The sequence below is a fragment of the Pleurodeles waltl genome, chromosome 2_2, assembly GCF_031143425.1.
Source record: "Pleurodeles waltl isolate 20211129_DDA chromosome 2_2, aPleWal1.hap1.20221129, whole genome shotgun sequence".
Classification (NCBI taxonomy): domain Eukaryota; kingdom Metazoa; phylum Chordata; class Amphibia; order Caudata; family Salamandridae; genus Pleurodeles; species Pleurodeles waltl.
In genome coordinates, this window is record NC_090439.1 from 1163830447 (window position 1) to 1163974625 (window position 144179).

Here is a 144179-nt window from a genome sequence, read left to right on the forward strand (position 1 = left end):
AAATACCTTGAGTAACATCCTCAACCCCTTTCCTGCTCTGGGACCAACTCCACCGCGCCCTTGGAAAGGAGGGCTTGTACCTCCTGTTCTAGCAACAGGAGGTGTTCTTCTGAACAATAAGAAGGGCGGGGCGGGGCGGGATGAGGGGCGGGAACTCCCGAAAGGGAAGGGTGTAGCCTTTTCCCACAATACTGAGAACCCAAGTGTCCGTTGTAACAGTCTTCCATTTGGTGAGAAAATGCTGTAATCTTCCCCCTACAGGAGAGGAGTGAGTGGGAAATGGTGGAAGCCTAAGGCTGCTTCCCCTGCTGCACCCCGCCAGAGGATGAGGAAGAGGCAGAGTGCTGCTGAGAGGCTCCTCTGGTGCGGACCCTACCTCTCCCCCTGAAAGATCTATAGGGATGGGAAGAGGCAGGTTGCTGATATCTTCCCCGAAAGGAAGAGGAGGAAGAGCCACGCCCAAATCCACGAAACCTCCTGAAAAATCTGGAAGAGGCCGTGGAAGAAGGAGCTTGGAGCCCTAACGACTTAGCCGTGGCCCTGCTTTCCTTAAAACGTTCCAAGGCCGAATCAGCCTTGGCTCCAAACAGTTTGTCCCCATCACACGGGAGATCCAACAATGTGGACTGTACATCTGCAGAAAAGCCCGAGTTACGGAGCCAGGCCTGTCTCCTTGCCACCACAGTTGTGCCCATTGCTCTGGCTACCGAGTCGGTGGTATCCAGTCCCGTCTGGATAATCTGGGTCGCAGCAGCCTGGGCATTTGAGACAAGATCCAAAAGACCCTGGGGAAGCTCTGTAAACGATGAGGAAATGTCATCCATCAGAGCATGAATATACCTCCCCAGGATACAGGTTGCATTGGTGGGTTTTAACGCCAGACTGCAGGACGAAAAAATCTTCTTCGACTGCGCCTCTAGCTTCTTTGAATCTCTGTCCCCAGGCACCGTCGGGAAAGAACCAGGCGCTGACTTGGATGAACAGGAGGCCTGCACTACCAAGCTCTCCGGCGTAGGGTGCCTAGATAGAAACCCAGGGTCAGTCGGAGCCGCCCGATACCTCCTGGCCACGGCTCTGTGAACTGCTGGGGAAGATACCGGCCTCTTCCACACCTCTAACACCGGATCCAGCAGAGCGTCATTAAATGGCAACAGAGGCTCCGCCGCAGCTGAGGCCGGATGTAGCACCTCTGTTAAAAGGTTTTGTTTAGCCTCCACCACCGGCAAAGGCAGGTCCAAAAAACTAGCTGCCTTCCGTACCACTGCATGAAAGGAAGCAGCCTCCTCAGTATATTCCCCCGGGGACGAAAGATCCCACTCAGGGGAAGTGTCCAGCCCACTGGCCGACTCCAGTCCACGCAGCCCATCACCCGAGTCCTCTAGCTCTCCTTCCTCCAGGGCTCGTTGGTACTCCTGCTCTTCTAATACACGGAGAGCACGTCTCCTGGAATGAAGTCGTTGTTCAATACGCGGAGTCGACAATGCCTCCGCCGAAGTCGAAGATCGGCGCTGATCTTCAGAAGCCACCGACGCCGCGTCCGGCGCCACAGGTAACTTCGGCGCCGACAAAAGAGCAGCTGAAGCAGATGGACCCACCGGAGTCACAGGCCGAAATCCCGACGTCGACGGGATGGAAATCCCCGGGGCCAATCCTTCTGAAGCCACCGGCGCCGACACTGACGCCGAGCCCACGTTCCCACAAGGGAGAAAGGGCATAAAGGGTGCCGGCCGAAGAGGCGCAGGATCACCCAAAGAAAAGGCCAAAGGCCCAGCCGGAGCACTCCCTGGAGCCATCTGTTGGAAGATGGCATACATCGCATTCAAGAATGCGGAACTATCGGCTCCAGGGGTGGGAAAAGCCGGATACTGAGGTGCCTGTCTCGGAGGCGACCCCGACGCCGGCCTCGACGTCTGCGCCGGAGAAAACACCTGAGGCTCCAATACCTCAATCACCGACGCCTGTCCAGGTGAAGTTGGAGACGCCGGAGAGGGCAACGGCGTCGAAGGATGCAGCGTAACCGTGGGACTGATCTCCCATGTCCTTCGGCGCCGATCCGAAGACCTGGAACGAGTCTCCTTCGAATGACGCCGAGATTCTCTACGGCGCCGGGAGTCTCGATGACGCCGATGTCTTGGAGAAGAAGACTTCTTGTGATGCTTCTCCTTCGATTTAGCCATAAACAGCTTCGCCTCACGTTCCTTGAGGGCCTTTGGATTCATGTGCTGGCATGAATCACAAGTCGAGACGTCGTGGTCGGAGCTCAAACACCAAAGGCAATCGGAATGAGGATCCGTCACCGACATCTTGCCTCCACACTCACGACAAGGCTTAAATCCAGACTTTCTCTGCGACATTATTACCACAGCGAAAGACTACGCAGCAAAAATACACTGTAACCAAAAAAGTAACAGTTGCTCCCTCGAAGATAACCGTTTCGAATGCACGGAAAAAAGGCAACTGACGTCCGCACGTCGTCGAGGACCTCTTATTGCCTGTATGACGTCAGACGGCGTCGCGTGGGCTAGAGTGACGTCCTCGTCGACGTGCAGAGACTAGTAAGAAGATTTCCGTTGAATGCTGGCGCCGTGGGAGTATTCATTAGGTGAGGAATCCACAGGTAGTTGTATCCATCAGAATATTCACGTTTTAATAAATGCAGTCTTTCTGTGTATAATTAAACACCAGAGGAATCAATGGAAGGCCACCTATAAAAATGCATATAAAATCATACAATTGCTTTACCAAGTTCAGCTTTGGCAGGTTGGTCGCAGTCGTCAGTGGGCACGCTGCGCCAGCAGGAGAAGTCCGGGCGGCTCCCGGTTCCGGCGGGAGCAGAGTACGAAAGACTTGGAGCTGTTACAGGGCCACAGCCGGGTACCACTTGGAAAAGGTCTGCAGGAGCAGGTTTAACGGTGGTGCCTTGGGGTCCCCTTTGTGGTGTTGAGGTCTCAAGGGGTGAGGGACCCTTGGGGCATGGCTGGTTCCTTGTCTCAGGGTGGCTGGTTGTAGGGCAAATTGTTGATCCAAGGGCTGTGCGCAAAGATGCCTCTCTGGTGCCGATGCAGGTTGCGGTCAGAGTCGCTTGCAGGACGACAGTGGCACTCTTGGGGGAAGTCCAGGGTTTTCCTGAAGTCCCTTGACTGGGGCTTCCTCCTGATCCAGTTGCAGCTCATGGGGAGCTGTTTTACTTGGTTTCAGACATCCACTGACCAGTACCTGGGTACCTTAGTACCATTTACTAGGGACTTATAGTGGTAGTTAAAGGTGTCTCCAATTACCTTTTGTAGTGCTTTCCTCTTATTTAGTTTCTAAGCACTAACATAACACACCAGAAATGCACTTCTGAGGTCAAAGAAGACTTTTATTGTTGTTAATTCTTCCCCAACCCCAATTTTTATGTATGACGAATTAGTAGCTTTCAAGTCCGCGTTAATCAAACAAAATATATCAGTTTGCAATATACACAGCAGGTTATATTTATAAGATATTGAATGCAAAGCAAAACAAATACTTCACCGTGTGGGAAACTATCTACAGCTTCATCTTTCTAAGGTCTGCAAGCTGATGACCCCTGTCAGCCGCGAGAAAGAGATTCATCTACCCACACGGGATTGCTGGCAGCTGGCGCCAAGCTCCAGCACGAGGTCCGGCAGATTCGAATCTGACTCTCTGCAGCCTGTGTCATTCGTTACAAAGGTGTGCCCCCTCCTCTCAGACCTGGGAAACTGAGCAAGCCTTTTGGAGACTGGCCAGGTCTCCAAGACTACTCCTGTTCCCAAGCTCAAGCAGAGAGAACACCACCATGTACCCTCTCGTATCAGGTCTAGTCTACTGTGAGAAAAACATCTTGGTTCAAAAACACAGCTTGGAAAAATACAGCTTGGATTCTCAATTGCAATGTCTAACTCCACGTTAAAGGCAATAGGCAGCTAACCTAAATATCAAATGCAATGTCTAGTGTCATGTCAAAGCCAATAGGCAGCTGAGCTGAATACAAAATGCAATGTATAATATCATGTCAAAGCCCATAGGCAGCTGAGCTGAATATAAAATGCAATGTATAATATCATGTCAAAGCCAATAGGCAGCGGAGCTGAATACAAAATGTAATGTATAATATCATGTCAAAGCCAATAGGCAGTTAAGCTGAATACAAAATGCAATATATAATATCATGTCAAAGCCCATAGGCAGAATATCTAATAGCATGTCAAAGTCAATAGGCAGCTAAATTGAATACATCATGTCAAAGCCAATAGGAATGCAATGTCAAAGCCAATAGGCGGCTAGACTGGATACAGCATGTCAAAGCCAATAGGAATGGCTAATGCAATGTCAAAGCCCATAGGCGGCTCAACTGAATATAGAAAGTAATGGCTAATGCCATGTCAAAGCCAATAGGCAGAATACAGAATGTAATGACTAATGCAATGTCAAAGCCCATAGGCGGCTCAACTGAATACAGAAAGTAATGGCTAATGCAATGTCAAAGCCCATAGGCGGCTAAACTGAACAAAACATACAATGTGAACATTGAGCAACTAATATGCGCAGTGGTGAAACACAAAGTCATTGGTCAAAACAAACTCCATCAAATGGCAGTACATTCCGCCCTTTGACCAATGAATTTTTGTTTCACATATCTCCTGTTTCAAACAAAAACAAAAAAAAACATCAGCACAAAAAAAACATTATCAACAAGTCAGATTTGAATGATCAAAGCAATCCCTGTAAAGCAATAGAAGTGCATTAACACATTGATCTCATAACCTTTCACATCAGATACATCTATATAGAAAAGACTGGGCAATTTGTACTCTGAATGAGTCTCTAATTCAACAGTGTTAGCAATTTGATGTGGCATGAGTTCTGCTCATGTAAAGGTGCACGGTCCACCTGAAAGGTTTGCTGGAAGATAAGCAAAAGTCAGAGTTCCATACGAGAGGGAAAAAAAATAAAAAACACAGCTTAGTTCCGGGTGGAAGAATGCAATCAAACAAGTTGAACTTGAACTGAAGGTGCAGTTTGCGCAAAATGGATCCATGGTGCTGGCACTTTACTCAGCCAGGTTCAGGTTGGGGATTCGGTCCCTTCCCCGACCCCACACGCACACACCGGAAGGGGGACCACACAGCACACTCAGGGACAGTGGCGAAACGTGGTAGGATCTGCAAAAGAAACAAGTATGACTTTTCTTGCAAATAACATTTTTCATTTAAACTGCACCCTTCCTCTTTCTTTCCCTGTTTTATAATCAGCAGGACGTTTTTGGGGCCCTTTGTTACATTCGCTGCAGGTTCTGGAGGATCACTTGGGGCTTCAGCCCACACATCAGCACTGAGGTTTTTATCTGCTGCACCACAGCTTCCCTTTTCTTGCACTGTCAGAAGGGCTGGGGCAGACTCCTTCTTTAACAAACCTCCATTCACTGCACTTTTGCCAATTTGGGCCATTCTGTCTCCAATTTGTATGAATAAATCAAATTCTTTTCTAGGTATCAGCATAATTTCGATTTTTCCTTGGTAATCTGCAGCAATCACTTTCCCTAAAACCTGATCAATTTGCCATTTCTGTCCTGGTAACTTTCCTCTCCCCAACTGCTCTGTGACTGCTTGCATGACAGATTGCTTTTGTGCGTGCTGCACAGTTTTTATCAAATCTAGGGGAATGTGCATCTCTCTCATCTCTGCCCACCTGTAAGTGGCTTTTTCTCTCAGCTGTTCACATTTCTGGGGCACCCACTTAGCCATCCCCACTAAGGCAGAATTCTGGGTGTATACTTCTCTCTCTGAATTTTTCTGATTAACATCTGCAAGGTAATTGAACCAGTTAGGTACAAGCCATGTGGCTAAAACATTATCAAAGAACCAAAAATCAGCATAAAAATGACATCTCACGTAGCTCTTGCTTTAAAATCTGACACACATTATACAACACTGTTCCTTCTACTGTGCCAGAAAACAACATTTCAGTCAATGAATCATTAGTAAAACAAACATGCTTTTTATCTTCAGTAGACACAAATTCAAATGGTGCACACAACTTCATTGATAACTCTTTTACCTGTGGTACTCTAGCCCTGTCTTGCAAGTACCAGATCCATTGTATGATTCTAGCTAGGGGCACTATTTTCTTTCCTTGTTCTTGAGTTACATGTACATCAGTTTTTTCTTCTTGCACTGCGCAGAAACCTAAAGTCTGCATTATTTCATTTGCCAAATCACAAGCGCGCAGCTGCATATCATTTTTCACAGTGACCATATACAAAAGTGTTAGGATTTCCCTCAAATGAGGGCTATTCTTTTTCCAAAAATCAAACAAGCTAATGAAACTCGGGGTGTCTTGCTCTAAAATCCTTCGTTTTACTTGTGTATTTTGCAACGGTAACTCGTAAATCACATTCTGGTCTCTCTCGTCCGTGTTATCAGTTAAGGAATGCATTTTGGCTGCCAAAAACCCTGGCTCACAGGAAACTCAGTGCAGCTCGGAGCTGTCTTAACCCCCTCATTACTGGAATGGGACAAGAAAGATTCTTCTAAAACAGCCCTTTTATAACTTTCAGTCGGGCTAATTTGCTCACGTAAATTCCTATTTTCATGTTCCAACTTCCTACATTTCTCCTGCATTTCTCTGTAAGCAGATAAAGGTATCCAGACCTTTCTGTCATCATTACTTCCAAAAGACACTTTTTCTACATATGTACAACAGAAATTATTTCTCAAAACACTATCAGGCATTTTAGCTACACATGCATTTTCAAAAATGGTCTGCTGTGCTCCTGTAATTCTCCAAACAGAAAACAATTCACAGTTTTTCTTAGCACCATCGGGCAGTTTACCAACACATGCATTCTCAGACATGGTCTGCCGTGCTACTGTGATTCTCCAAAAAAAAAACAATTTCTGTAATTCTCCAAACAACAAAAACAATTACACTTTTAAAGTGTGCACTTAGAAATCTACCAACTCGTCAACACCCTCTTAATCACCTCTTAATGACCGACCCCACTTCTGTTACCAATTGTAGTGCTTTCCTCTTATTTAGTTTCTAAGCACTAACATAACACACCAGAAATGCACTTCTGAGGTCAAAGAAGACTTTTATTGTTGTTAATTCTTCCCCAACCCCAATTTTTATGTATGACGAATTAGTAGCTTTCAAGTCCGCGTTAATCAAACAAAATATATCAGTTTGCAATATACACAGCAGGTTATATTTATAAGATATTGAATGCAAAGCAAAACAAATACTTCACCGTGTGGGAAACTATCTACAGCTTCATCTTTCTAAGGTCTGCAAGCTGATGACCCCTGTCAGCCGCGAGAAAGAGATTCATCTACCCACACGGGATTGCTGGCAGCTGGCGCCAAGCTCCAGCACGAGGTCTGGCAGATTCGAATCTGACTCTCTGCAGCCTGTGTCATTCGTTACAAAGGTGTGCCCCCTCCTCTCAGACCTGGGAAACTGAGCAAGCCTTTTGGAGACTGGCCAGGTCTCCAAGACTACTCCTGTTCCCAAGCTCAAGCAGAGAGAACAACACCATGTACCCTCTCTTATCAGGTCTAGTCTACTGTGAGAAAAACATCTTGGTTCAAAAACACAGCTTGGAAAAATACAGCTTGGATTCTCAATTGCAATGTCTAACTCCACGTTAAAGGCAATAGGCAGCTAACCTAAATATCAAATGCAATGTCTAGTGTCATGTCAAAGCCAATAGGCAGCTGAGCTGAATACAAAATGCAATGTATAATATCATGTCAAAGCCCATAGGCAGCTGAGCTGAATATAAAATGCAATGTTTAATATCATGTCAAAGCCAATAGGCAGCGGAGCTGAATACAAAATGTAATGTATAATATCATGTCAAAGCCAATAGGCAGTTAAGCTGAATACAAAATGCAATATATAATATCATGTCAAAGCCCATAGGCAGAATATCTAATAGCATGTCAAAGTCAATAGGCAGCTAAATTGAATACATCATGTCAAAGCCAATAGGAATGCAATGTCAAAGCCAATAGGCGGCTAGACTGGATACAGCATGTCAAAGCCAATAGGAATGGCTAATGCAATGTCAAAGCCCATAGGCGGCTCAACTGAATACAGAAAGTAATGGCTAATGCCATGTCAAAGCCAATTGGCAGAATACAGAATGTAATGACTAATGCAATGTCAAAGCCCATAGGCGGCTCAACTGAATACAGAAAGTAATGGCTAATGCAATGTCAAAGCCCATAGGCGGCTAAACTGAACAAAACATACAATGTGAACATTGAGCAACTAATATGCGCAGTGGTGAAACACAAAGTCATTGGTCAAAACAAACTCCATCAAATGGCAGTACACCTTTGCAATTTTAGGGAAAGAACACTGGCAACCTGGTTAGCAGGATCCCAGTGCACTCCAGTCCAAGTTGCATTCAGAAACCAGGCAAAAAGTGGGGAGGTGGGGGCTGGGGGTACTGCAACAAGGTGCCAGTTTCCCACACCCAGGGCATGGGGTACTACGGGTAGGCCCCTGAGGGCAGAAGCACTGATTGTGCCTCCCTGCAGGACCATGCATCCAGATGTTCCCAGCCCTGCCATTTCAGGCCGGATGTACTGGTGCAAACCTAAAACTCAAACTCTACATGGCACACTGCCTGTGTGCCCTGTCCACCATACACTGCATATACTACGGGTAAGACACCCCCTGTGGCAGTCCTTACAGCCCTGAGGCAGTGTGCACCATGTCATATGTGAGGCCACAGCTGAATGAGCAAAATGCTCCCACTGTGTCCTTGCCAAACCTGGGACATAGTGAGTGAACAGAACAACCATTTTAATACATGTGCTGGACACTAGTCAACGCGAGTTTCCCTACTACATGATGGCCACTCTGAACCCTGGGTTGTTTGGTATCAAACAACTGAGAATAATACATCCAAACTGGTACTTGTGTTGGATGTATCCCTAAATGTACCCAGGGGTCACCTTAGAGGTGCCCCCTACAAACGCTAACTACCCTGGCATGGTTGCTGACTGGCTCTATCCAGCCTGCCATGTCCAAACACCCAATCTACAAACCTTGGGGGAGAACCCTGTCTCTCTGGGTTGTAGAACAATGCCCTTCCTAAGTGGAGGTGCTAACACCCCCTCTCTCAGGAATGTGCACTGCCCTGGTGGCAAGCTTCAAAGGGCTTACCACCTTTGAAACTCAACCCCCAGGTCTGCTGCTAGCAGCAAATGGTCAACCCCTTTGAAAAACCCCACCTTTGGCGGGAGCAAAGGTGGGAAACCACATAAAGAGTAGGGGGTGTGGCCCCACCTGGAATGCACTACCCCTAAGGTGTTGCCTGCGAGGTGGACACCCCATTTCATTTTCCTCCAGCTTAGATCGAAGGAAAACAGCCAGTCGAGGATAGGGAAGTGACCATTCCCACAGGAAGTAGTCACTATAGTGAGTGTAGCCACCCAAAGGTAAGTGTCCCATTGGACACTACCAGGTTCGCCCTAAAACGCCCACTAAATTCAGAATTCAGTGGGCACCCCTAGACCAGGTAATCAGATTCGAAGGATACAAAGAAGATCAGCACCAAGAAGATCCAAGGCACGAGAACTGTGGACCTGCTGCACAAAGAAAAGGTGCCAAACCCTGCCTGCTGCATCTAGACCCGGCAATCACTGCTGGAGAGAAGCTGGACAACTGGACTGACCTCAAGAACCCCAGGGGACCTCCAGGCTTTGCCAACCGCCCAAGAATTCCCTCCAGAGTGGAGGTACCACTCTGCAACAAGGAAGAAACCAGCAACCAAGTGAGGGCCACTTCACTGACCGGCCCCTAACTCCTGAACTGGAAGTCGCAGCCAGACAAGACGACACACTAACGAACAAGAGGACAAACCTTGCAAGTGTGCCAAGTTTGGTGGCACTTTGCCCTTCAGTGGCCGACGGTATTAATACCCTGGGTACTGGTCAGCTGACATCGGACACCGGAAAACCAGTCTGCCCGGGGCTGAAAAAGGTCTAGGAGGAAGTCCCAGTCGAGGGACTTCAGGAACACCCCGAACCTCCCACCAGAGAGCCCCTGTTGTCCTGCAAACGACCCTTGAAGTGACTTACATCCACATCCAAAGGCCATCTTTGTGCACAGCTCCTGGCTCACCAATTCGCTCTGCACCCGGCTGCCCCATGCGCTGCAACAAAGAGCCTGCTGTGCCTTAAGGGTCCCTCACCCCTTGCGACCTCGACACTCCCAAGGGGACCCACCATGAACCACCTCTAAATGTACCTGCACAGACCTTTTCCAAGTGGTCCCCCGCTGTGGCCCTGCACCAGCTCCAGAAACTTTTCACCGCTGCTCCTGCCGGAACTGGGAGCTGCCCAAACTTCTCCAGCTGGCACAGTGTGCCCACCAATGACCTTGACCAACCTGCAAAAGAAGAACTTGGTAAAGCAACTGTATGATTTTATGTGTATTTTTAAGGGTGAGGGTGACTTTCTGTTGATTCCTATGGTGTGTAATTACGCAGAAAATACCATTTTTATTAAACTTCAAAAATCCATCTCTCAAAAAGTACTTAAACAATTTTGATAATCTTGGTCTTAAAAGTTATATAAAAATCTGAAGTAGTTTTATAAATTGTTCTCGAGTTATTCCTTCGAATGTGTGAGCTGTATGATTGATACTGTGAGTACAACAAATGGTTTGCACTTCTCCAAGATTGCCCTAAATGCTCGATCAAGCTCTGTTAAACCGTAAAGCATTAGGTGATCTCGTTTTCACCTCTGTAAACCAATGTGTGGTTGCCTGGATCCCCTCCACACTGCGCCTAGCTTTGTACACTACATAGAGGGCAAGTCTCCTACAAACAAGGCCTTACACAGTCAGGAAGCATACTCTTGTGTTCTTCCCCCCAACTTCGATCAACACCACTACTACCCTCAACGTGTTATCATCCTCCAATTGCCATCATTCAATCTTCTTTGGATACAGTAACCTCCAAACCTTCTATGGCATCCCTGAAAATGGCTACTACTTCTTCAGTTTCCAACTCACCTTCACCTGCTGCCTTATCCGTGATAAGCAATCCACCGCTGTTTTTCCACCCAGGAACATACTCCGCCCTACAATCATATTCATGTAACTTCAGTCAAATTTGCTAAGCACCCAGATCAGTTCTTAATCCCTGAACGCACAAGTACCTTGGGTAATGGCTTGTTATCTGTTCTTACCAACACATAATTCCCTCAAATAAATGTTCAGAAATAGTTTGTAGCCCAGGCAGCAGCTAATGCCTCTTGCTCAATTACTGAATAATTTCCCTCTGCCCCAGTCAACAAGCTACTGTCTTCTCAGAATGTCCATGTATTTAGAACAATACCACTCCAATACCTACAGCACTGGCATCCATTGTTAGTTTAGTTTTAAACCCCATTTGAAATGAGACCAAAACCTTGGCATTGGCAATATTGTTCTTTATCTCAAGGCATGCCAGTTGTTGAGCCTCCCCATAAACAAATCTTTTCTCTTTCCTCAATAATTCTATCAAGGCCTCTGTCATGTGTGCAAAATCCTTAAGGAACCTGGAATAATATTCCACTAGGCCCATAAAGGATCACAGTTTTTCTCTGTCATTTGGCACTTCAGCATTTACAACCACACTTACAAGATTCAACTTTGGCTTTACTGCCTGCCTGAAAATTAATATCCTAAATACTCATCTTCTTGCACCAAAAAGTTGCAATTTGCCTTGCGCAATGTCAACTCTGCATTTGTAATTTGTTTCAATACCTCTTACAAATGTTTTATCATGAGTGGCAATACCTTCCCCAAAAATCAACACGCCGTCTTCAAAGAACACAACATTCTTCACACCAGCTAAAATATTAAATATCAATCTTTGAAAAATGCTTGCTGCTGATGACAAGCTGAAAGGAAGACGACCTCCACCACTGACACTTAAACTGCTGCTCTTGGATTCACAATAAAATGCAAATCATAGTGGTGAGACCACCCCAATATCGAAGGCCCAGATTCTGCCACACATACCTTCACAAATGTGTCAAGGCCTTGAAACTTGATCTTTAAAAGGATAGAGCCTGTGACATCTATGGCTGCACCTTGTTACCCTTTCAGAATCACGTTTGCGGAGTTTAATTTCTGGCTGGGTCACGTACCCTCAAATGTCTGTTAAGGAATTATGGTGAACAATGATCCAGAATCCACCATCAATTAAACATATTTTACATTTATGCTGCACACTGCTTTGGGTTGATTTTCCTTTTGAGTTCAGCCTTAGGTTCCTTTTTACCACGGCCATTCACCATCAACACTTTATGTTCAATTTCTTCTGATGCTTCTTTGAATGATGATACTCTACTCCTGTTTGCAGCTTTGCACATCCTGGAACCCCCGCTTTTTTCCACAGTTCCGATAGTCTTTGCCTATGGCAAAACAGTTCTTCTAATCACCCTGATGCACACTACTCCCACATCTTCAACATGACTTTGTAACCTGCTTCCCTGCATAGTTAGATATATTCATTACTTTACAGTTTTCTCCTTTACTGTTGTTTCCTTGAAAACTAATTGAAGGTTTCTTGCTCACAACATTCATCTGATCCCTAGTTTCATGTGCCTCTGCCACCTCACCCACGTTCTTGAGATCCAACTGTTGTATTTCTTTCATTAATCTCTCTCTCTTCTAACACCATAGCTATATTTATAGCTTCTTTAAGTGAAGGGTTGTTGGTAGCCAAGGGAGGAATGGAAGTGAAATTCCTTGCAAAACAAGAATGCTTAGTTCACGGGCAGCAAGAAATACACGAAATGAGAAGTGCTCGTGCTGCACAGCACTTTAAGGAGCTTCACAATGTAAGTAATTTAATGGCAATTCCATTAACCTAATTACAGTTGCCGGCCACGGACATTGCTCTTCAATGCAACTTTCCCAGCCCGCTGGGTTGTGTTTGGCACAAGCCTGCTACAACGCCTGGAGGACCTTGCTGATAGGGGACACAGATGTCCCTACAATGGAAGTTGCTTTGAAGTGCACTGTCGGGGGTTAAGATTTCTAAATACAACTATACATTTTGTTTTTCTCTTTTTTACCATCCATGGAACAGAGGTCTCTTGAATTCTTCACAATGTTCCTGAACCATGAATGATATTACCCATCCTCAGGACAAAGGAACTTTTTCAAATAATTTAAATTATTTTTTGAGAAATATGTTCAACTGCAAACACTAATGGATTGCACTCCAGATGTCAAATTGATTTCAAACTTTTATTTAAGTTTTGACCTAGAACTTGTAAAACAGAACACCTTTTCACATTACAGTTCTACGATATTATTTGATACCCAGGAAAACCTTAGCAATTCATAATTATTCTGTAGGAGGTCTCTGTTGGAGGTTCACAAATCACCCTCAATGCCTGAGCATGTAGCTATTGATTAACATAAGATGTTACATGAATATTCAGAGTTATAACCCTACACAAGTATGTATAATTATTCACTTGCTCTAAAGGTACCTTAACAAGTACCAATGAAATATACACTGCTTTCTAAACCTATTTATCAGATTCACATTTGATCTGACTATGTTTATGTGCAAAATAGTTCTCTGTAAATACAGATCCAATTCATTTAAACCACCCTGGGGTCCTATTGGAATAACTCCCGAACTATAATGTCATCTGTATAGATTAGGTTCGAATTATGTCTGCTATTAATGGTGGGAGAAACATCCTTACCAGTTTTAACAGATCTGGGAAACCAAACAAATATCTTGAAAACAGATGGGAGATGTAGGAGGCTGGACTGGCTTGTAGTGAGTACCAAGGGGTACTTGCACCTTGCACCAGGCCCAGTTATCCCTTATTAGTGTATAGGGTGTCTAGCAGCTTAGGCTGATAGATAATGGTAGCTTAGCAGAGCAGCCTAGGCTGAACTAGGAGACGTGTGAAGCTACTACAGTACCACAAGTGTCACTTGCACAATATCATAAGAAAACACAATACACAGTTATACTAAAAATAAAGGTACTTTATTTTTATGACAATATGCCAAAGTATCTCAGAGTGTACCCTCAGAGTGAGGATAGCAAATATACACAAGTTATATGTACACAATACCAAAAATATGCAGTATAGTCTTAGAAAACAGTGCAAACAATGTATAGTTACAATAGGATGCAATGGGGACACATAGGGATAGGGGCAACACAAACCATATACTCCAAAAGTGGAATGCGAACCACGAATGAACCCCAAACCTATGTGACCTTGTAGAGGGTCGCTGGGACTATTAGAAAATAGTGAGAGTTAGAAAATTAGCCCTCCCCAAGACCCTGAAAAGTGAGTGCAAAGTGCACTAAAGTTCCCCAAAAGACAAAGAAGTCGGGTTAGAGGAATAATGCAGGAAAGACACAAACCAACAATGCAACAACTGTGGATTTCCAATCTAGGGTACCTGTGGAACAAGGGGACCAAGTCCAAAAGTCACAAGCAAGTCGGAGATGGGCATATGCCCAGGAAATGCCAGCTGTGGATGCAAAGAAGCTTCTACTGGACAGAAGAAGCTGAGGTTTCTGCAGGAACGAAAAGGGCTAGAGACTTCCCCTTTGGTGGACGGATCCCTCTCGCCGTGGAGAGTCGTGCAGAAGGGTTTTCCCGCCGAAAGAACGCCAACAAGCCTTGCTAGCTGCAAATTGTGCGGTTAGCGTTTTTGGACGCTGCTGTGGCCCAGGAGGGACCAGGAGGTCGCAAATTGGACCAGGAGAGAGAGGGGACGTCGAGCAAGACAAGGAGCCCTCTCTGAAGCAGGTAGCACCCGGAGAAGTGCCAGAAACAGGCACTACGAGGATGCGTGAAACGGTGCTCACCCGAAGTTACACAAAGGAGTCCCACGTCGCCGGAGACCAACTTAGAAAGTCGTGCAATGCAGGTTAGAGTGCCGTGGACCCAGGCTTGGCTGTGCACGAAGGATTTCCGCCGGAAGTGCACAGGGGCCGGAGTAGCTGCAAAAGTCGCGGTTCCCAGCAATGCAGTCTAGCGAGGTGAGGCAAGGACTTACCTCCACCAAACTTGGACCGAAGAGTCCCTGGACTGTGGGGGCCACTTGGACACAGTTGCTGGATTCGAGGGACCTCGCTCGTCGTGCTGAGAGGAGACCCAAGGGACCGGTAATGCAGCTTTTTGGTGCCTGCGGTTGCAGGGGGAAGATTCCGTCGACCCACGGGAGATTTCTTCGGAGCTTCTAGGGCAGAGAGGAGGCAGACTACCACCACAGCATGCACCACCAGGAAAACAGTCGAGAAGGCGGCAGGATCAGCGTTACAGAGTTGCAGTAGTCGTCTTTGCTACTTTGTTGCAGTGTTGCAGGCTTCCAGCGCGGTCAGCAGTCGATTCCTTGGCAGAAGGTGAAGAGAGAGATGCAGAGGAACTCTGATGAGCTCTTGCATTCGTTATCTAAAGTTTCCCCAGAGACAGAGACCCTAAATAGCCAGAAAAGAGGGTTTGGCTACCTAGGAGAGAGGATAGGCTACTAACACCTGAAGGAGCCTATCAGAAGGAGTCTCTGACGTAACCTGGTGGCACTGGCCACTCAGAGCAGTCCAGTGTGCCAGCAGCACCTCTGTTTCCAAGATGGCAGAGGTCTGGAGCACACTGGAGGAGCTCTGGACACCTCCCAGGGGAGGTGCAGGTCAGGGGAGTGGTCACTCCCCTTTCCTTTGTCCAGTTTCGCACCAGAGCAGGGCTAAGGGGTCCCTGAACCGGTGTAGACTGGCTTATGCAGAATTGGGCACATCTGTGCCCAAGAAAGCATTTCCAGAGGCTGGGGGAGGCTACTCCTCCCCTGCCTTCACACCATTTTCCAAAGGGAGAGGGTGTAACACCCTCTCTCAGAGGAAGTCCTTTGTTCTGCCATCCTGGGACAAGCCTGGCTTGACCCCAGGGGGGCAGAAACCTGTCTGAGGGGTTGGCAGCAGCAGCAGCTGCAGTGAAACCCCAGGAAAGGCAGTTTGGCAGTACCAGGGTCTGTGCTACAGACCACTGGGGTCATGGAATTGTCCCAATAATGCCAGGATGGCATAAAGGGGGCAATTCCATGATCTTAGACATGTTACATGGCCATATTCGGAGTTACCATTGTGAAGCTACATATAGGTAGTGACCTATATGTAGTGCACGCGTGTAATGGTGTCCCCGCACTCACAAAGTTCAGGGAATTGGCCCTGAACAATGTGGGGGCACCTTGGCTAGTGCCAGGGTGCCCTCACACTAAGTAACTTTGCACCTAACCTTTACCAGGTAAAGGTTAGACATATAGGTGACTTATAAGTTACTTAAGTGCAGTGTAAAATGGCTGTGAAATAACGTGGACGTTATTTTACTCAGGCTGCAGTGGCAGGCCTGTGTAAGAATTGTCAGAGCTCCCTATGGGTGGCAAAAGAAATGCTGCAGCCCATAGGGATCTCCTGGAACCCCAATACCCTGGGTACCTCAGTACCATATACTAGGGAATTATAAGGGTGTTCCAGAAAGCCAATGTAAATTGGTAAAATTGGTCACTAGCCTGTTAGTGACAATTTGAAAGAAATGAGAGAGCATAACCACTGAGGTTCTGATTAGCAGAGCCTCAGTGAGACAGTTAGTCACTACACAGGTAACACATTCAGGCACGCTTATGAGCACTGGGGCCCTGGTGAACAGGGTCCCAGTGACACATACAACTAAAACAACATATATACAGTGAAAAATGGGGGTAACATGCCAGGCAAGATGGTACTTTCCTACACAACCCCCCCAACCCCCCCAAACGAAGGACAATAAGACTAGCCATGACCTGATGAGTCTTCATTGTCTAAGTGGAAATATCTGGAGAGTCCATCTGCATTGGAGTGGCTACTCCCAGGTCTATGTTCCACTGTATAGTCCATTCCCTGTAGGGATATGGACCACCTCAACAATTTAGGATTTTCACCTTTCATTTGTTTTAGCCAAAGTAGAGGTTTGTGGTCTGTCTGAACAATGAAGTGAGTGCCAAACAGGTATGGCCTCAACTTCTTCAGAGCCCAGACCACAGCAAAGGCCTCCCTCTCTATGGCAGACCAACGCTTTTCTCTAGGGGTCAACCTCCTACTAATAAAAGCAACAGGTTGATCCTGGCCCTCAGAATTAAGTTGTGATAGGACTGCCCCTACTCCTAATTCAGATGCATCAGTTTGGACATAGAATTTGTTAGAGTAACAAGGGCTTTTCAGGACAGGTGCAGAGCACATGGCCTGCTTCAGCTCCTCAAAAGCTTTCTGACAGTTTGCTGTCCATAATACCTTTTTAGGCATCTTCTTGGAAGTGAGGTCATTAAGAGGGGCTGCAATGGAGCCATAGTTGTTAATGAACCTCCTGTAATACCCAGTGAGGCCTAGGAAGGCTCTCACCTGAGTCTGTGTAGTAGGGGGAACCCAATCAATAATTGTTTGGATTTTCCCCTGTAGTGGTGCAATCTGTTCCCCACCAACAAGGTGTCCCAGATAAACCACCTTACCCTGCCCTATCTGGCACTTTGAAGCCTTGATAGTGAGGCCTGCCTTTTGCAGGGCCTCCAAAACTTTCCATAGGTGGACCAGGTGATCATCCCAGCTGGAGCTAAAGACAGCTATATCGTCCAAATATGCTGCACTGAAAGCTTCCAGCCCTTGCAGGACTGTATTCACCAACCTCTGAAAAGTGGCAGGGTCATTTTTCAAACCAAAAGGCATTACAGTAAATTGGTAATGTCCTCCAATGGTTGAAAATGCTGTTTTAGGTTTAGCGTCTTCTGACAATTTGATCTGCCAATACCCTGCAGTCAAGTCAAAAGTGCTTAGATACTTGGCAGATGCCAGTGTATCTATGAGCTCATCTGCCCTGGGTATAGGGTGAGCATCAGTTTTGGTTACCAAGTTGAGACCTCTATAGTCTACACAAAACCGCATTTCCTTCTTTCCATCTTTGGAATGGGGTTTTGGTACAAGTACCACAGGAGAAGCCCATGGACTTTCAGAGTGCTCAACTACTCCTAGTTCCAACATTTTCTGGACCTCTTGTTTTATGCAGTCCCTGACATGGTCAGGCTGCCTATAGATTTTACTTTTGACAGGCAAGCTGTCTCCAGTATCTATAGTGTGCTCACACCAAGAAGTGGTACCTGGCACAGTAGAGAAGAGTTCTGAGAATTGATCTAGGAGATTTATGCAATTATCTTTCTGCTCAGCAGTAAGACAATCAGCCAAAACTACACCTTCCACAAGAGCATCTTGTTCTCTGGAAGAGAAGAGATCAGGTAGAAGATCACTGTCTTCTTCCTGTCCCTCATCAGTTGCCATGAGCAGGGTGAGATCAGCCCTGTCATAGTAGGGTTTCAGGCGGTTGACATGGAGTACCCTAAGGGGACTCCTGGCAGTGCCTAAGTCAACTAAATAAGTGACTTCATCCTTTTTCTCAACAATTGTGTGGGGTCCACTCCATTTATCTTGGAGTGCTCTTGGGGCCACAGGCTCCAAGACCCACACTTTCTGCCCTGGTTGGTACTGAACCAAAACAGCCTTCTGATCATGCCATTGCTTCTGGAGCTCTTGGCTGGCCTGAAGGTTCTTACTGGCCTTTTTCATATACTCAGCCATCCTTGATCTGAGGCCAAGTACATAATCCACAATATCCTGCTTAGGAGCTTTTAAAGGTTGTTCCCAACCCTCCTTTACAAGTGTTAGTGGACCCCTAACAGGGTGTCCAAAAAGAAGTTCAAAGGGGCTAAAGCCCACTCCTTTCTGGGGTACCTCCCTGTAGGCAAAAAGGAGGCATGGTAGAAGGATATCCCATCTCCTGCAGAGTTTTTCAGGGAGACCCATAATCATGCCTTTGAGAGTTTTGTTAAATCTCTCCACCAGTCCATTTGTTTGTGGATGATAGGGTGTGGTGAACTTGTAAGTTACACCACACTCCTTCCACATGGCCTTTAAGTATGCAGACATGAAATTGCTTCCCCTGTCTGATACTACTTCCTTTGGGAAGCCCACCCTGGAAAATATTCCCAGGAGGGCCTTTGCCACTGCAGGAGCTGTAGTGGTCCTTAAAGGAATAGCTTCAGGATATCTTGTGGCATGGTCTACTACCACCAAGATGAATCTATTGCCTGAAGCAGTAGGAGGGTCAAGGGGGCCAACTATGTCAACCCCTACCCTTTCAAAGGGAACCCCAACCACAGGCAGTGGAATAAGGGGTGCCTTTGGGGTGCCACCTGTCTTGCCACTGGCTTGACAGGTTTCACAGGACTTACAAAAATCTTTTGTGTCCTCAGACATTCTAGGCCAATGAAACAAGGGAACAAGCCTGTCCCAAGTTTTCATTTGTCCTAGATGCCCAGCTAGGGGAATGTCGTGTGCCAGAGTTAGGAGGAACTTTCTGTACTCCTGAGGAATCACTAATCTCCTGGCAGCTCCAGGTTTAGGATCCCTATGCTCAGTGTACAAGAGGTTGTCCTCCCAGTAAACTCTGTGAGAGTCACTGACATCCCCATTAGCCTGTTTGACAGCTTGCTGTCTCAGACCCTCTAATGTGGGACAGGTTTGCTGTGCCACACTCAGCTCCTCTCTGGCAGGCCCCCCTTCACCCAAAAGCTCAGCAGTATCTGCTTCCAGCTCCTCTGGTGTAGGTTCTGCACAGGGAGGGAATTCTTCTTCCTCTGAAGTTGAATCCACTGTAGAGGGAGGGATAGTAGGAAGTGGTTTGCTTCTACTAGCCCTAGCTTTAGGGAGCACTTGGTCCATTGTTCCAGGATCGAAGCTTCCCTGTCCTTTTTGCCTTTTGGCCTGAGCCCTGGTTAAAGCAAAAATATGCCCTGGGATGCCCAGCATTGCTGCATGGGCCTCCAACTCCACATCTGACCAAGCTGATGTCTCCAAATCATTTCCTAGTAGACAGTCTACAGGTAAATCTGTGGCTACCACAACTTTCTTTGGACCAGTAACCCCCCCCCAGTTGAGATTAACAACAGCCATGGGGTGGCTAAGTGTGTTGTTGTGAGCATCGGTTACTTGGTACTGGTGACCAAGTAGGTGTTGTTCAGGGTGGACCAGTTTCTCTATGACCATAGTCACACTGGCACCAGTGTCCCTGTAGGCCTGAACCTCAACACCATTTATTAGGGGTAGCTGTTTGTACTTATCCATATTAAGGGGACAAGCAGCTAAGGTGGATAAATCAATAGCCCCCTCAGAGACTAACACAGCCTCTGTGGCCTCCCTAACAAGGCCAACCCCAACTAAGTTATCAATAGTGAGCCCAGCTACTCCCTTGGATTGGCTATTAGTAGGTTTGCTCCCACCACCACTGCTATTAGTAGGGACACTAGGTGTAGCAGTAGGGGTTGTAGTGGTAGGAGGCTTGGTGCTTTTCTTTGGGCAACTGAGATCTGTTGCCCAATGGCCTTTTACTTTACAAAAATAGCACCATGGTTTCTTTTCCTTGTTCTGATTAAAAGAGGATTTGGGCCCACCACCCCCACCAGAGTGTTTTTGTGGGCCTGATGAAGACTCATTTTTAGATTTGTCCCCACCCTTGTCAGAAGACTTACCATCCTTCTTTTTGTTGCCATCTTTGTCACCCCCTGTATGAACTTTTCTGTTCACTCTTGTTCTGACCCATTTGTCTGCCTTCTTTCCCAATTCTTGGGAAGAGGTCAGATCAGAGTCCACCAAGTACTGGTGCAACAAATCAGACACACAATTATTAAGAATATGCTCTCTCAGGATCAAGTTATACAGGCTTTCAAAGTCAGTAACCTTACTGCCATTTAACCACCCCTCCAAGGCCTTCACTGAATGGTCAATGAAATCAACCCAGTCTTGTGAAGACTCCTTTTTGGTCTCTCTGAACTTTATCCTGTATTGTTCAGTGGTTAAGCCATAACCATCCAGGAGTGCATTCTTAAGAACTTGGAAATTATTGGCATCACTTTCTTTCACAGTAAGGAGCCTATCCCTACCTTTTCCACTAAATGATAGCCATAGGATAGCAGCCCACTGCCTTTGAGGGACATCCTATACAACACAGGCCCTCTCAAGTGCAGCAAACCACTTGTTAATGTCATCCCCCTCCTTATAAGGGGGAACTATCTTGTGCAGATTCCTGGAATCATGCTCTTTTACAGGATGACTATGGGGAATACTGCTGCTGCCACCATGGGTTTCTAAACCCAACTTCTGTCTTTCCCTCTCTATTTCTAAAGACTGTCTATCCAAATCCAGCTGTTGCTTTTTAAGCTTCAGTCTGGTTTGTTCCACCCTCAACTTATTGAGTTCCCTTTCTAACAATCTGTCATCAGGGCTGGTGGGAGGGACATTTCTAGATACAGAGGTATGATGGGAATGAACGGAAGGAGACCTGTCCCTTACAGAGGCCACCCTAACAGCTTGGCTGACAGTGTAATGTGAGAGCACATCATCTGTATGATGTGACTCCACCTCAGTACTAACTATGCTAGACTGTCTTGTAATGGGCAGGCTAAGAAGTTTCTTCCCTGAACCTTTTCCTGGGGGAGTCCCTGGATCAGATTGAGAACCATTAGCTACTTTTTCAACAGATGGGGCACTTATGGCCTTATCCTGTTCTCTAAGCATGTTAATTAACAGTTCTAAGGAAGGATTCTTCCCTACACTCAAACCTCTCTCTGCAGAGACTCCTTGCTCCTTTCCAGCTAAGGTGATCATATGCAAGTTTGGACAGATCAGTATTTTGGCCTGTGCCAGACATTTTTAGAGAGAGTTAAAGTGATAGAAAAAGAGAAAAAAGTTTTCAGAACTTTTTAGAAAGACAGAAAAAAACTTTTTAAACTTTTAAGAACTTTTTGAAAGTTTAGAAGTACTTTTCAGCACTTTGAAAACAGTGAAAAGAGGAAATGCAAAACTTTTTAGCTATGTGTACACACACTGAACTTGTTTTGTATATTTTTCTCTTATGAAAAGTACAATGAAAAGAGTGGTAAGTAGTCTCAAAGCACTTATCCCACCACTGCACAACCAATGTAGGAGGCTGGACTGGCTTGTAGTGAGTACCAAGGGGTACTTGCACCTTGCACCAGGCCCAGTTATCCCTTATTAGTGTATAGGGTGTCTAGCAGCTTAGGCTGATAGATAATGGTAGCTTAGAAGAGCAGCCTAGGCTGAACTAGGAGACGTGTGAAGCTACTACAGTACCACAAGTGTCACTTGCACAATATCATAAGAAAACACAATACACAGTTATACTAAAAATAAAGGTACTTTATTTTTATGACAATATGCCAAAGTATCTCAGAGTGTACCCTCAGAGTGAGGATAGCAAATATACACAAGTTATATGTACACAATACCAAAAATATGCAGTATAGTCTTAGAAAACAGTGCAAACAATGTATAGTTACAATAGGATGCAATGGGGACACATAGGGATAGGGGCAACACAAACCATATACTCCAAAAGTGGAATGCGAACCACGAATGAACCCCAAACCTATGTGACCTTGTAGAGGGTCGCTGGGACTATTAGAAAATAGTGAGAGTTAGAAAATTAGCCCTCCCCAAGACCCTGAAAAGTGAGTGCAAAGTGCACTAAAGTTCCCCAAAAGACAAAGAAGTCGGGTTAGAGGAATAATGCAGGAAAGACACAAACCAACAATGCAACAACTGTGGATTTCCAATCTAGGGTACCTGTGGAACAAGGGGACCAAGTCCAAAAGTCACAAGCAAGTCGGAGATGGGCATATGCCCAGGAAATGCCAGCTGTGGATGCAAAGAAGCTTCTACTGGACAGAAGAAGCTGAGGTTTCTGCAGGAACGAAAAGGGCTAGAGACTTCCCCTTTGGTGGATGGATCCCTCTCGCCGTGGAGAGTCGTGCAGAAGGGTTTTCCCGCCGAAAGAACGCCAACAAGCCTTGCTAGCTGCAAATCGTGCGGTTAGCGTTTTTGGACGCTGCTGTGGCCCAGGAGGGACCAGGAGGTCGCAAATTGGACCAGGACAGAGAGGGGACGTCGAGCAAGACAAGGAGCCCTCTCTGAAGCAGGTAGCACCCGGAGAAGTGCCAGAAACAGGCACTACGAGGATGCGTGAAACGGTGCTCACCCGAAGTTACACAAAGGAGTCCCACGTCGCCGGAGACCAACTTAGAAAGTCGTGCAATGCAGGTTAGAGTGCCGTGGACCCAGGCTTCGCTGTGCACGAAGGATTTCCGCCGGAAGTGCACAGGGGCCGGAGTAGCTGCAAAAGTCGCGGTTCCCAGCAATGCAGTCTAGCGAGGTGAGGCAAGGACTTACCTCCACCAAACTTGGACTGAAGAGTCACTGGACTGTGGGGGCCACTTGGACACAATTGCTGGATTCGAGGGACCTCGCTCGTCGTGCTGAGAGGAGACCCAAGGGACCGGTAATGCAGCTTTTTGGTGTCTGCGGTTGCAGGGGGAAGATTCCGTCGACCCACGGGAGATTTCTTCGGCGCTTCTAGTGCAGAGAGGAGGCAGACTACCCCCACAGCATGCACCACCAGGAAAACAGTCGAGAAGGCGGCAGGATCAGCGTTACAGAGTTGCAGTAGTCGTCTTTGCTACTTTGTTGCAGTGTTGCAGGCTTCCAGCGCGGTCAGCAGTCGATTCCTTGGCAGAAGGTGATGAGAGAGATGCAGAGGAACTCTGATGAGCTCTTGCATTCGTTATCTAAAGTTTCCCAGAGACAGAGACCCTAAATAGCCAGAAAAGAGGGTTTGGCTACCTAGGAGAGAGGATAGGCTACTAACACCTGAAGGAGCCTATCAGAAGGAGTCTCTGACGTCACCTGGTGGCACTGGCCACTCAGAGCAGTCCAGTGTGCCAGCAGCACCTCTGTTTCCAAGATGGCAGAGGTCTGGAGCACACTGGAGGAGCTCTGGACACCTCCCAGGGGAGGTGCAGGTCAGGGGAGTGGTCACTCCCCTTTCCTTTGTCCAGTTTCGCGCCAGAGCAGGGCTAAGGGGTCCCTGAACCGGTGTAGACTGGCTTATGCAGAATTGGGCACATCTGTGCCCAAGAAAGCATTTCCAGAGGCTGGGGGAGGCTACTCCTCCCCTGCCTTCACACCATTTTCCAAAGGGAGAGGGTGTAACACCCTCTCTCAGAGGAAGTCCTTTGTTCTGCCATCCTGGGACAAGCCTGGCTTGACCCCAGGGGGGGCAGAAACCTGTCTGAGGGGTTGGCAGCAGCAGCAGCTGCAGTGAAACCCCAGGAAAGGCAGTTTGGCAGTACCAGGATCTGTGCTACAGACCACTGGGGTCATGGAATTGTCCCAATAATGCCAGGATGGCATAGAGGGGGCAATTCCATGATCTTAGACATGTTACATGGCCATATTCGGAGTTACCATTGTGAAGCTACATATAGGTAGTGACCTATATGTAGTGCACGCGTGTAATGGTGTCCCCGCACTCACAAAGTTCAGGGAATTGGCCCTGAACAATGTGGGGGCACCTTGGCTAGTGCCAGGGTGCCCTCACACTAAGTAACTTTGCACCTAACCTTTACCAGGTAAAGGTTAGACATATAGGTGACTTATAAGTTACTTAAGTGCAGTGTAAAATGGCTGTGAAATAACGTGGACCTTATTTCACTCAGGCTGCAGTGGCAGGCCTGTGTAAGAATTGTCAGAGCTCCCTATGGGTGGCAAAAGAAATGCTGCAGCCCATAGGGATCTCCTGGAACCCCAATACCCTGGGTACCTCAGTACCATATACTAGGGAATTATAAGGGTGTTCCAGAAAGCCAATGTAAATTGGTAAAATTGGTCACTAGCCTGTTAGTGACAATTTGAAAGAAATGAGAGAGCATAACCACTGAGGTTCTGATTAGCAGAGCCTCAGTGAGACAGTTAGTCACTACACAGGTAACACATTCAGGCACACTTATGAGCACTGGGGCCCTGGTGAACAGGGTCCCAGTGACACATACAACTAAAACAACATATATACAGTGAAAAATGGGGGTAACATGCCAGGCAAGATGGTACTTTCCTACAGGAGAGAACTATGCATCCCTGTCAATTGCAATTCGGAGGTATACACTTATAGACAGGCATGAAGTATCTCATGTGTGGGTGTGAAGAGATACTATCAACTGTAAAAGGACATGCAGATTCTGAGTTACACCATTTTCTAGCAGAAAGTTGGTCTGTCATACTCCAGCATCCTTCTATGACCCATAAACTTCTGAATGTGCATGGACAACATTATTAGATTATCACTGCTAGGAAAATGTGGACAATACCTAGACTGCTTTGAATTTTTTTTCTCTTCAGCCCTACTGAGAAAGAAAATAAGGAAAAGTTGCCTAAAGATTTTTCCAGCAGATTCTAAAAGCACAAATTAGGGAATCCCTTTTTATGCACCAAGACAAAAACAGTTCCTTCCTTGCCTTTTGGAAGGCGCCATATCAATTCTAAACAGTTAACATGTCAGGATTCATGGGCAAGGATCAGGCTTTTTTTCCCATCAGGATCCCACCTAAGCTTCCTGCCCATGACAATTTGCAGCTTTTATTCCCTGTATTACTTGGTATTCTTTGGGAGGCGGGGTCACTCGCTTGGGTCACACTCACAACCTCCAACTATTTCATGTTCCATCACATTCTCACTTCTGATAATTGTACACAAATCCTGTCTGTAAGATATCTAATCATGAGCTGAGACTGGAAATGATACAAACTTCCTGACTACATTCATGGTCTAAGATTACTTTCCAAAATGAGCTTGATTCATTAGCTTGCAATATTTCAGGCAGGGAACACCACAGACTGCAATCACGGGATCTCCTAGATGGTTTAACTTCAATTTCGAATTTCTTTCCACAAAATCACCTGGTTGGCTTCTCACTGAAGCCTTCTCCGCTTTCAGTGCAGTGGTAGTGTTTCTCCCGAGTATGTATTCTATGATGTATGATCAGTATGTCTTAGTGAAGCTTTCCCCACTTTTTGTGCCCCAATAAGGCTTCTAAGTAGCATGACTGTCCTCTTACATTTTCCGCACTAAATCAGCCTTTACGGAGTATGGATCCTCCAATGCAGTAACAGACCTTGCTTTGAGTGAAGCTTTTCCCCACACTCTGTACATTTATATAGTTTCTCCTATGTACTGATTATTGATATCGCCACAGTATGCTGTTTTCCATATTCTGTTCTTCGATATGGTTTTTCACCATTGTGGATTCTTTGGTGTATTAACATTTTTGGCTTAAGACTGAACCTTTTTCCACATTCTGTACAACAATATGGTTTCTCACCAGTGTGGACTCGCTGGTGTATCAACAAACTGTGTGTCTTAATGAACCTTTTCCCACATTCTGCACACTGAAAAGGTTTCTCACCTGTATGAGTTGTCTGATGTCCCAATAGTGAGCTCTTTTGCGTAAAGCTTTTCCCACATTCTGTGCACTGATAGGGTTTCTCACCAGTATGGATTCTTTGGTGTATTAACATAGTTTTCTTAAGGGCAAAATTTTTCCCACAGTCTGCACAATGATAGGGTTTCTCACCAGTATGGACTCTCTGGTGCATCAACAAATTGTAGGTCTTAATGAATCTTTTCCCACATTCTGTACACTGAAATGGTTTTTCACCTGTATGAATTCTCTGATGTGTCAACAGTGTTCTCTTTTGAGTGAAGCTTTTTCCACATTCTGTACAGTGAAAAGGTTTCTCACCAGTATGGAGTCTCTGATGATCCACAACCATGTGCTTCTCGTTGAAGCTTTTTCCACATTCTTTACACTCAAAGGGTTTCTCACCAGTATGGATTCTCTTATGTACGATGAGTGTGGTTCTTCGAGTGAAGCTTTTCCCGCATTCTGTGCACCAATGGCGTTTCTCAGCAATATGGCTTCTTTGGTGACTTAACATATCGGTCTCATGAGTGAAGCCTTTCCCACATTTTGTTAACTGAAAGTGTTTCTCACCAGTATGGACTCTCAGGTGTCTCAACAAATTGTATTCTGCAATGAAGCTTTTCTCACATTCTGTACACTGAAAGGGTTTCTCACCAGTATGGGTTCTATGATGCCTCCTCAGTGTGCTCTTCCGAGTGAAGCTTTTTCCACAGTCTGTACATTGATAGGGCTTCTCACCAGAATGGACTCTCTGATGTATGAGAAGATTTCTTTTCCGAGTGAACACTTCTCCACATTCAGTACACTGGTAGGGTTTCTCACCAGTATGGTCTCTTTGATGTAAGAAAAGATTTGTTTTGCGAGTGAAGATTTGCCCACATTCTGCACACTGATAGGGTTTCTCACCAGTATGGGTTCTATGATGCCTCCTCAGTGTGCTCTTCAGAGTGAAGCTTTTTCCACAGTCTGTACATTGATAGGGCTTCTCACCAGAATGGACTCTCTGATGTATGAGAAGATTTCTTTTACGAGTGAACACTTTTCCACATTCTGCACACGGATAGGGTTTCTCACCAATATGGACTCTGTGGTGTATCAACAAATTGTGTCTATCTATGAAGCTTTTACCACATTCTGTGCAGTTACAGGGTTTCTCACCCATATTGATTCTCTGGTGTTTTAGTAGCTTCTCTGGCTCAGTGAAGTGTTTCCCACATCCAATATACTGGTAAAGTTCCTTCCCAGAAAGTATTCTCTGATAATTCAACAGAGGATTCAGTGAGTCAAGCTTTCTCACACTGTTACAGTTTCTCCTAAGGATATTCTGATGCTGAACACATTTTTGATTAGAAGGAAAACGAGGTCACACTCTGTGCACTGATGTGGGGTTGTCACCTTATAAATTATAGATCATCTGATACAACTATAGATGTGAGCTTTGAGTGATGTTCACCTCGGACTCTACACTAGAACGTATCTCGCCACAGCAGAACATCTGAGGTACATATAGAAATACTGAGTAAAACCTTTTTTACGCTCTTTAATGATACAGGTTATCGTCACTGGGTTGGATGTTTAAAGTGCCCATAAGGATGAGCTCCGTATGAAGGTTTATCTCACAATAGGCCAGTGTTTCTCCCCAGAATTAATTGCACAATGTGCAATACAGGGCCAACCTTCGAGTGGAGGCTTACTCAGATGATTCTGCACACCAATACAATTTTTCTTCTTGTGGTGCTGTGCAGGACTGGTGCTGGGGTGCTGTGGGTCTCTTCATCAGGACCTTTGAATCTGTGAATGAGAAACAAAATGTTTATATGTGGCTAAAAGACGGAGAAGCTGGATGAGGAAGGGTAATTTTGAAGATGAGAGGCACAGAAGGAGAAATGCATCAATGGCTGTACTAGAGATATTAAAGCCCAAGAGTTAAAGCATACATTTTCTATACAATTTCCTGGTTGCACCTGGTGAACTAGTGGGTCCACTGGGTGCAGCTGCCAATCATGAATCTTGATCACACCCGTCTAGTTTTGAAATACAGCCTCTTGAAGTCTGTGGCCATTTGACTATGACTCTTAGTTGGTTGCTAGCCCAGCATTAGTAACCTCTCTAGCCTGACCACTGACTATTAAGAACAGTTAATTCTGTGAATCATCCCTCCATTGGCACAGACCCAAACTACCAAATCCAAGGAAGCACCATTCAAAAGGTGCAAGGACCTTGAGCACTTTGGGAAGTCTTTGTTAATGCAGTAAATATTGGATTACTTTTATGAGCAAATTAGCAGTGCTCCAACTCTATCAAATTAGCTTTTTCATACCATTTCTGACCTATGACACTATAAGGCAAGTCAGTCCTCTCCCATGCTACCAAAGCATCTATTTGAGAATATTTTATGCCATTTCAAAAATAAGGCTTCTAAAACCCAAATCTTGGAGGAAAATGTCTCCTCTAACTTGTAAATGATTATGCAACCTACGCCTCACCTACAAACACTGTTAAAATTTGAGCCAATGGGAGAGGTGCAGCTCAGCGTAGCATTTTTAGGTATTCAGACTTCTGCCTCCCTCAAAGAGCTTTTTCTGGCATCAACAATGAAAAGAAAAACAAAAAACAGCAGAACCCTTTTGTTCACTAGAGCTGCTTCAACTACTGAATAGTTGTTGGCCTGAAAATGGGGATGCCCGGGTTTTAAAAACAATTTTTTTAAATCACTGCAGTCAGACGATCTGAATAATTACCACCTTGTCTTAAAAGAACCTTAAATTCTGGAGAAAAAAAATTCTTGTGATGCTTGTTCAGTAACAGAGGCAGAAATACCTTATTGCATCTTCTACAGGAGGGATTTTTCTGTGACAAATTAGGTGAGCCTGGTTCCAGGGCACCTTATGAGGCATCTAAATGTAAGGATGGAACATCAACTTAAAGCACCTTAAAGGAAGAGGACTACGCCCTGCTACAATGGTCAACAAATAGGGGTAAGAAGTACAATAGGAAGAAAATAAAACATCCCCAATGTAGTGCTTTAGCACAATTAATGAATGTCCTCATTTGAGTCACTGATGCCCCTTTTCTGTCCAGTGAGCAGCCTGGTTCCTCAAGGGAGGACTTTTATTTGAGGGGCATCAGATTTACAATTTCTTTTACTTTGCAGGAAATTGTTTCCAGCACACTCAAATATGCCACTTTCTGTTCTTCTAGCAGTAGTCTTTTTAATACATTGATAGGGGTGTTAAGGTTGTCCAGTTCTATCTCTATTCGTTTGAGGGGGAAGTTTGCAACTTGCTTTTTTGTTCCTTATTGTGTGCAATTGTGTTGCTGATTCAATTGCCCCGCACAGACATTTTGCTGAAGGAGGATTCAGACTCTACTGAGGTACTGAAAGGAGAATAGATGTTTCATCCTGTGCTGCACTTCACCCCCCCACACTGGGCTTCAACCTGATTTAGCACTTGATAAGCCCAGATCAGACCACTCGCTTAATAAAGGCTAAAGCAAATTCTTCATAGCGAGCAGTCACCTCACCACCAACAGCATTCACCTCCATCCACCACCACTCACCTCATGCCACTTCCTCAGTACTAACAGTTCTGCCCTCCCCCACTGGTCCGCCTGGATCAGACTATTATTGGAAATTCTCATGGACACCAAAAGATACTAGCACCACTCCATCATGGGGGCTTTGTCGTTGAGAGGTAGTGCTATCTAGGAGCAGCTGGGTTTCTCTTAGAGCTCTGTTGAAAAGCTCCTGCCACAGCTTGGATAGGGGCAGCTGTGTTTTGACCCCTTTCACCATAGCATACTGGCAGTTTCTTAGTGGCTTAATGCTACTCTAATTGTTTGGGGTGTGATTAAAACCTTTACTTGCTTGCACAATAGACAGGAAGAAAGACTTTCAGCTCCATAACATTCTACGAAAAACGTAAAATGCCCAGGTTAAAATGGAAAGCTATGTTCACTGGGTATAATGAAAGTCAGGAGACTTTCGCCCCAGAGCTTTGGAGAACAAACGTAATGGGCCATACAAGATAGTCCAGACGACAGCTCTCTACTACTCGGTGGACACAGGTACCACAAGCAAACCAAAAAGGATGGTCTATGTGAACGAGCTGAAGACTTACTTCTGGAAAGATTACACACTTAGGCCCTCATTACAACATCGGCGGTCTTTTGATAAGACCGCCGAGGCTGCGGGAGCCAGAATACTGCCAGTGCCGGCGGTATTTCTAGCTCCCCTTTATGACTTTTCCACTGGGCCAGCGGACAGTAACAGTGTTACCGTCCACTGGCCCAGTGGAAAAGTCACATCAACATTGCTGCTGGCTCGTAATAGAGCCGGCGGCAATGCTGATGTGCAGCGGTTGCAGTAGCACCCGTCGCGCATTTCACTGCCCAAAATTCGGGCAGTGAAATGCGCGACAGGGCTATGCCTGGGGGCCCCTGCACTGCCCATGCCAAGTGCATGGGCAGTGCAGGGGCCCCCAGGGGCACCCCCAGTCCCCTTACCGCCAGCCATTCCATGGTGGTGTTTACCGCCGTGGCCAGGCTGGTGGTCGGGGACTCATAATCCCCGCCCTGGGGATTATGACCGCCAGGCGAAAGCCTGGCTGTATAGTGGAGGGGCCGGCAGTATGGCCGTGGCTACTGCGCCACGGTCATAATAGCTGGTGGAAAACCGCCAGCTTACCGCCGGCCGCCAGGGTCATAATGAGACCCTAAATGTTATGAGTACAGCAGAGGAGGGTGAGGATGACAATGAGCCTCGTCCTCACTACTGCATAGTGACATGAAGGGTGACACTGTGCAAGGGGTTCCGTTAGCTCCCAACTCAACACCTGAGTGACAGAGAGAATGCAACAAAGTGTTCAGAAAGTTTTCCAACCTGTTCGCGCTGACTATATGATTGACTCTGTCGGTATGCACAACACAGACCTAGGAGACAGACTGGCTGGGTTCTGGGCTGCATCAAGGAGGAAGTTGCTAAGAGACTGGAGAGAAATCTCGTAGTACACGGTCTAGTCTTGGGGAGTACAAGAGCAACGGTCTACCCACCTGCTGATGTGTGTCAACTTTCGAGCCCTTAATGAGGTAACCAAGAGCGATGCCCATCCAATCCCAAAAGCGGCTGAGCTTATGGATCACTTAGGTGCTGCAAAGTCCTTCAGCACCTTTGATCTTACCAGTGACTATTGGCACAGTTAGCACCAAGTGCCAAGGAAGAAATTGCATTTTCTCTGCCAGAGGGGTTTAAGGTGATGCACTTTAGGCTGAAGAATGCTCCTGCCACTTTTTAGCGATTGTCCAACCATGTTCTCGCAGGGCTGGAGCAGTTCTCTGTGGTCTACCTGGATGATATTGCACTGTTTAGCAATTCATTGCAGGACCACCTGAGACACCTAGGACAGGTGTTGGCCAAGATACAAGAGTCATAAATGTCCATCAAGGCAACCAAGTATCAGGTGGGGCAGTCCATTGTTTTCTACCTTTGGCATGAGGTGGGTAACGGGAAGATTCACCTGTTGCATGCCAAGATTCAGTCTGCGCTGGAGTAAGAGGTACCTACTACCCAGACTGAAGTGAGGGCCTTTTTAGGAATCATCAGGTATTTTGGGAACTTCGTGGCAAACTATGAAAATATAGTTACCACATTACCTGCTTTGACCTCCAGGAAGCGGCCCAGAAAAGTGACATGGACTAAAGAGCGTCAAAAGGCATTTGAGGAGCTAAAGAAGGCACTATGCAACGAATCAATACTGAAATCTCCTGACTAAAGTCAACCTTTCATTTTACGTACAGGTGCATCTGATAACAGAGTCTGAGTTGTGTTAAGTCAACTGGATGACAAAGGTGGAGGGCATCTGCTAGCCTTTATTAGTAATTAGTTACTACCCATGGAACAGACATGGGCAGCTACTGAAAAAGAGTGCGTTGCCACAGTATGGTCCTTAAGTAAGGTCTGCTCTTACTTGTTTGGCACCAGGTTTGTAGCGCAAACGAATCATCTGCCAGTCAAGTGATTGATGGCTAAGAAAGGAGAGAATGCCATGTTGTTGAAATAGTCCATGTCTCTGCAAGAATTAGATTTTGTAGAGGAGCACCAAGCCACAATGAACCACGGGAATGCAGATGGACAGTCCTGCTGTTTCTGCTGATCTGATGACCCAACCTCTCCGGTTCAGGGCAGTCTGGTCTGGTAGGGGCGTCTGGTGGGACAGAAAAGTCCCCTGCATGGTGATGGATGTGCACCTCTACCCAGAGTGTCCCAGTTGCAACAACCTCTGGATTCTTGGTGCATGCATGTGTGCCATTACCTAGGGCTGCCCCACCGATTGCTGGCTTGTTAGACTGTGCCCATAGCGCACTGGTTAAGGGCAACTACACGTACCAAGAGTTAATAGCTCAGGTGCAGTGGTGGAAGCATACAGTTTTTGAAATGGTGATCAGTAATGTGAACAGGTTGTTTTGACTGTGTAACTGGAGTGAGGCCTACTGCCCCACTCATGGAACGTTCAGCTTTGGTGTAGCCAACTCACTCTTGGAGTACATGATATAATATCTACCCGTGCACAGCATGTGTTTGCATGTTGGTACGTATGGGTTCCTGCATTTAGTACAGTACATGGAGGCCTGAGGTTTCCATATTGGAAACCCAGGGCATTGGAAAAGCAAATGGAAGTGGAGGAGCTATGTCAGGCAGATTTGTGGATTGCCAGCATTCCAGAGAGCGGGATAGGACACCAAATGGGGGAAGGGAGAGCCAAGCTCTGCTGTGCAATTCAAAAGGTCTCTGATTCATGAAAGGTGACTGGTCAGTGGGGACTGGGAAGAGGATAGGGCTGATAAGGGAAACACAGCAGAGACGAGGAATCACAATGATCAGGACTGGGGTCTTTTTAACCTTTTTGTTGGGATACATCAGTGAGGCTGACATTTAGGTATGATCCAGTAGTCACTCCCATGGACTGCGTTATGGAGCTATCAAGTGTGGAGTCTCTCCTGCTGTGACAAACTGCTTCCAAGGCAATAGAATAAACAGAGGAGTGGGCACTTCAAACGAAGCAACCCCTCCCCCCCCACTCAAACTTCAAAGACTAAGACATTAAATAACATCTGTGTCTGGAAATGGATTATAAAAAGGGGAGCTTGAGGCTTCCAAAAGCTCAAACCTTAGATGTACATCAGTGTGGTGTAGCTCAGCACGACTTTGGATCATTGTGATCAGGACAAGAGATTAGGGTCTGGTGGGAAAGGGGATATCACCCAGGAGAATCTCGACTACTTAACCTGGAGCGTCAGCATCTGCCTGCAGGGACCAGAGGACCCTGTGAGAAGGAGATCACCTTTGGAAGAAGCAAGGTCCAGTAGGGATCCTGTTGAGTGGACCCCAGAAGCAAGGTGTGAGATTCATGGTCAAGTCAGGACCGCAAAAAACAATTGGGCCATTCACCAATCTGCTGCTAAAGTTGGCGACATATGCCAGGAAAGTCGAACTTGAAAAATAAGCATGGTCTTAACTGAGGAAAGCCAGCACCCTGTGCAGCAATGTGACCAGAGAGGACGGTATCCTGTGTGGTGGTGCTTGCGACCCCCATATGCAACGTGGTGGCTGCAGGGGAGAGACAGGCCTGTCACCCTTGTGCAACAGAGAAAAGGGAAGCCTAGCCTGTTGTAAACCGTGTAATCAGAGCATCTGCTTTGGCACCTCAGACCAGAAGCTGCACAAGACATGCCGCTAGAATAAGAAGGATTTACAACAAAAAAAACAACAAAAAAATCAGAGGAGTGCTGTGGCTGTCCAGCAGGCTTGCCTGTGGTGATGAAGCTATCGCTCATTGCCCGGCACCCACTTGCGTTGACTGTGGAGCCGAATTTCTGAACGCCTACAAGCCGCTTCTACACTCCCAGGCTTTCCATACCATAACACTAGTAGAAGCTGGTAAGACTGATCACCAAGTCACAGGGCCACTGGGGGAACTTGCTCTGAAGATAGTTGCTCAGTTCTGAAGCACTTTCACTCCAAAACCATTGTGGAACATCTAACACTCGAACTTGCTAGCAGGCCTAATCTAGTTGTTGCCCCAGTCAGTATGCAGGGGAACAGGTCTCAGGATCTTGCACGGACACCCCTAGAGTGCCAAACTTATGAAGACTTAGTATATTATTTGTTGTGTGATGTATTTCATTTTGTGTTAATATAGTAACACTACTTTTTTCAGCTAGTATTTTGCTGGAGACTCATTAACTGGGGTTGCTATGTATATTTTGAGTCTTGTGTCCATCTAAACCTTGCACCTAACTCCCATTGAGAAGCCCTGGAATGTTTATCTTGTGCTATGACAGAGTCAAACATTGAAGGGTAGTACTTGCAGAGGTAGTCAGGATCAATACTAGGCTGGGCACTGGGATAGCAGGAGTAAAAGCCCACAACACCCACAGTTGGGCCCTGCCTGTCCAGTAAAACACAAACACACTCGCCCCACCCCCTTAGGTAATTATCTTTCTGGTGGATACTGTAGCTATCTGCAGATTCCTCACCTCTTAACTATCCTCCAGGTGCCAGACTGTATCCAGAAAAGTTGAAATAGCTCTTCTCTGCAAAAAGGTGGCACCACAGCTCCAAATGGGCTCTGGTACCTTCTTGTACAGGAGGACAATGAGCCGTGTGGTACCACCCAGGTGCGCTGCATTCTGTTTCTGTTCTTTTTTCCAGAGACAGAAAGACAGAAAGACACACACACTAACTAGAGATAAAAAAGAACCAACTTCAGATCTTATTTTATCATTAATAGCGTCAGTACTACTGAATTACATTCCTAACCTTGCCCATAAAACTGCACTCAGTGAGGACATCTCTAGAAAATTCAATACAGATGCAAGAATCGTCTCTGCTACGTTCCCTTCTGCACAGTTCACATCGTTTCTGAGCATACACGCAATAAATGCAGCTCATATATCTTAAAGATTCACTTTTCTCAAATGTTCTCGCAGGTCACAGCTTTTCTTCAAATCAAGAATCCAGGCTTCAATTCATAGTAGACTGTTTTCACATGAACACAGTGCTATCCTACCTTTTGTCAGTAGTGGTTCTCCTGTATCCCCACCATACAGTACCACTGGCCCCTTGGCATTCCCACTACCGCCATTTTTCAGTCATGTTAATCACTTCTCCCCAAGATGTCTGCAGTCAGAGAATAGCGAGCTCAGAAGTTTAAAATCAGCCCCATCGATTAACATCGAACACGCCAGTCAGTGGTATCTGGTTACATGTGTTATGAGCCTTATGGAGCATAATCATTTAAACATAACTACTCACAGTGCAATAGCCTGTGCTTATAATTACACGAAGTGCACGTGTTTTGTCTGCACAGATATTGCCATTAATCACCTGTGAGAAGTATATGTGCCACCTTTTCCCATCTCTCCTGGCTCTTTGTTGTCAGAGTTGCCATCAGACTCATCCTCGTTATAAAAAATAAACAAACAATTTTGCCTAATGGCTTTGTCTAAGGCTTCAAACGTTGTGCGGTCCTATGTTAAAAGCTGGCAAAACAGAATCTGTCTCGTATTTAAACTTATCATATGTCAAAAAATCCAGGATCTTTCATCACCCTTTGCTCTTTAACTTTTCTAGCAACAAAAATCTATCCTCATTGACAAAATCCCCAAAATGTGTTTTTCAAGTTTCAGAAGTAGAGGGAGGTATCTTTGTTCATATGTGATTGACATCCCAGGAAAGTTCATACACAACTCAACTTACCATGAACCAACAATTTATCCCTCTCCTCGCCAACAAGACTTTAACTATTGTAATACCCGCGACTCCAGCCAGAGAAGCCAGTGTTCTTTCCACCTGGTCACATGAACAAATCTCTACTTCCTCAAACCAATATGATGCACAATGGGTCTGATACTTGAAAATATATCTGAAAGCCAGGTCTGTAAGGGTACCCATGGTATAAGATTGCACAGTGATATCCCGAACTAGCCCTGGTTTCCCGCTAACATATAGTAATCTAGTACAGGCTTACCCAAGGAGAAACTCTTGTGTGTAGTCCAGCCAAATAAATTAGACGCTTTTGCTTGGCTGAATTAATATATGTATACCAAAGCAGAAAAGTATGTATTCTGGATGAAAATGTGTGTAGTTTTAGTTTTTAGAACTCACAAACTGATATTTGGGGGGAAAAAAATGTTGAATTTCCTAAATATATTTGAAGCTGATATTTGAGTTGTAAATCATGTGGCATTGGGGAGACTTAGTACTAACATTACTGCCCTGGCGCCAAGGGCATTGCAGCTATTGCTGTTACGTATTTCCCAGGTAAAGGCATTCCATATTTGCAAAGCCTTTTTAGGGTCGAGCGCAAAGCTCTCTGTCCTTGGTGAAATCTCTCAGTGGGCTTTTAACCACGCTCATGTCAAGCCCATTAGTTTGGTTGGTTCGTGGGCTTATCTTTTAAAATTTGCTTGATTTAATTAGTGAAAGGCAAGCATACGTCATGCCTTTTCCGGTGTTTAGCCTGCCTCGAGCGCACCGGCCAACTACTGAAAACATACGAGGCTCCATGTTTTCCGTATGGTTTCTGCACTATTTATTTCGTAGGCAGCGCAATCTCGCTGGGCAATAGTAGAGCGCTTTGCATGACATCGACCCTGTTACATGGATAGTTGCACTTTTGCCGGTTACATGGATAATTGCACTTTTGCCGGTTTCATGGATAATTGCACTTTTGCCGGTTTCATGGATAATTGCACTTTTGCCGATACGGTTCACTGCATGCGAACTTCTGTTTCCTTTTGTGTGTTTGCTTTGCGCTCATGTGGGCCATCGGCTCGCTTATGTGAAACTGTTTTACTTTTCATTTTCAGTTTATGTGGCAAGAAAAGTCTGGTTAGGAGTTTACAATGCTAATAGCTTTAACTCGAATAAACGTTTGACCCATTGCATTGCAAATGCTTGTTTAAATTTCTACTGGCAACCCTGCCTGTTGCACTGACATGGTTACTTCTGGTCAATGTGCATACGGTGGCATTAACGTGCTCTTGTCTGACCTGGTAACTATTACAACACAAATAATATTAGTAGCTCAAGATGATTTTCAACTAACATAAGAAGCTCTTGTTACAGAAAACATTGTAGACCCCTGATTTGGGACATGTGTATTGTAATCAGTGAAAGTATTCACCTGATGGAAATAAGGGATATTCAGAAAAAATACAGAAATTTGGTTACCACTACCAAATTCAGCAGTGGCATTCTACAATTTGCAATCTTATTCACACCCCTACCAAGGTGTCCGTTTTCTTCAGAGCTGCGCAATAATTATTTCAATGACGTCCCCAGTTCCCAGACTAACCTCAATTCTCAAGTAGCAAATGTAGTCTGCTTTCCATATCAACCGAAACTTTCCACCTGTACATCAGTGGCATTAGCTCAGATTTTACCCTAGTTACATTTTCCGACCACAGAAGTATCTATTTGGATCACTTTGCCAGTAGCATCTAATTGGGTCATTTGCTCACTTCCAGTTGTTGATTTGCCTCTGGGTCTCTAATAAATTATGAATACGTCATTCGCTTGCATACAGAACAGCATACATGGACCGTTGAAACATATCCTCCAAGTCACACGTTTCTCAGGTAGCATACAGATCTGTGGCTTCATAGCAAAAGCAAAAGCAGCAGAAATGTGGAGCAACCCTGTTTACAACACACGTCAGATGGATAGGACTGGACATATTTCTACTGGTGAAAACACTTGACATCGGGTCTGTATACAGCATTAGTTCCTTTGATTGAAATGGAACTCCATCCCGCTTTCACCTAAGGAATTCCATCAGGAAAGGCAGCTCCTCAGAGTCGATTATCTTCTCTACCCCATTTGTGACTGGATCTGCATTCACATTCGGGAGTATTTGGGGTGAAGTAGTGAATACTCTGTAGGAAAGCACTCTCTTTTTGGCATGGTTACCCCCACTCCCTCAAAATTTGGTTGCAGAGGACTCTGCACACCCCACAATTGGCATACTGGTGGCCCCTTGTAAGTCCCTAGTATATGGTACTTAGGTACCCAGGGCATTGGGGCACTAGGGGTTACCCATGGGCTGCAGCACGTATTGTGCCACCCATGGGAGCCCATGCAAAATGTGTCTGCAGGCCTGCCATTGCAGCCTGTGTGAAAAGGTGCATGCACCCTTTCACTACAGGTCACTGCACCAGGTCACAGTAAGTCACCCCTATGGTAGGCCTTCCTAGCCCAGAGAGCAGGCTGTACGTACCTGTGTGTGAGGGCACCCCTGCATGAGCAGAGGTGCCACTATAAACTCCAGCTCCATTACACTGGACTTCGTAAGTGCGGGGAAGCCATTTTACCTGTGTACTACCTGTGTCCAGCTACATAATGGTAACTTCGAGCCTGGGCATGTATGTCTGAATTATACCCCAATATTGTTGCCAATATTGGTTGTACGACTCCATGCACTCTGAGGGCTCTTTAGAGCACACCTAGCGTTGCTCCTACCAGTCTTCTGGGGTATTCCGGGCAGCTGGCGCTACTGTTACCCCTCAAACAGGTTTCTGCCCTTTTGCTGCTTGACCAGCTAAAGAAGAAGGCAGAACAAAGGTTTTCCTGTGAAAGAGGTGTTACATGGCTCTGGAACCAACGGTATGCTTTGAAGGGCAAATTTGGTGCCCTCCTTGCATAAACTGGTTTGCACCAATCCAGGGACCCCCAGGTCCCTGCTCTGGCGCGAAACTCAGCAATGGAAAGAGAAGTGACAACACCCCTGTCTATCACGACCCCAGGGGAGGTGCCCAGAGTTCCTTCAGGTGGCCACTTGATTCCGCCATCTTGAATCCAAGGTAGGCAGAGACCCCTGGGAGCATCTGAGTGGCCAGGTCAGGTAGGTGATGTCACAGCCCCTTCCTGATAGCTGGTCACTCTGCTAGGTGACCAATCCCCCTTCCTGGGCTATTTAGGGTCTCCCTCTTGGATGGGTTCTCAAATTCGACATACAAGATTCCAGCAGGTCTCCTCTGCATCATTTACTTCATATTCTGGCCACAGGGGCTGCAATTGGACTCCCAAGGAACGACAATCTGCAACTACAGCGGTGACTCTACTCTGCAACATTGTTTCTCCAGCTCCTTCCAACAACTGCAACATTTCCCCGGCTGTGTATCCTCTGAGGGCAGTGAGTCTTCAGCCTGCACAAGTAAGTAAGAAGGAATCTCCCTTGGAGCAAAGGAGTCACTCCCCTGCATTTGCAGGCACCAACCACAATGATGACTGGCAGTGTGGATCTGCTCTCCTCCAGAACTGCCTGGATCCTGCATCACAGGTGGTGGTCTGGAGTGGTCTCCTGGGTCCTCCCTACCAGCTGTCCAACGTGGGAGATGGTAACCCTCTGCCTCGCCTTGCAGGACAGTACCCCTATGCACCACAAGTCTTGCAGCTACCAAGGCTTGTTTGCTCCTCCTCCAAGGGATCTTCAGGCTCCGTGTAGCCTCATCCCCCAGCACTCCTTCCTGCAAAACACAGTCTCCTGCCTGTTCCTTCAGCGACGTGAGACTCCTCTTCAGGTGTGCTGTGTGGGCCTCACTGCAACTGCTGTGGCTGCTGCTGGTTGGTTGCCAGTGGGGGCTGCCTCCTCTTCCTGTGACTCTCCCGACTGCTGAGGGTCACCCTGGACTCCCCTCCTTGGGTCAAGACCGCTGGGCCTTGCTGGTCCTCTTTAGCCTTGCAAAACTTCTTCTCCGTCTCTTGCATTTGTCAATGCTTGTTGGTGATTTTCCAGCACCACTGACTGACTGCATCTCGACCACCGACGTAGGACACCACTTGCATCACTCCTGGGACTTTTCTTCATCTCCGGTGCTGCCCTGCTGGCCTTCTTTGTCTACCGTCGACCTGGTCCTGCATCCACAGAATGGTGGCTCCTGCCACAACTGGACACTCCAACACGAACTGGACTTGGTACCCTTCCTTTGCAGGTCCTCTTCTGTCAGGATCCACCTTTGGGTTCTTCCAGTCTTGGTTGGGTCTTGCATAATCCTTTCCCAAAGTCCTCATGTTGTTTTGGGGAAAACCAGGAACTTACCTCTGCTCTCCTGGTCGCTAGGAGGCACTTTGGTACTCACCTCTTGGGGTTCTTAGTCCCTCCAGCTTCCCTCTACTGATTCCACTTTCTTGGCTGGGGGACTGCCTTGGACATTCCACTTTTTTTAGTATATGGTTTGGCCCTCACGGTTTACCTATTTTTTTGCCAATGGGTATTGCTTTCTATGCTCTTTACTGATTGCTGATGTGTATATAATAGTGTTTACTTACCTACTGTTGGGGGTTGACTATTCAGTTTTCTAGTATTTGTGTTACTCTAATAAAGTACCTTTAGATTTGTAACATTGTGTAGCTCATTCATGTGCGTGAGCGCTCTGTGACTCTAGTGGTATTGCATAAGCTTTGCATGTCTCCTAGATAAGTCTTGGCTGCTCATCCACAGCTACCTCTAGAGAGCCTGGCTTCCTAGACACTGCCTACACTTCACTAATAGGGGATACCTGGACCTGGTATAAGGTGATAACACCATAGGTGCTCACCACACACCAGGCTAGCTTCCTACATACTCTTCATAGATTAGTCAATGTGGACCTCTCATGTATAAATCCTATTTGGTCTGTCAGTATTAAAATCAATATCAGAGGTAACAGGTGATCTGCAATTACTTTAGAAAGAATTTTACATTCAATATTAATAAGAGATAGGGTTCTATATGGCTCTCGCTAGGGATGTTTTTCCTGGTTTCAGTAACTTAAAAGGTCCCTCTCTCGTGTCCTCTGGCTATCGCATATTAAAAGGGCCTTCTCATTAGGTCTTTAAGCTGCACTAGTAGTTTCTCAAAGACTTTATAAAGATCACTGGTCAGCTCATGTGGCCTTTGAGGCATCTCTCTCATTTTTATACAAATGTTTGCTTTTTGCTTACAGACAAGAGTGCACATATTTCTTGCCCTGACTCTCTCAATCCATGATAGTGCAAGTATTGCCAAGTCACCTCTCAGGCTGCAGTTCCCTGCACAGTTTAGAGTGCCTTGTAATATTTTGGGAACTCTACATTGATAAACCTCTCTCTCTGGTTACCATGACATCCGTTTTGTTACTGACACTTCAACTGTATTGAGGCCAAATGCCACTCTAAGCAGTCCTGCCCATGGCCTATCTGGGTTTCCTGCACATCTCTCAGTAATGGCATCTTCGGGTCCAACATGACAACTTTTCTTTCTGATAATTCCCTAAACTTCTCAGATCTGCTGTCTTCTACTCAAGTACTATTGTACTATATTTCAATCCCATTCACCTTATTTCGAGCTCTATAAAGGGCGCCTCATATCCGGAGTACCCCATCTTCTTTGGCACGGCACATACTCCGGATGTAAGGTTTAAACACACTCCACATCACACCATCTTCGGCATCCTAGTCTATATTAGAATTGTAAATAAAGAAGGAACTGTTCTTTAATTGCTTTGCAGAACACTATTGAACAGAACCGTATCCACCAGCTGGGCTGAGGAGTGATCAGACGTTTTAGTCAAAATATTAGCCTCATTGTAAAGAAATGGCTCCCTGTTGCAGTTACCCCCCACTTTTTGCCTGATACTGATGCTGACTTGACTGAGAAGTGTGCTGGGACCCTGCTAACCAGGCCCCAGCACCAGTGTTCTTTCACCTAAAATGTACCATTGTTTCCACAATTGGCACAACCCTGGCACCTAGGTAAGTCCCTTGTAACTGGTACCCCTGGTACCAAGGGCCCTGATGCCAGGGAAGGTCTCTAAGGGCTGCAGCATGTCTTATGCCACCCTAGGGACCCCTCACTCAGCACAGACACACTGCTTGCCAGCTTGTGTGTGCTGGTGGGGAGAAAATGACTAAGTCGACATGGCACTCCCCTCAGGGTGCCATGCCAACCGCCCACTGCCTGTGGCATAGGTAAGTCACCCCTCTAGTAGGCCTTACAGCCCTAAGGCAGGGTGCCCTATACCACAGGTGAGGGCATATGTGCATGAGCACTATGCCCCTACAGTGTCTAAGCAAAACCTTAGACATTGTAAGTGCAGGGTAGCCATAAGAGTATATGGGCTGGGAGTCTGTCAAAAACGAACTCCACAGTTCCATAATGGCTACACTGAATACTGGGAAGTTTAGTATCAAACTTCTCAGAATAAAAAACCCACACGGATGCCAGTGTTGGATTTATTAAAAAATGCACACAGAGGGCATCTTAGAGATACCCCCTGTATTTTACCCAATTGTTCAGTGCAGGACTGACTGGTCTGTGCCAGCCTGCTGCTGAGAGACGAGTGTCTGACCTCATGCGGTGAGAGCCTTTGTGCTCTCTGAGGACAGAAACAAAGCCTGCTCTGGGTGGAGGTGCTTCACACCTCCCCCCTGCAGGAACTGTAACACCTAGCAGTGAGCTTCAAAGGCTCAAGCTTAGTGTTACAATGCCCCAGGGCACTCCAGCTAGTGGAGATGCCCGCCTCCTGGACCCAGCCCCCACTTTTGGCGGCAAGTCCAGGAGAGATAATGAGAAAAACAAGGAGGAGTCACTGGCCAGTCAGGACAGCCCCTAAGGTGTCCTGAGCCGAGGTGACTCTGACTTTTAGAAATCCTCCATCTTGTAGAAGGAGGATTCCCCCAATAGGGATAGGAATGTGACCCCCTACCCTTGGGAGGAGGCACAAAGAGGGTGTACCCACCCTCAGGGCTAGTAGCCATTGGCTACTAACCCCCCCAGACCTAAACACGCCCTTCAATTTAGTATTTAAGGGCTTCCCTGAACCTAAGAATTTAGATTCCTGCAACTTACCGAAGAAGAAGACTGCGGAGCTGAAAACCCCTGCAGAAGAAGAAAGAAGACACCAACTGCTTTGGCCCCAGTCCTACCGGCCTGTCTCCTGCCTTCTAAAGAACCCTGCTCCAGCGATGCTTTCTCCAGGACCAGCGACCTCTGAATCCTCAGAGGACTGCCCTGCTTCCAAGAGACCAAGAAACTCCCGAGGACAGCGGTACTGCTCCAAAATGACTGCAACTTTGTTTCGAAGGAGCAGAGTTAAAGACCCCTGCAACTCCCCGCAAGAAGCGTGAGACTTGCAACACTGCACCCGGCGACCCCGACTCGACTGGTGGAGAACCAACACCTCAGGGAGGACCCTCCGGCGACTCCGAGACCGTGAGTAACCAAAGTTGTCCCCCCTGAGCCCCCACAGCGACGCCTGCAGAGGGAATCCCGAGGCTCCCCCTGACCGCGACTGCCTGAACTCCATTTCCCGACGGCTGGAAAAGACCCTGCACCCGCAGCCCCCAGCACCTAAAGGAACGGAACTCCTGTGCAGGAGTGACCCCCAGGAGGCCCTCTCCCTTGCCCAGGTGCCTGCCTGCAACGCTGAAGAGATCCCTTGGTCTCTCATTGAAAACCATTGAAAACCAGACGCGTGTTTGCACACTGCACCCAGCCGCCCCCGCGCTGCTGAGGGTGTACTTTTTGTGCTGACTTGTGTGTCCCCCCGGTGCCCTACAAAACCCCCCTGGTCTGCCCGCTGAAGACGCGGGTACTTACCTGCTGGCAGACCGGAACCGGGGCACCCCCTTCTCTCCATTGAAGCCTATGTGTTTTGGGCACCTCTTTGACCCCTGCACCTGACCGGCCCTGAGCTGCTGGTGTGGTAACTTTGGGGTTGCTCTGAACCCCCAACGGTGGGCTACCTTGGACCCAAACCTGAGACTTGTAAGTGATTTACTTACCTGACAAAACTAACAAAAAAACTTACCTCCCCAGGAACTGTGAAAATTGCACTGTGTCCACTTTTAAAACAGCTTATTGTGTTTTATGTAAAAAGTATACATGCTAATGTAATGATTCAAAGTTCCTAAAGTACTTACCTGCAATACCTTTCAAATGAGATATTACATGTAGAATTTGAACCTGTGGTTCTTAAAATAAACTAAGAAAATATATTTTTCTATAACAAAACCTATTGGCTGGATTTGTCTCTGAGTGTGTGTTCCTCATTTATTGCCTGTGTGTATGTACAACAAATGCTTAACACTACTCCTTTGATAAGCCTACTGCTCGACCACACTACCACAAAATAGAGCATTAGTATTATCTCTTTTTGCCACTATCTTACCTCTAAGGGGAACCCTTGGACTCTGTGCATACTATTCCTTACTTTGAAATAGTGCATACAGAGCCAACTTCCTACACTCATGAAGTGCATGTAGTAAGTCTGGAGTGAATAACACCCTGCCTTATCCAGAGGAGGCTTGACGTACCGTAGACGGGTACGTAAATTCCACGATTTCAAAAAGCAAATGCCTCCATGCACCCTACACCTCGAAAACCTTATAATGCAAGTGAGCCTTGGCAGAATGTGAGTATTTGTAATAGACCCATCACGATCCAGTCCAGAAATGTGATAAAATCCACTGCAAAAATGAATTGTAGAACTCCAGGCATTTAGAAATCACCTTCTTGAAGAAGGGGGACTCATGTATGGCAGGATTTTATACAAGCACTTATGTAAACGTGCAATGTGCCATACTTCTGTGCACTATCATCTAACAGCCTTCTAGACATACAATCAACTCCCTTGTTCTGAAATGATTTGAGTTCCTTTTAGTGTTTTTACTTCCTGTAATCCAGTAGAGTACAATGTAAAGTATTACTGCTAATGAGTGGGCTTGCTAGTCTCACCATAAAGTGGCTCAAGAAGGTGTGCTCCTATACAATAAATTCAGAAGCGATTCCATAAACTCTTACATACTCCCTTCCTGTTTCTTTTTATTAATTCCACAAAAAGGATTTTGTTCTTCTGGGTCTTCTAGCTTTGCTTGAATGTGTAGCATTCCAGCTTGAGTACAGAGCTGGCAGTGGATGCGAGGAGCCATTGCCTGGATGGGTTTCACTGTCCAGGTCAGGGTTAGGCCGGGGCGGATCTCACGGAATTTCACTCAGTGGAATCAGGTGGAATCCTGCCAATAAGTGAAAAATGTGCATCGTACTGCTCGTGCTCTGATTTTATCACCAATAATGCATTTCACGTGAATGGCACCACACTATTTTCAAGTTGATTCTGCTGTTGCTTGAGTAGAAAATTCCCTCTGGAAGCAGCCCACTGACGGCGACTGCCCTCGTTCATAAAATCTCTCCAGAAGTCCTCCTGGTGGCCAGAAACACTAATACGGGGCACCAAGTCTATCTGGCAATCGCCAGCTTGCATTCTGAAGCCTCATACTGTTACTGGTGTAATTCTTTTTCTGAAACGGAAAACTATTTCACCATGCAGATTTTGGCAGGAACTCAGAGTCGCCAAAATTCTTCAATTCCCCTTGTGGAGTTAAAATTCCACCTGGGCTTAGTCAAGGTGTCCAGCTTGGTTCTTATGGTGTGCCATCTGTGCCCATCTTGGGTTTTGACAACATACTCTTCATCGTAGCCAATTCCTACTGCGCAGCCTGTTTCCCTGTAAAATTCAAAGACTTCCGTTTTCACTCCTGAATCTATGGCTGCTCCCTCCTTCCCTGAAATGAGAGTTTGGACTGTTGGCTATCCAACTTTAACAATTCTGCCGAATGTACATTACAAGCTAGTGGCAGCAGGAAGTCACTGATAGTGAGTAAATCTTCATGTGAATCTTTGGGTAAAGTGAAGGCAATGCACTACCTCCATCGGTGTTAGACGGGGCTCCATTTGCCAAGAATCTCCTCTTTGTGTAACTTTGCTCACTATTGTAGGTTGAAACCAGGCTTGTGTATTGTAGTTGCAGCCAGAAGTCAGCAAGCTTCACTTTCTATATACTATATTTTTTCTAGTTGATCCAATTCATAGACTTTATTCTGAGCTTCCCCTCCTTTGCCTGTTAGACACACTCTTGGATGATCCATTTAGGGACATTCTGGCACGCCTGCGGAACACATCTCTTGCCACCAGCAGGTAGGCGTCATTGTGTTTGTCTGTTTTCCTGCCTGCTGCATGTTCTGGGATGTAGGTGAGAGTCTAGGGTCCTTGTGCGCTCTCATGGAAGACGATGAGTAGAGGCAGGAACATGCTGCACCGTGATGGGGCGGGTTTCCTAGTCTGTTTTCCCAAATCCATCACGGTCATTGTTTCCTAAGCACAAATTGGTTTAGCCCACATTAGGATGAAAGGTTTAATTCATGTGAATGATAGCTTTTCTTCCACATTATATTATGGTATATAATCCTTGCTGGAACACCACTCTGTGCGTCACAATGCTCCTGGATGTTGATCCAGTTCTTTCCCCCTTCCTCTTCCCTGCTAATACCTAGTCTGCTCTGCTCCCTATGCTCCTTGTGATTCTCGGTGTTTTGTTGTTGGCAATTTAGAAAAGGCTTTTTGCATTGGCTTTTTCCTCCTTGATAGTTTCCTTAGTGGGTATGTTCCAGCTTTGTGTTCCGCAACATTGGCTGGCTGGCAAGGTGGTTTGTGCGTGTGATCACCCCATCTTTCAGGCCGAGGAGGATAGCTTAAAGCCCAGCTCTTGAAACTGTCATGAAAGCAAAATCTCCTTTAATGGTGGCCAGTCACTTGTTGTCCTGGAGAACAGTGTCCTATTCCTACCTCGGACTTCAACAGTTCGCCCAGCATATGAGTTACTGTTCCTTTGGTAAGTGTACAGACATCTCCTTTTCGATGCCTGGTGTCTGAACCCGATCAGAGGCCCACAGGACAAGCAGGGCCTAATCAAGGGGGTTACTGCTACTATGGATTCTGAGCAATTAGGCCAAGCAACCCTTCAGCACTTGACTCTCAGTGGTAGCACAGGTTGAGTAGTACTAGGCTTCCCTGAGGAGGGGTGGGGAGTTAGACATGGTGGGGGGAGCATGGTGAACACAGGCTCACAACTTAAAATACGTTCAGTAGCAGCAATAAATGATTGCCCAGTCAAATACTGGCTTTTATGAAAAAAGCAGTATTTATATATCAAAACAACTTATAATACTGCATTCACAATCAGTATACTCAGTCCCCTGAGGTCAGGGCTCTTGTATTTCAAAAGGCGGATCCCTGAGAACCACTCCACCTCTTGCTAGAAATAGTAGTTATTCCTCATCAGGTCACATTCAGGTTATGCCCTACTGGTAGTCCGAATTGCAGGAGTACCACTCCGACTTGTATTGAAGTCAAAGTTGTTTCAGCGCCGAGGTGCTATATAGCAAGTAAGTTCTCTTGGGGACTTTTGGATTATAAATCACTTACAGCCACCAGCAGGACCTGCATGACCAGAGCCTCCAAGCACCCACTTCTCAGGTGCTGGAACTGCAGCAGCAGTCTCCAGTGAGTTCCTGACACGGGCCCTGCTGGGGCAGTGGCTGTCTGTCTTTGGATTCCTCACACATGATCCTGTGGGGGCAGCGGTTACATGTTCTAGACACTCCTCCAATGCTGGTAATTTTCCTTGGGTCCTCCCCACATTTCAGGGGAGGAATGGTGGGTGGAGAGTGGGTATGGAATCCAGCTCTCCTGGTGCTGATCCTCAGCCGGGACTTGGGCCCGCATGGGTTGCTGAGGAGGCCTCTTCCTCCAGACGACGGTCTCAATCAGACCGCACAACTTGTCCTGTACCTGATGGCCCCACCTGGCATACGGAGTCACCGTCCTCACGCTGCAGAATAGCTAGAGCCTGGTCAGCAGGTTAGTAATTTACACACTTGCTCTACCTGGCATACAACCAACTTCCCTTTGCACACGGGATATGACCCAATTGGTGCATAAGTCATTCTCCTCACACAGGGCGGAGCTTAGCAGCCGAAGATGGTGGACGTCTGCTAACAAGGCTCCACGACAGTGCAATCCACAATAATCCTGCCCTCTTACGAGGTGCATGGTTGCATCGACCAACGCGGAGGGAGTGCTAAACTGTGGCTAACAGGGCACTTAATGAAACACATCAGACCCCAGAGAACGGTGCATAAGAGTCCACCGAACCCACCCCTCCGAAACTGCGCAGCAGGCCCACGAGGCCTACCACCTAGGGCGCGGAGCCAGCACAGACCATGTGGTGCGAAAGCCCCGGAGACGTAGTGAAGTGCTGTGGGGATGAAGTGGAGTGCTGATCAACTCACCCCTTCCCCTGAGACAATGGGTCCCCAGCCTGACGTTACCCATCTGTAGACTGAGAAGCCAACTGCCTAGCCCTGCCTGATCCTGAGTGGTGCACTGCTGAAAGACTCCGGAGGGCCAGTCGTCTGCAATCCTCTATCTCCGAGCAACACCTACCAGGCCGGGCTGCGACTGCTGATCGACACACTAACACTGCCGCAAGGTAGGAAATTGACCCCGCCGAAGGAGCGGCCCTGATTCCCTCTCTGGTCACTGAATCTCCTGGTTGTGGTCTGGTCCCCATCCCAGAGCCCTTTTCTCTGACGGAAAGGCACCGCAGACGCCTCAACCCCTGCCACAAGCGCCATGCCACAGGCCCCTGCAACCCTGTGACACCCAAAAGGACTTATCTGCCAGCCGCCTCCACTAGATTGTGCCAGTGAACTGGACTGAGGAAACGAGAATACCTCTGCATGCGAAGGATGGGCTTCGATTTGCGTGTGACCGGTGCACAGGCCAGCTCATCAAGAGGCAGACAAGAAGTCTGTTGAAACTGAATAGGACTGTGTGGGGTGTGGGGAGGGGGGGGGGAACAGGTTGTAGTCGGTACAAATCTTCCACCCTTAAGACTGCTACCGCCTGGACCGCTGGAGGCCCTGTGGGTGCCCTAGTCCCTTGTGCCCTGCAGTGACCACCTACTTACCCTGACCACTGTGATACATCGCACACACCCTAATTCAACCACTCAGACATTTCCTCCCTTCCACCCACACATGAAAGAATGAGCTGGAGGATGGATACCAGGTGAGGGCCTCTCCCAGACATAAAACGCGGGCCCGACTCAGCACACATTTGAGGACCCAATCCTTCCGATCTGACCTGGGCGTCTAGAGACACTAAAACACCGTCACAGCATTGAGGGTCTCATAGCAACAACAAGGAAATGCACCCAGGGGCCCAGCACGGAGCGGAACGACTACCTGGGGGAAGGGGCACAGACCTGTGTGCAATCTGAATACCTCCCACCTATCGCTCTCCCACCCCACATGACTGCCTTAAGGCCTGGAACACTGCAGGAAGACTTAAGCAGTGGCATCTGGTGATAATTCCCCCCCCCCCACACACACACACACAAAAGTTCATCCTAGATGACCAGCCAAGTCCATAGACTGACAGGAACAAGGAGACCCAGCATCCCCACAACCCAAGCCTTCCGCTGCTAAACTAGATGCCATTTCAATGCCATTGAATCATCGCATACATCTGTCGAATCGCGCATCAAGGAGATCCTGGTGGAATCCGGGCTTCTCTTCGAAGACCGAAAAATACTAGCTTCTAGGGTTACAGAGGCAGACGTGCCATTTCAGAAATACAAGCTCAACTGGCAGAACAAGGCAGAACCATGCAAGATCTCCAGGAGCAAGTACAACTCCTAGAGAACAGTGCAGAGGATGCAATGGAGAGAACTAGGCAGAATAACATATGCTTCGTAGGCTTACTGGAGGGAGCAGAGAATTGCCACTCAAAGACTGAGTTCCTGGAGGAATAGTTCACACAGGGTACCCACCTGCAGACACCCATTTGGGGTACCCCGCCCAGTGGTAGCTAAACTCCTCCACTTCAAAGACAGAAAGGTATTTTTCAAGGAGGCGAGGAGGACAGCCCCACTTGAATAAGAGAACTGCTGATTATCTGTATTACCAGATTACACCATGTCTATGCAGCATCAGCGCTCCTCATGTCTTACAGTGAAATGCCAGCTCTGTGACTTAAATGTTCGATACTCTTTACTGTTCCCGGCAAACCTAAATGTCAATCATAACCAACAAACTCACTTCTTTACTGTACCGGCCTCCACATGAGACTGGGTGGAAACCCATTTTGAAGGCGACACGCACCCTTCATTAACCAGTAAACCCACACCCCGTCCTGGAGAAAGTAAAAACCAGAAGAACAGACCATGGAACAGAGCAAGTGTACCTCTGAAAACACCACACTCAGATGAACTGCACCAAAGCCAACAATCTGCTATAGACGCTGCATGTTTGCACCCGTCAATCATCTTCCACTCAAAACACAGATTCTAGTACTGCAATGAGAGAAGAAGACATGGCCCCAGGAGAAATGCAACACAGAGGACTTCTGATGCCATAGTCAGCGGACGACCTGCTCTAATGGCCCTCACTCCCTCAAGGGGGCACTTCGCACAGCTTGTGACTGACATGCTATCCATGACATGTTGCTGGTGGACCAAAGCCCTTTCAATCTCCCAACTCTTGACTCAGTGCAGCTGCAAGTCAACACCCACGTTATATGTACTGCCTTCTAGAGCACCTGTTGGGCATGTGGCCATCAGCTGCAGGCCCCAGTTCTGGTTTATGCATTGGTATATGTTATTTGCTGGCTTCCATTTCCCAGCGCAAGCACCTCATGATACTCCCTCTAGCGGGCCAGCATGGGCATAGTGGGAGAGGGGGGCCCATGCATCATCTCCCTTTCCCCTTCCCCTCTCACCTGATGCTGCTAGACACAGCCACACTCTTTCTCATGCAAAATGTAGGAGGGATGCACTCTGCATGCCACAACTATTCAGTATATGCTTACATCAAACGCCAACAAGCGCACATCAATTTCCTGCAAGAGATCCACCTTACATCCAGAGAACTCCAACGCCTTAGCAGATGCTGGAGAGGCAGAGTTCATGGTACCACATACTCAGCATATGCCCAAGGCATCCCCTTCTGGATACGCCAATGGGTGGATATCCCATGGATATTAGATGGTGATTATAACAACGTACTAGACATCTACATTGACGGATCACCCCCCCCCCCCACTACTTCACAACTCTGCATAGGTTCGCAGAGAACTAGGAAAGGCCCTCCGTGATGCAGATGCTGCTGTGACTGCTTTGGACAATCACCCCCTATCCGGTAGTGCACCCTAAAGGATGCCGAGAAAAACTAGGTTGCCATGGTGGAGCTTTATGGAAAACACGGTCAGACTGCATGCCACGGCCGACAAACCCAGCCACCTACTGCCATGGCTGACTTGCCAGGAAACCCACCCTCCCCTCTATCACCGAAATCAGTATGGACATGAGCCTAATTCTAAGATCCCAATCCACTATTTTACAAGCATTCAGCTCCTACTACACAGCATTATAAAGGGGACCTCCAGCCCAACACCTCGAGATAATCAGGCACTTTTAAACCCCTCTCCCTTTACCATCCATAAGTGCTTTTGAGCGAGAGGAAATGGACAAATCAATTGCCATAGCTGAGGTGAAGAAGGCCATACACGATTCAGCCATTATAAGACTCTGGGGCTGGATGGACCCCAAATAGAATATTATGACCTGTTTTTGTCCTGGGAAAGGATCCTAGCGGTGCGCAACCAACAGGTACTTCCATCCCTTATTTACCCAGACCAGAGTGGTTTTGTACCTGGTTGCAGCACGTCTCATATTAGACCCTGAAAAAGCCTTTGATTCCCTGTCCTGGGATTACCTGTTCAAAGTCCTACGGGTGATGGGTCTGGGACAGTGCTTGCTAGCATACATCAAATTGCTATGCACGAACTCCTCCTCCAGAGTTTGCATCGGGAGACTGATCTCATCCCAATTTCCCATAAGCCGGGTAACACATCATGGATGCCCTCTCTCCCCTATTCTATTTTCTATGGCCATGGAATCCTTGACCCACTGCCTTCAGCAAGATGGGCAACAACGGACAAATTAGACAACCCTACACATACTGTGTCAATTTACGTGGATTACCTCTTTCTCTATATGCGAAACCCATCCATGAATATGGCCTTAGTCTCATCGACATTTCAAGACTTCGGAGCAATGGCATGTCTTAAAGTGAACTGAGAAAAGTCATGTGCCTTCTTGTTCTGACAAGATGCCCTGCCCACAAATGATCCACCTGGGCGATATGCCACTGACCTAAGGTACCAGACCGCTGCCGATTTCCAGAATTAGATTGTATCATTCCCATATGGACCTCTTCAAGGGATATCTGAAACACGCTTTTACTGCCATCAAATCCCAAATGCGGTTTTGGCAGTGGATGTCCCTAGCCCTAGCAGGAAGAATAGCATGCTCTAAAATGATTGTCCTCCCCCACCTTTTATACCACTTTGCAAACATCCCTGTGCTCCCCCCTAGATGTTTCTTCTTAGACTTAAACCAGCCTTAGGGTGATCTCTAGTGGGACGGACGGAGGAGAAGGGTAAATTCATAAACTCCAGCTGCCAATAGGACAGGGAGGACTTGGGGCACCATCCTTTGAAAATTACTACCTTACAGTGCAGCTCCAATGGGTTTCCCGATACCTTACAGACACAATCTCTATGATACAAGCACAGGAGAGGTTCCACTCCACACACATGCAATAAGCCAACTCCTCCACCCAGGCTTCAAATTACTCTTCTCATGGACCTTGCACGGTAACCAACAAATGTCTTGTGAGGGTCTTCCAACTGACGAGAAAGGGGACGCCCTACTCCCCCAAATACCACGCTCCAGGGCCTACCAAGACCTCTAGGACCTGTTACTGCAGATCAATTAACAGAATGGCCCACACACTCACTAGATACAGCGGGCAAACTCTTTAAAGACACCTAACTCCTCACATTTGACCAACTCTGCCAAGATTACAACCTGCTTCTGGGGCCATTCCTCACACATGGGCAGTGTGAGAAAACAGGGCTGATTGCAGAGGCCCCATAACTTTTTGCCCCCATTTTCCTCTTTTTGCTGGTGTTTTCCTGACTTTGATGGTGCCCTGGGTACTGCTAACCAGTCCCAGGGCCTGTGCTCTGTGTAAAATGGATATGCAAATTAGGCTAATTATAATTGGCTAAGTTAACCTACCTATAAGTCCCTAGTATATGGTAGGGCATGTAGGTTTAGGGACCACAGCATAGGTGGTGCACACCTAGGTGCACTGCTGAGGTGCCCAGTGTCATTTTAAAAGCAAGCCTGCCTTGCTGGCTGCTTTTAAATTAAAGTTATATGCAAATTCGACTTTGGAATTAAAGGTACTTCCAAAGTCTTAAACTACCTTATTTTTACATATAAGTCACCCCTAAGGTGTGCCCTATGTGCCCCTAGGGCTGGGTGCCATGTAACTATAAGCAGGGACTTTATAAACATAGATTTATAAGCCCTGGTGAGGTAAAAACAGCCAAATTCGTTTTTCCCTCATTGAAGTAAATGGCCTTCATAGGCTAGAATGGGCAGACTTTATTTTAAATTTTAAAGTCTCCTTAAATGTTACATACCAAGAATTTGGTATCAAATTGATTGTTGTAATAAATCCCACAACTTCCAGTTGTTGGATTTAATATAACTTGTCCAGGTAAAAAGTTTAGACTTTACCTAAAAAGTTGCCAATTTCAGCTCTGCATTGTTTTTGCTGCTGTGCTCTGATTGGCCAGCCTGCAGCAGCTTCTGCCAGGCTGCCTTGATTAGGTGTGAAGTGGCCTGGCTTCACACAAAGGAATGTGCTTGGGGGAGAGAATCTCCCCTCAGCAGATGGTGAGGCAGGAAGGGGGAGGGCTGCCAAACTGGTCTTCAAAGGCAGAGAAGGACATTTGCAGCACCCAGCAACACCCCCACATCCTGCAACCCCAGACAATTAGGTGCCCCCTTGATTAGATTAGGAGAGGGCAGGAGAGGGGTGTGTTTATGATTTTTAGCCACACCAGTGGGTGGGCTCAGCCAGATGTAACCTCCAAAAATCAGATTCATCCATGTTAGATTTTTAGAGACTGTTGCCTTCTGGGATGGATTTTTGCCACACTTCCCAGGAAGTGGTCATCACAGGGGGACGACCCTGTCCCTGATTGGAGAACCAGGGCCCCCCTGCTTTTCACCCAGGAGCAAGGATAAAACTGGCAGACCTGCACCCACACCTCAGATCCCCTCCAGAATTCAACAAGAAAGGAACTAAGGAAGAAGAAGGACTGCCCTGCTGGACCCCTGGCCTGCACCTGGAACCTGCACTCAGAAGGACTGCACCAGCTGCACACTTGGGCTTCACCACAAGAAGGACTTTGCCTGGCTTCAACTGGTTCAAGGAGGGACTCCCTGTTTGCTACAGGTGAAAAATTGCTAAACCAGAGTCCCCTGCACCAACTCCTGAAGAAAGCGACCAGCTGACCACTGTCCAGTGGCCAAAAAGGAGTTTGCGCCAGGTGCATTCTGGGAGTTGAAGTCCGCACCCCCCAAGGACCATCACAGAACTTCTGGACCCTTGGGGTGAGCTGTGGACCCCAAAAGAACCTTAAAAGAACATCTGGGTGAAGCCCCAGAAGTTTGGAAAAGATTTGAGAATTTTTGGAAAAAAGCTCCAGAGAGGGACCGACCCGCCGCGGAAATTCTAGCCGGCTTGCCTCAACCGCGACCCGGCCTGACTTCGTGGTTCGTCCCGGTAAAGAAAAACATCCAAAAAAGAGACTACGTCCGAACGTAAAAAGTTGACCGGGACCTCCCAGCCATCGTATCCGAGAAGGGCTCCATGGACGTCGGATCAAGATCCAGGTTTACCCCGGTCGAAGGATTTTCATCTCGAAAAAACGACTAAGTCCGAAGGTAAAAGTCTCCACCGAGGAAACCCACATCGCGTATCCGGACAAGGGCTCCAGGAGGTCGGATTCAACTGGCAGGTTCGTCCCGGTGAAGAAAAACTTCAAAATAAAGACTAAGTCAGAAGGTAACTTTTTAACCGAGGCCTCCCGGGACCTGTAGCCGAGCAGGGCTCCATCGCGGTCGGCCTGAAAGTTTGACTTTGCCCCGGTCGAGGTGCAACCAGATGACCCGATTGGCGCTTTTTGTTTCTAAGCACTAGAAAAGTAATAATTCTTTAAAAATTCATATCTCCGGTTCCCCTGAACCAATTTTAATCGTTTTTGTGTAATTTTAAAGATAAAAATATAAACTATTTTTATAAATTGGTTTTGGATTTTTAAACTGTTTCCTGTGTTTTATTTAATTACTGTTTTGTGATATTTGAATGCTTTACACTTTGTCTCCTAAGTTAAGCCTTGACGCTCGTTGCCAAGCTACCAAGGGTTGAGCTGGGATTAATTTACTGAGACCTAACTGTACCTATGTGGAGGTTAGTGGCTTGTTGCTAGGTGTAGGTACCTACCTGCCCTACCAATAACCCATTTTCCAACATAATTGGAAGCAGCGACGGGATCCTGTACTTCTGTTCAATATCACGTTACAGTTTTAGGTAAAACAAATAAAAAATCCTTTAAATTGTCCTAGTGCAAAAATTGTTTTTAATTTTTAATTTGGATTAATTTCAATTATTGAATTTTTGTAATTTTTCTAAATTCTTGTTTCCAATTTTTGCAAAAAGTTTTTGTTGACACAAAACTAGGGAACCATGGAGCTTGATCTGGCTAGCCTACCCACACTGACAGTAGTCCAGCTTAGGGGGTTGTGTATTGAAAGAGGGTTGCCTGCAACCACTGATCTCAGGAAGCAAAGCCTGATCACATCCCTGACAGCATGGGCTGAGGCCCAAGAGGCAGAGTCAGAAGAAGCTCCAGAGGAGGGAGAAAGAAGGGAGGATGCAAGCTCTAACCACTCAGGGGAGGGAAGGCATCTGAGCCTAAGTGAGGATGAGGAAGAACGGTCCTCAGTAAATACAGTCACTAGGGGCAGACCCAAAGCTAGTGGTGGGAAGGGGGTCCTTTCAGGAGGAGAGAACCCATCCATCAGAGAAAGAGAGCTGGAGGCCCAGCTAGCATACATAGCTTTGGAAGCAGAGAAGCTGGCCCTAGAAAAGAAAAAGTGGGCATACAAAGAGAAAAGAGATGGAGGCAGCGATAAAGAAGCTGAGGTGTCCATGGGTGGGGGAGTTTGCCCCAGATTACCCAAGGGGGTAGTTCCTGCTTATGTAGAGGGGGATGACATAGATAGGTGGCTGGGGGCCTTTGAGAGGGCACTCCAAATGAGAAGGGTTAGGCCTCAATACTGGGGTTCCCTTTTGTGGGAGTTGGTCCCCAACTCAGGGAGGGATAGGCTTCTGACCTTAAGGGGGGAGGAGGCAGATTCATACCCTAGTATGAAGAGGTGCTTAGCCAAGAAGTTTGGTCTGACCCCAGAGCAATATAGAATGAAGTTCAGGGACACCCAGAAGGTCAGTACCCAGTCTTGGGTTGACTTTGTGGACATTTCACTAAAGGCACTAGAGGGCTGGATTATTGGCAACAAAGTAAATACTTATGAGGGGTTATACAATTTGATCATGAGAGAGCACATCTTGACCAATTGTATCCAAGAAAGGTTACGCCAGCATCTAGTGGACTCTAAGCAGACCAACCCTAGAGAGCTAGGGGAGGCAGCTGATGAGTGGTTGAGAACCAGGGTGGTTGTCAAGTCCCAGGGGGGAGACTCCAAGAAGGGGGGGACAGGTCCCCAAAAACCTAAGGAGGGAGGTGGAAATCCCACCACAGATACTCCCTCTGTACCCCAGAACCCTAAGAAGGAGGAGAGTAAATCCCACTCCCACTCTGACAAGCAGAGACAGGGAGACCCAGGGTTAAAAAAAACTCTTGGACAATAGGGCTTGCTTTGACTGTCAGCAGACAGGTCACTTCAGAGGAGATGCAGCCTGTCCAAGGAAGGTGGTTAGCACTGGGCTGTCCAGTGTAGCCATAGAGGAGGATTCCTCAGATGATGAAGTCCTCCTAGCATTGTGCTGGGAGACAGGACCAGATGGTAAGCTGGTGATCCCTGAGGGTGGGAGTAGGCACTTCCACCACATTCAAGTGAATGGGATCCCTACCACTGGCCTGAGGGACACCTGTGCTAGTCACACTATAGTGAGTGACCGGTTAGTGACCCCTGACATGTATGTCCCAGGAAAGACAAAGAAAGTCAGGATAGCCACAGGGGAGGTCACCTCCAAACCTGTAGCCATAGTGCCCCTAGAGAGGGAGGGTATCCTTGACTGGATTAGGGTGGTAGTCAGTGCTGACCTCCCCCTAGATTGTATCCTGGGCAATGACCTCCCAGAGGTGAGTCTGGTCCCAGATGGGGTGGTCGCCCAGGGCGCCCCCCCAACCCAAAGTCCTGGGGAGTCAGTCCCTACAGTTAGGAGACAGGGGTCCCCAAGAAAAGGAAAGAAGAAAAGGAAGGGTAGGCCACTCTTAAAGAGAGTTCCAGGGAGCCAAAGGCCTTCTGCCCCAGTAGGGGGGGAGCCCAGAGTTGGCACTGGTGAGGCCTCACCTGACCCCAAGGAAGTCCTGAGTAGTCAGGCAGCTGTCCAGATGCAAGGTGTTGCCCCTGCACTGACAGAAGGGAGAGTGGAAGGAGGGTGTCTGCCACAGGAGGTGGTAGCCCCCCACTCTAGACAGCAAGAGGGGTGCCAGGACCCCAAAGTTGCCCTTAAAGCAGCTCAGCCACCTGTCAGTGGAGAGCTTAGGGTGTGGTTCTGGGTACTGACAGCTGTCAGTAGCCTCTGCTGGGTGCTAGCCTTCCTGGCAGCACTGTACTTGGCCTGGGAGGCAGACCCCAGGGCCAATAGTAAAGTAGGCCCTCTGACCCTATTGGTCATGGTGGGGTTGCTCAAGTGTTGGGTGACCTCTTTGGGTAAGCTAGGTGTTGCCCTAGCAAAGTTTGGAGTAGGGGAGGTGGGCACCTCACTACCCAAGTTGGCAGAGAGAAAGGAGGAAGACCCCCCTAGAGGGAAGTTTCAGTTTGAGTTGGGTCCTTTTACTGTTGGGATGGCTTCACTACCCATAGGGAGTGACCCTGACAGGAGGATATAAGGCAGAGTAGGCCCTGCAAAGGGACAGCCAGTTTTCTTCACTGTCTTCCTCGCCTAACAAGCCAGGAAGACTCTCCCAGGGTTGGGCTGAGTCTCCTGGGCGTGTGGGCTGGGGGGGGGGGGGGTGTGAGAAAACAGGGCTGATTGCAGAGGCCCCATAACTTTTTGCCCCCATTTTCCTCTTTTTGCTGGTGTTTTCCTGACTTTGATGGTGCCCTGGGTACTGCTAACCAGTCCCAGGGCCTGTGCTCTGTGTAAAATGGATATGCAAATTAGGCTAATTATAATTGGCTAAGTTAACCTACCTATAAGTCCCTAGTATATGGTAGGGCATGTAGGTTTAGGGACAACAGCATAGGTGGTGCACACCTAGGTGCACTGCTGAGGTGCCCAGTGTCATTTTAAAAGCAAGCCTGCCTTGCTGGCTGCTTTTAAATTAAAGTTATATGCAAATTCGACTTTGGAATTAAAGGTACTTCCAAAGTCTTAAACTACCTTATTTTTACATATAAGTCACCCCTAAGGTGTGCCCTATGTGCCCCTAGGGCTGGGTGCCATGTAACTATAAGCAGGGACTTTATAAAAATAGATTTATAAGCCCTGGTGAGGTAAAAACAGCCACATTTGTTTTTCCCTCATTGAAGTAAATGGCCTTCATAGGCTAGAATGGGCAGACTTTATTTTAAATTTTAAAGTCTCCTTAAATGTTACATACCAAGAATTTGGTATCAAATTGATTGTTGTAATAAATCCCACAACTTCCAGTTGTTGGATTTAATATAACTTGTCCAGGTAAAAAGTTTAGACTTTACCTAAAAAGTTGCCAATTTCAGCTCTGCATTGTTTTTGCTGCTGTGCTCTGATTGGCCAGCCTGCAGCAGCTTCTGCCAGGCTGGCTTGATTAGGTGTGAAGTGGCCTGGCTTCACACAAAGGAATGTGCTTGGGGGAGAGAATCTCCCCTCAGCAGATGGTGAGGCAGGTGGGGGGGAGGGCTGCCAAACTGGTCTTCAAAGGCAGAGAAGGACATTTGCAGCACCCAGCAACACCCCCACATCCTGCAACCCCAGACAATTAGGTGCCCCCTTGATTAGATTAGGAGAGGGCAGGAGAGGGGTGTGTTTATGATTTTTAGCCACACCAGTGGGTGGGCTCAGCCAGATGTAACCTCCAAAAATCAGATTCATCCATGTTGGATTTTTAGAGACTGTTGCCTTCTGGGATGGATTTTTACACACTTCCCAGGAAGTGGTCATCACAGGGGGACGACCCTGTCCCTGATTGGAGAACCAGGGCCCTCCTGCTTTTCACCCAGGAGCAAGGATAAAACTGGCAGACCTGCACCCACACCTCAGATCCCCTCCAGAATTCAACAAGAAAGGAACTAAGGAAGAAAAAGGACTGCCCTGCTGGACCCCTGGCCTGCACCTGGAACCTGCACTCAGAAGGACTGCACCAGCTGCACACTTGGGCTTCACCACAAGAAGGACTTTGCCTGGCTTCAACTGGTTCAAGGAGGGACTCCCTGTTTGCTACAGGTGAAAAATTGCTAAACCAGAGTCCCCTGCACCAACTCCTGAAGAAAGCGACCAGCTGACCACTGTCCAGTGGCCAAAAAGGAGTTTGCGCCAGGTGCATTCTGGGAGTTGAAGTCCGCATCCCCCAAGGACCATCACAGAACTTCTGGACCCTTGGGGTGAGCTGTGGACCCCAAAAGAACCTTAAAAGAACATCTGGGTGAAGCCCCAGAAGTTTGGAAAAGATTTGAGAATTTTTGGAAAAAAGCTCCAGAGAGGGACCGACCCGCCGCGGAAATTCTAGCCGGCTTGCCTCAACCGCGACCCGGCCTGACTTCGTGGTTCGTCCCGGTAAAGAAAAACATCCAAAAAAGAGACTAAGTCAGAACGTAAAAAGTTGACCGGGACCTCCCAGCCATCGTATCCGAGAAGGGCTCCATGGACGTCGGATCAAGATCCAGGTTTACCCCGGTCGAAGGATTTTCATCTCGAAAAAACGACTAAGTCCGAAGGTAAAAGTCTCCACCGAGGAAACCCACATCGCGTATCCGGACAAGGGCTCCAGGAGGTCGGATTCAACTGGCAGGTTCGTCCCGGTGAAGAAAAACTTCAAAATAAAGACTAAGTCAGAAGGTAACTTTTTAACGAGGCCTCCCGCGACCTGTAGCCGAGCAGGGCTCCATCGCGGTCGGCCTGAAAGTTTGACTTTGCCCCGGTCGAGGTGCAACCAGATGACCCGATTGGCGCTTTTTGTTTCTAAGCGCTAGAAAAGTAATAATTCTTTAAAAATTCATATCTCCGGTTCCCCTGAACCGATTTTAATCGTTTTTGTGTCATTTTAAAGATAAAAATATAAACTATTTTTATAAATTGGTTTTGGATTTTTAAACTGTTTCCTGTGTTTTATTTAATTACTGTTTTGTGATATTTGAATGCTTTACACTTTGTCTCCTAAGTTAAGCCTTGACGCTCGTTGCCAAGCTACCAAGGGTTGAGCTGGGATTAATTTACTGAGACCTAACTGTACCTATGTGGAGGTTAGTGGCTTGTTGCTAGGTGTAGGTACGTACCTACCTGCCCTACCAATAACCCATTTTCCAACAGGCAGCTACTAATGGCACTCCATTCACTCTGCGGAGCACTAGACCCACAACCACCACACTATCCCACCTAAGGAACCGTTGGGAAGAAGACCTAGCAAAACCCATACATTATACAGAGTGGACCAGAGACAAGGAGCCCCCACACACTGTCTCTAGGAATGCCCACTTTAAAAATTTCAAGTACATGATACTTCATAGGTCCTACCTCTCACCCTTACGATTAAACCACATGTTCCCCACAGCAGCCCTAACTTGACCTAGATGTGTCTCTCCGACAGCCAACATCCAACACGTGCTCTGGTCCTCCCAGAATATAGTAACGTATTAGAACGCCATCCACACCACACTAGTTACTATCACTGAACTCGCTACACTCCTGGGAGGCCGCAGACCTAGGCAGTTATCCCTCATGCAAACACCAAGAGGTGCAGCAGCGCTTCACTGACCTTGCACTTCTCTTGGCCAAGCATCTGCTTACTATGCACCGGAAGCACTGCAGCCTCTGACAGTTCCCCTGTGGAGTAAAGCACTGCTCTACTCAGGAAAGGCAGAGAGCTCAGCGTTACACTGGGAAGAAGCCGCCACATATGACAACGCTGCATAACGGCTGCCTGGGACACCATACTCTTGGAATTTAAGGAATGGATCAGAGATATCCCCCTTCACACCTCCCTAAGTTCTGCTGATATGAGACCCTCTGCCCTTGACACAAAAGACAAGGTCACCGTCCTGAACCCCAGATCTTCCCTAAAGGGGTAATCTAATACTCTCATTTTGGGATCCCACACTCTCCCCTCCTACTGCATATGTTACAATTCCACAACAGGGTTTGCAACCTCCAATAAGTCACCCTACTCACCTTCCCTCCCCCCAGTGTCCTGACACCTGGCCCGCAACTCCCTGATATTGTTCAATCTCCCCCGCTGATTACGCTCATGCCCCACTACAAGTTGCCCCTATAATCGACACTTTCCCCCTAGTCCCAGCATTTCGTGCCAGATTACGGAGGCCCTACGCACCCTTAGGTCCCCGATTATGCAACACAATGTAAAGGGGAATACACACCCACAGCAACATAACTCATAGAAGCAGTCAGTAAAAGACACCCTACTGTACACGGTACAAAGAGCCAGCGCATTTCTTAACTTATCTTCTCTCCAGCACACAAACCATGCAATGCCCCCGACAATATACGCTATGTCCCCTGTACCAGAGTCGAGGCCACTCTCCCCTATAATTGCTTAGTATACCTGTGAAATACTGCTGGCTTTCATTTGTCATCTGTTTTTCAATCTGTGATTTATTTTGTTGAATAACAATAACAAAACCCAATAAAAAACGTTTTTGGTTTCCTCACACCTCACTTCAGAGATCTCATCACCAAGATCTCCCACTGGACCTTGCTCCAGCGCTCTCTTCTTCCTCACAGGGCACACTGGTTTTGGCAAGCAGGCAGGTACTGGTGCTCCACCCTCCAGGGGCATGTGGTCTTGAACTCCCTGGGTGATATTACCTCACCCAGATGGCAGACTTGCAGGCACTGGACCCCAGCCCTGGTCAAAGGCATAAGACTTCCAGAGTTTCTTTCCCTTGCACAGCCCAACTGGCTGTTTGGCATTTGACAGTTTTGTGGGGAGCCTCGAGCTCCCCCTTTTTATAGTACATTTCCAGACACCAAATGTGATTTAGAGTTTAAGTTTTTGAAGTTAATGTTAGGGGTCTGCTTCCTTTTTGAAGGCCCTGTCTTTCCTTTAGAAAGTAGTCTGTCACAGCAAGAGTGACTCCAAATCTGACAGCGCTACAACACAAGCCATGGGAGTGACTAGAGTTCACAACTGGATGTCAGCTACAGTGATGTGTGTATCACAGGGTTAGCCTGCGGTCTCAACCCTACTCTTAATGATTACCTTACCAGCCCCAACCCTTTCCTGAGATTCCCCAAGTACCTTCCCAGTGACCTCTTTCTGAATCAAAGAGCACTCTTAAGTATACTGAGGAGCCTGACTCTCCCTTCCACCACTGTGCCCAGCTCAGCTCACAGGAATGCAGTAATCCGCAAATCTGTCTCATGCTTCTCCAGGTAACCATGGGCCTCTCCAAATGGGCCCCAGAATCTTCATTGTACTGCATTAACCACAGGCACATGTACACCCAAGCACACGTATATAACATACGCACAATGTGCAGCACTACACACCCATCTTATGTAGGCAGAGGGTGAGATAAGCCTTCTACAGAGGAACTTTAAATGAGTGAGCCCGTAGGCCTCACTCAGGTGACAGAGGTAAAATGGCCACTACACAGTATTCTGCCACCACTCCACTTAACTCCTGGTGAAGGTGGTAGCATTTCACCACTATCGGGGTGGTGCTGTGGGCGCCCCCCATGTCAGAAAAAAAACGCAATCCATGAGAAGGACTATGTCATGGTGCATATGCATGATCTGTGTTCACCCACTACAACAATTTTTTTTTTTTTTATCTAAATCAGGGATTCAGGCCCTCAAGACAGTGGTACAGTTCCATCATCATGCAAGGGACTTTTCCATCCCAACACCCGGATTCCTGTCTACTCTGCCTTTCTATAGTGTGTCAAACCATTCAGCTCTGCAACTCCCTGTTGTTAGTAGTGAGCTGCTCTCCTTCTTTCAACTGGTTGGGCCCTCAAGCCTTACTGCATTAGGACTGCAGTGGCTCCCCTCAGCCTCCCATAGCGGGCTTCAGAGTTTCACAGCCTCGCTTTTGTGAATCCTACAGGCAGCCAAACTCTGGTCTCATGGCGGCCCCTTTCGTTACATTTCTCGACACCTCAGCCCCACCTGTCACCAGTTTTCTACACGCCTGCATCAACAGGATATTGAGAGTCTTGTTGGGAACCTGACCCTTCTCCTGGTGAACGGGATCAATACCACAGCCACTCTGCTAAATACGGGATAAAGTTGCCAGAATTTTAAAAGGACAATGACATTATAGCATGGTCAAGCCACAGAGTTCAGCTAAAAGTGGCCATCTTGGTTTGTAGAATCACATTAGCACTTTCAACTTGGAACCTAATTCCAAAAACAGACAGAGCTGAGAGAGCCAGTGAGAAATCTGACTGAAGAGTATCCACGAAAATGACTGCTACCAAAGGTAAGGCAAGTTCTTCTCATGAATGCCTCCACCTTCAGATTCCTTAACTTGTGAATCAATACCAAAGCTGTACCTCCAAGATTTCAGAATTGAGGCAGTAGTGCCTGATAAATGTTTGGATCGAGGCCCACGTCACTGCCAAACCAGGCCAGGAAACAACCTTGGACAGAGTCGAAGCAGCAGCCTTTTCCTTAGTGGAATGGGCCCTGTCAGTCTCATGGAGATCTATCTTTGCAAGGACATAGCAAATGCTGATCAATGGATGATACAGTGGGATACAGTGAGGTTCTGAATAGCCTTGTATTTCTTGAAGATGAGAAAGCCATGGTCATCTAGATGAAAAGCTGTATCTTGTAAAGGTAAAAAAAAAAAAAATGGAATCCTTGCCAGAATCCAAATGGTGCAGTCTCTTCCTCCTGAGAAGGACACCAATCAATCAAGGTCGTGTATAGTGCACTACTCACCCATAGGGTCTCAAGATGCTTAGGGGCGACCTCGGAGATCAGTCGAAGAGCCATGTCTTGAGGTCCTTCCTGAACAGAGGCAGTGATGCCGACTGTCTGAGGTGTGGTGGTAAGGTATTCCAGCTTTTTGCTGCCAGGTATGAAAACGATCTTCCTCCAGCCGAGGACTTCTTTATTCGGGGTATGTTGGTGAACGACTGTTGGGGCGAGCGGAAGGGTCTAGGAGGGGAGTACCAGTTGGTGTGGCTGTTGAGGTAGTTGGGTCCGTCGTAGTGAAGGGCTCTATAGGCATGTATGAGGAGTTTGAAGTTGATCCTCTTCTCGACAGTGAGCCAGTGGAGGTTCTTCAGGTGTTCTGTGATGTGTTCTCGGCGGGGGATGTCTAGGACGAGTCTGGCAGTGGTGTTCTGGATCTGTTGTAGCTTGTTCTGATTTTTCTTGGAGGTTCCAGCATAGAGGGCGTTGCTGTAGTCAAGTCTGCTTGTGATAAGGGTGTGTGTCATGGTTTTCCGGCAGTCAGTTGGAAACCATCTGACGATCTTTCGCAGGAGTTGGAGGGTGTGGAAGCAGGTGGAGGCGACGGAGTTGACCTGCCTGGACATGGAGAGCTTTGAGTTGAGGAGGATGCTGAAGTTGTGTGCGTGGTCCATAGGGGTGGGGGGCTTTCCGAGTGTTGAGGGCCACCAGGAGTCGTTCCAGGCCAACGGTGAGGGTCCCAGGACAAGGATCTCGGTATTGTCCAAGTTCTGCTTGAGGCAGCTTTCCCTCATCCAGGTGGCTGCTTCCACCCAGTCTCGGAAGTTCTTCCTGGCTGTTGATGGGTTCTCTGTCAGGGAGAGAATCAGTTGGGTGTCATCAGCGTAGGAGACAATATTCATCCTCAAGTTTCTGACGATGGGGGCAAGTGGGATCATGTAGATATTGAACAGCATGGGGCTCAGATTCGATCCTTGGGGTACTCCGCAGCTGATGTCTGTGGGTTCTGACTGGTGTGAAGGGAGCCTGACTTTCTGTGTTCTGTCTGTCAGGAAGGAGAGAATCCATTAAAGGGCATTGCATCGTATGCCTGCTGAGTGGAGTCTGGAACACTGCGTACGGTGGGATACTGTATCGAAGGAAGCTGAGAGGTCGAGTAGGATGAGAGCTGCTGTCTGTCCTTGGTCGAGGAGGGAGCGAATGTCATCTGTGGCTGCAAGCCGAGTGGTTTCGGTGCTTTAGATAGTTCTGAATCCTAAGTGGGAGACATCCAGGATGTTGTTGTCCTAGATGTGTTGTCATAGCTGAGTGTTGATTGTTTTCTCAGTGACTTTAGCTGGGAAGGGTAGCAGTGAGATGGGGCGGTAGTTCTTCAAGTGAGTCAGGTTGGCTGTGGGTTTCTTTAGAAGAGGGCACATCTCGGCATGCTTCCAGTCTTCAGGGTAGGTTGCTGCTTCCAGGGAGCAGTTGATGGTTTTGCGGAGTTCGGGAGTGATCACAGTGCTGGCCTTGTTGAAAATGTAGTGTGGGCAGGGGTCGGTCAGGGACCCGGGCTGGATGCTGCTCATGGTGGAGAGGGTGTTGTCTGTCATGAGGGGGGAACCAGGTGTGCAGGAGTTGAGGGGGTTAGGCTGATCCTGGTGGGGTTGTAGTTGGTGGGTTCAACGAGTTTTGGGGTCCAAAACAGTTGTAGATTGTCCTTGATCTTCCTGTGGATGAAGGTGGCCAGTTTGTCACAGAGCTCCTGAGATGGAGGGATGTTGGTGACCTCGGCTTGTGGTTGGCGTAGAGGAAGAGCTAACATAGCCAAGGTACTGGACTGGTCAGTGTATAATAGACACAGCATCTGTGGTATGAAGGGTGCCCTCATCCAAAAGACAAGCTTGCCTGGGAAGAATATGGAAAAGATTGAGGTACAGATAAGGTCTGCAGCTCACTAACAGCAAAGCTGACCATAAGGAGCCACTCTTTAACGTGAGGAGCCTCAAGGCGCAACTGTGCATAAGCTCAAATGGTCAATGAGTGTCAACCTTGACTAGAATTGTATCAGAACAGGTGACTTAATCAAAGATGGCTGACCTGGCAAAAAAGAAAATCTGAAAGAGACAACAAATGAAACTTACCAGGGCCAAAAGCAAAGCACAACTCACAAAACAAACATGCTAGGGGGAGGTGTGTGGGGGAGGGGGATTATAATTACTTCTCAGAGCACCAATAAACAAAACATGACCAACTACCAGAGTAAACAGTCTTGGTAGGTGGGTAGAGCACAGACAGGATAAGGTCTACCACTTCTAAAGTAAACAAAGAGAGTTTGGATTGCCCTGCTCAGTGTACATGCATGAAGGTGGAAAACTGTCTGGTAGGGTCCCTATATTTCTGAATCCCAGCCCATCCCTAATCTGACATCAGGACAATTTGAAATAAATTTACATATAGGTTTCACATGTAAGTGATTCACAGGGCACTTTCCAATTTGTGGCGATTTAAAAAAAACACACAACACAATGCACATTTTAATAACAAAATTATAATATAGGATTGGTATAGTGTTCACACGATGGAGTGACAAATTAATAATTTTGTATAAGTGAGACGCTCAGCAGGCCGCGAAAAATCATAAAAATTTAACTAGACCCGCAGGTCGAGTAGCTTGAATAATCTACTCGACCTAACTGTAATGTACTTGACCCGGAAACAGGTCTCAAATTGTGTGATCCTAGGCAAATATTGTATTTTACAGTCACCTTTTTCTTCATTCTCACATATGAGTACACCTTCAAATATGTGATTTCAGCATTCCTGCTGTAAAAACATCCTCTTTTGTTTGATTAATGAAATACACTAAACGTTTGTCCATGTATAATATTATAAATCTAGCCCACATACAGGGTACACATGATCCATGTATTACTTATCTCTTAGTTTACTAATAGCTTTGCCATCAGGGTAGGAGTGTTTCTCAGTTTACGTCTAAACACTCACTTTTAATAAATATATTACTAAAGCATGATATGGTAGCACACTGTCATTTACAGACAGTATATTTCCAAGAAATGTCCAAAAACCTTCCCGCTAACCTGCAGCTTTACTGATAAAACTATATAATGTATTAACAATAATCTGTGAAAATTGGGTTTCAGAAAACATTTATGATTTGCACATCACCAAGTAAAGTGTTCTGACTTTTTTTCATCCTATTAAAATATTGTTTTCATCACACAGAAATACAAAAAACGGTCTTTCACAGCTACTGGAATATATTTTGTAAAGTTAACTTGGTTATATACATGTTGTGTGTTAGGAAAAAGCTGATACCAAAAGCCTTTCACGTCACATAGGTCAGACAGTTCAACTTATAAAATCCTGGAACTCTGAAGTCACAAGGGAAAGTATTTGCATTGCAAGACGACAAACTGACTTTTGTTTTGACCTTTGTCTCTGAACACAGAGCAAATGTGACAAGAATAAGATTTAAAGGCATCTTAATTGCTAATCCAGCTTCTGACTGAACAGAACACCTGTTCTTTGTCCACTCAGAAGGGTCGAGTAGAATCTAAAAATAGCTCGACCTTATAATATGAAACACGCCAATGTGAATGATCGAGATTTTTCGAGCCCTGCTCAGCAATGACCAACCACATTCTCTATCAGGGTCCTGCCCAGTCTCAGATGTGCCTCATCTTTCTCCTCAGTAATATCCAGACACATCCCATGCATAGTCAGCGCTCCATTTCTCAGAGATGCCTCATCTCTCTCCTCAGTAATATCTAGCCACATCCCCATGCATGGTCAGCTCTCCATCTCTCAGTGATGCTGCATTTCTCTTCAATAATATCAAGACACATCCCATGCATGGGCAGCTCTCCATCTCTCAGTGATGCCTCATCTCTCTTCTCAGTAATATCCAGACACACCCCATGCATGGTCACTCTCCATCTCTCAGTGATGCTGCATCTCTCTTCAGTAATATTCAGACACATTCCATCTCTCAGTGATGCTGCATCTCTCTTCTCAGTAATATCCAGACACACTCCATGCATGGTCACTCTCCATCTCTCAGTGATGCTGCATCTCTCTTCAGTAATATTCAGACACATTCCATCTCTCAGTGATGCTGCATCTCTCTTCTCAGTAATATCCAGACACACTCCATGCATGGTAAGCTCCCAAGCTCTCAGTGATGCCTCATCTCTTTTCTCAGTAATATCCAGGCACATCCCCAGGCACATCCCCATGCATGGTCAGCTCCCCATCTCTCAGTGATGCTGCATCTCTCTTCAGTAATATCCGGACATCCCATGCACGATCAGCTCTCCATCTCTCAGTGATGCTGCATCTCTCTTCTCAGTAATATCCAGACACATCCCATGCATGGGCAGCTCTCCATCTCTCAGTGATGCCTCATCTCTCTTCAGTAATATCCAGGCACATCCCCATGCATGGTCAGCTCTTCATCTCTCAGTGATACTGCATCTCTCTTCAGTAATATCCAGGCACATCCCCATGCATGGTCAGCTCTCCATCTCTCAGTGATAATGCATCTCTCTTCTCAGTAATATCCGGACATCCAATGCATGGTCAGCTCTCCATTTCACAGGGATGCTGCATCTCTCTTAGTAATATCCAGACATGTCCCCATGCAGGGTCAGCTCTCCATCTCAGTGATGCCGCATCTCTCTCTTCAGTAATATCCAAACACTTGTCAACTTTCCATCTCTCAGTGATGCCTCATCTTTCTTCTCAGTAATATACAGACACATACACGTGCATGGTCAGCTCTCCACTACTAATCTACTCAACCTAACTTTAATGTACTTGACCTGGAAACGGTTCTCAAATTGTGTGATCCTAGGCAAATATTGTATTTTACAGTCACCTTTTTCTTCATTCTCACATGAGTGCACCTTCGAATATGTGATTTCAGCATTCCTGCTGTAAAAAAATCCTCTTTTGTTTGATTAATTAAATACACTAAACGGTTGCTCCATGTATAATAAATCTAGCCCACATACAGGGTACACATGATCCATGCATGACTTGTCTCTTAGTTTACTAATAGCTTTGCCATCAGGGCAGGAGTGTTTCTCAGTTTATGTTTAAACACTCACTTTTAATAAATATAATGCTAAATCATGATATGGTAGCACACTGACATTTACACTGTCAGCTCTCCATCTCTCAGTGATGCTGCATGTCTCGTTTCGTTTATATCATGACTCATCCCATGCATGGTCAGCTCTCCATCTCTCAGTGATGCCTCATCTCTCTTCAGTTATATCCAGACACATCCCATGCATGGTCAGCTCTCCATCTCTCAGTGATGCCTCGTCTTTCTTCTCAGTAATATCCAGACACATCCCATGCATGGTCAGCTCTCCATCTCTCAGTGATGCCTCATCTCTCTTCAGTAATATCCAGACACACTCCCATGCATGGTCAGCTCTCCATCTCTCAGTGATGCCTCATCTCTCTTCAGTTATATCCAGACACATCCCATGCATGGTCAGCTCTCCATCTCTCGGTGATGCTGCATCTCTCTTCTCAGTAATATCCAGACACACTCCATGCATGGTCACTCTCCATCTCTCAGTGATGCCGCATCTCTCTTCAGTTATATCCAGACACATTCCATCTCTCAGTGATGCTGCATCTCTCTTCTCAGTAATACCCAGACACATCCCATGCATGGTCAGCTCTCCATCTCTCAGTGATGCCTCATCTCTCTTCAGTTATACTCAGACACATCCCATGCATGGTCAGCTCTCCATCTCTCAGTGATGCCTCATCTCTCTTCAGTTATATCCAGACACATCCCATGCATGGTCAGCTCGCCATCTCTCAGTGATGCCTCATCTCTCTTCAGTTATATCCAGACACATCCCATGCATGATCAGCTCTCCATCTCTCAGTGATGCCTCATCTCTCTTCAGTTATACCCAGACACATCCCATGCATGGTCAGCTCTCCATCTCTCAGTGATGCCTCATCTCTCTTCAGTTATACTCAGACACATCCCATGCATGGTCAGCTCTCCATCTCTCAGTGATGCCTCATCTCTCTTCAGTTATACTCAGACACATCCCATGCATGGTCAGCTCTCCATCTCTCAGTGATGCCTCATCTCTCTTCAGTTATACCCAGACACATCCCATGCATGGTCAGCTCTCCATCTCTCAGTGATGCCTCATCTCTCTTCAGTTATATCCAGACACATCCCATGCATGGTCAGCTCTCCATCTCTCGGTGATGCTGCATCTCTCTTCTCAGTAATATCCAGACACACTCCATGCATGGTCACTCTCCATCTCTCAGTGATGCCGCATCTCTCTTCAGTTATATCCAGACACATTCCATCTCTCAGTGATGCTGCATCTCTCTTCTCAGTAATACCCAGACACATCCCATGCATGGTCAGCTCTCCATCTCTCAGTGATGCCTCATCTCTCTTCAGTTATACTCAGACACATCCCATGCATGGTCAGCTCTCCATCTCTCAGTGATGCCTCATCTCTCTTCAGTTATATCCAGACACATCCCATGCATGGTCAGCTCGCCATCTCTCAGTGATGCCTCATCTCTCTTCAGTTATATCCAGACACATCCCATGCATGGTCAGCTCTCCATCTCTCAGTGATGCCTCATCTCTCTTCAGTTATACCCAGACACATCCCATGCATGGTCAGCTCTCCATCTCTCAGTGATGCCTCATCTCTCTTCAGTTATACTCAGACACATCCCATGCATGGTCAGCTCTCCATCTCTCAGTGATGCCTCATCTCTCTTCAGTTATACTCAGACACATCCCATGCATGGTCAGCTCTCCATCTCTCAGTGATGCCTCATCTCTCTTCAGTTATACCCAGACACATCCCATGCATGGTCAGCTCTCCATCTCTCAGTGATGCCTCATCTCTCCCATGAACCATGTGTCACCACACACCACTCCTGAGATGTCCTGCCCTGACCTTCAGCAATGTCCTGCACCACTGCCCTCGTTATTCCCCCCTCCTCTATCACCCGCTCACAGAAGCCCTCACACATGGGGCACAGTCCAGGCCTCTCACCTCTCCAGGCTTCAGTCCTCGTTCTCCCCCGAGGCCGTAGAGGGCCGCAGATCACTGAGTCTGGGGGGTCCAGGGCAGCACTGGAGGGCAGGTGGCTCAGAGGTAGCAGCACAGACTGGTCAGGGGTGCGGGGACCACACAAGCGCCTAGAAGCCGTGGGCATGGAGCAGGTGAACGCTGCCTGCGGGATGACTGGGACAGACTACTTCAAGGTAAGTAAAACAATGAACGGACGAGCTACAGAATCAGTAAACGCTGACCGGAAGCTCTGGGCCCAGACCGGTCCCATCTTCGTCTGAACTTCCTGTCCTGCATCGCGAGCCGAGGGCTTAAGTGATAAACATAGAAATGGGACACAGCTAGATATTGCGCCTTATCCTGCTTAAAGATGGCCGTCGCACAGGCCTTCAGGCATGAGACTCTACCATTGGAATCTTCTCCGGCGCCATCTTGGAACGGGACAAGCCACCCTGACAGAGAAGAAGGCTGAGCCCTGCATATAAACCCAGCGCGGCCTCTGTACCTCTGCTGCTTGCTCAGAGCTCCCCTTCCACATCCAGCAGCAGCAGCACCGCCTCCCTCGGGCCCCAATGTCCCCTGCACTTAAGGGGCTGTTGCTGGCGCCTGTTGCACCCCTCCCTGCACATGGACAGTGGCGGGCGCACTTTTATGGGGACAGGAGCAGATGCACCAGAGAGACCCGAAGAACCCAGCAGGGAGCAATACATAATTTCAATGTACACATTTGGGGTTCAAATACATTGTATTTTAAATGTCGATATTGTCGTCTGAATGGCATATTTAATATGAGGATGCATTTTGTTAATGAACTTTGTTTTGGTAACTTTTTATTAGGTTTTTAACCAGCAAAGTGCATAAAAAAGTATGGGAACTCTGATACAAAATGGGACGAAGTCAGTGAGCGTGGGGGTGAGATCATAGGCGTGGCAAAAAAGAGTGATATTCTGTAATTCATTTGTTGGTCTTCACCTTCAGGTAATTGCAAATAAAATAGCACATACTTTAAATTAAACATTAATGCATGGTAAACTAACCAGTGATAGATGCACTGTTTTATGTTGAAAAAGCCTCAAAGGTTTAACAGATTAACCAAAATGTGCACATTTACATTTCTTTCAGGCACCCTGGCAAAGAGGCTTCTTTCTTGTACAGCTATATGTCCCTCCCTGGGCTTCATAACACAGGAGACTCTCCCCATCCTCTTCAGCCGAGGCATCGGAAATGCTGAATTAACCGTCCCAATACGGTGGTCTTTTAACATAAAGTAGAACTGCTTTTGTCACATAAAAAATACATGGGCAGGTCGTGCCCATCTAAACCCACCCACTTCGACCTCTGGTTTTATGTGCCAATCTGAAGCTGTTGGGGCGGGAGTGTCCTCTGCTTGTTAAACAGGTATACACCCCAACCCAAAGTACCCAAGTGCAGTGCTTTCCAGTGCTGGGGCACCAGCACTTATCTTTGAGGGCCAGCACTTATTGTTCTGCCTCAGGCATTAACTGCGAGCAATATACACACATGGGAAAGATGGAAGAAAAGAAAAATGTAAAAGCGTCACAAAGGGAGAAAGCAGAAAGCTGTAAGAGTTAGCTGAAGGGGCAGGGAGTGGCTGTAAATGGGTTAAAGAGGCCAGAGATGGCTTCAGGATTACACCGTCTCAGTGTTCTGTGCTCGCACATTTAAATGCAGCAGCAAGGAGTTCAGAAGAGAGAGAGCTGTGGGCACCGGCACATTTTTATTTACAAATTAAGCGCTGCCCGAGTGTAGATGAAACTGGTAGTCCTGGCTTTTATTTTGTTCTTGGCATCACCCTAACCTAGCCTGTGTGAGGAAGCCTAGGTTTGTCCCAGACAATGCGAGATCCCTGACCTCTGCTGTGACCTGGAGGGATGCGCTAAGCATGACCTCACAGTTCGCACTGTACACTGTATTTAAAATCTATAATGAGACCAGACCTTTTTCCTGTCTCAATGTAAGAAGTTTTCAGATTGCTTATGAGTGGATGCTCCATTTGCCACCTCAAAGCCTTAAAGTGAGTGGTCACGATAGGCGGTGACCCTCATGCCGCCAACCCACCACCGCCTCTTCTGCCCACCAACAACTTCAAATAAGGGAACTTCCACTCCCAGGCAGAGTCACTGAGCTGGTTACACACAAAACATCTGCAGTGTTTCCATTGACCAATGAGTTTTCATAAAGTTAACGTCAAATAATGCATTTACTATCAATTTCTTTAACTTGTATGATTTATCATCTTTCATTTTGGTGTGTGGTTATTTCGTATGTATTAATCTTAAAACGAACAAAATAGTTCTAGAATACTGTATCCATGTTTCTGTTTGTTGTGAGACTTAGGGCCTCATTTGGATTCTGGCGGAAGGGAAAACCGTGTGGACTGAATTCCGATCCTATTATATCCCATGGAGATCATAATATGGCGGATGAGATATAAATCACGTTTGTGACTGAGTTTTCCCTCAGCCGACATCTAAATCAGGCCCTGAGGTTGTACTGGCTGCTGAAGCAGTCAGAACTAAGGTCCATTTATGCCTTATAACCTCTGCAGTTTCAAATTGTACCAGATATTTAAGCCTGGCGGCAGAGCAGGGCAGCTGAGCAGTATATTTCAAGTGATGCTGCAAGCTTGGCTTTTACAGCTGCAAGTAACTGGAAATTGCCACACACCATTCGATTCATTCTCAGTGTGGAACACAAAATATTTCCCACCACGCCCCTGGCATTTCTGTGCCAGCCTAAAAATATGAATTAAGAAAATCATGCCTTTGAATAGTGTAAACTAACAGGACTTGCAGCCTAGCAGGGTTAAGCACATGCTGCAGAGATCAGATGAACACTGCATGGTCTGCAGACTGACAAAGTGCATGACTCACCTGACTGCTGCCAGTCAACAAGCGCCTTGGAGTGTGCCTTCCAGTCTGAGCACTTTGTCAGCTTGCTTTATCTTGAGCCGGAACATGTCTTGGGCCTGAAGTTCTTTGGCTGAGCTGGGCAGAAGAGCGGGGTTGGGCAAGGGTGCTGCAGGCTGTGTCTGAGCTGGTAGCAGTTCTCCTCTCCTCACTCAGGAGTGTCTCACTCTGGCTGGTTAGAGGCAATGGAGCTTTTCATATTGTGTGCGCTTCACCTAGAGCCTCTCGCTTCAGCAAGAGACAAGAGGAAATACCTCTCTGTAAAGACGGAGACCGGCAGTAACAGGTAATATTTTATTCTAAAATATGCGGGGACTTTACAGGAGCAATGTCGGAACCGCTCCGTTCATTCTGATCCTTTCCTTCCTAACCGCCAACTTCCGAACCCCCGTCTCGTAGATCGAATGCGAATGTCAACCTTTCACATTCGATCTACGCACCACACATCTTCCCCTCTTATCAACAACAACAAAACAAATAACATACTTAAAATTTGGAAAATACATATAAGAGAAAATACATAATACATGTACCTCTAAAGGAAATTAATTTTTTACATTGAATTGGAAGCATTCCCATTTAGTTAACTTCCCATCACAAATTCATTGAAATGCCTTGGTAATTTCCTTTCTCTCAAACTTTTACGAATAGGTATCACGTCATCCTCCCGATTCCTAGATTCAAGACCACGGAATTCACCGCCTCCTTCACCTCTGTCTGGCCGCGCATCCTCGTATCCCCACAAATATCCACTCTCTTCATCAAAATCTTCACACCCAAATTCCTGGGGAATGTTACTTGCTTTAAACAAACTCACATGCCGCAAATTACGTACTCTTCCATCCTCAAGCTGAACTGCACCATTCAATACCTTCACCACTTTCACAGGGCGTGACCATCTCGCATTCCCTTTATTTATTAGCCCAAAATTCTTCACACGTACGTACTGTCCAACTGCCAAGTTTGGCATATTTTTTCCACTATTGATTTTGCTTAAAACTTTGTTTTGATACTCTTGCACCCGATTTCTCACAGAGCTAAAGTCTACCCCACCAAAACTTCCTTGCCTTCTGTTCATCAACCACCAAGGGATTAGTTTAGAAGATGGTTTCCGACCCCTCAGTAACTCAAAAGGTGTTTTTCCAGTGACTGAATGTGGCGTAATTCTGTATGATAACAACATATTTTGGATGGCCTCCTTCCAAGACAAATTAGATTCTAAAGCTAATTGTATAGTGTCCTTAATAACCTTGTTGAACCTTTCAACCTGACCATTGCCTTCAGGATGGTATAATGACACCCTCACATGATTTACCCCACAGCTCTTCAAAAAGGAACTCATCTTAACAGAAGTAAGTTGTACACCATTGTCCGAAACAATAGTTTCAGGAATTCCTTCCCTCGCAAATACATCTTTTAAGAATTGGATCACAGTATCAGTAGTTATATTGCCAACCATACGAACCTCTGGCCATTTGGAAAAATAATCAACTAGGACAATCGCATACCCTTCCTTAGCAGGTAAGTTAACAAACGGACCCATAAAATCAATTGCAACTTTGCGCCACGGGCCATCAGGCAACTCAACCAACTGTAATGGTACCACTAATGGTTTCACAGACTTATCACTCAGTACACACTTACCACACTCTCTTACCCAACGATCTACCATACCATCTAACCCCGGCCACCAAAAAACTTCTTTGATCTTCCTCCTGGTACTTGCCATGCCACCATGACCTTCATGTCCCAACTTAACAATGGTATCACGCATACCATAGGGAGGCACAATTTTATCACCTCTTAATATAATATCATTCGACACAGACAATTCCTCTTTAATCTTCCAAAATGTACTGCTCTCACCTCGTAAACTACGTTCTGATGGCCATCCTCTCAAAATAAACTCCTTCACTTTCAACAAAACCTCATCCTTCTGCATTTCTCTCATCCACACGCATTCAGATAAATTGTCATGCACATTCCCATTTTGCAGAAACATAGCATCCCTATAAGTGAACGCAACATCACACTCTCCATCATCAATTTCCTCGGCACTACTATGCGATAGTGGTAACCGAGACAACCCATCTGCTACACAATTACTTTTCCCTGGAAGATGCAAAATCTCAAAGTGATACATTTGTAATTTGGAAGCCAACCTTGCCAACCTAGGAGTGAGGTTCCTTCCCCCTCCCGCGCTCAAAATATTAATCAGAGGTTTGTGATCCGTACAAATTTTAAATTTGCGCCCCCATATGTACATCCTAAATCGTTGCACAGCCCACGTAGCGGCCAATAACTCCTTCTCAATTACAGAATAGTTCCTCTCTGCTTGAGACAGAGTACGAGAAGCATATGCAACCACCCATGTGTCTCCTTTCTTCTTCTGAGACAAAACCGCACCAATACCATATGCGGAAGCATCTACTGCTATAATACATTCGGCAGTTTCATCAAACGATTTGAGACAAGAGGCATTGACAATTTCTTTCTTTATAGTCGAAAACTCCTTGGAATGTATCTCTGTCCAGCAGAACGTCGCATTTTTCCTCAGCAAGGCACGGAGGTTCCACCTTGGATGCAAAGTTTTCCACAAAGCGAGAATAAAACTCTGCTAGGCCTAAAAATGATAACAATTGTTCCTTGCACCTTGGTTCTGGAGCCTCACTAATAGCTTTGATGTGACTAACCTTAGGTCGAATACCATCCTTAGAAATAATATGACCTAAATATTCCACGTGGCTCTCTCCAAATTTGCACTTTTGATCCTTAGCAGTTAATCCATAGTCACTCAGTGCTTGCAATACTATTTTTAAGTTCCGGTCATGCTCACTTCTGTCGCGACCATATACTAAAATGTCATCCTGGAATACCTTTGCCCCCTTAACATTCGAAAGTATTTTGGACAATTCCCTCTGAAAAACTGCAGACGCACTAGCCAATCCAAACGGCATCCTTTTGTACTGGAACATCCCCTCCGGTGTAATAAAAGCTGTACAATGTTTAGACTCAGGACTTAAATGTATCTGGTGATACGCACTTGCCAAGTCGATGGTTGAAAATACAGTAGCATCTCCAATAGACGACATCAATTCCTGCAAATTTGGTAAAGGAAATGTATCTATCCAAATTGCATCATTGAGTGCCCGCAGGTCAACACACAACCTGAGGTCCCCACTGGATTTTACCGAAATTACAATCGGAGAAACCCAATCGGAGCACTCAATGGGTTCAATAATATCATTATCACACAAATCCTTTAACATCTCCTTCAATTTTTCTCTATAATTCAAGGGAACATTCCTCAACTTCTGCCTTATGGGAACAGCATTCTCCTTTAATACAATTGTATGTCTAAAATTTTTCATACTTCCCAAACAACCACTAAACACGGTGGGAAATAGTCCCTTTATATCATGATACAAATCATCCTGTGACGTATCCATACTCACAATGTACACTGGCGGAGTAGCATTAGGGTCCACCCTCAACCCCAATTGACATATATGTGGCCAACCCAGAATAGTTGCCCCTCCTTCTGCCACAAGAACTTCACCTGAACACTTCTTTCCAGCATATTCGATTTCTGCCTGTATTTTTCCTACAATAGCAATTTTATGACCAGAATAACTGCAAGGACTGTTTTTTGTTTTTTGTAAACTCCTTCCAGGCCACAACTGATTAAATAGAGACTTGCCTATTATAGTGTACCACGCACACGAGTCCACCATAACTTCCAGTCGTGCACCGTCAATATTTATATAACACTTCGGAAATTGAAGCTCTTTTCCCTTAATGTTACGCTCTTGAATACTTAGTACCAAATTCTGAATTCCTCCCTCAACCTCATCATCATCCACATTCTCCACAACACAACTCACTTTTTTCTCGAAACTTCTGCAGACGCGTGCAAAATGTCCCTTTTTTTACATGCACTGCAATTTTTCCCAATCGCCGGACAACCATTAAAATTTGCAAAATGCGAACTGGCGCCGCATCTAAAGCACACTCTAGTATTGTTATTCATGCCAGACTTGTTATCCCCACTACCAGACCAGGAAACCATTTTTTTCTTTTTATCCTTGCAATCCCTGTCTTTGCTTACGGTACAAACGTTGTCACAATCTTTAACTTCCCTCCTCATAGTTTGTATGCAATCTTCTGTAATCTCAATGCTCCTCGCCACTTCAACAGCCGTTTTTAAAGATATTTCCCCAGAAGACCAAAGTTTCTCCTGTATTTTTTTAGATTTAGTCTTCATTAATAATTGGTCCCTTAAAACTTGGTCATATGTCATATTGTCAAAAGCACACGTAACCGCTAAGCCTCTTAACACTGCCATATACTGGTCAATAGACTCATCAACCTTCTGTTCCCTGGAATAAAATGTATATCTTTCCATAACTACATTTATTTTCCGGCCATACCTATCCTGTAACTGTTGTAAAGCACATTTATACACATCTACCCCATGCACATTATCTACAGGTGGTAAATTTTTAAATTCCCTTAACCCTACAGCGCCCAAACGATGTTTAAGCAATGACAGGTGCCTATCAGGTGAACATTCGCCCTCTTCCAACACATCAACATATGCCTCAAATAAATCCAACCACAATTCCCACTGAATGGGCGGATCTCCTGGTTCATAAAAAAAAAATGGTGGAGGTTGAATACTAGACATTCTGTAATTAATAATGTCCTATATCAATAATTACTGAATGCAGTTGTATTTTTTTTTTTTTTTTTTAAAACAGAGTCCAGTCACAATAAATTCCGGCACATCCAACAAGTCAAATGTATTGATAAAGGTTCTTTTTGTAATTATAAGCACAAGGTGTGCCTATCACCGTATTCCAAATTAAACGTACCAAATTCCTTGTAATTGTATTTATAGCACACTAAACGTGCCTAGTTCCTTGTAATTGTAGACAATATTTGCAGGTACGAAGTCTACTCCTTAAAGATGGCTGCCAATTTTCTATTTGTAGGCACACAGGTGTGCCTATCACCGTGGTCCTTAATAAAGATTGAAAAGATCTCCAAACCACTTCAAAATGGCTGCTTCAACTGTGTTGTTCACTCTCTAGAGTAATTTGGGCACACTCCAACCCATAATTCCTGGCGTACTTGCAGATATTTTTCCGAAACAGGAATCTTGCCAATACAGGACATCAAGAAGTACTTAATGCGCCGCCCCTCAAGTTATGGAAACACCAGCAGCCAGAAATTCGCCGAAAATAAAAGCACGATCCTCACCTCCGACATCGCTCCTGCCCGCCTCGTCGCCACTGTAAAGACGGAGACCGGCAGTAACAGGTAATATTTTATTCTAAAATATGCGGGGAATTTACAGGAGCAATGTCGGAACCGCTCCGTTCATTCTGATCCTTTCCTTCCTAACCGCCACCTTCCGAACCCCCGTCTCGTAGATCGAATGCGAATGTCAACCTTTCACATTCGATCATAACTTGAGGGGCGGCGCATTAAGTACTTCTTGATGTCCTGTATTGGCAAGATTCCTGTTTCGGAAAAATATCTGCAAGTACGCCAGGAATTATGGGTTGGAGTGTGCCCAAATTACTCTAGAGAGTGAACAACACAGTTGAAGCAGCCATTTTGAAGTGGTTTGGAGATCTTTTCAATCTTTATTAAGGAACACGGTGATAGGCACACCTGTGTGCCTACAAATAGAAAATTGGCAGCCATCTTTAAGGAGTAGACTTCGTACCTGCAAATATTGTCTACAATTACAAGGAACTAGGCACGTTTAGTGTGCTATAAATACAATTACAAGGAATTTGGTACGTTTAATTTGGAATACGGTGATAGGCACACCTTGTGCTTATAATTACAAAAAGAACCTTTATCTATACATTTGACTTGTTGGATGTGCCGGAATTTATTGTGACTGGACTCTGTTTAAAAAAAAAAAAAAAAAATACAACTGCAATCAGTAATTATTGATATAGGACATTATTAATTACAGAATGTCTAGTATTCAACCTCCACCATTTTTTTTAATGAACCAGGAGATCCGCCCATTCAGTGGGAATTGTGGTTGGATTTATTTGAGGCATATGTTGATGTGTTGGAAGAGGGCGAATGTTCACCTGATAGGCACCTGTCATTGCTTAAACATCGTTTGGGCGCTGTAGGGTTAAGGGAATTTAAAAATTTACCACCTGTAGATAATGTGCATGGGGTAGATGTGTATAAATGTGCTTTACAACAGTTACAGGATAGGTATGGCCGGAAAATAAATGTAGTTATGGAAAGATATACATTTTATTCCAGGGAACAGAAGGTTGATGAGTCTATTGACCAGTATATGGCAGTGTTAAGAAGCTTAGCGGTTACGTGTGCTTTTGACAATATGACATATGACCAAGTTTTAAGGGACCAATTATTAATGAAGACTAAATCTAAAAAAATACAGGAGAAACTTTGGTCTTCTGGGGAAATATCTTTAAAAACGGCTGTTGAAGTGGCGAGGAGCATTGAGATTACCGAAGATTGCATACAAACTATGAGGAGGGAAGTTAAAGATTGTGACAACGTTTGTACCGTAAGCAAAGACAGGGATTGCAAGGATAAAAAGAAAAAAATGGTTTCCTGGTCTGGTAGTGGGGATAACAAGTCTGGCATGAATAACAATACTAGAGTGTGCTTTAGATGCGGCGCCAGTTCGCATTTTGCAAATTTTAATGGTTGTCCGGCGATTGGGAAAAATTGCAGTGCATGTAAAAAAAAGGGACATTTTGCACGCGTCTGCAGAAGTTTCGAGAAAAAAGTGAGTTGTGTTGTGGAGAATGTGGATGATGATGAGGTTGAGGGAGGAATTCAGAATTTGGTACTAAGTATTCAAGAGCGTAACATTAAGGGAAAAGAGCTTCAATTTCCGAAGTGTTATATAAATATTGACGGTGCACGACTGGAAGTTATGGTGGACTCGTGTGCGTGGTACACTATAATAGGCAAGTCTCTATTTAATCAGTTGTGGCCTGGAAGGAGTTTACAAAAAACAAAAAACAGTCCTTGCAGTTATTCTGGTCATAAAATTGCTATTGTAGGAAAAATACAGGCAGAAATCGAATATGCTGGAAAGAAGTGTTCAGGTGAAGTTCTTGTGGCAGAAGGAGGGGCAACTATTCTGGGTTGGCCACATATATGTCAATTGGGGTTGAGGGTGGACCCTAATGCTACTCCGCCAGTGTACATTGTGAGTATGGATACGTCACAGGATGATTTGTATCATGATATAAAGGGACTATTTCCCACCGTGTTTAGTGGTTGTTTGGGAAGTATGAAACATTTTAGACATACAATTGTATTAAAGGAGAATGCTGTTCCCATAAGGCAGAAGTTGAGGAATGTTCCCTTGAATTATAGAGAAAAATTGAAGGAGATGTTAAAGGATTTGTGTGATAATGATATTATTGAACCCATTGAGTGCTCCGATTGGGTTTCTCCGATTGTAATTTCGGTAAAATCCAGTGGGGACCTCAGGTTGTGTGTTGACCTGCGGGCACTCAATGATGCAATTTGGATAGATACATTTCCTTTACCAAATTTGCAGGAATTGATATCGTCTATTGGAGATGCTACTGTATTTTCAACCATCGACTTGGCAAGTGCGTATCACCAGATACATTTAAGTCCTGAGTCTAAACATTGTACAGCTTTTATTACACCGGAGGGGATGTTCCAGTACAAAAGGATGCCGTTTGGATTGGCTAGTGCGTCTGCAGTTTTTCAGAGGGAATTGTCCAAAATACTTTCGAATGTTAAGGGGGCAAAGGTATTCCAGGATGACATTTTAGTATATGGTCGCGACAGAAGTGAGCATGACCGGAACTTAAAAATAGTATTGCAAGCACTGAGTGACTATGGATTAACTGCTAAGGATCAAAAGTGCAAATTTGGAGAGAGCCACGTGGAATATTTAGGTCATATTATTTCTAAGGATGGTATTCGACCTAAGGTTAGTCACATCAAAGCTATTAGTGAGGCTCCAGAACCAAGGTGCAAGGAACAATTGTTATCATTTTTAGGCCTAGCAGAGTTTTATTCTCGCTTTGTGGAAAACTTTGCATCCAAGGTGGAGAACCTCCGTGCCTTGCTGAGGAAAAATGCGACGTTCTGCTGGACAGAGATACATTCCAAGGAGTTTTCGACTATAAAGAAAGAAATTGTCAATGCCTCTTGTCTCAAATCGTTTGATGAAACTGCTGAATGTATTATAGCAGTAGATGCTTCCGCATATGGTATTGGTGCGGTTTTGTCTCAGAAGAAGAAAGGAGACACATGGGTGGTTGCATATGCTTCTCGTACTCTGTCTCAAGCAGAGAGGAACTATTCTGTAATTGAGAAGGAGTTATTGGCCGCTACGTGGGCTGTGCAACGATTTAGGATGTACATATGGGGGCGCAAATTTAAAATTTGTACGGATCACAAACCTCTGATTAATATTTTGAGCGCGGGAGGGGGAATGTACCTCACTCCTAGGTTGGCAAGGTTGGCTTCCAAATTACAAATGTATCACTTTGAGATTTTGCATCTTCCAGGGAAAAGTAATTGTGTAGCAGATGGGTTGTCTCGGTTACCACTATCGCATAGTAGTGCCGAGGAAATTGATGATGGAGAGTGTGATGTTGCGTTCACTTATAGGGATGCTATGTTTCTGCAAAATGGGAATGTGCATGACAATTTATCTGAATGCGTGTGGATGAGAGAAATGCAGAAGGATGAGGTTTTGTTGAAAGTGAAGGAGTTTATTTTGAGAGGATGGCCATCAGAACGTAGTTTACGAGGTGAGAGCAGTACATTTTGGAAGATTAAAGAGGAATTGTCTGTGTCGAATGATATTATATTAAGAGGTGATAAAATTGTGCCTCCCTATGGTATGCGTGATACCATTGTTAAGTTGGGACATGAAGGTCATGGTGGCATGGCAAGTACCAGGAGGAAGATCAAAGAAGTTTTTTGGTGGCCGGGGTTAGATGGTATGGTAGATCGTTGGGTAAGAGAGTGTGGTAAGTGTGTACTGAGTGATAAGTCTGTGAAACCATTAGTGGTACCATTACAGTTGGTTGAGTTGCCTGATGGCCCGTGGCGCAAAGTTGCAATTGATTTTATGGGTCCGTTTGTTAACTTACCTGCTAAGGAAGGGTATGCGATTGTCCTAGTTGATTATTTTTCCAAATGGCCAGAGGTTCGTATGGTTGGCAATATAACTACTGATACTGTGATCCAATTCTTAAAAGATGTATTTGCGAGGGAAGGAATTCCTGAAACTATTGTTTCGGACAATGGTGTACAACTTACTTCTGTTAAGATGAGTTCCTTTTTGAAGAGCTGTGGGGTAAATCATGTGAGGGTGTCATTATACCATCCTGAAGGCAATGGTCAGGTTGAAAGGTTCAACAAGGTTATTAAGGACACTATACAATTAGCTTTAGAATCTAATTTGTCTTGGAAGGAGGCCATCCAAAATATGTTGTTATCAAACAGAATTACGCCACATTCAGTCACTGGAAAAACACCTTTTGAGTTACTGAGGGGTCGGAAACCATCTTCTAAACTAATCCCTTGGTGGTTGATGAACAGAAGGCAAGGAAGTTTTGGTGGGGTAGACTTTAGCTCTGTGAGAAATCGGGTGCAAGAGTATCAAAACAAAGTTTTAAGCAAAATCAATAGTGGAAAAAATATGCCAAACTTGGCAGTTGGACAGTACGTACGTGTGAAGAATTTTGGGCTAATAAATAAAGGGAATGCGAGATGGTCACGCCCTGTGAAAGTGGTGAAGGTATTGAATGGTGCAGTTCAGCTTGAGGATGGAAGAACTTTAAGATAACAATCACTACATATATACTGAAACATTTCAAAAAAATATAAGAGAAACAAAAAGCTAGCATATATATTATTATTATTATTTTTTTTTTTTTTTTTTTTTTTTACATCCTCACATAGTTTCTTAAGTGGGAAGGAGTCCTGATATTTCTCCTCGGTCTCATTCACTTCCTCACATCCATAGTGTTTGAATTCCACTCTTTTGGTCCTTTTAAAACACAGTCTTTTAAATGTGGAGGTATCTTGATGTTCCTCTCAGATCTTCTTAGTCTCATCTCATCAGCAGAACGAGAGATTTCATCTTGCGGTCCCTCCAGAGTTTCCAAATTCGCAGTGTTACTGTGAAGCTTAACAATTCTATTCAAATTCCAAATTCGACCGTCACCAAGTTTTACAGCATTAGTGAAAAGTTTCACAACCTCCATTGGAGAGGAAAGTTTCTTTCCACAACCTCTCAAAACTGGATTCTTGACCATAACCCAATCACCAACATTTACGACAGTTTTCTTCACTGAGTTCTTCTTATCAAAGTTACATTTACTCATCAAAGATTTCTCCCGTTCCCTGACTTTCCACCTTTCATCAAAAAACTTCTTTCCTTTTACCCCCAACAACTCATTAACCCAATTCGGTTCAAGAATAGTGTTCCCTCGTCTCCCACGAAATAAGACAAACGGAGTTTGACCTGTGGTTGAATGGGGAGTATGTCTATATACAGCCACCTTTTTCATTACTTCCTGTTTCCAATTTAGATGATTGTCTTTGGCTAATGTAATAGTTTCCTTTAAAACTCGATTGAATCTCTCAATTAAACCATTACACTCAGGGTGATATAGCGCACACAATTTATGTCTTATTCCACACCCTTTAAGAAATCTCTCCATCTCTCTTGAAATCAATTGTACACCATTATCAGTAAGAAGAGTGGAAGGAATACCCTCTCTATTAATGAGGTTTGTGAGAAATTCTATCACTTTCCGAGTTTCTATTCCCCTGGTAAAACAAACTTCAGGCCATCTAGAATACATGTCCATGATCACTATGACATATTCAGCTGACCCTTCGCTGTATATAGGACCTAAAATATCCAAAGCTATATCTTCCCATGGTCCTATCGGTTTGTCCCTTATAATCATAGGTTGAACCTTAGGCTTCATAGCCTTTTCACTAAGAGCGCACTGAACACACTCACAAACCACCCTCTCAACATGAGTATCCATACCAGGCCACCAATACGATGAACGTAATCTCTCCTTTGTTTTGGATATCCCCATGTGACTTTTATGTGCATGATCTATCAGTAGCCCTCTCACACTAGAGGGTGGTATCAACCTCATCCCTCTAAGTAACAAATCCCGATCAACAGCTAGTTGATCTCTTACACTCCAGAACTCTCTGCACTCTGTACTACATTGACTTTTACTATTCCATCCAGACCGCAGCAAATTTACCAATTCTTGTAACACTCTGTCAGACTTAGTATCCTCACGCCACTTTTCCTCAGATATAATTTCAAAACTCACCTCACATACTCTATCAAATTGTTCACAATCTTCTATTTCATCAAAATTTAACAAGTTCAGTGATACTAGTCTGGATAATACATCCGCTGAGTAATTGTCAGATCCAGGAACATACTCCACAACATAATCATATTCCTGCAAAGCTACAATCCATTTAGTAATCCTGCTCGAGACCGTATCAATACCTTTAGATTTAAAAACCTCACACAAAGGTTTATGGTCAGTTTTAACTACAAAAGATCTCCCCCACAAAAACTTTTTAAGTTTCTTAACTGCCCAGTAAACCGCAAGAGCCTCTCTCTCTATTACAGAGTACTTAGTCTCAGTTTCTTTCAAACTCCTGGAGATGAAAGCAATTGTGTTCTCTGAACTACAAATACCCTGATGTAGAACCGCACCTAACCCCTTCCCACTGGCATCCGTTGTGAGAATCGATTGTAAATCAGGATCAAAATTCTTTAGTTTGGGGGCATTGCATAAGCAATTCTTTAACTCCAAGAACTCCTTCTCACACTCTTCACTCCATATGAACTCTTTCCCTTTTTTCAACAGAAGTCTCATATTATAACAAGAACTAGCAAAATCCTTAATGAATTTGTTATAATATTCCGCCATACCCAGAAATCTCATCAACTCTTCTTTGGAAGTTGGAGAAGCCAAGCTCGAAATTGTGTCAACAAGATCTTTCTTAGGAAATAAACCACCTCCAGTAATAGTGTGCCCTAGATAGTCAATATGCTTAACTGCAAACTTGCATTTCTCTGCTTTAATAGTTAAACCATTTTCCGAAATCTTCGATAAAACTTTTCTAAGAGTGTCATTATGATCAACATTGTCTTTGCCATAGATCAGAATGTCATCTTGATAGACACACACACCACTAATCCCTCGCAAAATTCGTTCCATAGCTCTCTGAAACACTGATGCAGCAGAGATTAGACCAAAAGGTAGACGAATAAACCTGAAGGTGCCAAAAGGTGTAACAAAGGCCGTTAAATTCCTAGACGATTCATCCAATATTATCTGATGATATGCCGAGGTTAAATCTACAGTAGAGAAAACTTTAGCACCTGACACCATAGTTAATAATTCAGATATGTTGGGAAGTGGATATCTGTCTACCATTACACATTGATTAAGTTTGCGCAGATCAACACAAAGTCTGATATTGCCATTAGCCTTCTTAGCTATGACTATGGGAGACAACCATTCTGTACCCTCCACTTCTTCAATTATACCTTGATCTTCTAATTTTTTAAGTTCCGATCGTAACTCATCCCTCACTGCAAAGGGAACATTCCGCACTTTGCTACAGAACGGTACAGCACCTGGAAGCAATTTAATTTTATGTGAGTATCCTTTCATGCATCCTATATTCCCACAGAAAACATTGGGAAATTCTTTACGTAAATTCTCAGTGAGATCACTGATGGTTAATACACTCTCACCATCTAAATCCTGTATTGGTTTTACTATAATGGGAGGTGAATTATTAGGGTCAAGCATCACCCCAAGATCTTTCTGATGCCACCAACTTATGATGCTATCACCTCTCTTTGAAACATAGACTTTCCCTGAAGTGAAACGATTGTCATATTCAATCAACCCAACAAAATAACCATGTAAGTCAATGGGCTCACCACCATATCCACAAGGCTTAATATCAGGTTTTAAAAGCTTAACCTTTCCCTTTAACTCATCTTGATAAAACATATTAGAAACTATGGAAATCTTTGCGCCAGAATCAAAAAGCACTTTGGTTCTTTTTCCCTCTACAGTGATATAATCCAGAGGGCCACACAAGCTGTCATTAGAAACTTGAAGTACAATTTGACCACAAGCAAAGTCAGACTCATCATTGTTGACATGAGAATTATCATCAATCACACTCACCGACTGCTTTGTCTTTTTAAGATTACACGCAACCGAAAAGTGACCTTTCTTTTTGCAATACAAACAAAAGCTGTTAACAGCTGGACAAAGTTTACTATTTGCAAGATGGCCTCCTCTCCCACATCTAAAACATTTCTTTCCATTATTATTGGAGAACATTCCTTTACTAGAAGGCTGAGACACTTTGAACTTATTATTACTCCCAACCACATTCACTTCCTTTGGGTCACAGCGTTTCACCACCTCTACACACTTAAGAGAGTGCTCAATTCTCTTGGCTAATGATAAAACTTGATCAATATGAGGATCATCTAAAAGCCATAATTCATCTCTTACTTTATCGATATTGCACCCTAGCATGAATTGATCACGGATTCTCTCTTCCAACGTTGACCCAAACTTACAAGATGAGGACAAACGCCTTAACTCTGTGACATAATTTTCAACAGTTTCCCCTTCCACTTGTTGACGTTTTCCAAAATAGTACCTCTCTAAAATTGTGCTAACTTTAGGAAGATAATGTAAATCCAGTTTCCTAATGCATACCTCATATTCACTTAAATTAATTGCTTCATTGTCCGGAAGATCAGGAAGATGGTCAAAAACTTCTTGACCTTCTGTCCCCAAACAATGAAGAAGTAGAGCAGTTCTTCTTTCATTGCTCAACGAGGTACCACACACTCTGGAGTATCTCTCGAAAACCTTTTTCCACTTTGCCCATTTGATTGGGGGTTCACCAGGAGTGGAAAGAAAGAAAGGTGGGGAGGAAACATTCTGCATTTTTAGTATGTAAGATATACTGCAGTACACCAATACTTAATGATATTTAAATATTAAAATACAGTGAAAAAAAAATAGTGTAAAACAAACTTAATAACATGCGAGCATATAAGTAAAAAATAACACACACACTACATTGTGTGAAATGAACCTAGAACCTACATTTAGACTAATTTTGAAAGAAGCATAAATACATTCTTAGAGAAAACTTAAAGATATGATATTAACAACACAACATTGTCTGTAGTCAAAACAGCCGCAAAATATATATATATTTTTTTTCTAAACTACTTTTTCCAAGTAGTAACAGTGTCACTCAGAAGTAATATAAACATCTCTCGTAACAGTTCCTTTGAAATTGAGAGCACAGTGAAAATTGAGAGCCAGTGTGATAATGGCGTCTCTCGGTTGCTAGGAGATAGCGTGTAAACAACAGAAATGGTGTCTCTCAGTTGTTAGAAGAGCAACATCATTGTCACATAGACAGGGAAAAAAAATGATGTTTTATCAGACAAGAGGAAATACCCCTCCCCTACCCATACCCCCACCAGACCCACACTTGCCGTATTCAATATAGTGAATGAAACAGCAAATTATCTGGACCATAAAATTCAGGTTCAATTGTGCAGGCCAGGAGAGACTGTAGAGAGTAATTACAGGGCTGTCCCTGGCACCAGTAAACAATATCCTGCAGCACTGCCCGCTCTGACCACCTGCCAACACCAGTCGGTGGTGTACTCACTTCTCTGCCTTTTGGCTAAGATCAAGTTTAGCATGGGTTCTTATCAGTTTGAAACTACTGTTTCAGTAAATATGTTTTTTTTTTCTGGATCTATAAGTTTGACTTAGAAGCAGCTGAAATTTGTATAGTGTTTGAACTTTTTTTGTGCAAATTACCCAGACAAGGTCCACTCCTTATTAAAGAACGTGAGGAACCAGCCTGCTGCTGTTACCAGTCTGCTCACTAGGGGCACAAGATAGAAAACCTGAGGACTGCCTAGTCAGACATTAGGGCACAAGAAAATGTTGCACTCCCTTTTTCTTCTCTTTCCTGGTATTTGGGTGGGGTAATGGTGGAGGATTAAAGCCCTCCTAACACCCTTCACAGCCCATCAGCACTCAGACCTCTGGAGGGGAGGGGGTCCATGCTTAGGTGGCAACACTTATATCCCTCACCTTAGCTCTTGGGAGCTCTTGGGACTGACTGCATAGTGCTTATTGCACTGGGAACAATAGCTGTCTGCTGGGAGACCATCCAAGTACCAAGACGGTAAACCTCCAGATAACACCGGTATCTAAGGGGTAACCCCAGTGAAAACCAGTAAACCAGGCAAAAATACCATATGCAATGGAGGAACATATGGACACTGGTGCCCTAGTGAACATCAAGTAAGGCACCCCCCAAATGGACACCAAGACACCCACCCCAGGGGGAAGGGCAGCTAAGTGAAAATTAAGAGAAACCCTCCAAAACAGAGCACGAGCGCTGAGTAGGCTGGTGACAAGAAGGCACCAGGGGCAAAGGAGGAGGCCAGCACTGCCAAACCTGGGGGCAAGGGGAAGGGCAAAGAAGGGACCAACCAGTGGGTACTCCCTTACCCATAGGTCTGCCCAAGTAATGAGATGGGAGGTAAAGAAGACGAATAAGCCCAGCTAGACAGAGACATGTTCTGAAATAAGGTAACTGCATAATACAATACAAAATTATTAATAAAGCGCGCAGCTGCTTCCGGAGAAGCATCCAGACGCTAGCAACAAGTAGACGGCAAGACATGATTACAGGTTGGAGTTAAAAAGAAACGCCTTCAAGTTTTTCCTAAAAGTAGCTTCGGAATGGGCCAAACGAAGACCTAGTGGGAGAGAATTTCAAAGCTTAGATGTGAGATATATAAAGGACCTCACACTTCCCCGAGCTTTGCAAGACAGAGGACTGTAAAGTAGCATTAAACTATCAGAGCTCAAGGATCTAGTGTGAGAATAGGCCTTGAGTCTCTTCCTTAGGTAGAGGGGACCTTTGTATTCAAAAGCTCTCTAGGCTAAGATAAGGGCCTTAAATTGAATCTGTTTAATAACGGGAAGACAGTGAAGTTGTTGTAGATACAATGACACTGACAGGCACGCAGGAATTTTCAAGATTGAACGCTCTGCAGCATTTTGAATAATCTGAAGGTGCTGGTTTAGATACCCCGGCAGGCCCCCAAATAAGGGCTGTTTGCAAAGTTTTATTTCAAGGTCACCAAAGAATGAACTATGATTTACGAGTTTCCTCTGGTACCAGATCCATCATCCACCTTAAGAATTTAAGTACTACAAAGCAACTAGCAGCTATAGCTTTGATATAGATTTGACTCAAATTTTATACCCATTTTTCTTACAGGCACAGAAGAAAAATGAGGAGTCCCCAACTCCTAAGGCTGCATGAATAAGGGCAATATTTAATTCCAAAAACAGAATCTCAGTTTTATCAGAGTTAAGTTTAAGACAATAACTATTCATACATTCAACAACAGATTTAAGACATAATTAAAAAGAACTGAGAGCTTCCATGTCATTCTCCTGAAAAGACAGAAGGAGTTGGGTATCATCCACATATACGAGATCACCCGCAAACCCCAAGATTCAACAAAACACAAAGGGCTCCAGATAGACATTAAAGAGGGTAGGGCACCGAGGAGGGCCCAGCGGAAATCTGCATTCAAGGGGTTTGGAAGAAGAAGTAAAAGGAGGCAGAAAAATAGACTGCATACTATCTCCCAATTATTTTTTAAACTAGGCCAAGGACTGACCTTGGATTCCTATTTTTGGCTTTTGACACAATATCTCATGCTTTTCTTTTGGGCAGGCCCAAAAGAGAATCATGAGATACTGTGTCAAAAGCCAAAACAGAGGTCAAGTAAACCCCCCATCGCCGAGGAATTCTGATCAAGATTGTCCCTAATGCATTCTGTAACCTCAAGCATTCCATACTAAATCCTAACCTGAAGCCAGATTGTTAATCATGTAACAAATTATTAGATTCTAGAAAATGGGAAAGTTGTCTGGTAACTAACTTCTCTAGCATTTTTGCCTCTTCAAGCAGAAGTGGAATGGGTTTGTAGTTTCTCAGGCAGGAAAGAGGTAACTTTCTAAAGTACCTTTTTTATTCCAAATTCTACTTTTACCATTAAAGTGGATTGGAAACAACTACTAAAACGATTTCTAGAATTATATTATATTTCTAGCTGCTTGCACACCAAAATTAGCATCAATAAATGTAATAATGTAACCCAGTGTTTTCCTATGGAACAGCCAATCTTGCCACAATGAAAATAGTTTTTGGGGCTTTTCAATGTAATGACATGTAGCATTACAGGTTTCCATATCCTACATTTAACTTCTATGGACTCTGACTTATAGGTAATAAGTCAAACATAGGGGTGACTTACTAATATTTAAAAGGAAGGTTTAGTCCTTTTAAAAGCAGGTATTTTGACAGGTTGGCGGACTTTTTAGTTGACAACTAAAGGCATCTTTGGTCCCTCCTTCACACGACGGGATTCCATCTCCCAGTGCTCTTTGCTCCAGGACGTGCGCTTGCAGCATATCTCTGAAAGGGTCGTGGCCAACCTCGCCAGCGCTCATAGCGCTCTTTGCAGTCCCACAGTGCGAGACGCACCCAGGCCAAGGGTGGGGCCATTCTGCGCCGGTCAACGACCAACAGAGGCCAGGCCTCTCCCTCTTAGTTTTGAGCCACGGCATTGCCTACTTGTGTGGATGTTCTTGTGGAACTCATGGGTAACAAAGACCACAGCAATCACCATGGCGGGTGACTCCACTGCCACCACTGACTCTTGTCTGGTTTGTGCAGCAGGTTTTCTTACAAAAGAGACAGAATTGCCTGAAAGACATCTTTCTATGGATGAGGCTAGGGTCGACTCACCAGCACTTGCGTCTCACGACGCTCAGCATCAGAGCATTGTTTTGAGTGCCCTGGGGCAGTTCCCCTCGCCGCCTGCTACTATTGAGGAATTGTGCATGGTATTGAGTGATAACCCTAGTTCCACCTTCAGTGAACCACCAGACAAAAACAAAAAAGGAGGTGCTCTATTGACTAAGGGGGTTAAGGTGCGTAGAGACAAGGTGGGACGGCTTGTTCTGACTCGGATCGGGGTATGGTAGATGAAATCTGTACCGGGGTGGAAACTATGATGCGATTACATCTAAAACCATTATTGGATCGCCTTGATGGCTTAGAGTCAAAATGTCTAAATTTTTTACTCATCATAATGAAACCTCAAGTTTTGCCATCAAATTGTATTTCCTCTGCAGCTAGTGTAAACATTTCCTGTGTTAAGAAGAGAGGAAGCAATCAGCTGCCGCCCACCACTCCCCTTGACTCCACTGGGGGGGGGCTGGCTGCCCCACCGGTCTCGAATAGCAGGAACATATCACCAGTTCAACTGCAAACTTACAAAGCCTCTACTTCCATTACTAAACATCCCCCTGAAGGTGAGCATAGGTATCCCCTGGTTGAGGGAGGTGGTAGGGGGGCTACAGGAGAACTATAATGGCAAACGCCTGTGTAAAACAACTCACTCACAAAGGTCTAGAAGTGGGGGAAGGATTGCTCGGGTTCTAACTCTACCGCCAGCATCTTGCCTTTATGTGGTGGTGCAGGCAAACATACCCAGGTTTACTCAGACTGAGTCAACTGTCCAGCTGATATCAAAAGTTTCTCACTGGGCAAAGAAGTCCCTGGGTTCTGTCTATCTGCTTTTACTCCACATTCTGATGGCAAGAAGGGCTGACTGGGTGGGCACCTCGCAGAAATCTTTAACTGGAGACTGTATAGTCATCAACTGTAGAAATCCAGCCATCGCTCAAAATATCCTTAGATGACTTGAACACCTACACCTGGGTCTTGCCCAGACAGTGGTTCTCCCCTTAGGTTACTTTTAGAAACCTTGTGACCCAGGTGACGTACAGTTTAATTTGATATTAGAATCCCGGGCTGGCCATTTTGCGGTAAACCAATTAGACTGTGCCCCAGGGATAATGTCCAGCAATAATGTTTCCCCCTTGGAGGGACTGGAGGGCTGTGATTGTCTGGTTGACCTGGTGCACTTCTTTTGCTTGCTGTGCGAGTTTTCAACCAACTGGGATATGCTAGTTATGAATTATTACAATAATTGCTTTCAAAAGTCAGCTTCACTGGCGGCGGCAGCACTTGAGGGAGTGATTATTGATATCAGAAATGTCCACCAGAAGCCTATGGAGCTGCTTTGGGTAGGTGATTTTAATGCCCACTTCTGACCAATGATCACTATATCTGTATGTAGCTTAAAAGATAATAATGGGGAACCTTTAACTATTTTTTTTACATAACGCCCATGGTAGCACCCTCAATTCACTCTTGGCAAAGTTTAACCTCCTGATGCTGAATGAGGTCAACGAGTCTAGGGGGTTGTTGGAGGGGGGGGTAACTTTTATGGGCACACACTGCACTTCTACAATAGATTATGTGCTATATACAGAGCTTCTAGGCACTAGGGCAGCTGATTTCAGGGTTACATTTACTACTTTCAGTGACCACGCCCAGGTGTGTTAGAAAATATTGATGGAGGGTGGAGTTTTGGCACGCCCAAAGGTGGGATTTAGGCCTATTTTAGCCAGAAGTAATGGGTTCATGGTTAAATGGGAGAAGGTGGATAAGTCTAACCTGTTGTATACGGTGCTTTAAAATATAAAGGTTGACATTTCCACGTGTTTGGATGAGGGAGCTGATACTTCTCAAACTATGGCTGCCCATTCAGCTTTTACAGAGTTTGTAAAACAAATCTTGACCCGGGACGTGGGCACAGCTAAACTCTGTTCTTTGGGCTGGTTTGATTCAGCTAGCACTAAAACCCTCTCTAATCTACATGCAGTCCTACGTAGTGAACCCAGAGATGGGGCCCGTATTAGGGAGGCACGGGCGATTTATAAAAAAGCCTGTGGGTTAAGGATTAAGGAGATTAGGGAGAGTGCGTGGAAGGCTCTTCGAATCACTAGCCCTAATGACTGGGCAACCTTCTGAGGGTGATTAATGGTATTTATTTTAGGGAAGGTGTAGACTTGGCTACAGATACACACATTCAGGCCTCCTCTTCGGTGAAACACTTTTCCACTATATATTCCACTCCATCAGGAATTATAGATGATGTGAACGCTTTTGTGTTGTAAGTCGACCCTGCATCCTTTCCCAACTAGAGAAGGTTCCGAGAGCCCTGAGAGAAAGTGACATAAGGTAAGGCTCCTGGCCCGATGGGGTTCCGGTGGACCTCTACATCGCTTGCCCTGATCTTTGGGGACCTCTGATCACAAATGTTTTCAACGCAGATGCGAGGGTGGGTCCTCCGGCCACTTGGAAAAAATCAGTGACTGTCCTCATTTATAAAAGGGGAGAGAGGTCTGAGCCGAATAATTATTGGCCAATTTCCCTCCTGGACACAGTAAAAGTAGTGGGTAGAAAACTGTTGCATAGATTGGAGCAGTGGGTCAGTGAAAACCAAGTCTTAGTAGATGCCAGTACGGGATGGGTACTATAGACCAATGTTTGAATTTGAGTTTGTTAATTGGCAAGTACGCTGTCGCAAAAAGAGGAACCTTGTTGTTAGCGTTCATGGACTTAACGGCAGGGTTTGACTCATCTCTTGCCAAAGTGTGGGCAGTTATGACCGATATGGGTACTGAGCATGGTATTATCCACTTTATGAGACAGCTTTATTCCAAGGCCACCGCTTGTGTAAGGTCTGGAAAGAATGGGGAATGCACCATGAAGAGTAGGGCGGGGTGGGTTCTATCCCCCTTTCTTTTTTCTCTGTACACTAAGAGTTGAGGATGCTCTCACATTAAGTTCTAAAGATACCCCATACAAGGGAACTCGCCCTCGACCTATTCTCCTCTATGCGGATGATGCAGTCCTAATGGGCAGAACTGGGAGGGCATTGCAGGGGCTGATTGATAATTATACTAATTTTATGCAGGAACTCAGCCTTCACGTTAACAACAGCAAAACTTTCACTATATCTTGCGGGAAGAGGCCCGAGAGGAAACCAGCACATAGCGTGAATAGTTTGAGAGTGAAGGATTCCACTTCTTTCCCTTACCTGGAAGTGCTATTTGACAGCAAATATTGATGGAAAGCTATGGTCTTAAACAGATGGGCCTTGCTAGAGAAAACGATTATGGGGTACAGGGATTCTGCAAAAAGCTAGGCTCCAAGCCGGTTAGAGAGCTGCTAAACATTTATGCGGTTAAAGCAGTGGCAGTTGCCACATATGGGGCGGACATTTGGGGCACGGTTGACATACAAGACATCCAACTAGCAGAAAACAGCTTTCTTAAGGAGCTTCTTGTGGTTCCACGCAGCTGCCCTAACTCCATGGTCCATGATGAGCTGGGTGTTCCTCATAGCAGACAAAATCAAACTAGCCCTCTTATTGCTCTGGCGCACTATTAGGGTGAGGGAGTCCACTCTGTTAAACCAACATTATCGAGGATCGCCTGAAATTGCGCACAGTTGATTACAACCCTTGGCTCGCATATGTGAAAGCAAAGTTGGGGAAATAGGGCTTGCAGATTTATTCACTTCCCCGGTTTCCTGCAAGGCCCGCTCTAGGGCAAAGCTGGGAGATGCGTTTGTTGCATATACTAGGGCGATGAGCGTGAGGGCTGACAGTTCTAAGGTCATGGTGTCTTTCTATAAACTGGTTTCCTTCCAAGAGGGTCTGCAACCATACCTCCTCCTCATTCAAAATCAGCAACATTGCTTTGTTTAACCAGATCTCGGTTTAATGACCCCACCCTCATGGTTGGTCACTCGCTGTCAGGTTTAGGTCCCTGCCCTTGTGATGGAGTGTCACTTTAGACCAACTTGCACATCGCGTTCTTTTGCACTTCCTATGAAACGCCAAGGAGAAATCTGATTTTCCCTATTTTTTCTGCAGGAACTGCATCCATCCCCCTTGTCTCCCACTCTGTGGCACTGAATATATGGCAGATCATGAAAATAACAAAGAGTGGAGCAGCTGGTGGGTGGCTGGGAGGTTTTGTCTAGTTGTTTAAAGTGCATGGCTGTGGGTTGTAATGTTTTTTTAATGCATTTTCAATTTGCTTAAATCTGCATGATATTAGCTGTATTTATGAACTGTTCTTTGGCGTATGATTTGTATTATTGCTACCCAATGTTTCTTTTATTAGGGATGTGTATCTTGTATGTTTATTAATTCTTTTATGCGGCTCAAATGCTGCGAATAAAGATGTTTCTGATTCGGACTGGATGAATTTGTAGCTTAAGCTGCAACAGTCAGGCTGCCATGATAGGCCTGCAGTCGAGTTTGTACTTTCAATAAAGTGGGTGATACAAGAGGTGCTGCAGCCCGCTAGTGGCATTTAATTTACCGGCCCTGGGTACACTTTGTACTATATACTAGGGACTTATGGGTAAGTGAAATATGCCAATCAGGTTTATACCAATTTTACCATGTTGAAAGGAGGAGCTCAAGCACTTTACCTCTGGTTAGAAGGGGTAAAGTGCACAGAGTTCTCCAGCCAGCAAAAAGAGTTCAGCAAAAAGGCAAAAAAAATCCAGGGTGACTGCAGAAAGGACAAGTGTCCAACAGCAGATAATAGGTGCAGGGTAAAAGCAGGGTTAAGGCTTGGGGGCAGAGACCAAAGGATAAATGGGGATGAAAGTGAGGTGCGGGCTTGTGCCCAGGGTGCAGAGGCTGAACGCAGGGTATAGGTAGGCTGAAAGGAAGCAGAAGGGAAATGCAGAGGTTAAAGGCTTGGTATACAGGCATGGGAACAGGGACCAGAGACTAGTTGCAGGGCGAAAGCAGGATTCAGATAGCAGGAAGCAGAAGAAAGGTACAGGGAGGTGAAAGCAGCGCAGGTATTCTGTAATAAATACAGTTTAATACACAATAAATGTTTGTTTTCCCCTCAAGGTGAATATACAAAGTGTTTTAAATCAAAGGTAGGTGTGTTTGAATGGGCCTGAGAAGAGATCAGGAGAAGAATAATTTGTGGGAACTTCAGTAAAAGTTCTGTTGATAAAACAATTAGAACTCCTGATGGAAGTTCACCACACACAATTACAAGTGTGTTTGCACCCAAAATTATCGAATCTGTGAACACAAGACCTGATACAGTTAGTGTTAAACATCACAGCAGAGGTGGAATTATTTATATTTCCAGAGATTGCCATGTGTTGTGTTGCTGAAACCTTGACCCATGACATAGCCTTCTGCATTGCCTCCTGTTCCATTGTCTGTTTCACCATGCACTAAAGACCCACAGCTGGGTCAGCAACAGATGCCAAATCGATGCTACACCAGAAGAAGTGGTGGAGGTGGAGGACGTTGCTGGTTGGCCAGCACGCAGGTCAGCAGCAGCACAGCATTGTGGACGGAGAAGGCGGGAGTCAGATACGGCGACATTCCGGCCCCTTTTAAACTTTTTAGAGAAATACCAAAATGTTCTGTGATTGATTCGTGCGGATGACCCCCTTCAGGGTGCCCACGCCATGGACATGATCCGGAGACGCATACTTGCATGTGGTGGCCTCGATCTGGGTCCTGACTTGCTTGGTGACTTTGGATACCATCAAACCCCTGGGCTTCCACACTGCAGAAGCAGAGGCCCGGTGCAGTAGAATGCAGCCGTGCCGCTGAGCATACGTAGTATCAGGGAGCGTCAACTAAAGGTAAGATGAAGACCCTCCTAAAGGGGCCTGAAGCAAGACCTTAACTGGGCAGGGGAGACCATGTCAAGTAAAAAAGCGTGATAGAGTCTGATGGTAGTGAGAGAGGTAAGGCCACTTGCAGCCATGTTCTATCCATACAATCATCTTTTCCACTCTGAAGCAGGACAAATAGTAAACATTTTAAGGAGCTCAAACATGGTGAATAAGAAGTTGGTACCAGGAGCCTTGAATGTAAACCAAATTTTGAGGAGGGGCAAAAGCTTTGTAAGCAGACAACCCAAGAATCAGCCAATCTCGAACAGTTTTTTATAGTCAGATTCATCTCCTGGTTATTTGTCAGATAGTGATGGTGTTTCAGCTACAGACTCGGGGCATGATTTATAACTTGGCGGACGAGTTACTCCGTCACAACGGTGACGGATATCCTGTCCGCCGAAATAGAAATCCCACTGGATATAATGGGATTTATATTTCGGCACACGAGAAATCAGTCACCGTTGTGACGGAGAAACTTGTCTGTCAAGTTCTAAATCAGGCCCTCACACTATGAGTGTGTTCCTGAGTAAACACTTAAAAGATAAGATAAAGCTCACAACTTTATAGTTTCATTTAAATCTCAAGAGGCAGGAGGAACCCACTTAATTGGGAATAAATAACATTATTAATAATCACCAATGATGTTGATAACATGCTGAAACCATGGTGATTCATTAATGTAGTGAGGGTTGGGTAGTGAGTAGATTTTGTGGGGGGCAATTTGCTTTTGATCTGTCCATTGGGATGTGATAAGGTGGAGCTTTTACAGCACTGATCCTTGCTTACAGGTGATTTTCCTGAGGGACGGGGTTGTGACGCTGGAGGAAGAGGGGTGATGGGGTGGCAAGGTGTTGGGGGAGGGTGTCTGGGGAAAGAGGGGAGCCAAAAAGGAAAATAAAAGTGAAACAATGATAAAAATATGACATGGAGCACCAAAAGAACAATCTTTTATGCCCCCAGAAACAGTACTAAGATTAATGGCTGACCTGTGAATTTTAATATGGAACATTAAAGTGCTAAATCAGAGACAATGCTACTCACAGAACAATAACACTTTTTGTAAGTGAATATAATTTGTATCCAGGAAACACGAGTGAGTTATAAACAAAAAGGGCTATTAGAACAGATAGGTTCTCAAATATTAGTATGCACCATTTATCATGTTTCCCTTCACAGGGTTGCTTTATTGGCCTATTTAGGTATGTGGCAAGTCATGCAGAAGGCTGCAGACACTAATTGAAGGTGGGCGAACACTCAATTTCAGCAGAGTGTAACAAAGTTCACACTGTTCAATCTATGGTCATAGTATAGATGACCCTGGTGTTCTCACCTTCTTACAACCAAACTAGCAGGTTGCCATAATCCTTTATTTGCATGGATGTAGATTGCTCATGAGACAAAAGAAGACCAAAAATGCTGTTTTTTGACTCATGTGCCAAGGTAGAGCATCAATTTTAAAGTTAGTAGAGATACCCTCTTTTGGACTGCAGGGATACATGCTTCTCATCCCCTCCTTAAATGTATTCTCATACTGACACATTCTTAGTGGAAAGTACAATAATCCCAATCATTGGGCTTTGTGGTTAATAATTTTCAGGAGCCATGCTCCAGATGGTCATTTACTCGGTGTGAGGAAAGATGTGTATTATATACTGTGTTTGTGCCACCTCACATTGTAATACACTCACAATTTCGACTTGGGTCCAGTCAGACATGTTTTTAAAACCTTAGCTGAACCCTAGGTAACTGTTGCCTCGAGCAGTCAGGCTTAAACAAAGGAACAAGTGCAAAGCATTTAGAAGTACCAAAACAACGATATAGGAAAGTCACAGAAAGGAAATAGGACACCAATTTACAAAAATATATCAATTTTTTTTATTTTCAGACACAAAAATGACCAAAATGCGCTGGAGGGTTCCGGAGATATAAATATTTAAGCAAATACTAACTCAATCAATCAATCAATGCATTTATAGAGCCCGCTGCTCACCCGCAAGGGTCTCAAGGCGCTAGAGAGGGGGGGTGGGTTACTGCTGCTCAAAAAGCCATGTCTTGAGGCGCTTACTGAAGGCGAGATGGTCCTGGTTAGTTCTTAGGTGGTCGGGGAGGGAGTTCCATGTTTTGGCTGCCAGGTAGGAGAAGGATTTACCTCCAGTGGTGGTTCTGCGGATACGTGGGACGGTGGCGAGGGCGAGGCTGGCTGAGCGAAGCTGACGGGTGGGCGTGTAGAACGAGACACGTATGTTGAGGTATTCGGGGCCCATGTTGTGGAGGGCTTTGTGTGCGTGGGTGAGGCGCCTGAAGGTGATCCTCTTGTTGATGGGGAGCCAGTGCAGGTGTTTCAGGTGGGCGGATTTGTGGCTGTGGCGCGGTATGTCGAGGATGAGGTGTGCGGAGGCGTTCTGTATGCGTTGAAGACGTTTCTGTAGTTTTGCGGTGGTTCCTGTGTATAGGGTGTTTCCGTAGTCCGGGCAGCTTGTGACGAGGGCGTGGATAACTCTCTTTCTGGTTTCGGCGGGGATCCATCGAAAGATTTTTCAGAGCATGCGAAGGGTGTGGAAGCAAGAAGACGAGACGGCGTTGACTTGCTTGGTCATAGTGAGGAGGGGGTCCAGGATGAATCCGAGGTTGCGTGCGTGGTCTGAGGGGGTTGGTGCGGTGACCAGAGCTGTGGGCCACCAGGAGTCGTCCCAGGCGGACGGGGAATGTCCAAGGATGAGGACCTCCGTCTTGTCTGAGTTCAGCTTCAGGCGGCTGAGCTTCATCCATTCCGCGACGTCTTTCATTCCTTCCTGTAGGTTCGTTTTGGCGGTGGTTGGGTCTTTGGTGAGGGAGAGTATCAGCTGGGTGTCGTCGGCGTAGGAGATGATGTTGATGTTGTGTTTGCGAGCGATGTCGGCGAGGGGGCTCATGTAGATATTGAAGAGGGTTGGGCTGAGTCATGAGCCTTGGGGTACGCCGCAGATGATTTCGGTGGGTTCTGAGCGGAAGGGCGGGAGGTAGACTCTTTGGGTTCGGTCCGAGAGGAACAAGATGATCCAGTTAAGGGCCTGTCCTAGGATTCCAGTGGCGCGGAGGTGGGTTATTAGGGTGCGATGGCACACGGTGTTGAAGGCAGCCGAGAGGTCTAGGAGGATGAGGGCGGTTGTTTCTCCGTTGTCCATCAGAGTTCTGATGTCGTCGGTGACTGCGATGAGGGCGGTTTCCGTGCTGTGGTTGGCTCGAAAACCTGATTGGGAAGGGTCGAGCGAGTTGTTAGTTTCAAGAAAGTTGGTCAGCTGCTTGTTGATTGTCTTCTCGATGATATTGGCCAGGAAGGGGAGAAGAGAGATGGGGCGGAAGTTCTTCAGCTCGTTGGGGTCAGCCGTGGTTTTTTTTAGGAGCGCTGACTTCCACATGTTTCCAGATTTCGGGGAAGGTGGCAGATGCGAACGAGCTGTTGATGCTGCTCTGGAGATAGGGGGCGATGATGGAGTCGGCTTTGTTGAAGATGTGATGGGGGCATGGGTCCGAGGGGGAGCCGGAGTGGATGGTGTTCATGGTGATTCCGGTCTCTTCAGAGCTGATGGGGGTCCAGGCGTTAAGGGTAGTGGAGGGGGCTGTTGGTTCAGTGGTGGACGGCGGGGTCTGGGTCCGAAGCTGTCGTGTAGGTCTGCGATCTTTCGTTGGTAGAAAGTAGCCAGGGAGTTGCAGAGTTCTTGTGAGGGCGTGATGGCGTTGGAGCTGGCGCTGGGGTTGGAGAGCTCTTTGACGATGTTGAAGAGTTCTTTGCTGTTGTGGGTGTTGTTGTCAAGTCTCTCTTTGAATGATGCCCTTTTGGTGGAGCGGATCAGCTGGTGGTGTTCACGGGTGGCGATCTTGAGGGCTGACATGTTTTCTGCGGTGTGTTCTCTGCGCCAGGTTTTTTCGAGGGTACGGCAGGATTTCTTGGATTCTTTGAGGGCATCAGTGAACCACTGGGGTTTCCTGATGTTGGTCCCACTTGGGTGGCTTTTAAGTGGGGCGAGGTTTTCGGCACAGTTGGTGATCCATTGTGTGAGGCTGAGGGCTGCGTTGTTGGCGTCGGTGCTGATGGCTTGTGGGTTTTGGTTCAGAGTTGAGAGGAGCTGCTCTGTGGATATTTTGCTCCAGGGTCTGCAGGGGATTTGTTGTGTGCAATGGTGGTGGGTCTCCCACTTGAAGGTGAAGTGGACGCATCTGTGGTCAGTCCAGTGTAGTTCAGAGGAGTGGCTGAAGGATATGTGGTTGCTGGCGGAAAAAATTGGGTAGAGCGTGTGGCCAGCGGTGTGGGTGGGGGTGTTCACCAGTTGCTTGAGACCGAGGTTGGCGAGCAGGGTGGCGGTGTTGTTGTCGTTGTTTTTCTACAGGTGGAAGTTCAGGTCCCCGAGGAGGATGTAGTCTGGTGAGGCTAGGGCGTGCGGGCTGATGAAGTCTGTGATGGTTTCGCTGAATTGGGCGCGTGGGCCAGGGGACCTGTAGACGAGAGTTCCTCTGAGGGTGGTTCTGGGGTCGGTGTGGATCTGGAAGTGTATGTGTTCGGCGGCGAGGGGGGTGTCTTCGGTGGTGGTCGTGATGTTGATGGAGTTCCTGTAGATGATGGCTATTCCTCCGCTGGTTTGGTTGATGCGGTCCTTCCGAGCGATCTTGTAGCCGTCGGGGATGGCTAAGGCGATGTCAGGAGCCGAGGAGGCGTTCATCCAGGTTTCTGTGATGAAGGCGACGTCAGGTGCTGTTGTGTCCAGGAGGTCCCATAATTCGATGGCGTTCTTGTGGACGGAGTGTGTGTTGAGGAGGATGCACTTGAGGTGGTTGTTGGTGCGAGGGCCGGTTGAAGGTCAGCAGGCTCGGTGGAAGGTATACTTGCAGGCTTGACAGGTGAAGGGTCCATGAGTGCGTTTAGGACTAGCTTGGTAGCAGGTGGCTGTTTGTCCGGGGTTGAGTGCGTTGAGGGAGGCGGCGTTGTATCTAATATGGGGGTTTTGAGTGCAGTGGGGGCCAGGGGTTCTGGCGCTGGGCGCGGTCCAGGTGCTGACGGGCGCAGACGGGTGCAGACGGGCGCAGACGGGCGCAGACGGGCGCAGACGGGCTTGCCTTTGGCACGCCAGCGGCGCGCCAGTGGCGTGCCCGCTGCGTGCGGCCGCCATAAGAGGGAAGGGAGGGAGGAGGGGTCAGCTGGGAGGCGGGAGGGAGGACAACGAATGGGAGCACGGGGCGGGGCTGCATGGGAGGCAGCGGCGGGAAAGCGGGAGAGCGGGAAAGCGGAACAGGAGAGAAAAGGAAAATCAGAAGCACAACAGGAGAGAAAAGGAAAAACCAGAAGCACAACAGGAGAGAAAAGGAAAAACTAGAAGCACAACAGGAGAGAAAAGGAAAATCAGAAGCACAACAGGAGAGAAAGGAAAATCAGAAGCACAACAGGAGAGAAAAGGAAAAACCAGAAGCACAACAGGAGAGAAAAGGAAAAACTAGAAGCACACCATGAGAGAAAAGGAAAATCAGAAGCACAACAGGAGAGAAAAGGAAAAACCAGAAGCACAACATGGGAGAGAAAAGGACAAACCAGAAGCACAACAGGAGAGAAAAGGAGATTCAGGAGCAGAGCACAACAGGGGAGAGAGGGAGATTCAGAAGCAAAGCGCAAAGGTAAAAACCTAAGACCTACAAACCAGTGGCAGGGGCCTGGGCAGGTGGAGCTGCAGCGGCGGGGAAGCGACCTACCCGAGGGTCAAGGGTCACTGTCTCTGCCGCGCAGCGGCCGCCATAAGAGGGAAAGGGGGGGGGGAGGGGTCAGCTGGGAGGCGGGAGGGAGGACAACGAATGGGAGCAGGGGGGCGGGGCCGCACGGGAGGCAACAGCGGGAAAGCGGGAGGCGGGAGCGCGGGAGGTGGGAGAGCGGGAAAGCGGAACAGGAGAGAAAAGGAAAAAACCAGAAGCACAACAGGAGAGAAAAGGAAAAAAACAGAAGCACAACAGGAGAGAAAATGAAAAACCAGAAGCACAACAGGAGAGAAAAGGAAAATCAGAAGCACAACAGGAGAGAAAGGAAAATCAGAAGCACAACAGGAGAGAAAAGGAAAAACCAAAAGCACAACAGGAGAGAAAAGGAAAAACCAGAAGCACAACAGGAGAGAAAAGGAAAATCAGAAGCACAACAGGACAGAAGAGGAAAAACCAGAAGCACAACAGGAGAGAAAAGGAGATTCAGGAGCAGAGCACAACAGGGGAGAGAGGGAGATTCAGAAGCAAAGCGCAAAGGTCAAAACCTAAGACCTACAAACCAGTGGCAGGGGCCTGGGCAGGTGGAGCTGCAGCGGCGGGGAAGCGACCTACCCGAGGGTCAAGGGTCACTGTCTCTGCCGCGCAGCGGCCGCCATAAGAGGGAAAGGGGGGGGGGAGGGGTCAGCTGGGAGGCGGGAGGGAGGACAACGAATGGAAGCAGGGGGGCGGGGCCGCACGGGAGGCAACGGCGGGAAAGCGGGAGGCGGGAGCGCGGGAGGTGGGAGAGCGGGAAAGCGGAACAGGAGAGAAAAGGAAAAAACCAGAAGCACAACAGGAGAGAAAAGGAAAAAAACAGAAGCACAACAGGAGAGAAAATGAAAAACCAGAAGCACAACAGGAGAGAAAAGGAAAATCAGAAGCACAACAGGAGAGAAAGGAAAATCAGAAGCACAACAGGAGAGAAAAGGAAAAACCAAAAGCACAACAGGAGAGAAAAGGAAAAACCAGAAGCACAACAGGAGAGAAAAGGAAAATCAGAAGCACAACAGGACAGAAGAGGAAAAACCAGAAGCACAACAGGAGAGAAAAGGAGATTCAGGAGCAGAGCACAACAGGGGAGAGAGGGAGATTCAGAAGCAAAGCGCAAAGGTCAAAACCTAAGACCTACAAACCAGTGGCAGGGGCCTGTGCAGGTGGAGCTGCAGCGGCGGGGAAGCGACCTACCCGAGGGTCAAGGGTACTCACAGGTTTTCAGGTGAAATGCAAATAAGCATTGGCAAATGCCGCAGTTAGCAGAAACATCTGAAACTTTGGAAAATGTTTGCAAAGTTGTGTTCGGGTACTCCTGCCCACATTTGGCAACCAATTCCGGTAGGGAGCAAGTCAAAGGAGCCAGTGAGGAATTGTAGAACAGCAACCTTTTCACCAAAGCAGTCTCTAGTCCATTTCAAGGCTCTATGGATGCACCGCCATAGACATCAAAGAAGTGGTCCTGATGTAAGACATACAGGATGCTGAAGATGCTGTGTGGTCGACGGAGTGGAAGCGAGGGGTCCTGGAGCTACTCCTCAGTCCACGGTCTTTGTGGATCAACTTTGGCCACAGGGGTCGATGTCCCTTGAAGTCCTGCCAGAGTCAAGCAAAAGTCCAGCTGCCACTGGACTACTGGTCTCTGGCCACAACGAAACCAGTGATTCCCTTTGGACATCCCTTTGGAATAGTGTCCTTCTTGGATGACCAATCTGCAGTCCAAAGACTCTTCCTTCGCAGACTGACTGAACCACCTCTAGATGAGGGTAGGGCCTGTGATCTCTCATTTTTGGTTAAGTGGAATTTTATAGAGTGTATTATTCCCAGTATTTGAATAATCAGTTCCCAATGGTACAATTTGGATAGTACAAATGATTCCTCAGATAAATAAAGTTGAAAAAGCAGACATTTTATTTCTTATTTAAGGTTGAAAACTTGAAAATACCAATTACAATAGCTACTGAAATGCTCCCGATATGATGATGAACTTGGAGATTTTTACTGAGGTTTGATTCATTTGTTTAATTATGTGCCTCTTTTAAGTCAAGCTGTTTGTAGCTCCATTCTCTGCAGTCTATGATGCACATGTTTTCAGCCTTGAAAAAGCCTCAGGCATGAATGCCAAACAGGGGACGAAACGTGTTGGCTTTATTATATTTCATTAATTTGCAGTGACTATATAATGGAACATTAAGCCTTACCACATGATGTATTGGGAACTGTTTCACTTTATGAAGCAATAATACAAGACAGATTAAAAAGTAAAAATGAAAAAAGGAAATAAAATATCAGCTTTTCAACTTCATTTCTCTGAGGAATCATTTGTATTATCCACATTTGTACCATTGTGAACTGGTTGTATAAATATTGGGAATAATACACTCTATAAAATATCACTCCTCTACACTGCCTTTCTCTGTCACCAAAGTTCTCAATTACATTCCATCTAAATGCTGTCACCATTCAGGCCTGGAAAGGTTGGAATAAAAGCCAAAGCTCAAACACAAACAGGTTTTTGCAATACCTATGTTGCCGGATAAGCAATAAACGCGCTTGTACACACACAGAGTTATGGCTCGTCGGTTTTGTTATTCTGAGATTTCTCGGATCTACGGAACAACGTAATTGTTGGAATTTTCAAAGGGTCGCTCCCTTGCAGTAAACTTTCTGTGGAGATATATATATATATATATATATATATATATATATATATAAAAATATATATAAAACTACTGGCGATTGCCAGAAGGTTGTTGTAGTTAGGACCATTTCACATTGAAAAAGCATTTTTTACTTTGCCAAAGAATCTTGCTGTGCATGGGAAGTTTCGAGGTGATCCGTCAAGCGGGGGCCAAGAAAAAGGGAGGGTAAATAAAAAGTGCATTTCCCATGTTAATTCCCATAGGAGCTTTGAACACAGCTACAGCCTGAAGCACTGGACGGAATCACACCAAATTTGGCAGAAAGGTAGCTTTCGGTACACCGATGACACTTTTTAAAAAATTTGGTGGAAATCCATTCAGCAGTTTTTGAAATATTAAAAGAAAAACAAATACAGAAATCTCCTCCCGATCGTGTGCAGAGATCTGATTGGGACTCGACTTCAGCTGAGTCCCAGAAAAAAAGATGAAAAAAAAGAAAAGTGGACAAGGTAGGGACACCCTGGCCCCCTAGCTCTGGTGCTAAGGTCCCAGTGGGATGCCTCGGGGCAAAAAAGCACTTTGTTTAAAAAAAAAACAAAAAAAAGAAACCAAGCGCAGTCTCCCGCACTTGTTTTAGTAAAGCCACCAGTTGGGCCAAGTCCCGGGGCATATTGAAAATAAAGGAGGGGGGGCTCGGGGCTCTCCTACTGGGCTTTTTTATACCCTGGGGACTGGCACTTCCCCAGGCTTGAATGAAATAGTGTTGGCGTGCGTCCCCTTCCCCGTGGACCACCATCTCCCTGGGGCAAAATTGTTAATTAGAGTGGGAGGGGGGGATCCTGCGCAAACCCACCACCCTGGTCTCCGGAGCCGTGATCCCCCCCCAAGTGTTTGTGTGTCTCCATTTAAATAGCTAAGAGTATGCCAATGTGCAAATCACCTGGAACTGAGCCCGCTTGGCCCCACTCCATCTGCCTTAGTAGTATGCATGTATTTCCCCCTTTTGCCAGGAGGATGCACAGATTGCCAAAGGGTTCCCCCTAGTGCATTTCCAGCCGATTTTGATGGCGCGTTCTTGATGCCGAGGAATCTGAGAGCATCTCCACAAAAAAAAAACACTTACTTCTTATAGATAAGAGGAAGAAACCTGGTTTGGTGGAGATGTACGTCTTTGTAGTCTCCATGGCCTCTCTATAGGAGGATTCATCTTCTCACAGAATTCTAGAGAAACAGGCAACAGGAACAATCATGTTGCCAAAATGCACACAAGGTCACTCGTGACATTTCCTTGGCTCCATTACACAGCTGTAGTGTAGAATATATACTGGACAGTTACTCAAGGAGGTAGAAAGAACTCCACTTTGGTAGATATTTCATGCAAAGCTGTGGACTCTTGTTGGATAAAAGGGCAGGTGAGGTTCCTTTGTGACAGTCACTCACACAGCTACTGACACACCCAGACTCTCACAGACACGCTCAGGCACTCATGCATCCACTCACAGATCCACTCAGAGATTCACGCCCCCACTCACAGGCACACTCAAAGCCTCACACACCCACTCAACTCACTTAGACACTCATGCACCCACTCACAGACCCGCTCAGATATTCACGCACCCACTCACAGATCCACTCAGACTCTCACACATACACTCACAGACCCACAAAGACACTCACACACCCACTCAGAATCTCACACCCATTGTCACACCCAGACATCCTCTTACACCTACTCTCGCACCCAGACACTCTCACACCCACTCTCAATCAATCAATCAAGCATTTGTAAAGCGTGCTAATCACCCGCTAGGGTCTCAAGGTACTGACAGGGGGGATGGAGGGGATGGGACAGGAATTGCTACTGCTCGAACAGCCAGGTCTTGAGGCGTTTCCTGAAGGTCAGGAGGTCCTCGGTCAGTCGTAAGTGGATTGGGAGGGAGTTCCAGGTTTTGGCGGTGAGGTGGGAGAAGGATCTGCTGCCGGCTGTAGTACGGTGGATGCGAGGGACAGTTGCGAGGTCGAGATTGGTGGAGCGAAGTTGGCGGTTGGGAGTGTGGAAGGTGAGTCGCTTGTTGCGTTAGGCAGGGCCAGCATTCTGGAGAGCTTTGTGGGTGTGGATGAGGAGTTTGAAGGTGATCCTCTTGTTGACTGGGAGCCAGTGTAGGTCTTTGAGGTGGGTTGAGATGTGGTTGCGGCGTGGGATGTTGAGGATGAGACGTTGTAGTGGCGGTTTCTTCATTCCTGAATGCCTCACGCTATGTCTTCTCGCGGATGTGAGAATGACGGAGTGGCATTCGAGAATGTGGAGATCGGCGAGGATTGAGGGATGGGCGGTTAGCTCGTTTGCTAGCACTGCACGTCTCCTTTTTACTAATGGAATAAAATACAGATGAAGTACACCAAGTCTCTACGTCGCATCTTTACAGAATTGGCGACGAGCTTGGACTCACCTGCGACGTTGGAGTGTGGACGCTGATTTTAAGGTTTTAAACCTTCGCCTTCTGACGAGGATCAGCGTTGATCGGTTTCTGAAGTTCTAGGAATTCAACTGGTGGAGACACCTTGTTGTGAGCCCTGGTATAACACACAACATCCTGAATGCCTGTCACAAGGCCTGTCCTTAACAACCAGTATTGCTACGTTATTCGGATGTGCATTGCGCCGCCATTTTGGATCGGGCAAAAAGGCATTCGCATTTTTTTTTTTAATCACAAACACTAGAACTTGGAAACTCGACATTTTCTGAGTACCTTCTAAAAAAAAAAAAAAAGAAATATATATATATATATATATTTTTTTTTTTAAGGGAGATTTAAGGAGACTGTGCAGCATGGCTTCGGGTAAATCATGGAATCTTACACCTCCCCAACCATTTATATCCGTTTCTGGCACACCTACGTTAAAATGGGAGGAATGGTGTGAATACTTCAAGAATTATATTTCTGCGATTGATGATGAAGAGGAACTTTCTGTGGAGAAAAAGTACAAAATTCTTTTACATTGTTTAGGGCCTGGAGGTCTGAAGGTGTTTAAAAACATCAATAAAAAACTAAGACAAGATTGTCAAGGAGATTTGTATAGCAATGCGCTTGAAGATTTAGATAATTATTATAGGCCCAGGGTCTGCGTGGCAGTGGATCGCTATAAATTCTTCCATCGTAAACAAGGGAAGGACGAACCAGTGGAGGATTATGTTGCTGCCTTAAAAAATTTAGCAATCAACTGCAAATTTGGTATTTTGCATGATGAGCTAATTTGAGACCAGATTGTCATGCAGGCGTCCAACTCGAGTATTCAAGACAACTTATGGGCTAAAGGAGAGAGCTCGTTGCAAGAAATTATTGACATTGTGAAAAGGGCAGAATTGACTGGAAGGTGTGCCTAGGAAATTTTAAATGGAAATAAGAGTGATGAGAGTATCGTTGCAAGAGTGAAGGGGAAAAGAACATTGTTTGAGCACAAAAAGAAATGGCCAGGGAAACCAGTAGCAGAACAGAAGGATCATAAACTGGATGAAAGAAAGAAGTGTTACAGATGCGGCAGTTATGACCATTTGGCAAACGACAAGTTATGCCCTGCTAAGAAGCAGAAGTGTTCAAGATGTGGTGTTATTGGACATTTTCAAAGAGTTTGTCAGAAGAAAATGGCAAGCAACAGTAGGGTGTTGGAGTTGGAAGACTCCAACTCATCTGATGAAGACGTTTTGAATATGTGTGTTTTATGTGTAGACACTGCTGATGCACACACAAATGAATACACCATTTTGTGCGCAAGAGGAGAAGAAAAGAAAAGGAATAAAAGACCAATGTGTGAAATAAATTTGAGGGGGGTGACCTTATGTATTGTTGTAGATTCAGGGTCTCCCTATACTATTGTTAATAGGAATGTTTGGGAAAAGAATTTTAAACACATTGTGGGGGAGCAGTTGTGTGCGCCAGACATAATAATTAAGACATTTACTAGCGAAGTAATTGAATTGTTGGGGTTCAAGGAATTGAAATTTCAATACAAAGATAGAGTGACAGTAGGAAAATTGGATGTGGCTGCAACAGGTCCCTCTGTTTTGGGTTGGGTTGACCAAGGTAAATTAGGCATTGTTTTAGATCCTAACAATCCAGAACCAGTTTTAACTGTGCAAACGGAAGTGGATATTAGCAAGTTAGTTTTGAAAAAATATCCGAGAGTATTTTCTGGGCGAATTGGTAAGATGAAGGGGTTCATGCACTTTATTCATTTGAAGGACAAGGTTGAGCCACAGATGCACAAAGTGAGAAACATCCCTATTCCTCTGAAAGAGAGCGTTAAGGTGCAATTGGATAAACTACAGGAAGAGAAAATCATAGAACCCATAGAATCGTCGGAGTGGATTGCTCCATTGGTGGTAGTAAGAAAGGCTAATGGAAATTTACGACTATGCATAGATTTGAGGGATCTCAATAAGAATATACTTGTAGATCAATTTCCTTTGCCTCGTATTAATGAGATGCTGTCTCGCACAAGGGGCATGAAATGGTTTTCTTCCATTGATTTGAAAGCAGCCTATCATCAGGTACGATTGCATCCAAACAGCAGGAATTTGACTGCTTTTGTTACACCCTTTGGGTGTTATAGGTTCAGATGGGTGCCATTTGGTTTGGCGTCAGCGGCTGCAATGTTCCAAAGACTAATGAGCTCAATTTGAGAAGGAATTGACAATGTCATGGTGTTTCAAGATGATATTCTCGTAATGGGAAAATCGAAGGAAAATCATGATCAAACATTATTACAGGTTTTAAATGTTTTAGATGAGAAAGGTTTGACAGCGGAGTTTAGCAAGTGTAAATTTGCATGTGACCATGTCAATTATTTGGGGCATGTAGTATCCGCTGACGGCATTAAACCCAAGGAGGCGTTAGTATTAGCAATAAGTAAGGCGCCCAATCCCCAAAACAAGGAGAAGGTTCGTGCTTTTCTAGGGTTAGTAGAATTCTACTCAAAATTTGTTAAAAATTTCTCGACTAAAACGTATTGTTTGAGACAATTGCTCAAAATAAGGAACAAATTTGAGTGGACGGAAACGTGTCAGAATGCTTTTGAGGTGTTAAAAAATGATATTTGCAATGCACCTCCTTTACAAGGTTTTGATGTGAATCTTAAGTGTATTATCACTACAGATGCTAGCAGTAAAGGCTTAGGAGCAGTTCTGACACAGGTAAACATGGAAGGTAATGAGGATACTATTGCTTTCGCATCACGCTCATTGACTCCGACTGAAGAGAAGTATTCAGTTATTGAGCGTAAGGCACTGGCATGTGTGGGGTACTAAGGTCACGTTAAGGTGTGACCACAAACCGTTAGTGAAGGTTCTAACCACGAAGGGGTTGTACAAAGCTTCGCCTAGGTTGGCAAGATTATCATTTCGGTTGTTTGAATATAATTACATTGTACAATATTTGCCTGGTGTTAAAATCATTGTTGCAGATTTTCTAAGTCGCATGCCTTTACCAACCAAAAATAAGGAAGATGACATAAATGAAGATGTGTGGGTGGCTATTGTGGAAGAAGGTGTGTGTCGAGGCATTACACGCAATGATTGGAAATTAGCACAAGAGGGTGATGATGTGCTAAATGATTTGAGTGTTGCAATTACGAAGGGATGGCCATTAAAAAAAAAAGATTAAGGAAGTCTTGCTACCTTTCTGTGAAGTAAGGGATGAGTTGTCCATGGAAGATGGGTTGATTCTCAGAAATGGGAAAGTTATACCTCCTGCGGCATTAAGAGAGAAAATTCTTGAAATATGTCATGAAGGACATCTTGGCATAGGAAAAACCAAGAACAGGGTAAAGTTTTGGTACTGGTGGCCAGGTATAGATAAGGATGCAGAGAAAATTGTTAGAAACTGTTTGCTTGTGAGAATGCTGATAAGACGCAAGTAGTTTTGAGTCCATCTTTACATGCCATTCCTTGTCCCAATATGGCTTGGGAAAGAGTAGGTATTGATATCATCGGACCTATTGGTGAGAATGAAAGGTTTCTGCTGGTTATGGTGGATCATTTTTCAAAATGGCCGGAGGTGAGTATTGTACAAAAAGCTGATGCAGTTAGTATCATTAGATTTATGGATGAAGTATTTGTGAGAGAAGGCTTACCGAAATGTATCGTGTCGGACAATGGTTTGCAATTTGTATCTTCTGTTTTCCAAGATTATATTAGAAGGAATGGTATTCAGCATAGAACTACCTCGTTATATCATCCCGTGGGTAATGGATCTGTGGAGAGATTCAACCGAGTACTTAAAGGTATAATTCAATTGTCTAGTTGTAACCAATTAGTGTGGGAAACAGAATTATGGAAAACCTTATGGGCTTTTAGGGTTACCACATGTGTGAGTACTAATGCTAGTCCTTTTGAGCTCATGAGAGGAAGGACACCTATGTCGAAGGACAATGTTGGATGGCTAAAAGTTGCTAAAAGAGTGGAATGGAGTCCGGAAGAGGTGAAGAAGAATATTGAAAGGGCTCAGGAAAAATACAAAAGATATTTTGATGACGTCCACAGGTAAGTGATGATAACAGCTTTATTCCTTTGCCACCAACCCAGGCAGAGCGGCTACACTCGACGCTCACTCAGTCCAACTGCCGCCGAACCCCTTTTGCTCCTCTGACACATGGAACCCTGATGATATGAGGGTTCTCAGATGTGCCTTGGCATACGCAGATAATTACAAGACAAGTAACCAAGTGAACATAACACATCCCCCTTACCCACAATCAAAGACTTAAAGAAAAGATAATAAGTAAATCTTAAAAAGAAAGAAAAATAATAAATACATACTAAGAAGAAAAATAACCTACTACATATTACCATAAAGGTTTACACTATAATGCGATAATATGCAAAAATGCCAAACCATGTTAAGCACAGTACCAATAAGTTTTAATGCACAAAGTGTTTCAACCATTTCGGTTTGGAGCGTAATCTGGAAGAAGCATTGGTCTGAACCTCGGCTTTGGAATCATAACAATTTTCCTTCTCTGGGTTCTCTGGAGAAGTGGAATCTTTCACCTTCTCTGGGTTCTCTGGAGAAGTGGAATCTTTCACAATTCTAGACATACTCCATACATCTCCATTATCCAAAACAACGACATTTCTTTTGACTTCCCTAATACAGAAAGGACCCTTGAATCTTGTCCTCCCCTTTGTTATAAAGCTAGGATCCTTTACCAACACCATGTCACCAATCTTCCATTTAATTCTGGAAACGCCCCATTTTGAATCATAACGCAATTTATATTTAGATTGATAGTTTCTCTTACGGTCATACGCCTCATTAAGCTTCTTGTGGTCAAGATAATCAAAATCCTCCAGCCCCAATCTGTTTCTCATCCAAGCTGGAAACATTTTGGTGCACCCTGACCTTCCTCTCATATACTCAAAAGGAGCAATCTTAGTGATACCATTGGGTGTATTCCGATATGCCCACCACAAGTCTCTGAGTAGTCCAGCCAATGGAGCTCTGGTCACAACAGCCTCCTGTACACATGATTTAACCATCCTGTTCATACGCTCTGCAAGACCGTTGGCTTGAGGTAAATATAGAGCTGTCCTTAAATGTACCACAGCCAAAGACTCCAAGAAAAGTTTCATTTCTTGAGATGTCAGCTGCACCCCGTTGTCTGTGACCAAATGACTAGGCACACCTTCCCGAAAGAATTCTTCCCTCAGGAACTCTATAACCGTTCTGGTGTCTATTGAACACACACACTTCGTTACCACCCATTTCGACGCATAATCAACCAACAACAAAACATACCGTTCATTGGCAGGCAAAAGATGAAATGGTCCCATGAAATCAAGAGCTAATTTCAACCAAGGCTTCTCAGGAGTTTCTACAGGGTAAAGTGGAGCTTTCACTATAACCTTACTTTTATCATTGCATGCACAGGATACACAATCCTTCACGACAGCCTCTGCATCACGGTCTAGCCCCGGCCACCAGTACACTGCTCTCAATCTAGATTTGGTCAAATTTCTGCCCAAGTGCCCTTCATGAGCTAAGTTAATTATTTTACAGGACTCGAAGGGAAAACACTCACCTCTCCACACCCCATGAGGAACTAGGACACCATGGAGCCAGAATTCCAGATACTCCCTGCAATGGTATTCCTGCTCCTCTATCAGAAGCACCAAAGACGGCGACGACCACAGTGAGTACTGCACCTACAACACAGGGGAGGGAAAACAGAGTGACACACACACAACACGCAACACCCCCACTCTCAAAGCAACTGGAGGTATGGATTTAGTACCCCTAAATAATCCACCATCACTCAAACTCAACTCATCTCTTACATTCCAATATTTCCTCAAAGAATCAGAGATGTCTTTATACTCTGGCCAACCTTTCACAATGAACTCTACAAGAGATCTCCTGTCAGAATCCTGTTCAATTGCCAACTTCCACTCATCTTGGGTTATAGCCATTTCTCTCACCCAATTGATCATCCTCAATACATCAGAAGAATCATCAGTGGAATCATCATTGCAGCTGACAGAGGCACGGGACAAAAAATATGCTACAACATTCTTAGGTCCTGGCACATATTCCACTGAAAAATTATATTCCATCAGCCCTTCTACCCATCTCCTTATCCTAGGTGTAAGGTCATCTCCTTTTTTTGCAGAAAAAAATTGGACAAGGGGTCTATGGTCAGATCTGACCAACAAAGGTAAACCCCATAAGTAAAATCTAAAATGTTTGATTGCCCACATACACGCTAGTGCCTCTCTCTCTATCACTGAATAGTGTTGTTCAGCTTCTTTAAGAGAGCGAGACGCAAAGGCAATAACCTTTTCCTCCTGGTCTATTCTTTGAATTAAAACGGCTCCTAAACCCTTGACACTTGCATCCGTGTACAAGAAGGGCATTTTGCTGATACTATCTTTGATAGATGTGAAAGCAGAAGTACAATCAGCAGTCCATGTAAATTCACTTCCTTTCTTCAGAAGAGATCTTAAGGGTAGAGTTACACTAGAAAAATTAGCAATGAACTTGGAATAATATTCTGCTAACCCCAAAAAGGATCTGACACCATCCCTATCCTTGGGCTCTGGTGCTCGGATAATGGAATCAACTAACTCTAACTTGGGCTTTATTCCTTCACCCGAAATAGTGTGACCAAGGTAAGCTACTGAAGTGACCCTAAAATTGCACTTCTCTTTTTTAACAGTAAGACCTGCGTGGGAAAACTTCTCCAATACTTTTCTGAGGATCTCATCATGATCACTTACAGTCTTACCATGGATCAAAATGTCGTCTTGAAAAAATAAAATCCCAGAAATCCCTTCAAGAGTTTTCTTCATGACTCTCTGAAAACATGCAGCTGCTGAAGCCAACCCAAAAGGCATTCTTAAGAATTTATATGCTCCCGCTGGTGTCACGAAGGAGGTGAGATGCCTAGATTCGGGATGTAAGACAATCTGATGGTAGGCAGAGGATCAGTCTAACACACTGAAGATTTTCGACCCTCCCAACCGTGATAATTCTTCCGATATGTTTGGAAGAGGTTGACGATCTACCCAAATGTGCTTGTTTAGATCTCTAAGATCCACGCACATGCGGATCTGCTTTCCATTATCCTTGGGAGCCAAAACCACGGGAGCAAGCCATTCTGAAGATTCTATTTGCTCAATTATACCCGCGTCTAATAACTTATTCAATTCAGCCTTGAGAGGCTCTATCATCAGTCTTGGAACTCTCCTTACTCTGTGCACTGCCGGAACCGCTCCCCTTTTTAGTATTATTCTGTGCATGAAATTGGTTAAACACCCTAGCGTGTCACTAAAAACTTTAGGAAATTCTTTAAAAATTTCTAAGTTAGTACTACCATCACTCACCACTGAAACTTGAGAATCAGAGTTAGGGTCTAATCTAATTCCCATGTCACGCTGGTGACGCCAACCTAGAAGATTATTCCCTCGCTTGGCTACGTAAACTTTACCTATTGTGGATTTATTCTGAAACTGGATCTTCATAACCTTGTAACCAATTACATCTATTTTCGTTCCACCATAACTGACGGGGTTCAATTAAGGAATTGCAGTTCCCACCAAATACCGCTTGCCAATTCTTGTCGCCTACCATAGTGTACGGGGAACCTGAGTCTGCTAAGACTTTAATAACCTTGTCGTCGAGATGAATGGTGCATTCAGGCAAAACAATGGGCCCATCATCAATCGTACTAGAGCTAATTCCTACATGTTTAATATCAGGCTCAACACACAGGATCATTTTGTTGACATTTTCAGCAACAGCATCCACAGCACATTGTTTGTCATTATTACAAATCCTCGCATAATGGCCCTTCTTCCCACATTTCCTACATGTTGAGTTGCGTGCAAAACAGTTTGGGCTATTCGCTGTGTGCCCAGCATTGCCACATCGATAACAGCGCAGTCCTGAATGTTTCTTTTTCTCATGCGACAGTACAGAGACCCTGTCGTCCAAACCAATTCTCGAAATCTCCTGCTGAATGCGTGTCGTTTGTGCCAAGCACGAATTGTCTTCTTCATGGTTATTCATTTCTTTGATCCAGCTATTGGTGCTCTCCATACCTTCCACAATCGCAATGGCTTCTCGCAAATTGGGGTTCTTTGTTAAAAGCTTTTCTTGAACCCGTTTGCTGTTCGTACAGCGGACTAATTGATCACGAATAAGTGAATCAGAGATGTCTCCAAAGTCACAAGTACGTGCTAAAGTACGTAAAGCAGCAACAAAATTCCCAACACTTTCCAATTTACCTTGAGATCTCGCAAACAATTTGTGTCTCTCCAACACAACATTAAGTTTGGACTCAAAATGAGCTGCTAACATAGTTATAGACATATCATAAATATCTCTTGGTTCACCTTCCGCCCCTCCAATGGGTAATGTTTCAAGACTGTCATAAATGTTCCTACCTTCAATGCCCAAATTATGTAAAAGAACAGCTTGCTTCCTAGCTGGGGAAAATTTTTCCCCACCAATTGCTATTAAATAAGAGTCAAATAGATTCTTCCAACGCTTCCAGGGTAAAATGGGCTCACCTTTGTCAGAGAGGAAAGGAGGAGGTTGGGACATCGTGGTTGCAGTCATTATGTAACAGACACTAAAATCCCCAACAAACTTCAAAAGGAAAGAAAATCGATAATCTATTCAGAGGTGAGTAACCTAGCTTCTTCTTACAGTTACATGGTAACTTAAAGCTGTTGAATGGAGGAATGCAGTGCTTCCAGGTGGTTGCTAGGTAACAAGTATAATGTCAGAGGAGTCGCGAGGCCGGATCACACGCAGCAGGCTCACGCGCAACGATCAACAGCCAGGAAAATATCTCATAAATGTTTGAAAAATGTTGCGAGGAGACGCGCTAACGTTACCATGTGTGAAAGACGGAGTTAAACAAGATCGTTGCGAACTGCGGTGATCGCACAGCCAAACCCGCCGTGAACTGCGGCGGCGAATCGCAGCGGCACTTCCTCTCAGTAGAGGTCAGCAGGGCAGCAGAAACAGAGAGACAGACCTGAACAGCACGACGGCCCGGTCCAGCAGAGACAGTCCAGAAAAGCACAATGGTCCTACAGGAACTACGCAAAAGCGGCAGCAATCACAGGAACAAACGAGGCAAAATCCAACGGTGGGTCCAGGGTTGGTGGCGACGCCTGTGAAGATCAGGCTCTCGTCGCCAGTGTTAAGATGCGGAGACATGTAAGTGATGATAACAGCTTTATTCCTTTGCCACCAACCCAGGACAGAGCGGCTACTCTCGACGCTCACTCGGTCCAACTGCCGCCGAACCCCTTTCGCTCCTCTGACACATGGAACCCTGATGATATGAGGGTTCTCAGATGTGCCTTGGCATACGCAGATAATTACAAGACAAGTAACCAAGTGAACATAACACATCCCCCTTACCATGGCCGTGTTGTCGTTATGTAAAAGGACAAGTGACACGAGACAAGGGAGTGTTCGGGATGGTCAGATTTGTAAGGAATGGTTGGAAGATGAGATGAATGTGCAGGAGTGTGTGAATCAAGGTGAGAGGAGTGAGCAGGATTGTTTGAATCAACATAAGAACGTTCCTAGTGCTCCTAGTAATGCAGATGACTTGTCTATGTCTTCTCGCGATGCATGCGGATCACAGGGTGTTCTTAGTAGGAATGTGAAATGGAGTAGTTCTGGCAGAAGAATCTGTAAACCTAAAAGATTGGAAGATTATTATTCTTAAAGGTATATTTTAAATGATCTTTAATTTTATTGTTTGAAGTGAAGTAGTTTCATATGTATGATTTGTTTAGTTTTATTGGTTGTATTGTTTGTATTGGTTGTATTGTGTTTTTTTTATATATTGTAAAAGGGGAAGATATGTAGTGACGGTTTCTTCATTCCTGAATGCCTCATGCTATGTCTTCTCGCGGATGTGAGAATGATGGAGTGGCATTCGAGAATGTGGAGATCGGCGAGGATTGAGGGATGGGCGGTTAGCTCGTTTGCTAGCACTGCACGTCTCCTTTTTACTAATGGAATAAAATACAGATGAAGTACACCAAGTCTCTACGTCGCATCTTTACAGACGTGCAGTTGCGTTCTGTATACGCTGCAGTTTTTTCTGGATCTTGGCGTGGTTCCAGCGTAGAAAGTGTTGCTGTAGTCCAGTCTGCTGCTGACGAGGGTGTGGGTGACCGTCCTTCTGGTTTCGGTGGGGATCCATCTGAAGATCTTGCGGAGCATGCAGAGGGTGTTGAAGCAGGAAGATGAGACGGCGTTGACTTGCTGGGTCATGGTGAGCGATGAGTCTAAGATGAAGCCAAGGTTGCGTGCGTGGTTGGTGGGCGCCGGTGCAGTTCCTAGGGTGGCCGGCCACCAGGAGTCATCCCATGTGGAGCGGTTGGAGCAGAGGAAGAGGATCTCTGTCTTGTCTGAGTTCAGTTTTAGGCAGCCCCTCTCCATCCAGTTGGCGATGGCATGTAGTCCGTGATGGAGGTTGGATTTGGCGGTGGCGGCGTCCTTGGTGAGTGAGAGGATCAGCTGGGTGTCGTCGGCATAGGAGATGATGTTGAGGTTGTGGGATCAGACAATTTTGGAGAGCGGTGCCATGTAGATGTTAAAAAGGGTTGGGTTGAGAGAGGACCCTTGGGGAACGCCGCAGATGGTCTTGGTGGCTTCAGAAAGGAAGGGAGGGAGGCGGACTCTCTGGGTTCTGCTGGAGAGGAAGGATGTAATCCACTCCAGGTCCTTGTGGCAGATCCCTGCGTCGTGGAGGCGATTGCGGAGGGTGTGGTGACAGACGGTGTCGAAGGCAGCCGAGAGGTCCAGGAGGATGAGGGCAGCGGTTTCACCTTTGTCGAGCATGGTCCTGATGTCGTCGGTAGCGACGATGAGGGCGGTCTCGGTGCTGTGGTTCCTATGGAATCCGGATTGGGAGGTGTCCAGTGTGGTGTTGTTCTCCAGGAAGAGGGTCAGTTGGCCGTTGGCGATCTTCTCGATAGCTTTTGCCAGGAAGGGGAGGAGGGAGATGGGATGGTAGATCTTGAGATCTCCGGGGTCTGTTTTGGGTTTCTTTAGCAGGGCGTTAACTTCGGCGTGCTTCCAACTCTCCGGGAAGGTGGCGGTCTCGAAGGAGCTGTTGATGATCATACAGAGTTGGGAGGCGATGATGGGGCTAGCTTTGTTGAAGACATGGTGGGGGCAGGGATCGGAGGGTGATCCGGAGTGGATGCTGCTCATGGTTTTGATGGTGTCCTCGTCGTTGATGTGGGTCCAGGAGAGCAGAAGGTTAGTGGGGCTGGGTGCGTTGGGGTTAGAGGTGGCCTCGGTGGTTGTGGGGTGGGTCGAGGAGTTGAAGCTGTCGTGGATGTCTGTGATCTTGCAGCGGAAAAAGGCGGTGAGGGAGTCACAGAGGTCTTGCCAAGGAGGGGGGTCGATGGAGCAGGACCTGGGGTTGGCGAGTTCCTTGACAATGCTGAAGAGCTCTTTGCTGTTGTGCATGTTGTTGTCAATGTGGTCCTTGTAGAAGGATCTCTTGGTGGTCCGGATGAGCTGGTGGTGCTTGTGGATGGCTGTCTTGAGGGCGGTGTGGTTGCTCTCTGATTGTTCGTGGCGCCACTTCTTCTCGATTTTTCGGCCCTCCCGCTTGGAGGCTTGAAGGTCAGCAGTGAACCAGATGGCCTTAGTGCTGGTATGGTTGTTGGAGGGTTTCCTGAGCGGAGCAAGGATGTTGGCGCAGTCATCTATCCATTGTCTGAGGTTGAGGGCAGCTGTATTGGGGTCGGTGGTGCTGGGTTGCGGGGCCCGGGCGAGGGTGGAGATCAGCTGGTCTTTGGTTATCTTGTTCCAGCTGCGGTGGGGGATCTGTTGTGGATGGTGGTGAGTGGCGGGTGTCTGGGCGGTGAATTGGATGCATCAGTGGTCGGTCCAGTGGAGTTCAGCGGTATAGTAGAAGGTGATGTGGCTGCTGACGGAGAAGACGGGGTCGAGCGTGTGGCCCGCGGAGTGGGTGGGCGTCTTGACAAGTTGTTTTAGACCGAGGTTGGCGAGATTGTCAAACAGGGCGGTGGAGTTGCTGTCGTTGGCATTCTCAAGGTGATAATTCATGTCGCTGAGGAGGATGTAGTCTGAAGAGGCGAGGGCCTGGGTGCTGATAATGTCGGCGATGGAGTCACTGAATTGTGGCCGGGGGGCCTGTAGACGAGGGATCCTCTGAGTGTGGTGTTGTCGTTGACGTGAATCTGGAAATGTAAGTGTTCGGCGGCATCAAGGGCGTCATCGGTATTGGTCGAGATTCTGACGGAGTTCTTGTGGACTATGGCGATCCCTTCTCCCGGTCTGTTTGTGCGGTCTCTGCAGGTGATCTTATAGCCTTCCGGGATGGCTATGGGGATGTCGGGTTGGCCAAAAGCTGTGCACAGCGTGGGGTTGGGTGGTTATAGGGCGTTTGCCGCAGGACCTGGCCACCGGCCAGGCCATGGGGCCAGCCCCCACTACAAACAGCCTTTGGTGGTGGTTAGACTAACTTACAGTAATGAAAATTACTTTATGTTAAAAAAAATCATAGAAATTCACTGAAAAAAAACCCAAAGGTAACAGGGCCATTATAGTTAGAAAACAGAACTAAAAAGAAACATAAAAATTCACTTACCCCAGATAGTATATAGTAAAGCACTCATGGCAACATTTATAACGGCAATCAAAATATACAATGAAACATTCAAAGTCATATTATTGAAGAAAAAGCTTTGGGTGGCGGGGGCTCGAGTTATAGTTACCTTAGAGCGCGAGGTATAGTTACTTGAAATAACTAACTATAACTGCTGAATTTCTAATGTTTTGTGCAACTAATTCAGAACCTAACTATAACATCCCTGTAACCTTTGTTTTTTTCAGTGAATTTCTATGTTTTTTTTAGCATGCACAGACGTGAATATAAGCAGCATGGCATTTAGAGGTGCGCGGCGGGGTTTAGCCACAGGGCCTGGATGGCCTGGCGGCCAACCCTGCTGCATGCACCCAAACCTAAGTTGCACACGGTCTTTGTGCTGTGTACAGCATGAGTTTGGATACAGTGGGTGGTTTTGTTTTTTCAATTTTTCTCTGGATTTGCAAATCCTCAAGTGGATTCGTGGATCCACGAATCGGATGAAAAAACATAAATAATTGGGCTATTTTTGCCCCTTAGGGACACCTCTATGTGTCCTATAGTGTCAGGATACTTGTATCCTGACCCTTTTTGTGTTTTCTCTCTCTTCTTTTCCCACCCCAAGCCAATACCACATACAAAATGGCAGCCGCAATTTTTCTGTCAGGTTGCGGCCAGCCAATCAAATTCTTCTTCTGGTGCGAGGTGAATCCGCGTCCCTATATGTCTATATTTTTGGGCCTTAAATTACTCCAAAACTCCTGAATGGATTTACACCAAAGCACAAAAGGCGTGATCTGCACAACAGAATCTACCATTGTTCCAAATTTGGTATAATCCCGTTCAGTGGTTCGGGCTGCAGGCGCGTCTAAAGATCCGATGGAAAAATGAATGGGAAAAACGTGTTTTGGGACCTCCTCTTTCTTTCGGCCCTCGGTTGACAGATCACCCCGAAAATGTCAAGACAGAAGCTGAACTTAGCAAAGTATAAGTTTTCAAAATGTCATGAAGATTCATCAAACAATGCTACAGTTATAAGCAAAACAAAAAACACTATTTCTATAGAAACTAGGTCCTAACTATAATATACATATATATATATATTTATACACATATATATATATATATGTATATATATATATATATATATATATATAAGTCAGAAATAAACTCTTTGGCTTTGACTTATGCATTTTGCAATGGTGATTTAACTTCTGTCTGAATTTAAGCATTGTATAATCAGAGTGACATGGTATGTCCATTAGAATGACAGAGCTGGTAACTTTTCTTGTTTTCTTCGACTCACGTTTTGTCTACCTCTTTCCTCTAGGTTCACCCACTGTGCCAACCACAAACAGTCTCTCGGTCGAGCAAACACGAAGAACCACCATGTGTAAAATAACAATAATAAAAAAAACTAAGCCCCGCTCTCAACTTCTGAAGGGTTGCAAGGTTGGGTTATACAGCAGTGACTCAGCCTCTCTTTTTGTACGCCCTCCCATACTTTTATGTCCTGGGAAAAATAGTTAGCAGAGTTTGGACATTCTTATAACTTCCGAAAGTTCAGACTCATGAGTACCCTGACAATCCCTATCACAGCTTTCCTTCTCCTGATTTTGAGATAGACTTCAGGGTGTGAACGCGGATTACTAAAATGACCCAAGTGCAGCATCATCCACCATACAGAATTTCCCCTCGTCACACTTCCCTCCTGCTACTTCAGGGTCGGTCACTCGCCTGGGAAGCCACAGCCCTTCAGGACTGTGACGCGCACTGGCTTGACCATTCGGCGACATCCACCAATCTTCGTACAAAGTATCTTAATCCATGTCCATTTAATCTCGGGAATCTTCTTTTTGCACCGCCACTGTTCCATCCATGCTCCTTTCAGGGACTGGGGAACTCTTACGCGTCTGGGCTGCGCGTTTCCTATCTCATGGCTGTCCTTTTGTTCCTTGATCCCCCTCTATGCCCTCCCTGTGGCAAGATATAGGGCCTGATTTAGAGTTTGGCGGCGAGGGTTACTCTGTCACAAGCATGACGGATAACCCGTCCGCTGCATTATGATCCCATTATAGCCTATGGAGATCTTAATACGGCGGACGGGATTTACGTCATGTTTGTGACGGAGTAACCCGTCCGCCAAACTCTAAATCAGGCCCATAAACTTTTTTGTCTTTCCATGTTCATGACCTCTCCTCTTCTTTCTCTGCTCCTTTTCCTCTTAGTCCGTCCTCTTTTTTCCTTATTTTCTTCCTGTCTTTGTTCTTTCTGGGTTTTTGTTAGGTATGTTGTCTGTGGAACTAGTGGCTAGTTATAGTTAGGGCGATGCCTTCGTAGGCAATGTGATTTTTGGTGTGCTGTTAACTACCTCACCGCCTGCCCTGTTTCATCAGCTGGGTGCCCCCGCTACCTGAAGGCATTGCCTTTGTTATTGACATACCTGACATGCGTATTTCTGGCATTCCATTTTTTTGTTTATTTTTGCTTCCACAGGGGAAAGTTTAATCAAAAACCTCCTGCTTCACCAACCCTCCTTAGAAATTAGTATGGATCTTTTTGACAATCGAACCACTTGTACTGGGCTTGTAAATGTAGTTTCTCCCTTTCTGAGTTTAGTGTTTTATTTTTTTTATAAGGACCCAGTCACCTTGTGTGAGTCTGGGCACCAACCCAGTCCCTTCTGCCCTCCATGGCTTGTTGTGCTGCCAATGTCCCTCCGTCCATGGTCTGTTGAACTATCACAGCCTCTTTTGCTAGTCCTGCATAGTTGGCTTGATGCCCTGCAACCCTACCCTACATGATTCATTGCCCTGCCACTGCCCCTACCCACCTGCCCTCATGGTCTGTTGTGATGCCATTGCCCCTCTGTCTGCTTTGCATGGTCTGCTTGCTGCCTCTTTGCCCACTCCCCTCTGTTGTCCGAGTCCATGCCCGTACCCTCCACACAGTGCTCCACCGACCATCGAGATGGCTGTTATTCTCCATTTATGACAAATCTGTGGCATAATGAGAAGAGACAGAGACAAGCAGGTAATATTGTCTGCAGAATGAGGCAAATGAGGAGCCCACGACCAGCTGGAGGCCTTCCTCGCGGATGTCCACAGTCAATTGCTGCGGCCACCGACAAGAATTCCATGAAGAGAAGTGTGCTGGAGTGTGGAAGGTAGATCAGTACATAACACGCAACAACAAAAGAGCAAGGAATAAACCACTGCGCATTGGTACATCACCTTTCCCCTTCCAACAAAATAGACAAAAGGTATGGGAAAAGCAAAATTAACATACATTGAAATCCTTAAAGCGGCTAGGTATGGACACATTATATGAACTCCTAACATGAGTGTTCTGGTGGGAGTGTTACCGACAGGGTGATCGAGATACATCAGAGCCAGCACTCAAGCTGGTGAATGTGGCATGGAACAAGAACATTGGCCGGTCACTTGAACCTACGCAGTATAGTACTAGAACTTGATCAAAAGGTATCCCGTAGACTGAAGCTACCAAGAGCCATCAAGAGCACTGCTTCATTAATAACATCACTGACATGCATCTTTCTAACATTCAATTTCTTTTTGCTTGCACAGGAGTAAATTAGCCAAAAACCTCCTGCTCCATCAAGGCTTCCTAAAAATGAGTACAGACCTTTTTGACAATTTCACCACTTGTACTGACCTTGTAAATTTAGTTTCTCCTTTTCTGACTTTACTGTTTTTTAAAAAAAATTAATAAGGACCCAGTGTCCCACACTACAGTAGAGCTCTTGGACATGATGTTTTTCATTAGTTTTTCACTGTGGCACAGTCACTCTGTTGGTGGTGGCATCTATCGCATCGTGTTTAGAGAGTAGGCATGGTGCATTCACTTTTTAACTCTAAGATCCAATCCGGACACACCCTCGTCCTAAAGCCTCTGCCGTGCAGCACCTTTAACAGAGAACCACCAGTGGTGATGTATGGTGTCACAAGATAAGGCCAAACTTTTTTGTCTCAATAAACGATTCAATATATTCTCCAGTTGGAAGAGCAGTATGGATCACTTCCTTGACAAACACGTTCATCCTCTAAACTAGGCCATTCCCGGTGGGAGAGTATTGAGAAACGTGTAAGTGTGTAATGTGATGTGAGTTAAGGAAACTTTTTATTTGCATGGATATAAAAAGAGAAGTTCTTTCGGTGCTCCTTCATTTATAAAAATCCTTTGTAGAAATGTAACAAAAACGAAATGTAATAACAGCATTAATGTTGGGTACCAGTGTGAATTCAAAGTACACCTATTTTGATATGTAATCTACTAACACCAGCATAGGTTAAGAAGACGTAACAGTGTTTTGTGATCGATGTAGAGATGAAAGTGTGTACCTCACAGGAAAGTTTTACATTTCTCTACAGCCAACAGCATGTAAGTGTTTCCTGTACAATAGAGCTGTAGGTAGATTCAGATTGTTTGAGGAAGCGTAGAGCAAAAGCGATGGTACACGCTTTGCTGTCTACAAATTGGGACAGAATAACTCCTTGCTCAATCTGACGGGCACCAACAAACATTTGTTACCATCCATGAAAGGTGTCAGGGCAAAAGCCTTATCAACATGGTCTGACCAAACTTTTCCCCCTTTCTAAATAGGTTGCAAAGAGGCTGTACAATAAAAGCATAGCCTTGCCCAAATTGTAAATAACATTCACTGAGACCCAAAAAGGAGCAAACAGTGTTCTTGTCCCTGGGTGCATCTGTGCCCTGAATAGCTTTGACTAAGGAACGTTTAGGTTGTATACCTTTTTCACTAATAGTGCGACCTTGATAGTCGACGTCTTGTGCTAAAAATTTACATTTGTCACATTGTAAAGTGATACAGTATTGCTTGAAAACAGTAAGAACTCTGTCAAGAGTATTAAATCTGTGTATGCTGTTGGCAAAAATCAGTGCATCATTCGGAAAGGCCTGTGCTTCAGTTATATTCATTAAAATAGTGGCCATCATTTTATAAGAAAAACACTGGTAGCTGATGCTAAGCCAAAAGGTCATCTACAGCACTTTTAAGCACCAAATGGTGTGATGATTGCGGTTCATTATTGAAATTCTGGGGCTAAAGGAATTTAGTGGCAGGCACACCTCAGGTCAGTCAGGGTGAAGAATTTGGCTTATCCTAAGTTGTCTAAGAGCACATATGCTTTGGCAATGGGTGAGAATCAATGAGAATATTTTTGTTTAATGTCCGAAGATCTCCACAGGGGCGAACCTTGTCTTATTTCTTGTACACAATAACAACTGGGATGACCCGTTCAGCTGAGTTGGTTGGTTGGATGATGCCATCGGCAGCTTGATAAGCAATTGTCTGAGTTCTTTCCCAGCACTCAACAGAACAGGTCTAACCTTATGTGCCACAGGAATGGCATTTCTCTTTACTCTTATATTGTGTGCACCTTTGTTGATAACCACGATTTTCTCATTACTGGTGTCAGGAAATTTGTGAAATGTGTGTGTAAGAGAATCAGACCCTGACTAGTGGGTCAGCACCAGTTACAAGCATGAGGCCGAACTTGGTGGAATTCTGCCAGGCAACTGTGAGTCAACCCTTCCTCTCTACATACATTTTAGTGGTGATGATGCAACCAAGACATGCTGGGCTGTCTGTAAAATAGCTATGCTTATCAGTGTCCACTTCCCCGTACACCATGCAGTGAACATCAGGAGTTGTAGGGGAGTGATCTGCTCCCCTCTCTGTTAAAAGAAAAAAGAATCAGAAATGATGGTAATGGGAGCACCTGACTCAGATAGCATGATTAGCGTGAGCTTAAAAGCAAAGGGTGACCTCACAAAGGATTTCCTGACATCAGTGACAACACCTATGGTGAGCACTGAACCAGACAAATCAACAGAACAATTCTCTAAAGCAGAATCCTAACTATTAACCTTCAAAAATGATTTGGAACTTCTGCAGATGTTGTAAAATTTACTTTTTTTTGCACTTAACACAGAATTTGCCTTGAGTTCCACAATTAGTATTATCACCAGCGTGATTCCTAGACCCAATCAATCAATCAATCAAACAGTATTTATAGAGCACGGATAATCACTGACAAGGGTATCCAGGCACTGAGAACATAGCTGCTAAGAGGTTAAGTTGAACAGCCAGGTCTTAATTCCTTTCCTGAATTTCAGAAGAGAGGATAAAGTTCCTAGGAGAAGGAGGTCGTCGTTGCAGGATTTCGCCGCAAGGTAGGAGAAGGAGCGTCCTCCATTGTTGCTTCGGCAGACAGGGGGTGTGTGTGTATGTGTAAGGGAGAGGGAAGCAGAGCTTGGGTATCTGGAGGGTTGTTGGAAGTTGAGGCGGTGCTTTTTGTATGCTGCTCCTTGATTGTGAAGGGCCTTGTGGGTGTGGATGAGCACCTTAAATGGACATCTCTTCTGAGTGGGGAACCAGAGGAGCTTCTTGATGTGGGGGTGGTGTGGGTCAGTTTGGGAAGGTCGAGTATGGCCATTGAATTCTGTATGGTCTGTAGGCTCTTCAGTAGGTGGGTTGTGAGTCCTACGTAGAGAGCATTGCCTTAGTCCAACCAGCTGGTGACTAGGGCTTGAGTGACAGTTCATCTGGTGTCGACGGGGAGCCATTTCAAGATCTTACGCAGCGTGCGAAGAGTGAGGAAGCAGGTGGAAGAGACTGCATTGATCTGTTTTTTCATGGTAAGCTTGCTGTCTAGGGTGATCCCAAGGTTGCAAGCATGGTCTGTCGGTGTGGGTTCGGGTCCTAGTTCAGTAGGCAGCCAGGAGTCGTTCCACAGGGAGGTGTTGTTCCCAAAGATCAGCACTTTTGTTTTGTCTGTTATGAGGTATAGGCAGCTGTTATTCATCCAGTCGGCGATGCCAGTCATGCACCTGCAGAAGGTGGCCTTCATGGTGGAAGGGTCTTCTAAAACTGAGAGGATGAGCTGGGTGTCATCTGTGTAGGATATGATATTCATACGATGTTGGCCAAGAGGGACATGTAGATGGTGAACAGTGTAGGGCGAGCCTTGAGGGAGATCGCAGGTGATGTTCTTAGGTTTCAAGGTGAAAGGTGGTAGGTGGTAGGTAGATTCTCTGGGTTCTTTCCGTTAGGAAGAATGCGATTAATTTCAGGGTGTCTCCTTGGATTACGATGTGATCAAGCCTCTTGATAAGGTGATAAGGGTGTTGTGGGATATAGTGTTGAATGCTGATGGGAGGTTGAGGGGGATGAGGGTCGCCATTTCTACCCATTTGAGGAGGGTTCTGATGTTGTCAGTGGCAGCAATTGTAGGAGGCTGTCCTGGCTTATAGTGGGTACCTTGTGGTACTTACACTTTGTGCCAGGTCCAGTTATCCCTTATTAGTAGATTCGTAGTGTTCTAGCATCTTAGGCTGGTAGAGGTAGCTATAGCAGAGCAGATTAGGCTGAACTAGGAGACATGCAAAGCTCCTACTATACCACTTATATCATATAGCACTATATCATAAGAAAACACAATATTCAGAGTTACTAAAAATAAAGGTACTTTATTTTAGTGACAATATGCCAAAAGTATCTCAGAGGATATACTCCCTTAGAAGGTAAGTAAAATACAGAAAATATACACACAAACCAAAATCAGGTAAGTAAACAGTTAGGAAAGTAGTACAAACACTGTAGAACACAACAGAATGCAATAGGAGACAATAGGACTAGGGGCAACACAAACCATATACTCCAAAAGCGGAATGCGAACCACGAATGGACCCCAGGCCTAGTGTAGGGTGTTGAGGGTCACTGGAAGTGTAAGAAAACACTAAGGGTGTCCAAGATACCCCACCCCAAGAAAGACCCTCAAAAGTAGGAGTAAAGTTACCCTACTAGCCCAGAAAGAGAGTAAAGTCGAGATAGGGGATTCTGCAAAGACAACAACTGACTGCAAAGCACTGAAGACGGATTCCTGGACCTGAGGACCTGCAAAGGAAGGGGACCAAGTCCAAGAGTCACGCAAGTGTCTGAGGGGGGGGGGGTCAGGAGCCCACTAAACCCCGGATGAAGGTGCAAAAGGGCTGCCTCCGGGTGGAAGAAGCCGAAGATTCTGCAACAATGGAAGGTGCCAGGAACATCTCCTTTGGTCAGAATATGTCCCACGGCATGCTGAAGGATGCAGAGTCATTTCCACGTCGAAAGACTGCAAACAAGCCTTGCTAGCTGCAAGAGTCGCGGTTGAATGTTTTGGGCGCTGCCAGGGCCCAGGAAGGACCAGGAGGTTGCCCCTTGGAGGAGGAGACAGAGGGGGCGCTCAGCAACACAGAGAGCCCACGCAGAAGCAGGCAGCACCCGCAGAAGCACCTGTACAGGCGTTCAGAAGATCTGAGCACAGCGGTCGTCTCAGCACAACAAAAGGGGGTCCCACGAAGTCGGAGTCCAAGTCAGCATCCTGGGCAATGCAGGACGGAGTGCTGGGGACCTGGGCTGTGCTGTGCACGAAGGAAGTCTTGCAAAAGTACACAGAAGCCCTAGCAGCTGCAGTACACAGGATTACTGTGTGGTGTGGGGAGACAAGGACTTACCTCCACCAAATTTGGACAGAAGGGCCACCAGACTGTCGGGGACACTTGGATCCAGCTCCTGTGTCCCAGGGACCACGCTCGTCAAGATGAGAGGGGACCCAGAGGACCGGTGATGCAGAAGTTTGGTGCCTACGTTAGCAGGTGGAAGATTCCGTCGACCCACGGGAGATTTCTTCTTGGCTTCCAGTGCAGGGTGAAGGCAGACAGCCCTCAGAGCATGCACCACCAGGAAACAGTCGAGAAAGCTCGCAGGATGAGGCGCTACAACGTTGCTGGTAGTCTTCTTGCTACTTTGTTGCAGTTTTGCAGGCGTCCTGGAGCAGTCAGCGGTCGATCCTTGGCAGAAGTCGAAGAGAGAAGTGCAGAGGCACTCTGGTGAGCTCTTGCCTTCGTTATCTCAAGAGAAACCCACAGGAGAGACCCTAAATAGCCCTCAGAGGAGGATTGGCTACCTAACCAGGTAAGAGCCTATCAGGAGGGGTCTCTGACATCACCTGCTGGCACTGGCCACTCAGAGGTCTCTATTGTGCCCTCACACCTCTGCATTCATGATGGCAGAGGTCTGGGACACACTGGAGGAGTTCTGGGCACCACCCCTGGGGTGGTGATGGACGGGGGAATGGTCACTCCCCTTTCCTTTGTCCAGTTTCGTGCCAGAGCAGGGGCTGGGGGATCCCTGAACCGGTGTAGCCTGGTTTATGCAAGGAGGGCACCATCTGTGCCCTTCAAAGCATTTCCAGAGGCCAGGAGAGGCTACTCCTCTCAGGCCCTTAACACTTATTTCCAAAGGGAGAGGGTGTAACACCATTTCTCAGAGTAAATCCTTTGTTCTGCCTTCCTTGGACTGGGCTGCCCAGGCCCCAGGGGGGCAGAAACCTGTCTGAGGGTTGGCAGCAGCGGTAGCTGCAGAGAAAACCCCAGAGAGCTAGTTTGGCAGTACCCGGGGCCCATGCTGGAGCCCCGGGATGCATGGAATTGTCCCCCCAATACTAGAATGGTATTGGGGTGACAATTCCATGATCCCAAGCCATGTTACATGGCCATGCTCGGAGTTACCATTGTGAAGCTACACATAGGTATTGACCTATATGTAGTTCACACGTGGAATGGTGTCCCTGCACTCACAAAGTTCGGGGAATTTGCCCTGAACAATGTGGGGGCACCTTGGCTAGTGCCAGGGTGGCCTCACACTAAGTAACTTTGCACCTAACCTTCACTAAGTGAGGGTTAGACATATAGGTGACTTATAAGTTACTTAAGTGCAGTGTAAAATGGCTGTGAAATAACGTGGATGTTATTTCACTCAGGCTGCAGTGGCAGTCCTGTGTAAGAATTGTCTGAGCTCCCTATGGGTGGCAAAAGAAATGCTGCAGCCCATAGGGATCTCCTGGAACCCCAATACCATGGGTACCTAGGTACCATATACTAGGGAATTATAAGGGTGTTCCAGTATGCCAATAAAAATTGGTAAAATTAGTCACTAGCAAGCATTGATAATTTTAAAAGCATAGAGAGCATAAACACTGAGGTTCTGGTTAGCAGAGCCTCAGTGATACAGTTAGGCACCACACAGGGAACACATATAGGGCACAAACTTATGAGCACTGGGGTCCCGGCTAGCAGGATCCCAGTGACACATATCAAACACACTGACAACATAGGGTTTCCACTATGAGCACTGGGCCCTGGCTGGCAGGATCCCAGTGAGACAGTAAAAACACCCTAACGTATACTCACAAACAGGCCAAAAGTCGGGGTAACCAGGTTAGAAAGAGGCCACCTTCCTACAGCAATCAGGACGGTTTCAGTCCTTAGGTTATTGTGAAATTCGGACTGGAAGTGGTCCAGAAGATTGTTGGTCTCCAGGTGTTCTGAGTTGGCAGTTTTAAGGCCTTTCCGAGGACTTTGGTGGGAAAGAAGAACAGAGAAATGGGATGGTAGTTCTTGAGTTCACTGGGGTTGGCATAAGTTTTCTTGAGAAGGGGTTTGACTTCTACATGTTGCCATACTTCTGGGAAGGTGGCAGTGTTTATGGATGAGTTGAAGATGGTGGTGAGCTCACTGCTGATCATCTTGCTCTTGCAAAGTACAAAATGTGGTGGGGACAGTGGTCAGTGGGTGCTCTTGAATGGCCTGAGTTCATGATGGCTATGGTGTTTTGTGTGGAGAGCTGGTCCCAGGCAGTGAGCAGGTGGTCAGAGATAGCATCTGAGTTTGCATCTGTGAGAGTGAGGAGGCTGAGGGTGTCAGTGGGTTGGTTTGAAGTTTTTGTAGATGGTGGAGATCATGTCGTGGAAGTAGTCCGCCAGAGTGTTGCAGAGTTCCTAGGAAGGGGTGATGATGTTTTTAGTGAGTGAGGAGTTGGAGAACTCTCTGACTGTGTTGAAGAGTTCTTTAATGTGGTTAAAGCTGGCTTTGATGCTGTCGGCCAAGGGGCTCCTCTTTGTCTCTTTCAGTAGTTGGTGGTATTGGTTGAGGCACGACCTGTGGCTTCCTTGCTGGTGCACCATTTCCCTTCTAGTCGCTTGCAGTTGCGTTTCCTGGTTCTCAGTTCTGTAGGGTACCAACTGGCCTGTTTGGTGGGTCTCATGAGTTTCTTGGGCTTGACGGGGGTGACTCTGTTAGCGCAATCGGTGATCCAGGCAGAGGAGTTCTTGACAGCCTGTTCTAGGTTGGTTGCGGTGTCAGGGTTGGAGGTGTTGAGGACGGTGGCCCACTGGATCTCTGATACTTTGTTCCAGCTGTGGTGCGAGTTGCTGGGAGGCTTGGTGGTGGTGTTGTGGGATCTTGTGATGGTGAAGTGGACGATGGCGTCGTCTGTCCAGGTGAGCCCGGTGACAGGGCTGTGCTTGACTGTCACTGGCCGTGAAGATGGGGTAGAGAGTGTGCCCTGCATAGTGTGTGGGTCAGTGACTAGTTGCGTGAGACCAATGTTGTTCATGCTTTTGAGGCGGTGGCGGGGTTGGCATTGTTGAGGTGAAAATTCAGGTCTCTGAGGTAGATGTGTTTGGAGGTGATGGCAAACAGGGCGATTAATTCAGGGACAGCATCGCAGAAACTAGGGCGTGGTCCTGGAGGTCTGTAGGCGAGGGTGCCTCAGATGGTGTTTTGCTGTCCATTTAGAGTTGGAAATTGAGGTGTTCCATGATTGGGGTGGTGTCGTCTGTGGCTGTGGTGCACTGGATGGTTTCTTTGTGGATGATGGTAATTCCACCTCCGTGTTTGTTGATGTGGCCATGGTGTGCTATCCTGTAGCCATCTGGAGTTGATGAGGTAATGTTGGAACTAGATGCAGGGTTAAGGCAGATCTCGGTGAGGAAGACTATGTCAAGGGTGAAGGAGGTGATGGTGTTCTAGATCTAAGTAGCGTGCTTGCGGAGTGATTGGATGCTGAGCAAGAGGCAGTGAAGCAGAAGCAGTCATGGTTTACATGGTTGGTATGGTGATGGTCGCTGTGTGTGTGGGTGCTCCGGTGTTGCAGGAGAAGAGACAGTGCTGGCAGATAAAAGGTCCTACCTTGATCATGGAGCAGTGCAGCAGCAGTTGTTGCAGAGTCTGGGGTCCACGGCTAGGAGCTCAGTGTCAGTGCATCGGCATGTTATGGAAAAACTGTGCGCATTCCAGGCACTGATGGGTGCACACGGGCTTGCCTTTGGACCACCCTTGGCACGCCCACAGCACACACCCGCTATGGGGCTGTGCTGCAGCCTCCATTAAGTGGGACCTGGGAGGAGGGAGAGGCGCTGGGAGGCGATGGGCGGGTCCTGTGTGGGAGGGAAGTTGGAAGGAGTTGTGGCAAGAAAAAGCAGCTGGAAAAATGTCAGGAAAGTGAAAAGGCGGAGAACCAACAGAAATTAATAAAGATAGTCCAAAACTAAACAAGTTAAACAAGATTAAACAAAGATGAGTTAAACAAAGTTGAGCACAATAAGACAATAACAAAGTGAACAATTCAGTAATCAGGAAGGCAGCGAAGCATCAAGGGGGGGGAGATGTCACAAAGGGCCTACTCAATGGAGCCACACTGCGACCTCCATTAAGTTGGTCCTGGGAGGGGCGCTGGGCAGGGCCTGCGAACGCAGGAAGTGGGAAGTGGATGTGCCTGGAAAAAGAGTCATTAAAAAGAGCTGGAAAGTGAGCAGGCATGGAAAAAACTGAAATTAACAAACGCAGTAAAAAACTAAACAAGTGTGTCGTAGTTGGACTCTCGCTCCTAGTCGAGACTGCTGGTTTAGGGATGACAGCACTTTTATATGTAGTCAACTAGGCAAATCCTACAACAAGCCGCAACTGTCTGTCGGCGAAATCCTCCTGGCTCAGAAGCAGTACCTCACCAAAACCCAAACAGTAAAAGGTGATTTCTTGCAGCTTTTACGCATGGACTCTAGAATGCGACTTCTCAGGGGAGTCGTGGTTAAACGGAGATTACCGTTTTCTCATGTTAGTAATAAGTCTCAGTCACACATGGAAAATAAAGGAGATGCAGTAAAGTTTTCAATAGGTTTATTAAAAAGGCTGCAGTCTACAGTGAAATGCATAAGCTGCAATGATTATAATAAAGAACAACGCAAGAAGCAGCATTGTAAAGATAAGAGTTGTGAATACAAAGACCCCCACCATCTTGCAATAATCATGAAATATAAAATATCCCTAAAATCCTAGGTTGGAGAAACTAATCTCTATCCTAAGGAGAGCTAGGTGTGTTAGACCTAATCTGCCATTACCAGGTCAATGAGATGCACCCCACAACCCTTGTTACCTTGGAATGAGGTCTCTAGATGAGAATCCGTGGTGACACGAAGGCTGGGTCTGCATCAAAGCGACAGGCAGCACAGATGGCGTAAATAGCACCTAGTAGGAATCCCTCTCATAACCTTGTCTGCATGGGATGCATTTATACAGATCTTGTAGGACACCTGATGCAGGTATGTTCACAAACAATAGATAAGAATGCATGCCTGGGGCAGCAATTGTATAAACAATTCCCTTCCAAAGTACATTATGTTCCCGTCACGCATAAGTGGGGAAGGGACATGCTGTGAATACCTACGTATCTCACTTAACTTTGACACTGATAGTGACGTCGTCACAGAGTGGCACTGATAACGTAGAATCAAAACATTTCACTAGCTATAAACATAGCAGCCATTTTGAAAGAAATAATTTAATAAATAGGCTAAGATAGAGCAAGCTAAGAAGGTTAAAAGTCACTAGGTGTCGGGGGCACAGGCCTGCAAGCCAGAAGGCTAAGCTCAACTCCTGATTCCCATTTTAACTAAATAGGATCCACTACAAGTGAAACAAGATTAATGAAAGAGGAGTTAAACAAGTTTTAGCACAATAACAAAATGAACAATTCCGTAACCAGGGAGACAGCGAAGCAGGAGGGGGGAGCTGCCACGAAGGATCTGCTCAGTGGGGCCACGTAGCGGCCTCCATTGAGTAGGTCCTGGGAGGAGGCAGGGGTGCTGGGAGGCAGTAGGCAGGGCCTGCGAGGGCAGGATGCGCGAGGGAGATGTGGCAGGAAAAATGGCGGAAAGAAACAAGTTGAACAAGATTAAACAAAGAGAAGTTAAACAAGGTTGAGCACAATGACATAATAACAAAGTGAACTATTCAGTAACCAGCGAGGCAGCGGAGGAGCAAAGGGGAGAGCTGTCACAAAGCTGTTACCACCTAAAACATGAAGTATTTGATGCTTTTGAAGCATTTTTGCCACCTTTATGTTTCAGAGAAATGGCATCAATAGTTCAGACAGCATTTACCATCACTGCAGAAGACACTGCATTGCACTCTTGAGTTATGAGCTTATTGGAAATTATGGGACGTTCAATGCTCTTTGCAATGTCCATGACTTCTTTAAGAGTGTGATCTCTACAAGATAGAAGTGTCTCTTGAATATTTTGTGAAAAACAACTGTAGCAAAATGGGGTTTAAATGTACACATCAAAAGCAATCCCAAAATAGCACGTAGAGGCAAAAATGCTGAAGTGCTGAAATGTACAGTTTCCTCTGGGTTCTGCCTACTTTTGAAGAAATCGAAATGTTGCAAAAGAAAGCTGGGTTGGCTCTTCAAAACATTTTTGTTAAAGGCTGGCAACGGCTTCAGCATACTTGCACCAATTGTCAGATAATCCATGTGGAGCATTCACAACGGGAAGATTGTCAAAATGTTGCTGCCCCTCTTGACCAAGGTGGCTGAAAAGTAATGCTGCTTTACGTTTAGGTTCAAAATCTTCGCCATCCACGGCAACTTGAAATATTTCAAACATACCTATCCATGACTTCCACTTCATGGGTGGTTTCCCAGGATGTTGTAGGAATGGGGTAATTTGGACTAAGAGATGAGTAAAAGCCATCTTTATCCCCTTAACTGCTGGACCTCTGCCCCGCCTTGTGCTAACCCTCCACCCCAGCCCTTTTTTGGCTATTTAGGGTAGTTCGCACTTGGGGTGCCATAACTTTATTTCCACACAAGGTACCCATACCAAATTTGCGTCGTCCCTTTTCAACATCCTGGGGAGTCTGAAGGTACTCAGTGTTTATGCGTTCCCCTGGAGGTGGCCTAGAAAATAGGCAAAGTATTGCAAAATTGTAAGCTTTTTTAATGAAAACTAAGAAAAAAAAACATGCTCTAGATAAAAGAGTCTATTTGTTTACCCTGAAAATAGCACCAACAAATGATTTGTTATACTAAAGTCGCCATCTTACCAGCTTTCAGGAACATGCAGAGCGAAATCAAAAAACCTAATTTTGTACTACAGTTTTGGCATTTTTTAAAGAGGTAATTCATTTTTCATATTTTTTGTGCTCTCAACCTTCTTCCAGTTTGTGGTGGAAACCAATATGAAACCCATGGGTAATCCAGGAAAGCAAAATTTCGGAAAAGTAGACAATATTCTTAATTCAGCAAGAGGTCATGTGTGGAGATCCCTCAAGGTTTTCCCAAGGAAAATAAATGTTGACGTAAAGAAATATTGAAAATGAATAGGAAAAAACATCCATTTGTGACGTTTTCATCTATGTATGTTTTTTGACATGATGAACAATTTACAAAAGCAATATACTATTACGTCAGCTAGACCCTTCTGGTTGTGAGGATATATAGGGTTTGTGGGTGCTCATAGAACTGAAGGTACCCAGAACCAACAACTGAGCTGCATTATATATTGTTTTTTATTGTGTTCACAACCTGTACGGTGAAATATGTAAAGTGAAAAATGGGTATCAAGGTAACCTATGTATTTGTGAAATGGGCACAAGATATGGAGTTTAGAAGCAGTGGTTATTTGCACATCTCTGAATTTGTGCGTACCTGTGCTAGCATAGATTCGGAGGGTATTGTTCAAAACGTCTTCTTTATTATACAATGGCTTACATTTGAAAAAGCACAAATGCAGCAAAATCTAATTGGTAATAACAAATGTTGGACTATTCTATACTCCCACAAGTCTCACAATAAAATGGTACCTCACTTATGTGGGTAGGCCTAGTGACTGTGTCCCCGCATATTCCAGATCTCTCCATCACAGAAATGTGAGAAAAATGTGTGTTTGTGAGGTATGCTGGTCCAATTCTGTGAATGTGTTTCAGGAGGCTGAAAGAGCTCTGGATGGGGAGTCAGTGAAGCTGACTGAGGTCCAGGGTGTGTGTGTTGAGATGTTGAGGGAGGAGGCTGCCTGCTGTGTTCTGTATGGCTTTGAGTAATTCCCATTGTTGAGTGAAGACGTAAATCAGTATCGGAGCGAGTACGGCTCCAATGGGTTTGAATCCGTAGGTGAAGATGAAGTGATGACGTGTGTCTGTACTACCTTTACTCTCTGCCTTCTACTGATGCAATAGCCCTGTCAAAGCACACCTAGCCTAAGCTTTTCTTACCCGTTCATGTCTCTGTCCTCATCAGAGTCCTAACTAATCCTGTAACTTGCCAAGTGAACCTGTACTAACTCCTTCCATCGCTAGCTATTTGAAGCTCAAGAAAACATGTTTTTCATGCACCTTCAGCGCATCCACTGTGCTAAGTCCAACTCCTTCCAGTCTGTGGATGCAAGTTGCGAGTGTCTAAGAATTCCTCCGACGCCTACATTCCTCAAACTGGAAGAGCATATCTACCTTTGAAAGTAAGGCAAACATGCTGGGGAATAATGCCTAAGGTCCCTAAAGTAATATGCCAAATAAATGTCTGTTGGGACTCATTCACTAACACTTCTAATTTTGCTTTGAAAGTGTGAATACTACAATATTAACTTGTATCATAATAAAACTTATTGAAAAAGGGTACGGGACACAATATCTTGTATGATGATGATTTTCACATTTTTAGTATAAGGACAATATACATTTCATTATGTATCCAAATTAATGCAGACGATGCATTTATTTTTTATTATTAAGATTTTTATAGAGCGCACGGCTACTCAGCCGAGTGTCCCAGCACAGTACTCAGACAGTGAACAAATATATATATATATATATATATATATGTAACAGCAAACAAGACACTGAACAGGTCATAAGGTTGCATAGGATTTTATATCAAATAAATGTAAGTGGAGATGCTGTCTGTTCACATATGGTATCTCCTGGCGAATAATAACAAAAGTTAAGTTCAAAGGGAATCTTATTGATTATTTTTTTCAAATGCCCATATTGAGCATGTAAAATATCACCAGCTGTTGGTTTTCTAAACATTAATGGCACTAACTTTCCTTCATCCACACACAATTGTAAATCCAAAAAGCATACAGCTCTTTTGCAAAGTAATATTGACTGAAATGTCATGTAAATGTTTGTGAAAGGCCTCAAGAACTTTGGTTGTGCCCTTCCAAATAATAAAAATATAATCAATATATATCTCCCCCAAAAAACAAGCTTGTCATTGTTATTGCATGGGCTAACCTTTTATAAAATATGATAAAGGGAACTTGAAGTAAATCATTAAGCTTAAAATAGGTGATTGTGGCAATCCTACCAGAAAAACTAGTATGTTTTATTACCTCCAACCATGTGGTGATGGCTTGGCAGGAACCTGTTCTCAGTATAAATAGGCAGCCAAAACAGAAGGTCAGTTTCATTCTCCTTCATGGCACTGCACTGGTATTAGTGGTGAGATTGGTCACTCTTTCTAATGTAGGTGAGGTCTCGTAGGCATGAGTGTACGGTTCAGCTCACATTGGCATGAGATGGCTTTGATTCCATTCACAGGTGACTGCATGTGGTGTATATTGTGAGAGGGCAATCAACGTTTATGTATGGCGTGTTTTGAGTTTTGGTTTGTTTTTACATGTACATATTGATTTATTAATATAAGGCATTTATTATATTGTAGAGAAACAACTGTTGTAATTAATTCCTTCATGACACGTTGTCCTGAGGATGGTCTCAGGGATTGTTTGAGCCGCGGGAGATCGAAACGTCAACCACAGACCTTCATGACGAAACTCATCTAGTTTCTGCAACAATATTTCATGAAGGATTCTGACTGCATGTGTGGCATCAGACAGGACTGATTAATTATTAACTGTTCTTTGTATTAGATAGTCAGGGGTTGGTGCCCTCCTTGTGTCCCCTAGATGTAGAGGTAGTGGGACTGGAGTAGGTTACCTGTGCTTGTATACATGATTAATCAGTGCTGTTTTTGCTGCTATAATTTCTTGTATAAACTGGATGAGCATATACAATTAATTCATTTTATATCACTGTGTATGTAGATTTATTCAAATATGGAATTGGTCCATACTTGGATTAGAACATTAAATGCTGATATTCATCTATATTGAGTGAGGTATCAAAATGAGTCCTCCTTCAAAATTTGTTACATTGAAATTCAATACATACCATGAATGGAAATGTGATGTGTATCTGTATTAGCAATAAGTGATAAGTGATGCGCCATACAGGATTAAATAGTCATATCCTAGGATAAATTAAAATGTAGGTGTTAATTTTGGTAGCATTCAGAGTAATTAACACAACTTTATTGTATAAAATGTTACTCAATATTTAAGTTGTAGAGTAAATTATTTTATGCTATGGATGAAATAATGTTTACCATAAATTACTGAAATATGTTTTTTTCTAATTTGACAGCCCTGAAGAAGCAATTTTGTGGTGAAACATGGGGTGGGTGTTGTGGTATCAAAGTGTACATTATATTGACGTGTGCGAATTTATGAAAAGGAAGAGGTTCAAATAGTGAAGTTATCGGTAATCTTTGACATGAAGAGACAATTGGAATAATAAAAAGAATAAGACATGGAAGATTGACAACATGTTATTTTGCACTATATTTTACTCTCATTTTCTCAGATCATGCAAATATTTTGCATGGTCACATATCATACACGGGTGGGATAACCAGTGATCTGAAAGCCTGAAGTGCCAGGGATAATAATCTGTTACCCAAATATTAATTATTTTGTTTCAAAGATGCTGAGGTTTACCAGCCTTAGAACACTGATGGTTACTATGTATATTCCAATCGCATAATTTTACGCTCCCTGAGAAACCAGCATCCTGTGCATAAGGCCCCTGACCTATCTAAGGAACATGTTCATCACAATCATCTACGAGGGAGAAATGATTATTTGTATCCAGAAATCCAGAACAACACCTGCTTAAGCAGCTGCCATTAGGGAACACAATCCGCGAATTCTCTCTAGTTGCAAAGGATTGACGTGAAACACTTCACTCTAATTTCTAGGATAGTTACAATGTAAATCCAGATCTTGATAAAGACAAACTTGACTGTCCATCAGGCTACCATCTTAACACACCAGGCAATGCTGATGTTTTAACAGGTTTACGTCAGTGCCTAAATTCAAACACAATTGAAAGAATAAAACTCTCCTCAATTTGATAAACTGTGTTGGCAGTCAAAAGTGAGAGGAAATCTACTTTAGATATTTCTCACTCTTCATTGTTGTTCATAAAACGAACCGCTTTTATATCCTATGATGTAACGTCAGACAATTCAGGGATGTGCTCAAACAGGGGGAGACGCTTTGCAAAATTTAGAGGGCAAAGTTTTCAGGTTTTTTCCCCTTATGGAGAATGTTGAACACCAAAGTAAGTGGCCATGTTGTTCTTGAATCAGTTTGTACGCTCTACATGGGGTTTGATGACTTAAGACTTTATCAATATGCAACATTAGCTTGTGTGTCTGATTGTTTTTCTTTTGGCTGGAAGAGCTCATCCCCTTCTCTCCAGACACGTTTTGAGTTGATTTTTGATCATCCAAGTTCTTTCCCTTTCGGTTGTAACTTTCAGAGTGCCATCGCCTCTGTGATTCCTCTCAATAAAATGGCACCGAGAACTGTTGGCATAACACATTCTTTATGCTTTCTTTTCCCTTTCACTGTTTGAGTGGAGTTTTTTTTTCTTCTTTTTCCTTTGCCCCTTCTGATGTAATTTTCTCTGATTTCATCAATAAGGCAGGTTAACATCTGAGGCAAGGTTCAGTTGCCCAATGTTTTGAAGTTTACGTTTAAGCAGCATTGGCCAGTAAGAGATTCATTACGTCTTATTTCCTCCTAAATCATTATTAACTAAATCATCTAAGGCCACATTGGTATCTGGAACATGGTCTTCTACCAAATTTTTTGACAAGTCATTATGCAAGTTTTCAAGAATCTCGTTCACTGGTCTTATAAAAATGAATAAGCAAAATGTTCACCTTTTAGAATTCTTCAGTTAAATTGTGATGTAGAAATGTATGGGTCTGTTGATTTTTATCTACTACAACCAGTACTTCAAAAATACCTATTAGAGTTCCTTGCATAAGCATATTACATTCAGTAAGGCACAAGACATTGTTGGGTTTATATTTTCACCTGTTGACAAAAATGAGGGAGACATTTCTTCACCAAGACTCCATTTATCGTGACTCCGTGTGGCATCTACTATAATTTCTTGTGCTTTGCACATCATAGAATCTTCTACTTCAGTGATGTTCTAAAGCCTGAGGCTGCTGAGTCAGGGATATCCATCCTGTTTTGGCCCCCTTAAGTCAACACTTGCTTTTGCAGATTATCTACTGTGATACTTTGCTGAATCGTATTTCCATCTTTGACCGGGAGGAAATGCTTGAATACAAATTTTCTTATGGAATCTGATAGAGGAGATCTAATATCTTTACCTTTTAGAAGTGAACTGATATTTCCAGATTTATCTTCCCTATTCACCTGAGAAATATAAATCCCTATATGTTGCTTGGGAACTCTTCCTTGACCTTTAGACCCAATACAAATCTTATTAGACCATAATATTTGAGTGATTACTTGTGCTTTCTTCATTTCCATTTCTCAAACACCTATTTAGAAGTCAATAATAATCTACCCTGATAACATTAATGTGTAACACTTGAAAATTGAAGGATTATGTCACAGCACTCACAGGGCCACAAGCCACATTGAAGCCACCTTCACTGTATTATTTGCTCCCCACAACCCCACCACACTTCTACCACCACGACCAAACACCCCTGCTTGGAAATTAATAAGGGTGGCTACCCAACCTAAAAAAACAATTCAGGGTATGGTTGACCTCAAAGTAGGGGAGGAGGAAGTCTACACACCAGGGGCACAAGAGTCTCTTCTGTGGCCCTATTGTCTCATATAAACCTTAACTAATAATCAGCTCTCTGATGGAGGGCACAGGCTACTCTTCTCCATTTGATCTCCAAAAAGATATGACAGATGGGTGCACCACCACACTCCTTGCTACCACAGCAACTATTCACCTCACCATACTCCCTTAAATGAGGGACAGCACTCCTGTGTGCCAAAAAGACAATCACCAAATCTCTATCTCCAATGGCTTTTCTCCATATGCCATTGTGGCGCAGCCTATGTAAAAATAGAGAGGACCCAAATCCCTTCTGAAGCTCCATAACTGATGTCATCTTGCTCGGCACACTGACAAGCAAAGGGCTGAGAATCTTGCAGACCACGTCAAATAGCACAATGAGCATCTACTGACCTCTGTCACAAACCACATCAAAAACCACAAGGACCAGGGTAACTTTAATGGGCAATACAAATGTCCTCGCATAGGAACACTCCTGGGCATCACAAGAAAAAATACACTACCTTTCCACCGGTCTCGTCCAAGGTTTGCAACTCCCAGTCTTTGGCACTAACCAAGTGGCTGGACCAATGCCGCCCGGCAGCAGATGAGGGGCGAGAACAGTACAGATGAATGGGCGAGAATGGTGTTTCCCCTCCTTGGAGCTCACCACTTCGTGGGTCTTTGTCCTAAAAGACCTCCGGCACAGCACCAGCTCAATCTCCAGTAAAAACTGCAAGCGTCTCCTGCTCCTGTCACATGACCGCAAGTCCTAGGACAGAGCAATCGATTCAGTGCTGTGCAGTGGCCTTACGATGAACTTTAACTGAAGTAAGGCATCATCTCCTCATGTCATATTAAAAAAATTATTTGCATTTCATTTCCTGATGTCTTAGCTTCCTGCCCATGACAATTTTCTGCCTTTACTAGTTGTAATAATGTATTCTTTTAGGAAGCCACTTTCAAAATTTCTAAGTTCCATCACTTTATTACTTCTGATAATTTTTAAATAACTCCTGTTTGTAACACTTTTAATCATGATTTGAGATTGGACAAGAAACAAGTTTCCGGACTGCATTTCGCTTGGAGAGATTACTTTCCAAAATAACCTTAATTCATTATGTTGCAATAATTCAGGGAATACTATAGACTGTCATCGATGAATCAGCTTGATAGTAAATTCAGTTTGAACAATTTGTTTC

The 144179-nt window shown here is 45.5% G+C and overlaps 2 protein-coding genes and 1 pseudogene across 6 annotated transcripts in view; 1 reads left to right on the forward strand and 2 right to left on the reverse strand.

Annotated features, from left to right (window-relative positions):
* Window positions 1-3267: 3267 nt before the first annotated feature.
* LOC138283007 (zinc finger protein 182-like) lies at window positions 3268-71908 on the reverse strand. Of its 5 annotated transcripts, none has more exons than XM_069221121.1 (4): window positions 71574-71908; window positions 26382-28190; window positions 5695-5809; window positions 3268-5168 (listed from the first exon to the last, which is right to left on the reverse strand). In XM_069221121.1, the coding sequence occupies exons 2-4, from the start codon at window positions 27559-27561 to the stop codon at window positions 5057-5059; spliced, it is 1407 nt and encodes a 468-aa protein (XP_069077222.1). In that variant the 5' UTR covers window positions 27562-28190; window positions 71574-71908; the 3' UTR covers window positions 3268-5056. The 5 variants fall into 5 exon arrangements, 4 of the variants coding, with proteins under 4 accessions (XP_069077222.1, XP_069077221.1, XP_069077223.1 ...); XM_069221120.1 differs by lacking the exon at window positions 5695-5809 and adding an exon at window positions 10280-10410; XR_011201031.1 differs by lacking the exon at window positions 5695-5809 and having other exon boundaries at window positions 25876-28190.
* A 17401-nt stretch (window positions 71909-89309) lies between these two features.
* LOC138283142 (U2 spliceosomal RNA) lies at window positions 89310-89474 on the forward strand (annotated as a pseudogene).
* A 45431-nt stretch (window positions 89475-134905) lies between these two features.
* Window positions 134906-144179, reverse strand: part of LOC138283006 (zinc finger protein 850-like) — a 22868-nt gene continuing 13594 nt past the window's right edge. Inside the window, exon 2 of the mRNA XM_069221117.1 lies at window positions 134906-144179. This exon is cut by the window's right edge and continues 2850 nt beyond it. The gene's annotated coding sequence lies outside the window, so the exon portion shown is untranslated.

Bases quoted from the DNA above. Each gene is read 5' to 3' on its own strand.
- LOC138283007 (XM_069221120.1), bottom strand. From the start codon at position 27,561: ATGGGTGAGAAACCCTGTAACTGCACAGAATGTGGTAAAAGCTTCATA. The intron at 10,411-26,381 runs GTGAGAAACCTT...CTTCTTTTGCAG, and splicing joins ACATCAGACAACTCATACAG to GTTGGTCAAGGTCATTGGTG. The intron at 5,169-10,279 runs GTCTGTGCAGGT...TTTCTTTTGCAG, and splicing joins CGGGGGACCACTTGGAAAAG to ATCCTACCACGTTTCGCCAC.